General features: G+C 46.2%; 7 protein-coding genes and 2 pseudogenes across 25 annotated transcripts; 3 read left to right on the top strand and 6 right to left on the bottom strand.

Annotated features, from left to right (window-relative positions):
- Positions 1-2,294: 2,294 nt before the first annotated feature.
- Positions 2,295-19,555, bottom strand: PPP5C (protein phosphatase 5 catalytic subunit). Its single transcript, XM_056538613.1, has 13 exons — positions 19,346-19,555; positions 17,912-18,153; positions 16,652-16,799; positions 13,564-13,685; positions 11,868-11,933; positions 11,702-11,800; positions 11,480-11,585; positions 9,503-9,645; positions 9,313-9,400; positions 9,058-9,098; positions 8,517-8,695; positions 6,355-6,436; positions 2,295-2,714 (listed from the first exon to the last, which is right to left on the bottom strand). The coding sequence occupies exons 1-13, from the start codon at positions 19,518-19,520 to the stop codon at positions 2,652-2,654; spliced, it is 1,554 nt and encodes a 517-aa protein (XP_056394588.1). The 5' UTR covers positions 19,521-19,555; the 3' UTR covers positions 2,295-2,651.
- Positions 19,556-32,569: 13,014 nt separating this feature from the next.
- MEIOSIN (meiosis initiator) lies at positions 32,570-68,297 on the bottom strand. 2 transcript variants are annotated; one of them, XM_056540644.1, is made up of 12 exons: positions 68,119-68,297; positions 66,168-66,237; positions 62,901-62,994; positions 60,765-60,860; positions 60,516-60,570; positions 60,350-60,441; positions 58,946-59,029; positions 58,786-58,835; positions 36,142-36,345; positions 35,562-35,716; positions 35,399-35,488; positions 32,570-33,560 (listed from the first exon to the last, which is right to left on the bottom strand). In XM_056540644.1, exons 1-12 carry the CDS (start codon positions 68,280-68,282, stop codon positions 33,356-33,358), a joined length of 1,359 nt encoding a protein of 452 aa, XP_056396619.1. In that variant the 5' UTR covers positions 68,283-68,297; the 3' UTR covers positions 32,570-33,355. The 2 variants fall into 2 exon arrangements, with proteins under 2 accessions (XP_056396619.1, XP_056396618.1); XM_056540643.1 differs by having other exon boundaries at positions 66,168-66,243; positions 68,119-68,295.
- On the top strand, positions 68,275-84,807 carry LOC130291652 (adenosine receptor A1-like). Of its 3 annotated transcripts, none has more exons than XM_056540653.1 (3): positions 68,338-68,362; positions 81,031-81,142; positions 83,238-84,807. In XM_056540653.1, the coding sequence occupies exons 2-3, from the start codon at positions 81,122-81,124 to the stop codon at positions 84,333-84,335; spliced, it is 1,119 nt and encodes a 372-aa protein (XP_056396628.1). In that variant the 5' UTR covers positions 68,338-68,362; positions 81,031-81,121; the 3' UTR covers positions 84,336-84,807. The 3 variants fall into 3 exon arrangements, with proteins under 3 accessions (XP_056396626.1, XP_056396628.1, XP_056396627.1); XM_056540652.1 differs by lacking the exon at positions 68,338-68,362 and adding an exon at positions 79,297-80,341; XM_056540651.1 differs by lacking the exon at positions 81,031-81,142 and having other exon boundaries at positions 68,275-68,362.
- Positions 84,808-92,415: 7,608 nt separating this feature from the next.
- SNRPD2 (small nuclear ribonucleoprotein D2 polypeptide) lies at positions 92,416-99,873 on the bottom strand. The gene is made up of 3 exons (XM_056540674.1): positions 99,736-99,873; positions 93,956-94,135; positions 92,416-92,747 (listed from the first exon to the last, which is right to left on the bottom strand). Coding segments are annotated over exons 1-3 (357 nt in total). The 5' UTR covers positions 99,738-99,873; the 3' UTR covers positions 92,416-92,572.
- Positions 97,738-97,850, bottom strand: LOC130292186 (U6 spliceosomal RNA; annotated as a pseudogene).
- Positions 97,826-97,938, top strand: LOC130292187 (U6 spliceosomal RNA; annotated as a pseudogene).
- LOC130291653 (peptidoglycan-recognition protein SC2-like) lies at positions 99,782-143,344 on the top strand. 7 transcript variants are annotated; one of them, XM_056540661.1, is made up of 7 exons: positions 99,857-99,918; positions 110,279-110,527; positions 127,796-127,938; positions 135,237-135,297; positions 141,563-141,764; positions 141,874-141,992; positions 143,058-143,342. In XM_056540661.1, the coding sequence occupies exons 4-7, from the start codon at positions 135,249-135,251 to the stop codon at positions 143,234-143,236; spliced, it is 549 nt and encodes a 182-aa protein (XP_056396636.1). In that variant the 5' UTR covers positions 99,857-99,918; positions 110,279-110,527; positions 127,796-127,938; positions 135,237-135,248; the 3' UTR covers positions 143,237-143,342. The 7 variants fall into 7 exon arrangements, with proteins under 7 accessions (XP_056396631.1, XP_056396636.1, XP_056396630.1 ...); XM_056540656.1 differs by lacking the exons at positions 99,857-99,918; positions 127,796-127,938 and adding an exon at positions 99,782-99,856; XM_056540655.1 differs by lacking the exon at positions 127,796-127,938.
- On the bottom strand, positions 111,739-117,992 carry LOC130291654 (peptidoglycan-recognition protein SC2-like). Its single transcript, XM_056540662.1, has 5 exons — positions 117,543-117,992; positions 115,413-115,471; positions 112,881-113,082; positions 112,689-112,807; positions 111,739-112,532 (listed from the first exon to the last, which is right to left on the bottom strand). Exons 2-5 carry the CDS (start codon positions 115,456-115,458, stop codon positions 112,354-112,356), a joined length of 546 nt encoding a protein of 181 aa, XP_056396637.1. The 5' UTR covers positions 115,459-115,471; positions 117,543-117,992; the 3' UTR covers positions 111,739-112,353.
- LOC130291655 (peptidoglycan-recognition protein SC2-like) lies at positions 120,163-135,127 on the bottom strand. Of its 10 annotated transcripts, none has more exons than XM_056540672.1 (5): positions 126,519-126,542; positions 125,714-125,772; positions 122,600-122,801; positions 122,407-122,525; positions 120,163-120,782 (listed from the first exon to the last, which is right to left on the bottom strand). In XM_056540672.1, the coding sequence occupies exons 2-5, from the start codon at positions 125,757-125,759 to the stop codon at positions 120,604-120,606; spliced, it is 546 nt and encodes a 181-aa protein (XP_056396647.1). In that variant the 5' UTR covers positions 125,760-125,772; positions 126,519-126,542; the 3' UTR covers positions 120,163-120,603. The 10 variants fall into 10 exon arrangements, with proteins under 10 accessions (XP_056396647.1, XP_056396648.1, XP_056396644.1 ...); XM_056540673.1 differs by lacking the exon at positions 126,519-126,542 and adding an exon at positions 126,296-126,319; XM_056540669.1 differs by lacking the exon at positions 126,519-126,542 and adding an exon at positions 126,251-126,274.
- Positions 143,345-144,179: the final 835 nt, after the last annotated feature.

The raw sequence follows: 144,179 nt of genomic DNA, 5'->3' as shown, positions 1-144,179 counted from the left end.
ACCTCAGTATTCTGATTTAATTGCTGCGCTGGCACTTGAGGGGAAAAAAGTTTGTGTGCATTACGGTTTGGAAACTCGGGCTCAAAAAGGTTCGCCATCACTGTCCTAGGCCATGTTTCTCCACAGAGATCTGGATCTATCTGACCAGGCCATGTTTCTCTATAGAGATCTGGATCCATCTGACCAGGACATGTTTCTCTATAGAGATCTGGATCCATCTGACCAGGACATGTTTCTCTATAGAGATCTGGATCCATCTCACCAGGACATGTTTCTCTATAGAGATCTGGATCCATCTGATCAGGCCATGTTTCTCTATAGAGATCTGGATTCATCTGATCAGGCCACGTTTCTCTATAGAGATCTGGATCCATCTGATCAGGCCATGTTTCTCTATAGAGATCTGGATCCATCTGACCAGTCCATGTTTCTCTATAGAGATCTGGATCCATCTGACCAGGCCATGTTTCTCTATAGAGATCTGGATCCATCTGACCAGGACATGTTTCTCTATAGAGATCTGGATCCATCTGACCAGGTCATGTATCTCTATAGAGATCTATATCCATCTGACCAGGACATGTTTCTCTATAGAGATCTGGATCCATCTGACCAGGCCATGTTTCTCTACAGAGATTTATATCCATCTGACCAGGACATGTTTCTCTATAGAGATCTGGATCCATCTGACCAGGACATGTTTCTCTACAGAAATCTGGATCCATCTGACCAGGACATGTTTCTCTATAGAGATCTGGATCCATCTGATCAGGCCATGTTTCTCTATAGAGATCTATATCCATCTGACCAGGACATGTTTCTCTATAGAGATCTGGATCCATCTGATCAGGCCATGTTTCTCTATAGAGATCTGGATCCATCTGATCAGGCCATGTTTCTCTATAGAGATCTATATCCATCTGACCAGGTCATGTTTCTCTATAGAGATCTATATCCATCTGATCAGGACATGTTTCTCTATAGAGATCTGGATCCATCTGATCAGGCCATGTTTCTCTATAGAGATCTGGATCCATCTGACCAGGCCATGTTTCTCTGTAGAGATCTGGATCCATCTGACCAGGCCATGTTTCTCTATAGAGATCTGGATCCATCTGATCAGGCCATGTTTCTCTATAGAGATCTGGATCCATTTGACCAGGCCATGTTTCTCTATAGAGATCTGGATCCATCTGACCAGGACATGTTTCTCTATAGAGATCTGGATCCATCTGACCAGGCCATGTTTCTCTATAGAGATCTGGATCCATCTGACCAGGCCATGTTTCTCTATAGAGATCTGGATCCATCTGACCAGGCCATGTTTCTCTATAGAGATCTGGATCCATCTGACCAGGCCATGTTTCTCTATAGAGATCTGGATCCATCTGACCAGGACATGTTTCTCCACAGAGATCTGGATCCATCTGACCAGGCCATGTTTCTCTATAGAGATCTGGATCCATCTGACCAGGACATGTTTCTCTATAGAGATCTGGATCCATCTGACCAGGCCATGTTTCTCTATAGAGATCTGGATCAATCTGACCAGGCCATGTTTCTCTATAGAGATCTGGATCCATCTGATCAGGACATGTTTCTCTATAGAGATCTGGATCCATCTGACCAGGACATGTTTCTCTATAGAGATCTGGATCCATCTGATCAGGACATGTTTCTCTATAGAGATCTGGATCAATCTGACCAGGCCATGTTTCTCTATAGAGATCTGGATCCATCTGATCAGGACATGTTTCTCTATAGAGATCTGGATCCATCTGACCAGGACATGTTTCTCCACTGACCTGATGACCTGGCCTTGTTCCAAGTCGCTTAGATCACTGGATTTTCCTATCTAATATGGATTTACCATGATATTGGTCCACAGAAAACTGATCACTGAGTAAGGCCAGGTTCACACTTAGGAAGCTCTGGACGCTGCTAGGACCACACATTGTTATTCCCATAGATGTCTGTGGAGGGTATTCTGCCGGAACAAGTTGATTCTTTTGGCGGCAGAATTGATCATGTTCTGTAATGTGCACTGGGCAGCACAATTCCATTACCAGCAATTGGATTCTGCTGCACTGGAATTCTATGGTGTGAACCCGACCTTATGCTGCACTCCTGGGTAACCGGTCTTATCTGTGCCAATATTAATTAATTACTACTGATCATAATAAGTGGGAGGAGCCACGTGTGGGCAGACTGTTTAGCTCCTTTGTTTTTATGTAAATTACCCCCACGTTGATGAGCATCACATGATCTGATCTGTATACGGACACAAGGTCGGCTGTGGTGTAATCAGAACCTTTATTAGAAGCAAAGTAATTACAGACAGCGCAGGGGGCGGGGCATGGAGGAGACACAGGATATGCAGGAGGGGAGGGGCAGCAGGATTATTGTGCGTTTTGTAGCTTACACGGCCCCCCCACACACGCACACACAGTCACACATCGCACACAGACAACACGCGCCCCACTCTCCCCCCCACCGCTCGTCTTCTCTTATACAGTAATAAAAATATTCCTCTTGTTTCTTTATTGCCCCCCTCAGGCTCCGGAAGGAACTGGGGCAAATACTGGGAGAGCCCCTATGACTCTCCGCCTGGGGGGCAGCTGCTCAGATACACGGACTCAGCGGGGTCCTCCTCACATCATTCCCAGCTGGAGCAGCGAGTTGGCGTACATCATGGGCTTTACATTGGGGTGCGGCTGTGGAGAGAGGCGCGGGGTACAGTTACTGGATGTATGAATGGGGGGGCTTAGGCCCTGTTCACACCTCACAGCTGATTATTACTGGGTATAATGCAGCCCGAGCGCAAGTGTGAACAGCTCCTAATACAGATCAAATAATGATCATTACAAAAGGCAAATGTACAGACTATGGCATATACCGAGGGAAGCAAGACACTACTGTATATACCGAGGAGAACAAGACACTACTGTATATACCGAGGGGAGCAAGACACTACTGTATATACCGAGGGGAGCAAGACACTACTGTATATACCGAGGGGAGCAAGACACTACAGTATATACCGAGGGGAGCAAGACACTACTGTATATACCGAGGGGAGCAAGACACTACTGTATATACCGAGGGGAGCAAGACACTACTGTATATACCGAGGGGAGCAAGACACTACTGTATATACCGAGGGGAGCAAGACACTACTGTATATACCGAGGGGAGCAAGACACTACTGTATATACCGAGGGGAGCAAGACACTACTGTATATACCGAGGGGAGCAAGACACTACTGTATATACCGAGGAGAACAAGACACTACTGTATATACCAAGAACAAGACACTACTGTATATACCAAGAACAAGACACTACTGTATATACCGAGGGGAGCAAGACACTACTGTATATACCGAGGGGAGCAAGACACTACTGTATATACCGAGGGGAGCAAGACACTACTGTATATACCGAGGGGAGCAAGACACTACTGTATATACCGAGGGGAGCAAGACACTACTGTATATACCGAGGAGAACAAGACACTACTGTATATACCGAGGAGAACAAGACACTACTGTATATACCGAGGAGAACAAGACACTACTGTATATACCGAGGGGAACAAGACACTACTGTATATACCGAGGGGAGCAAGACACTACTGTATATACCGAGGGGAGCAAGACACTACTGTATATACCGAGGGGAGCAAGACACTACTGTATATACCGAGGGGAGCAAGACACTACTGCATATACCGAGGGGAGCAAGACACTACTGTATATACCGAGGGGAGCAAGACACTACTGTATATACCGAGGAGAACAAGACACTACTGTATATACCCAGGAGAACAAGACTACTGTATATACCGAGGAGAACAAGACACTACTGTATATACCGAGGGGAGCAAGACACTACTGTATATACCGAGGGGAGCAAGACACTACTGTATATACCGAGGGGAGCAAGACACTACTGCATATACCGAGGGGAGCAAGACACTACTGTATACACCGAGGGGAACAAGACACTACTGTATACACCGAGGGGAACGAGACACTACTGTATATACCGAGGAGAACAAGACACTACTGTATATACCGAGGAGAACAAGACACTACTGCATATACCGAGGAGAACAAGACACTACTGTATATACCGAGGGGAGCAAGACACTACTGTATATACCGAGGGGAGCAAGACACTACTGTATATACCGAGGGGAACAAGACACTACTGTATATACCGAGGGGAACAAGACACTACTGTGTATACCGGGGAGAACAAGACACTACTGTATATACCGAGGAGAACAAGACACTACTGTATATACCGAGGAGAACAAGACACTACTGTATATACCGAGGAGAACAAGACACTACTGTATATACCGAGGGGAACAAGACACTATTGTATATACCGAGGGGAACAAGACACTACTGTATATACCGAGGGGAGCAAGACACTACTGTATATACCGAGGGGAGCAAGACACTACTGTATATACCGAGGAGAACAAGACACTACTGTATATACCGAGGAGAACAAGACACTACTGTATATACCGAGGAGAACAAGACACTACTGTATATACCGAGGGGAGCAAGACACTACTGTATATACCGAGGGGAGCAAGACACTACTGTATATACCGAGGGGAGCAAGACACTACAGTATATACCGAGGGGAGCAAGACACTACTGTATATACCGAGGAGAACAAGACACTACTGTATATACCGAGGGGAACAAGACACTACTGTATACACCGAGGGGAACAAGACACTACTGTATATACCGAGGAGAACAAGACACTACTGTATATACCGAGGAGAACAAGACACTACTGTATATACCGAGGGGAACAAAACACTACTGTATATACCGAGGGGAGCAAGACACTACTGTATATACCGAGGAGAACAAGACACTACTGTATATACCGAGGAGAACAAGACACTACTGTATATACCGAGGAGAACAAGACACTACTGTATATACCGAGGAGAACAAAACACTACTGTATATACCGAGGAGAACAAGACACTACTGTATATACCGAGGGGAACAAGACACTACTGTATATACCGAGGAGAACAAGACACTACTGTATATACCGAGGGGAGCAAGACACTACTGTATATACCGAGGGGAGCAAGACACTACTGTATATACCGAGGGGAGCAAGACACTACTGTATATACCGAGGGGAGCAAGACACTACTGTATATACCGAGGAGAACAAGACACTACTGTATATACCGAGGGGAACAAGACACTACTGTATATACCGAGGGGAACAAGACACTACAGTATATACCGAGGGGAACAAGACACTACAGTATATACCGAGGGGAGCAAGACACTACTGTATATACCGAGGGGAGCAAGACACTACTGTATATACCGAGGGGAGCAAGACACTACTGTATATACCGAGGAGACCAAGACACTACTGTATATACCGAGGGGAACAAGACACTACTGTATATACCGAGGAGAACAAGACACTACAGTATATACCGAGGGGAACAAGACACTACTGTATATACCGAGGGGAACAAGACACTACTGTATATACCGAGGGGAACAAGACACTACTGTATATACCGAGGAGAACAAGACACTACTGTATATACCGAGGAGAACAAGACACTACTGTATATACCGAGGAGAACAAGACACTACTGTATATACCGAGGGGAACAAGACACTACTGTATATACCGAGGGGAACAAGACACTACTGTATATACCGAGGGGAACAAGACACTACTGTATATACCGAGGGGAACAAGACACTACTGTATATACCGAGGGGAGCAAGACACTACTGTATATACCGAGGAGAACAAGACACTACTGTATATACCGAGGAGAACAAGACACTACTGTATATACCGAGGAGAACAAGACACTACTGTATATACCGAGGAGAACAAGACACTACTGTATATACCGAGGGGAACAAGACACTACTGTATATACCGAGGGGAGCAAGACACTACTGTATATACCGAGGAGAACAAGACACTACTGTATATACCGAGGGGAACAAGACACTACTGTATATACCGAGGGGAACAAGACACTACTGTATATACCGAGGAGAACAAGACACTACTGTATATACCGAGGGGAACAAGACACTACTGTATATACCGAGGGGAGCAAGACACTACTGTATATACCGAGGGGAACAAGACACTACTGTATATACCGAGGAGAACAAGACACTACTGTATATACCGAGGGGAGCAAGACACTACTGTATATACCGAGGGGAACAAGACACTACTGTATATACCGAGGAGAACAAGACACTACTGTATATACCGAGGGGAACAAGACACTACTGTATATACTATTGATGCACTTACCACAGCATCAAACTGGTGGAACTTGGGCTTTAAATCTTTGCCGTTCAGATGTATGTACGCTCCTTTATTACCCATCTGGTCACTGTGGGGAGAAAAAAAAGTGTCAGAAATTAACCACTTAAGGACATTCGATCAGTGCGCCAATTCTGCAGGAAGCCATGGCAGCCTGAAGCAATGGAGCGCCGATAACACTGATCAATGCTGAACAATGGCACGGCACTGTTCAGTACATACAATCTAAAGATTCCAAGTAAGTCTCCTATGGGAAGTAAAACAAGCGTGCAAAATGTAAACATAAATGTTAATAAATGGGAATTAACCCCTTCCCAAATAAAAGTTTAATTCACCCCCTTTTCCCCTTTTAATAATTCCTGCGTCTTTAAGGGGTTAAAGGGGCACTCTGCTGACAACATCTTATCCAAAGAATAGGGGATATGATGTTAGATCGCGGGGGTCCCGCTGCTGGGGACTTCTGCGATCTCCGCTGTGGCACTTCTGTCATTCGGTGCATGGAGCCAACTCCGCTCCGTGCCCGATTAATGCCGATGCCGGCTGCCACGCCCCCCTCCATTCACATCTATGGGAGGAGGCGTGACGGGTATGTACTTGCATGAATGGAGGGGGCGTTGCATGACATCACGAACGCGTAAGCTGCAAGCGTCTGTGTTCCGGACGTCCGGAGATAAGGGGTCCCCAGCGGCGGGACTCCCGCAATGTAACCTCTTATCCCCTATCCTTTGGATAGGGGATAAGATGTTTTCAGTGCAGTACCCCTTTAACCCCTTAACGACGCAGGACATAAATGTACGTCCTGGTGAGGCGGTACTTAACGCACCAGGACGTACATTTACGTCCTATGCATAACCGCGAGCATCGGAGCAATGCCCGCGTCATGCACGGCAGGTCCCGGCTGTTGATCGCAGCCAGGGACCCTCCCGTAATGGTGCGGATGTCCACCATTAACCCATCAGATGCCGTGATCAATGCTGATCACGGCATCTGCAGCATTGCGGTACTTTGAATGGATGATCGGATCGCCCGCAGCGCTGCCGCGGCAATCCGATCATCCAGCACGGCAGACAGAGGTCCCCTCACCTGCCTCCGCTGCCTTCCACGGGTCTTCTGCTCTGGTCTGCGATCGAGCAGAAGATGACCGATAACACTGATCAGTGCTATGCCCTATACATAGCACTGACCAGTATTAGCAATCGAATGATTGCTATAGTCGCCAATGGGGACTATTTAAGTGTAAAAGTAAAAAATGAACAGTAAGAAAAATTTTAAAACCCCCCTCCCCCAATAAAAACGTAAATTGTCCCATTTCCCCTATATCACCACCAAAAAGTGTAAAAAAAAAAAAGTTATATACATATTTGGTATCGCCACGTGCGTAAATATCTGAACTATTAAAATAAAATGTTAATGATACCGTACGGTGAACGGCGTGAACGTAATAAAAAAAAAAGTCAAAAATAGCTGCTTTTTTATAACATTTTATTCTCCCAAAAAAAATTTTATAAAAAAAGTATAAAAAGTTTTATAAAAGCAAATATGGTATTAATAAAAAGTACAGATCACGGCGCAAAAAAATGAGCCCTCACACCGCCACTTATACGGAAAACTGAAAAGTTATAGGTCTTCAAAATAGGGGGATTTTAAACGTACTAATTTGGTGAAACAGTTTGAGATTTTTTTTTAAGCGCAACAGTAATAGAAAAGTGTATAATCATGGGTATCATTTTAATCGTATTGACCCAAAGAATAAAGAACACACGTCATTTTTACCGTAAATTGTACGGCGTGAAAACGAAACCTTCAAAATTTCCCCACACAAATAGTATTTTTTTGGTTGTGCCGTACATATTATGGTAAAGTGAGTGATGTCATTACAAAGGACAACTGCTCGCGCAAAAAACGAAAACGTAAAAATAAAATTGTCCGAGTCCTTAAATACATAAAGGGGGAGATTTATCAAAACCTGTGTAGAGGAAGAGCGGTGCAGTTGCCCACGGCAACCAATCAGATCGCTTCTTTCATTTTTTACAGGTCTCTTCAAAAATGAAAGCAGCGATCTGATTGGTTCTTATGGGCAACTGCACCTCTCTTCCTCTACACAGGTTTTGATAAATCTCCCCCAAAGGAGACGACCGCTGTATAATTACCAGTAGTTTGGAGCGGAGAACACGGTCACGCAGAGGCCATTGTGGGTCACTTCATAGCCTTCGGCCTTCACCTCGTGACTGCGGATAATGTAATCGAGACTGTTCTCCTCCAAGAACTTGCGGGTGACATCTGGGCCGAACTGACAGCTCACACCCCGTTTACTGGGGGATCGCCCATCCTGTGGGCAGAGAAGGGGGGAGGCCGGGTGGTATAGTGAGAAGTAGAGATGAGCGAACTTACAGTAAATTCGATTCGTCACGAACTTCTCGGCTCGGCAGTTGATGGCTTTTCCTGCGTAAATTAGTTCAGCTTTAAGGTGCTCCGGTGGGCTGGAAAAGGTGGATACAGTCCTAGGAAAGAGTCTCCTAGGACTTTATCCACCTTTTCCAGCCCACCGAAGCACCGGAAAGCTGAACTAATTTACGCAGGATAAGTCATCAACTGCCGAGCCGAGAAGTTCGTGACGAATCGAATTTACTCTAGTGAGAAGGATAGGGAAAGATGGGGCATGGTGCAGAGCAACGTCAGGGATTACCATACCTGTGGCTGAGGATCGGACCACAGAAGGTCGCACATTGGTCCTGAAGAAGAAACAAAAAGAATCACAATCTAGAACAGTATTTCCGAACCAGGGTGCCGCCAGCTGCTGCAAAACTACAACTCCCAGCATGCCCGGACAGCCGTTGGCTGTCCGGGCATGCTGGGAGTTGTAGTTTTGTAACAGCTGGAGGCACACTGGTTGGCAAACACTGGCCTAGACCTCTGGCAGAGATCATGTGACTTTAAAGAACCCACCTGAGTCAGGCGGCTGCCGGTTCCGTTCGATATTCCGAATCTGATCCAAGGTGACGCCGTCCTCCGAGAAGAGTCCCCCGTGCATGATCTGAGGAGAGGGGGGGGGGGGGGGGGCATATGGGTTGAGTTTCACGTAAACCAGGGGCCTGTAGGGTATAAGACATCGGCAGCGGAAATATAAGGGTCTCACCAGGACGCGCTGATTGATGCACATTGACAGCGGCAGCCACTGGAAAACCTCGCTGAACAGCTGGAACATCTGGTTCGAGTATTTGGCCTTCACCTCTCCCTCAAAGCCATACATTTGGTTCATTGTGTCAGTCTCATGGTTTCCTGTTAAAAGGAAAGTGACACCCCATTACAGAAAAGTATTCAACCCCCCCAACAGATGTCTCCAGTTCATATATGCACTCACTATTCTGCTGGTGAGGTCACTGTGTACATACATTACATTACTTATCCTGTACTGATCCTGAGTTATATCCTGTATTATACTCCAGAGCTGTACTCACTATTCTGCTGGTGGGGTCACTGTGTACATACATTACATTACTTATCCTGTACTGATCCTGAGTTATATCCTGTATTATACCCCAGAGCTGTACTCACTATTCTGCTGGTGAGGTCACTGTGTACATATATTACATTACTTATCCTGTTCTGATCCTGAGTTATATCCTGTATTATACTCCAGAGCTGTACTCACTATTCTGCTGGTGGGGTCACTGTGTACATACATTACATTACTTATCTTGTACTGATCCTGAGTTATATCCTGTATTATACTCCAGAGCTGTACTCACTATTCTGCTGGTGAGGTCACTGTGTACATACATTACATTACTTATCCTGTACTGATCCTGAGTTATATCCTGTATTATACTCCAGAGCTGTACTCACTATTCTGCTGGTGAGGTCACTGTGTACATACATTACATTACTTATCCTGTACTGATCCTGACTTATATCCTGTATTATACTCCAGAGCTGTACTCACTATTCTGCTGGTGAGGTCACTGTGTACATACATTACATTACTTATCCTGGACTGATCCTGAGTTATATCCTGTATTATACTCCAGAGCTGTACTCACTATTCTGCTGGTGAGGTCACTGTGTACATACATTACATTACTTATCCTGTACTGATCCTGAGTTATATCCTGTATTATACTCCAGAGCTGCACTCACTATTCTGCTGGTGAGGTCACTGTGTACATACATTACATTACTTATCCTGTACTGATCCTGAGTTATATCCTGTATTATACTCCAGAGCTGTACTCACTATTCTGCTGGTGGGGTCACTGTGTACATACATTACATTACTTATCTTGTACTGATCCTGAGTTATATCCTGTATTATACTCCAGAGCTGTACTCACTATTCTGCTGGTGAGGTCACTGTGTACATACATTACATTACTTATCCTGTACTGATCCTGACTTATATCCTGTATTATACTCCAGAGCTGTACTCACTATTCTGCTGGTGAGGTCACTGTGTACATACATTACATTACTTATCCTGGACTGATCCTGAGTTATATCCTGTATTATACTCCAGAGCTGTACTCACTATTCTGCTGGTGAGGTCACTGTGTACATACATTACATTACTTATCCTGTACTGATCCTGAGTTATATCCTGTATTATACTCCAGAGCTGTACTCGCTATTCTGCTGGTGAGGTCACTGTGTACATACATTACTTATCCTGTACTGATCCTGAGTTATATCCTGTATTATACTCCAGAGCTGTACTCACTATTCTGCTGGTGGGGTCACTGTGTACATACATTACATTACTTATCCTGTACTGATCCTGAGATATATCCTGTATTATACTCCAGAGCTGCACTCACTATTCTGCTGGTGAGGTCACTGTGTACATACATTACATTACTTATCCTGTACTGATCCTGAGTTATATCCTGTATTATACTCCAGAGCTGGACTCACTATTCTGCTGGTGAGGTCACTGTGTACATACATTACATTACTTATCCTGTACTGATCCTGAGTTATATCCTGTATTATACCCCAGGGCTGTACTCACTATTCTGCTGGTGAGGTCACTGTGTACATACATTACATTACTTATCCTGTACTGATCCTGAGTTATATCCTGTATTATACCCCAGGGCTGTACTCACTGAGTACCTACCGCGCAGCAGATGGAAATGTGCAGGATATAGCAGTTTGAAGCCGCAGAGCGTCACTATCACCTCCACTGAGAATGATCCGCGGTCCACAAAGTCGCCATTAAATATCTGTAGACAGGGCTCAGGCACAAACACACAGAATATGGTATCTATACTGGGAGAGGGGTGCAGAGTATTCTGGGGGCCCCATACTTGCTCTGAGGGGTCACTCAGGTAAAGGATACATATGGGTTGCTCTCGGAGGGGAGGCCATTGAGATGGAAAATGTTCATGAGGTCGTAGAATTGTCCGTGAGTGTCACCGCAGACCGTCACCTGCTGAGACTGTCAAGAAAAGAGAGCGTCAGTGAGGTAAAGATTAGCGGCACCACCACCTGCAGAGGACACTCACCTTCTCTAGAGAGATCTCCACCAGACTGGGCAGCTGCGACAGAATCTCCTTCACCTGCACAAGTATCTGGACACAAAGAGAAACCAGAGATCACATGATCAGGGTGATCAGCGGCCAACACTACAAAAGAGCAGGGTGATCAGCGGCCAACACTACAAAAGAGCAGGGTGATCAGTGGCCAACACTACAAGGGATCAGCAGCCAAAACTAAAAGGGAACAGGGAGATCAGCGCCCAACACTAAAAGGAAGCAGGGAGATCAGCAGCCAACACTACAAGGGAGTAGGGAGATCAGCAGCCAACACTACAAGAGAGCAGGGAGATCAGCAGCCAACACTACAGGGGATCAGCAGCCAACACTACAGGGGATCAGCAGCCAACACTACAGGGGAGCAGGGAGATCAGCAGCCAACACTACAGGGGAGCAGCAGCCAACACTACAGGGGATCAGCAGCCAACACTACAGGGGATCAGCAGCCAACACTACAGGGGATCAGCAGCCAACACTACAGGGGATCAGCAGCCAACACTACAGGGGATCAGCAGCCAACACTACAGGGGATCAGCAGCCAACACTACAAGAGAGCAGGGAGATCAGCAGCCAACACTACAGGGGATCAGCAGCCAACATTACAGGGGAGCAGGGAGATCAGCAGCAAACACTACAGGGGAGCAGAGAGATCAGCGGCCATCACTTCAAGAGAGCAGGGAGATCAGCGGCCATCACTACAGGGGAGCAGGGAGATCAGCGGCCATCACTAAAGGGGAACAGGGAGATCAGCGGCCAACACTACAGGGGAACAGGGAGATCAGCGGTCATCACTACAGGGGAGCAGGGAGATCAGCGGCCATCACTTCAAGAGAGCAGGGAGATCAGCGGCCATCACTACAGGGGAGCAGGGAGATCAGTGGCCATCACTACAGGGGAGCAGGGAGATCAGCGGCCAACACTACAGGGGAACAGGGAGATCAGCGGTCAACACTACAGGGGAACAGGGAGATCAGCGCCCAACACTAAAAGGGAACGGAGATCAGCGGCCATCACTACAAGATAGCAGGGAGATCAGCGGTCATCACTACAGGGGAGCAGGGAGATCAGCGGTCATCACTACAGGGGAGCAGGGAGATCAGCGGCCATCACTACAGGGGAGCAGGGAGATCAGCGGTCATCACTACAGGGGAGCAGGGAGATCAGCAGTCATCACTACAGGGGAGCAGGGAGATCAGCGGCCATCACTACAGGGGAGCAGGGAGATCAGCGGTCATCACTACAGGGGAGCAGGGAGATCAGCGGTCATCACTACAGGGGAGCAGGGAGATCAGCGGCCATCACTACAGGAGAGCAGGGGGATCAGCCGCCATCACTACAGGGGAGCAGGGAGATCAGTGGTCATCACTACAGGAGAGCAGGGAGATCAGCGGCCATCACTACAGGAGAGCAGGGAGATCAGCGGTCATCACTACAGGAGAGCAGGGAGATCAGCGGTCATCACTACAGGGGAGCAGGGAGATCAGCGGCCATCACTACAGGGGAGCAGGGAGATCAGCGGCCATCACTACAGGGGAACAGGGAGATCAGCGGTCATCACTACAGGGGAGCAGGGAGATCAGTGGCCATCACTACAGGAGAGCAGGGAGATCAGCGGCCATCACTACAGGGGAGCAGGGAGATCAGCGGCCGTCATGGAGGACATTACCTGGTAGACACATTTTCTATGAAGCTTCTTCTGGTCTTTATAAAATGTCATTAATTCCACCATAAAGTCCACAGTGACCTTTCCGTTCTGTAACTGGGGCCCCGTGTACTCGTCCTCGATGGCTGGAGGGAGAAAGCACAGAGTGAGGGGCAGTGTGGGGGGCACGTACCCACTGCTCCATGTACAGCCATGGCCATAAATGTCACCCCTGAAATATTTCTAGAAGATGAAGTATTCCTCACAGGAAAGGATTGCAGTAACACAGGTTTTGCTATACACATGTTTATTCCCTTTGTGTATTATATATATAGATCTCCTCTCCTCTGTATGTATATATATATATATATATATATATATATATATATATATATATATTGCAGTAACACATGTTTTGCTATACACAGGTTTATTCCCTTTGTGTTTATTGGAACTAAACCAAAAAAGGGAGGAAAAAAGCAAATTGGACATAATGTCACCAAACTCCAAAAATGGGCTGGACAAAATTATTGGCCCCTTTCAAAATTGTGGATTAATAAGATTGTTTCAAGCATGTGATGTCCCTTTGTACTCACCTGGGGCAAGTAACAGGTGGGGGCAATATAAAAATCACACCTGAAAGCAGATAAAAAGGAGAGAAGTTCACTTAGTCTTTGCATTGTGTGTCTGTGTGTGCCACACTAAACATGGACGACAGAAAGAGGAGAAGAGAACAGTCTGAGGACTTGAGAACCAAAATTGTGGAAAAATATCAACAATCTCAAGGTTACAAGTCCATCTCCAGAGATCTAGATTTGCCTTTGTCCACAGTGCGCGACATTATCAAGAAGTTTACAACCCATGGCCCTGTAGATAATCTCCCTGGGTGTGGACGGAAGAGAAAAAATGATGAAAGGTGTCAACGCAGGATAGTCCGGATGGTGGATAAGCAGCCCCAAACAAGTTCCAAAGATATTCAAGCCGTCCTGCAGGCTCAGGGAGCATCAGTGTCAGCGTGAACTATCCGGCGACATTTAAATGAAATGAAACGCTATGGAGGAGACCCAGGAGGACCCCACTATGGAGGAGATCCAGGAGGACCCCACTATGGAGGAGATCCAGGAGGACCCCACTATGGAGGAGACCCAGGAGGACCCCACTATGGAGGAGAACCAGGAGGACCCCACTATGGAGGAGACCCAGGAGGACCCCACTATGGAGGAGACCCAGGAGGACCCCACTATGGAGGAGACCCAGGAGGACCCCACTATGGAGGAGACCCAGGAGGACCCCACTATGGAGGAGACCTAGGAGGACCCCACTATGGAGGAGACCCAGGAGGACCCCACTATGGAGGAGACCCAGGAGGACCCCACTATGGAGGAGACCCAGGAGGACCCCACTATGGAGGAGACCCAGGAGGACCCCACTATGGAGGATACCCAGGAGGACCCCACTATGGAGGAGACCCAGGAGGACCCCACTATGGAGGAGACCCAGGAGGACCCCACTATGGAGGAGACCCAGGAGGACCCCACTATGGAGGAGACCCAGGAGGACCCCACTATGGAGGAGACCCAGGAGGACCCCACTATGGAGGAGACCCAGGAGGACCCCACTATGGAGGAGACCCAGGAGGACCCCACTATGGAGGAGACCCAGGAGGACCCCACTATGGAGGAGACCCAGGAGGACCCCACTATGGAGGAGACCCAGGAGGACCCCACTATGGAGGAGACCCAGGAGGACCCCACTATGGAGGAGACCCAGGAGGACCCCACTATGGAGGAGACCCAGGAGGACCCCACTATGGAGGAGACCCAGGAGGACCCCACTATGGAGGAGACCCAGGAGGACCCCACTATGGAGGAGACCCAGGAGGACCCCACTATGGAGGAGACCCAGGAGGACCCCACTATGGAGGAGACCCAGGAGGACCCCACTATGGAGGAGACCCAGGAGGACCCCACTATGGAGGAGACCCAGGAGGACCCCACTATGGAGGAGACCTAGGAACTTGAGTAACCAAAATCCTCAAGGTGTAAGAAGCTTATTGATGGTTATAGGAAGACACTGATTTCAGTTATTTTTTCCATAGGGCGTGCAACCAAATATTAAGTTAAGGGGCCAATAATTTTGTCCAGACCATTTTTGGAGTTTGGTGACATTATGTCCAATTTGCTTTTTTTCCTCCCTTTTTTTGGTTTAGTTCCAATACACACAAAGGGAATAAACATGTGTATAGCAAAACCTGTGTTACTGCAATCCTTTTCTGTGAGAAATACTTCATTTTCTAGAAACATTTCAGGGGGGACAACATGTACCCACTGCTCCATGTATAGAGAACAGCCTCTGCTATGTGTGTATGTACTTACTACTCCACTTGCGGAGAGCAGCCCCTGCAGCTCTCACTGTCCCGCCCCCTGCAGCTCTCACTGTCCCGCCCCCTGCAGCTCTCACTGTCCCGCCCCCTGCAGCTCTCACTGTCCCGCCCCCTGCAGCTCTCACTGTCCCGCCCCCTGCAGCTCTCACTGTCCCGCCCCTGCAGCTCTCACTGTCCCGCCCCCTGCAGCTCTCACTGTCCCGCCCCCTGCAGCTCTCACTGTCCCGCCCCCTGCAGCTCTCACTGTCCCGCCCCCAGCAGCTCTCACTGGCCCGCCCCCAGCAGCTCTCACTGGCCCGCCCCCTGCAGCTCTCACTGGCCCGCCCCCTGCAGCTCTCACTGGCCCGCCCCCTGCAGCTCTCACTGGCCCGCCCCCTGCAGCTCTCACTGGCCCGCCCCCTGCAGCTCTCACTGGCCCGCCCCCTGCAGCTCTCACTGGCCCGCCCCCTGCAGCTCTCACTGGCCCGCCCCCTGCAGCTCTCACTGGCCCGCCCCCTGCAGCTCTCACTGGCCCGCCCCCTGCAGCTCTCACTGGCCCGCCCCTGCAGCTCTCACTGGCCCGCCCCTGCAGCTCTCACTGTCCCGCCCCTGCAGCTCTCACTGGCCCGCCCCTGCAGCTCTCACTGTCCCGCCCCTGCAGCTCTCACTGGCCCACCCCTGCAGCTCTCACTGTCCCGCCCCTGCAGCACTCATTGCCCTGCCCCCTCACTGTCTCCACATATCACTCACTCATTCCCTCTATGTCCAGAGAATCGACCACCGAGCGGTTGTGTTGGTCGGAGGCGATCGCTCGCTCAAACGCTTTCTGTCGCACCATCTTACTGCACTCCTGGAACTTCATCTGAGCGTCCTTATCATGAGGCCGGACCTTCACCACCTGTGGGCGAGAAGAGAGACGGGTGAGACCAAGGACAGGGGTGGACGAGAGACAGGAAGTGTCTCAGGAAGGGGTGACAAGAGACAGGGAGGGAGGGACAACAGGCAGGGGGTGGGGTCTGGAGGAGACAACAGGCAGGGGGTGGGGTCTGGAGGAGACAACAGGCAGGGGGTGGGGTCTGGAGGAGACAACAGGCAGGGGGTGGGGTCTGGAGGAGACAACAGGCAGGGGGTGGGGTCTGGAGGAGACAACAGGCAGGGGGTGGGGTCTGGAGGAGACAACAGGCAGGGGTGGGGTCTGGAGGAGACAACAGGCAGGGGGTGGGGTCTGAAGGAGACAAAAGGCAGGGGGAGAGGTTTGGGAGACAACAAGAAGGAGGAGGGGTCTGGAGGAGACAAAAGATGGGAGGGGTCTGGGGCAGACAACAGGTGGGAGGGGTCTGGGGCAGACAACAGGCAAAAGGAGACAACAGTCAAGGGGAGGGGTCTGAAGGAGACAACAGTCAAGGGGAGGGGTCTGAAGGAGACAACAGTCAAGGGGAGGGGTCTGAAGGAGACAACAGTCAAGGGGAGGGGTCTGAAGGAGACAACAGGTGGGAGGGGTCTGGGGGAAGACAACAGGTGGGAGGGGTCTGGGGGCAGACAACCGGTGGGAGGGGTCTGGGGGCAGACAACAGGCGGGAGGGGTCTGAAGGAGACAACAGGCAAGGGGAGGGGTCTGAAGGAGACAACAGGCAAGGGGAGGGGTCTGAAGGAGACAACAGGCAAGGGGAGGGGTCTGAAGGAGACAACAGGCAAGGGGAGGGGTCTGAAGGAGACAACAGGCAAGGGGAGGGGTCTGAAGGAGACAACAGGCAAGGGGAGGGGTCTGAAGGAGACAACAGGCAAGGGGAGGGGTCTGAAGGAGACAACAGGCAAGGGGAGGGGTCTGAAGGAGACAACAGGCAAGGGGAGGGGTCTGAAGGAGACAACAGGCAAGGGGAGGGGTCTGAAGGAGACAACAGGCAAGGGGAGGGGTCTGAAGGAGACAACAGGCAAGGGGAGGGGTCTGAAGGAGACAACAGGCAAGGGGAGGGGTCTGAAGGAGACAACAGGCAAGGGGAGGGGTCTGACCGTCTCGTAGTCTTTCAGTGCTGCCTTCAGCTTCCCGAGTGCCATGTTGCTGGCCGCCCGCCTGTAGTAGCCTTTTATGTATTTGGCATCGAGCTGGATGGCGCGGGAGGCGTCGGCCAGGGCATAACCGTAACACTCGGTACGGAGATACGCCAGGCTGCGGTTTCCATAGTAAATTGCATTGTTTGGGCTGAGGGCGATGGCCTGGGTGTAATACTGTACGGCCCGGTCATAGTCCTTCACTGTAGGGAAACAGAGGACAGCCAATCAGTGATGAGCTCCGCCCACATACTAAACCTACTCACAGGGAGCTGGGACTTGTAGTACACTGGATATAAGGTGACAGGAGATGCTGGGACTTGTAGTACACTGGATATAAGGTGACAGGAGATGCTGGGACTTGTAGTACACTGGATATAAGGTGACAGGAGATGCTGGGACTTGTAGTACACTGGATATAAGGTGACAGGAGATGCTGGGACTTGTAGTACACTGGATATAAGGTGACAGGAGATGCTGGGACTTGTAGTACACTGGATATAAGGTGACAGGAGATCCTGGGACTTGTAGTACACTGGATATAAGGTGACAGGAGATCCTGGGACTTGTAGTACACTGGATATAAGGTGACAGGAGATGCTGGGACTTGTAGTACACTGGATATAAGGTGACAGGAGATGCTGGGACTTGTAGTACACTGGATATAAGGTGACAGGAGATGCTGGGACTTGTAGTACACTGGATATAAGGTGACAGGAGATCCTGGGACTTGTAGTACACTGGATATAAGGTGACAGGAGATCCTGGGACTTGTAGTACACTGGATATAAGGTGGCAGGAGATGCTGGGACTTGTAGTACACTGGATATAAGGTGACGGGAGATGCTGGGACTTGTAGTACACTGGATATATGGTGACAGAGGTTCTGGGACTTGTAGTACACTGGATATACGGTGACAGGAGATGCTGGGACTTGTAGTACACAGGATATAAGGTGACAGGAGATGCTGGGACTTGTAGTACACTGGATATAAGGTGACAGGAGATGCTGGGACTTGTAGTACAATGGATATAAGGTGACAGGAGATGTTGGGACTTGTAGTACAATGGATATAAGGTGACAGGAGATGCTGGGACTTGTAGTACACTGGATATAAGGTGACAGGAGATGCTGGGACTTGTAGTACACTGGATATAAGGTGACAGGAGATGCTGGGACTTGTAGTACACTGGATATAAGGTGACAGGAGATGCTGGGACTTGTAGTACACTGGATATAAGGTGACAGGAGATGCTGGGACTTGTAGTACCCTAGATGTATGGTGACAGGTTCTGGGACTTGCAGTACACCGTATATAAGATGTCCTCGGTAACTATACAGATTTGGCCTCGCTGGACCCCACATGAGGAGCCCGGGCTCTGTGACGTCATTACCCCGGAAGTACTCGTTCGCCTGCTCCTTCAGCTCCTCCGCCGTCATCTCCCCGCCGCCGCCGTCCTCTCCTCCTCCGGTCTCCGCCGCCCGCTCTCCCTCAGCCATCTTCCCGCTGCCGGTCACCGACAATGCGTCACCAAGAGAGCGACACAGTGCGACATCCGGCGACCACATTGGGAATGGCAGCCGAAAGCGGAACACGTGACTGTAGCGCCATCTTGTGGTTGTCCGGCAGCCATGCTACGAGTGGCGAGTTAGACAAGGGGTCGCCATGTTGTGGATGGCTGCAGAGCTGTTCATCAGTGTCGACTCTCTATAATAACCTCAGTATACAACTCGTATAATAATTCCAGTATAGAGTCGGTATAATTATATTAATCTAATCATACAACCCTAAAATAATCCTATCATATAATCTTTATCATAACCTCATCACTATACATTATTTATAATCATCCCATTATATAATACATGATATGATCTCATCATATACTCCTATGAAGTCTAATTGTTTATAGAGTCTGGTGTATGGAGTCCAGTTGTTGTAGAGTCTGGTGTATGGAGTCCAGCTGTTGTAGAGTCTGGTGTATGGAGTCCAGCTGTTGTAGAGTCTGGTGTATGGAGTCCAGCTGTTGTAGAGTCTGGTGTATGGAGTCCAGCTGTTGTGGTCTGGTGTATGGAGTCCAACTGTAGTACAGTCTGGTGTATGGAGTCCAGCTGTTGTTGTCTGGTGTATGGAGTCCAGCTGTTGTAGAGTCTGGTGTACGGAGTCCGGCTATTGTAGTCTGGTGTATGGAGTTCAGCTGTTGTGGTCTGGTGTAGGAGGTCCAGCTTTTGTAGAGTCTGGTGTATGGAGCCCAGCTGTTGTAGAGTCTGGTGTATGGAGTCCAGTTGTTGTAGAGTCTGGTGTATGGAGTCCAGCTGTTGTAGAGTCTGGTGTATGGAGTCCAGCTGTTGTAGAGTCTGGTGTATGGAGTCCAGCTGTTGTGGTCTAGTGTATGGAGTCCAGCTGTTATAGAGTCTGATGTATGGAGTTCAGCTGTTGTAGTCTGGTGTATGGAGTCCAGCTGTTGTAGAGTCTGGTGTATGTAGTCCAGCTGTTGTAGAATCTGGTGTATGGAGTCCAGCTGTTGTAGAGTCTGGTGTATGGAGTCCATCTGTTGTAGAGTCTGGTGTACGGAGTCCAGCTGTTGTAGAGTCTGATGTATGTAGTCCAGCTTTTGCAGAGTCTAGTGTATGGAGTCCAGCTGTTGTAGAGTCTGGTGTATGGAGTCCAGCTATTGTAGTCTGGTGTATGGAGTCCAGCTGTTGTAGTCTCGTGTATGTAGTCCAGCTGTAGTAGAGTCTGGTGTATGGAGTCCAGCTGTTGTAGTCTGGTGTAGGAGGTCCAGCTGTTGTACAGTCTGGTGTATGGAGTCCAGCTGTAGTGGAGTCTGGTGTATGGAGTCCAGCTGTAGTAGAGTCTGGTGTATGGAATCCATCTGTTGTAGAGTCTGGTGTATGAAGTCCAGCTGTTGTAGAGTCTGTTGTAGGGAGTCCAGCTGTTGTAGTCTGGTGTATGGAGCCCAGCTGTTGTAGTCTGGTGTATGGACTTTAACTGTTGTAGAGTCTGGTGTAGGGAGTCCAGCTGTTGTGGTCTGGTGTATGGAGTTCAGCTGTTGTGGTCTGGTGTATGGAGTCCAGCTGCTGTGGTCTGGTGTATGGAGTCCAGCTGTTGTAGAGTCTGGTGTACAGAGTCCAGCTGTTGTAGTCTGGTGTATGGAGTCCAGCTGTTGTAGAGTCTGGTGTATGGAGTCCAGCTGTTGTACAGTCTGGTGTATGGAGTCCAGCTGTAGTAGAGTCTGGTGTATGGAGTCCAGCTGTTGTGGTCTGGTGTAGGGAGTCTAGCTGTTGTAGAGTCTGGTGTATGGAGTCCAGCTGTAGTAGATTCTGGTGTATGGAGTCCAGCTGTAGTAGAGTCTGGTGTATGGAGTCCAGCTGTAGTAGAGTCTGGTGTATGGAGTCCAGCTGTAGTAGAGTCTGGTGTATGGAGTCCAGCTGTTGTAGAGTCTGGTGTATGGAGTCCAGCTGTTGTAGAGTCTGGTGTATGGAGTCCAGCTGTTGTAGAGTCTGGCGTATGGAGTCCAGCTTTTGTAGAGTCTGGCGTATGGAGTCCAGCTGTAGTACAGTCTGGTGTATGGAGTCAAGCTGTTGTAGAGTCTGGTGTATGGAGTTGAAGAGTCTGGTTTAAGGAGTCCAGCTGTAGTAGAGTCTGGTGTAGGGAGTCCAGCTGTTGTAGTCTGATGTAGAGAGTCCAGATATTTTAGTCTAGTGTGGGGAGTCCAGCTGCTGTAGAGTCTGGTGTAGGGAGTCCAGCTGTAGTAGAGTCTGGTTTATGAAGTGAAGCTGATGTGGTCTTGTGTAGGGAGTCCAGCTGTTGTAGAGTCTGGTGTATGGAGTCCAGCTGTTGTAGAGTCTGGTGTATGGAGTCCAGCTGTTGTAGAGTCTGGTGTATGGAGTCTAGCTGTGGTAGAGTCTGGTGTATGGAGTCCAGCTGTAGTAGAGTCTGGTGTATGGAGTCCAGCTGTAGTACAGTCTGGTGTATGGAGTCCAGCTGTAGTACAGTCTGGTGTATGGAGTCCAGCTGTTGTACAGTCTGGTGTAGGGGGTCCAGCTGTAGTAGAGTCTGGTGTATGGAGTCCAGCTGTAGTACAGTCTGGTGTATGGAGTCCAGCTGTTGTAGAGTCTGGTGTATGGAGTGGTTGTAGATTCTGGTGTATGGAGCTGTTGTAGACTCTGGTGTATGGAGTCCAGCTGTTGTAGAGTCTGGTGTAGGGGGTCCAGCTGTAGTAGAGTCTGGTGTATGGAGTCCAGCTTTTGTAGTCTGGTGTACGGAGTCCAGCTGTTGTAGAGTCTGGTGTATGGAGTTCAGCTGTTGTAGAGTCTAGTGTAGGGAGTCCAGCTGTTGTAGAGTCTGATGTATGGAGTCCATCTGTTGTAGAGTCTGGTGTACGGAGTCCAGCTGTTGTAGAGTCGTGTATGGATTTCAGCTGTTGTGGTCTGTTGTAGGGAGTTCAGCTGATGTAGAGTCTGGTGTATGGAGTCCAGCTGTTGTTGTCTGGTGTATGGAGTCCAGCTGTTGTAGAGTCTGGTGTACGGAGTCCGGCTATTGTAGTCTGGTGTATGGAGTTCAGCTGTTGTGGTCTGGTGTAGGAGGTCCAGCTTTTGTAGAGTCTGGTGTATGGAGCCCAGCTGTTGAGAGTCTGGTGTATGGAGTCCAGTTGTTGTAGAGTCTGGTGTATGGAGTCCAGCTGTTGTAGAGTCTGGTGTATGGAGTCCAGCTGTTGTAGAGTCTGGTGTATGGAGTCCAGCTGTTGTGGTCTAGTGTATGGAGTCCAGCTGTTATAGAGTCTGGTGTATGGAGTCCAGCTGTTGTAGTCTGGTGTATGGAGTCCAGCTGTTGTAGAGTCTGGTGTATGTAGTCCAGCTGTTGTAGAATCTGGTGTATGGAGTCCAGCTGTTGTAGAGTCTGGTGTATGGAGTCCAGCTGTTGTAGTCTGGTGTAGGAGGTCCAGCTGTTGTAGAGTCTGGTGTATGGAGTCCAGCTGTAGTAGAGTCTGATGTATGTAGTCCAGCTTTTGCAGAGTCTGGTGTATGGAGTCCAGCTGTTGTAGAGTCTGTGTCACGATGCCGGCTGGCAGGTAGTGGATCCTCTGTGCCAGAGAGGGATTGGCGTGGACCGTGCTAGTGGATCGGTTCTAAGTCACTACTGGTTTTCACCAGAGCCCGCCGCAAAGCGGGATGGTCTTGCTGCGGCGGTAGTGACCAGGTCGTATCCACTAGCAACGGCTCACCTCTCTGGCTGCTGAAGATAGGCGCGGTACAAGGGAGTAGACAGAAGCAAGGTCGGACGTAGCAGAAGGTCGGGGCAGGCAGCAAGGATCGTAGTCAGGGGCAACGGCAGGAGGTCTGGAACACAGGCTAGGAACACACAAGGAACGCTTTCACTGGCACAATGGCAACAAGATCCGGCAGGGAAGTGCAGGGGAAGTGAGGTGATATAGGGAAGTGCACAGGTGAAGACACTAATTGGAATCACTGCGCCAATCAGCGGCGCAGTGGCCCTTTAAATCGCAAAGACCCGGCGCGCGCGCGCCCTAGGGAGCGGGGGCCGCGCGCGCCGGGACAGGACCGAGGGAGAGCGAGTCAGGTACGGGAGCCGGGGTGCGCATCGCGAGCGGGCGCTACCCGCATCGCGAATCGCATCCCGGCTGGAAGCAGAATCGCAGCGCCCCGGGTCAGTGGATCTGACCGGAGCGCTGCAGCGGAGAGAGTGTAGCGAGCGCTCCGGGGAGGAGCGGGGACCCGGAGCGCTCGGCGTAACAGTACCCCCCCCCCCTTGGGTCTCCCCCTCTTCTTAGGGCCTGAGAACCTGAGGAGCAGACTTTTATCTAGGATGTTGTCCTCAGGTTCCCAGGATCTCTCTTCAGGACCACAACCCTCCCAGTCCACTAAAAAAAAAGTTTTCCCTCTGACCTTTTTAGAGGCTAAGATCTCTTTGACAGAGAAGATGTCCGAGGAGCCGGAAACAGGAGTGGGAGGAACAGATTTGGGAGAAAAACGGTTGAGGATGAGTGGTTTAAGAAGAGAGACGTGAAAGGCATTAGGGATACGAAGAGAAGGAGGAAGAAGAAGTTTGTAAGAGACAGGATTAATTTGATGCAAAATTTTGAAAGGACCAAGATAGCGTGGTCCCAACTTGTAGCTAGGGACACGGAAGCGGACATATTTAGCGGAGAGCCATACCTTGTCTCCAGGGGAAAAAACGGGAGGAGCTCTTCTTTTCATATCCGCAAACTTCTTCATGCGTGATGAAGCCTGTAAGAGAGAATTTTGGGTCTCTCTCCATATAATGGAAAGGTCACGAGAAATTTCATCCACAGCGGGCAGACCAGAGGGCAAGGGGGTAGGGAGGGGGGGAAGAGGGTGACGGCCGTACACCACGAAAAATGGGGATTTGGAGGAAGATTCAGAGACTCTGAAGTTATACGAGAATTCGGCCCATGGAAGGAGATCTGCCCAGTCATCCTGGCGGGAGGAAACAAAATGTCGCAAATAATCACCCAAGACTTGGTTAATTCTTTCTACTTGTCCATTGGACTGGGGATGATATGCAGAAGAAAAATTTAATTTAATCTTGAGTTGTTTACAGAGAGCCCTCCAGAATTTAGACACGAATTGGACGCCTCTATCCGAGACGATCTGCGTAGGCAACCCGTGAAGACGAAAAATGTGTACAAAAAATTGTTTAGCCAACTGAGGCGCAGAAGGAAGACCAGGAAGAGGGATGAAATGTGCCATTTTGGAGAATCGATCAACGACCACCCAAATAACAGTGTTGCCACGGGAAGGGGGTAAATCAGTAATAAAATCCATACCAATCAGAGACCAAGGCTGTTCGGGGACAGGCAGGGGATGAAGAAAACCAGCGGGCTTCTGGCGAGGAGTCTTATCCCGGGCACAGATAGTGCAGGCTCGCACAAAGTCCACAACATCCGTCTCCAGAGTCGGCCACCAATAGAAGCGGGAGATGAGTTGCACAGATTTCTTGATGCCCACATGACCAGCGAGATGGGAGGAGTGACCCCATTTGAGGATTCCGAGGCGTTGGCGTGGAGAAACAAAGGTCTTTCCTGGAGGAGTTTGCCTGATGGAGGCTGGAGAAGTGGAGATCAGGCAGTCAGGTGGAATGATGTGTTGCGGAGAGAGTTCAACTTCTGAGGCATCCGAGGAACGAGAGAGAGCATCGGCCCTAATGTTCTTATCGGCAGGACGAAAGTGAATCTCAAAATTAAATCGGGCAAAGAACAGAGACCACCTGGCCTGGCGAGGATTCAGCCGTTGGGCAGACTGGAGATAGGAGAGGTTCTTGTGGTCGGTGTAAATAATAACTGGAAATCTTGATCCCTCCAGCAGATGCCTCCATTCCTCAAGTGCTAATTTAATGGCTAGAAGCTCTCGATCCCCGATGGAGTAGTTCCTCTCCGCCGGAGAGAAGGTCCTAGAAAAAAAACCACAAGTGACAGCATGCCCGGAAGAATTTTTTTGTAAAAGAACAGCTCCAGCTCCCACTGAGGAGGCATCAACCTCCAATAGGAAGGGTTTGGAAGGGTCAGGTCTGGAGAGCACGGGAGCCGAAGAAAAGGCAGACTTGAGTCGTTTAAAGGCGTCTTCCGCTTGAGGAGGCCAAGACTTGGGATCGGCATTTTTTTTGGTTAAAGCCACGATAGGAGCCACAACGGTAGAAAAATGTGGAATAAATTGCCTGTAATAATTGGCGAACCCCAAAAAGCGTTGGATAGCACGGAGTCCGGAGGGGCGTGGCCAATCTAAGACGGCAGAGAGTTTGTCTGGATCCATTTGCAGTCCCTGGCCAGAGACCAAATATCCTAGAAAAGGAAGAGATTGGCATTCAAACAGACATTTCTCAATTTTGGCATAGAGTTGATTGTCACGAAGTCTCTGAAGAACCATACGGACATGCTGGCGGTGTTCTTCTAGATTGGCAGAAAAAATTAGGATATCGTCCAGATATACAACAACACAGGAGTATAACAGATCACGAAAAATTTCATTAACAAAGTCTTGGAAGACAGCAGGGGCGTTGCACAGGCCAAAGGGCATGACCAGATACTCAAAGTGTCCATCTCTGGTGTTAAACGCCGTTTTCCACTCATCCCCCTCTCTGATGCGGATGAGGTTATAGGCGCCTCTTAAGTCCAATTTAGTAAAGATGTGGGCACCTTGGAGGCGATCAAAGAGTTCAGAGATGAGGGGTAGGGGGTAGCGGTTCTTAACCGTGATTTTATTAAGACCGCGGTAGTCAATGCAAGGACGTAGGGAGCCATCTTTTTTGGACACAAAGAAAAATCCGGCTCCGGCAGGAGAGGAGGATTTACGGATAAAGCCCTTTTTTAAATTTTCCTGGACATACTCAGACATGGCAAGAGTCTCTGGGGCAGAGAGAGGATAAATTCTGCCCCGGGGTGGAGTAGTGCCCGGGAGGAGGTCGATAGGGCAATCATAAGGCCTGTGAGGAGGTAGAGTCTCAGCTTGTTTTTTACAGAAAACATCCGCGAAGTCCATATAGGCCTTAGGGAGACCGGTTACTGAGGGAACCACAGAGTCACGGCAAGGGTTACTGGGAACCGGTCTTAGACAGTCCTTGGAACAAGAGGGCCCCCAACTCTTGATCTCCCCAGTGGACCAATCCAGGGTTGGGGAATGACGTTGAAGCCAGGGAAGTCCAAGGAGAATTTCCGAGGTGCAATTGGGGAGGACCAAAAGTTCAATCCTCTCGTGATGAGATCCGATGCTCATTAGAAGGGGCTCCGTGCGGAAGCGTATGGTACAGTCCAATCTTTCATTGTTTACACAATTGATGTAAAGGGGTCTGGCGAGACTGGTCACAGGGATGTTGAACCTGTTGACGAGAGAGGCCAAAATAAAATTTCCTGCAGATCCAGAGTCCAAGAAGGCCACAGTAGAGAAGGAGAAGGCAGAGGCAGACATCCGCACCGGCACAGTAAGACGTGGAGAAGCAGAGTAGACATCAAGGACTGTCTCACCTTTGTGCGGAGTCAGCGGACGTCTTTCCAGGCGGGGAGGACGGATAGGACAATCCCTCAGGAAGTGTTCGGTACTAGCACAGTACAGGCAGAGGTTCTCCATGCGGCGTCGTGTCCTCTCTTGAGGTGTCAGGCGAGACCGGTCGACCTGCATAGCCTCCACGGCGGGAGGCACAGGAACAGATTGCAGGGGACCAGAGGAGAGAGGAGCCGAGGAGAAGAAACGCCTCGTGCGAACAGAGTCCATATCTTGGCGGAGCTCCTGACGCCTTTCGGAAAAACGCATGTCAATGCGAGTGGCTAGGTGAATAAGTTCATGTAGATTAGCAGGAATTTCTCGTGCGGCCAGAACATCTTTAATGTTGCTGGATAGGCCTTTTTTAAAGGTCGCGCAGAGGGCCTCATTATTCCAGGATAATTCTGAAGCAAGAGTACGGAATTGTACGGCATACTCGCCAACGGAAGAATTACCCTGGACCAGGTTCAACAGGGCAGTCTCAGCAGAAGAGGCTCGGGCAGGTTCCTCAAAGACACTTCGGATTTCCGAGAAGAAGGAGTGTACAGAGGCAGTGACGGGGTCATTGCGGTCCCAGAGCGGTGTGGCCCATGACAGGGCTTTTCCGGACAGAAGGCTGACTACGAAAGCCACCTTAGACCTTTCAGTGGGAAACAGGTCCGACATCATCTCCAGATGCAGGGAACATTGGGAAAGAAAGCCACGGCAAAACTTAGAGTCCCCATCAAATTTATCCGGCAAGGATAGGCGTAGCCCAGGAGCGGCCACTCGCTGCGGAGGAGGTGCAGGAGCTGGCGGAGGAGATGACTGCTGAAGCTGTGGTAGTAACTGTTGTAGCATAACGGTCAGTTGAGACAGCTGTTGGCCTTGTTGCGCTATCTGTTGTGACTGCTGGGCGACCACCGTGGTGAGGTCAGCGACAACTGGCAGAGGAACTTCAGCGGGATCCATGGCCGGATCTACTGTCACGATGCCGGCTGGCAGGTAGTGGATCCTCTGTGCCAGAGAGGGATTGGCGTGGACCGTGCTAGTGGATCGGTTCTAAGTCACTACTGGTTTTCACCAGAGCCCGCCGCAAAGCGGGATGGTCTTGCTGCGGCGGTAGTGACCAGGTCGTATCCACTAGCAACGGCTCACCTCTCTGGCTGCTGAAGATAGGCGCGGTACAAGGGAGTAGACAGAAGCAAGGTCGGACGTAGCAGAAGGTCGGGGCAGGCAGCAAGGATCGTAGTCAGGGGCAACGGCAGGAGGTCTGGAACACAGGCTAGGAACACACAAGGAACGCTTTCACTGGCACAATGGCAACAAGATCCGGCAGGGAAGTGCAGGGGAAGTGAGGTGATATAGGGAAGTGCACAGGTGAAGACACTAATTGGAATCACTGCGCCAATCAGCGGCGCAGTGGCCCTTTAAATCGCAAAGACCCGGCGCGCGCGCGCCCTAGGGAGCGGGGCCGCGCGCGCCGGGACAGGACCGAGGGAGAGCGAGTCAGGTACGGGAGCCGGGGTGCGCATCGCGAGCGGGCGCTACCCGCATCGCGAATCGCATCCCGGCTGGAAGCAGAATCGCAGCGCCCCGGGTCAGTGGATCTGACCGGAGCGCTGCAGCGGAGAGAGTGTAGCGAGCGCTCCGGGGAGGAGCGGGGACCCGGAGCGCTCGGCGTAACAGTCTGGTGTATGGAGTCCAGCTGTTGTAGTCTGGTGTAGGGAGTCCAGCTGTTGTAGTCTCGTGTATGTAGTCCAGCTGTAGTAGAGTCTGGTGTATGGAGTCCAGCTGTTGTAGTCTGGTGTAGGAGGTCCAGCTGTTGTACAGTCTGGTGTATGGAGTCCAGCTGTAGTGGAGTCTGGTGTATGGAGTCCAGCTGTAGTAGAGTCTGGTGTATGGAATCCATCTGTTGTAGAGTCTGGTGTATGAAGTCCAGCTGTTGTAGAGTCTGTTGTAGGGAGTCCAGCTGTTGTAGTCTGGTGTATGGAGCCCAGCTGTTGTAGTCTGGTGTATGGACTTTAACTGTTGTAGAGTCTGGTGTAGGGAGTCCAGCTGTTGTGGTCTGGTGTATGGAGTTCAGCTGTTGTGGTCTGGTGTATGGAGTCCAGCTGCTGTGGTCTGGTGTATGGAGTCCAGCTGTTGTAGAGTCTGGTGTACAGAGTCCAGCTGTTGTAGTCTGGTGTAGGGAGTCTAGCTGTTGTACAGTCTGGTGTATGGAGTCCAGCTGTAGTAGAGTCTGGTGTATGGAGTCCAGCTGTTGTGGTCTGGTGTAGGGAGTCTAGCTGTTGTAGAGTCTGGTGTATGGAGTCCAGCTGTTGTAGAGTCTGGTGTATGGAGTCCAGCTGTAGTAGATTCTGGTGTATGGAGTCCAGCTGTAGTAGAGTCTGGTGTATGGAGTCCAGCTGTAGTAGAGTCTGGTGTATGGAGTCCAGCTGTAGTAGAGTCTGGTGTATGGAGTCCAGCTGTTGTAGAGTCTGGTGTATGGAGTCCATCGGTAGTAGAGTCTGGTGTATGGAGTCCAGCTGTTGTAGAGTCTGGCGTATGGAGTCCAGCTTTTGTAGAGTCTGGCGTATGGAGTCCAGCTGTAGTACAGTCTGGTGTATGGAGTCAAGCTGTTGTAGAGTCTGGTGTATGGAGTCAAGCTGTTGAAGAGTCTGGTTTAAGGAGTCCAGCTGTTGCAGAGTCTGGTGTAGGGGGTCCAGCTGTTGTAGAGTCTGGTATTGGGAGTCCAGCTGTAGTAGAGTCTGGTGTAGGGAGTCCAGCTGTTGTGGTCTGGTGTAGGGATTCCAGCTGTTGTAGTCTGATGTAGGGAGTCCAGATATTTTAGTCTAGTGTGGGGAGTCCAGCTGCTGTAGAGTCTGGTTTATGAAGTGAAGCTGATGTGGTCTTGTGTAGGGAGTCCAGCTGTTGTAGAGTCTGGTGTATGGAGTCCAGCTGTTGTAGAGTCTGGTGTATGGAGTCCAGCTGTTGTAGAGTCTGGTGTATGGAGTCTAGCTGTTGTAGTCTGGTGTAGGAGGTCCAGCTGTTGTACAGTCTGGTGTATGGAGTCCAGCTGTAGTGGAGTCTGGTGTATGGAGTCCAGCTGTAGTAGAGTCTGGTGTATGGAATCCATCTGTTGTAGAGTCTGGTGTATGAAGTCCAGCTGTTGTAGAGTCTGTTGTAGGGAGTCCAGCTGTTGTAGTCTGGTGTATGGAGCCCAGCTGTTGTAGTCTGGTGTATGGACTTTAACTGTTGTAGAGTCTGGTGTAGGGAGTCCAGCTGTTGTGGTCTGGTGTATGGAGTTCAGCTGTTGTGGTCTGGTGTATGGAGTCCAGCTGCTGTGGTCTGGTGTATGGAGTCCAGCTGTTGTAGAGTCTGGTGTACAGAGTCCAGCTGTTGTAGTCTGGTGTAGGGAGTCTAGCTGTTGTACAGTCTGGTGTATGGAGTCCAGCTGTAGTAGAGTCTGGTGTATGGAGTCCAGCTGTTGTGGTCTGGTGTAGGGAGTCTAGCTGTTGTAGAGTCTGGTGTATGGAGTCCAGCTGTTGTAGAGTCTGGTGTATGGAGTCCAGCTGTAGTAGATTCTGGTGTATGGAGTCCAGCTGTAGTAGAGTCTGGTGTATGGAGTCCAGCTGTAGTAGAGTCTGGTGTATGGAGTCCAGCTGTAGTAGAGTCTGGTGTATGGAGTCCAGCTGTTGTAGAGTCTGGTGTATGGAGTCCAGCTGTTGTAGAGTCTGGTGTATGGAGACCAGCTGTTGTAGAGTCTGGCGTATGGAGTCCAGCTTTTGTAGAGTCTGGCGTATGGAGTCCAGCTGTAGTACAGTCTGGTGTATGGAGTCAAGCTGTTGTAGAGTCTGGTGTATGGAGTCAAGCTGTTGAAGAGTCTGGTTTAAGGAGTCCAGCTGTTGCAGAGTCTGGTGTAGGGGGTCCAGCTGTTGTAGAGTCTGGTATTGGGAGTCCAGCTGTAGTAGAGTCTGGTGTAGGGAGTCCAGCTGTTGTGGTCTGGTGTAGGGAGTCCAGCTGTTGTAGTCTGATGTAGGGAGTCCAGATATTTTAGTCTAGTGTGGGGAGTCCAGCTGCTGTAGAGTCTGGTTTATGAAGTGAAGCTGATGTGGTCTTGTGTAGGGAGTCCAGCTGTTGTAGAGTCTGGTGTATGGAGTCCAGCTGTTGTAGAGTCTGGTGTATGGAGTCTAGCTGTGGTAGAGTCTGGTGTATGGAGTCCAGCTGTAGTAGAGTCTGGTGTATGGAGTCCAGCTGTAGTACAGTCTGGTGTATGGAGTCCAGCTGTAGTACAGTCTGGTGTATGGAGTCCAGCTGTTGTAGAGTCTGGTGTAGGGGGTCCAGCTGTAGTAGAGTCTGGTGTATGGAGTCCAGCTGTAGTACAGTCTGGTGTATGGAGTCCAGCTGTTGTAGAGTCTGGTGTATGGAGTGGTTGTAGATTCTGGTGTATGGAGCTGTTGTAGACTCTGGTGTATGGAGTCCAGCTGTTGTAGAGTCTGGTGTAGGGGGTCCAGCTGTAGTAGAGTCTGGTGTATGGAGTCCAGCTTTTGTAGTCTGGTGTACGGAGTCCAGCTGTTGTAGAGTCTGGTGTATGGAGTTCAGCTGTTGTAGAGTCTAGTGTAGGGAGTCCAGCTGTTGTAGAGTCTGATGTATGGAGTCCATCTGTTGTAGAGTCTGGTGTACGGAGTCCAGCTGTTGTAGAGTCGTGTATGGATTTCAGCTGTTGTGGTCTGTTGTAGGGAGTTCAGCTGTTGTAGAGTCTGGTGTATGGAGTCCAGCTGTTGTAGAGTCTGGTGTATGGAGTCCAGTTGTTGTAGAGTCTGGTGTATGGAGTCCAGCTGTTGTAGTCTGGTGTATGGAGTCCAGCTGTTGTAGAGTCTGGTGTATGGAGTCCAGCTGTTGTAGAGTCTGGTGTATGGAGTCCAGCTGTTGTACAGTCTAGTGTATGGAGTCCAGCTGTTGTAGAGTCTGGTGTACAGAGTCTAGCTGTTGTAGAGTCTGGTGTATGGAGTCCAGCTGTTGTAGAGCCTGGTGTATTGAGTCCAGCTTTTGTAGAGTCTGGTGTATGGAGTCCAGCTGTTGTAGAGTCTGGTGTATGGAGTCCAGCTGTTGTACAGTCTGGTGTATGGAGTCCAGCTGTTGTAGAGCCTGGTGTATTGAGTCCAGCTGTTGTAGAGTCTGGTGTATGGAGTCCAGCTGTTGTAGAGTCTGGCGTCGGGGGTCCACCTAAGAAGCCTTATTCCTCAGATGGAGCAGATAGGTGGCAACAGGCACCATCTCCCATCACTGACCTCCTGAGATGTCTCTATCTGGGGGTCCACAACATGATTTAATTTATTTTGGTGCCAACCGTCCATGACATTTGCCCTGAGTTCACAATGACCGCCCAGGGTCTGTGCTGACCATCCATTATGTATTCTGACTGTCCATAATGTCTGCTGGCATCTTCCTCCCGACTGATCACATACTGTATTCTCTCAAAACTCCTAACATGTCCTGTCAGCCATCACAAAAAAGGACACACCAAGCTTATTCTTACAGAGCCAACCTGAGCGTTAAATAGGCAAAATGGAGGCCATCTCCCGTGGTGCCACCGCCTGGCAGTTATGGTGAATACTTGTATAATAATGTACTACCAATACAAAGAGGTGAACACAACTTTATTTCAAAACAAAACATCAACCACTAATATGGGGTATTTTGGTCATCTACTGATAATAGTGGGGTATTTTGGTCATCTACTGGTAATCGTGGGGTACTTTGGTCATCTACTGGTAATAGTGGGGTATTTTGGTCATCTACTGATAATAGTGGGGTATTTTGGTCATCTACTGATAATAGTGGGGTATTTTGGTCATCTACTAATAGTGGGGTATTTTGGTCATCTACTGGTAATAGTGGAGTACTTTGGTCATCTACTGGTAATAGTGGTGTACGTTGGTCATCTACTGGTAATAGTGGGGTACTTTGGTCATCTACTGGTAATAGGGGGGTACTTTGGTCATCTACTGGTAATAGTGGGGTTCTTTTGTCATCTACTGATAATAGTGGGGTTCTTTGGTCATCTACTGGTAATAGTGGGGTTCTTTTGTCATCTACTGATAATAGTGGGGTACTCTGGTCATCTACTGGTAATAGTGGGGCACTTTGGTCATCTACTAGTAATAGTGGGGTACTTTGGTCATCTTCTGGTAATAGTGGGTTACTTTGGTCATCTACTGGTAATAGAGGGGTACTCTGCTCATCTACTGGTAATAGTGGGGCACTTTGGTCATCTTCTGGTAATAGTGGGTTATTTTGGTCATATACAGGTAATAGTGGGGTACTTTGGTCATCTACTGGTAATAGTAGGGTACGTTGGTCATGTACAGGTAATAGTGGGGTACTTCGGTCATCTACAGGTAATAGTGGGGTACTTTAGTCATCTACTGGTAATAGTGGGGTACAGCAGTCCAGGGATGGTGATACTGGGGGCCCAGGTTAGGATCCACGTATTCCTGCAATTGAGCAGCTTTTTCTTCCAGCAGCACGGACACAGGTTTGGGTGGAGAGACGCTCTCGTGTGGAAGCTTCGATTGGCTGCTCCTTACCATACGATCATGTAGCAGACTGAACTGTAGAGCCCTTACACTGGAAGAGAAAGAGATGGAAGGGTTAATAAGGAGGAGGGGCCAGGAATAATGAGGGGCAAGGATTATAGGGGTATTCTGAGTAAAACATAGCATACTCACTATCTGGGTCTCCTGCAGCTCGAAGTCATCTGGTCCCACCACTTGTCACAATGCCTCCTATTTTTGAGGTGGATTTGACCTGGGGCACCACTGTGACTGGCTAAGTGGGCCGTCACTGCCGAAACAAGTCCATCTCAGAATCAGAAAGTAGTGATGAGCGGCGGACCTGATGATGTCTTTGCGAGAGCTTCAGGGACCCAGGTAAGTGGTTATGTCTATTTTTCATAGTGGCCCAAGCAACATAATTATAATGATTAATTGATAGGGCATGAGGAGGAGGGGCCAGGAATAATGAGGCATCACAAAGAGGAGGGGCCATGCTTAATGAGGGGTGGCCATAATCAATAAGGAGGGGCCATGAATGAGGCAAAAGGGGACATAATTAGAGACATCAGGAGGAGGGGCCAGTATTAATGAGGAGGAGGGGCCAGGATTAATGAGACATGATGAGGAGGGGCCAGGATTAATGAGGAGGACGGGCCAGGATTAATGAGGCATGAGGAGTGGTCAGTATTCATGAGAAGGAAGGGGACCAGAAATAATGAGGAGGAGGGGCCAGTATTAATGAGGTGGAGGGGCCAGAAATAATGAGGCGGAGGGGCCAGTATTAAAGGGGTAGTCCAGTGGTGAAAAATGTATCCCCTATCCTAAGGATCTCTCTGTACGGGGCCCCGACTCTCCGCCGAGATAGCGGGTGTCGACCCCCGCACGAGGCGGCGGCCGAAACGCCCCCTCAATACATCTCAATGGCAGAGCCGGAGATTGCCGAAGGCAGCGCTTCGGCTCTGCCATAGAGTTGTATGGAGGGGGCGTGTCGGCCGCCGCTTCGTGCGGAGGTCGACAAGCCCCCTTCCCGCGGGCTGTCGGGGCTCCGTACAGGAGACAGGGGATAAGTTGTAAACCACTGAGTCACCACTGGACTACTCCTTTAATGAGGCATGAGTGGTCAGTATTAATGAGGAGCCAATATTAATGAGGAGGGGCCAGACATAATGAGGAGGAGGGGCCAGTATTAATGAGGTGGAGGGGCCAGGAATAATGAGGCGGAAGGGCCAGTATTGAGGCATGAGTGGTCAGTATTAATGAGGAGCCAATATTAATGAGGAGGAGGGGCCAGACATAATGAGGAGGAGGGGCCAGTATTAATGAGGTGGAGGAGCCAGGAATAATGAGGTGGAGGGGCCAATATTAATGAGGAGGGACCAGAAATAATGAGGAGGAGGGGCCAGTATTAATGAGGCATGAGTGGTCAGTATTAATGAGGAGCCAATATTAATGAGGAGGGGGCCAGACATAATGAGGAGGAGGGGCCAGTAATAATCAGGTGGAGGGCCAGTATTAATGAGGAGGAGGGGCCAGTATTAATGAGGAGGAGGGGCCAGTATTAATGAGGAGGAGGGGGGTTAATATTAATGAGGCATGAGTGGTCAATATTAATGAGGAGGAGGGGCCTGAAATAATGAGATGGGGCCAGTATTAATGAGGTGGAGGGCCAGTATTAATTAGGAGGAGGGGCCAGTATTAATGAGGCATGAGTGGTCAATATTAATGAGGAGGGGGCCAGGATTATTAATGCCTTAGGCTGTCCGGGCATGCTGGGAGTTGTAGTTTGGCAACAGCTGGACGCCCCCTGGTTGGGAAACACAGCCTTATGAAGAGGGGCTATAAATAATGAGGCATTTTGGAGGATGACCCAGTTTAGTGAGCCCACTATATCTTACAGCCATGGCGTCTCACCAGTATGGGCGTCTCTCCCGTGCTGACATCAGTTTCCACAGCTCTGCCAGATCCTTAGTCGCAGTTGTTGATGCTTTGCCTGGGTGTGCACTAGAAAGACAAGTGCATCAGACTCCCCGGTCCCTCTCCAGAACCCCCGCCCGCCCTCAGTCCTCTCAGGTACCTCAGGTATGGACGCCTGTTTAACCTGCAGAACATGATGAATCCATTAACACATTTTTTTCTGAGCTGCTGGAGTCGGGAGGAGCAGTGCGGTCTCTGTTTCAGCTTCTTCTCACCAGGGCTCACGTTATCCTCCCTCGATGTGGTGGAGTGTGCCTATAAGACAACAGATACTAACATCAAGGATACTAGTTATGTTAAAGGGGTAGTCCAGTGCTGAAAAACGTATCCCCTATCCTATCCCGCGATCTCCTATACGGGGCCCCGGCTTGCTGGCCTGATAGCGGGTGTCGACCACCGCACAAAGCAGCTGCCGACACGCTCCCTCAATACATCGCAATGGCAGAGCCGGAGATTGCCGAAGGCAGAGCACTGGCTCTGCCATAGAGTTGCATTGAGGGGGCATGTCAGCCGCCGCTTCATGCAGGCTGCCAGGGCCCTGTACAGGAGATCGCGGGGGGGCCCCAGCGGTCGGACCCCCCGCGATCTGAAACTTATCCCCTATCCTTAGGATAGAGTATAGGTTTTTCAGCACTGGACTACTCCTTTAATGGAGTGTACTCTCCCTCTGCATCCTTTACCTGCACCCTCTTGGCTTTGCCTTTTGCACCATTCACTTGAAGGCACCTCCTAAATCCGGATCCTTCGGCGTCCTCTCCTGGCGGCTGGTGGTTCAGGTCCCAGCAGTTAGCCAACGCTTCTATTTCCTGTGTTGGCTGCGGGTGCCGCACGTAGCTCTTCTCAGCACAAGATGAGTAGTTGCGACCCAGGGAGATGTCTGAATCCTAACAACACAACCAGGAAAGAAGCAACAGCTATAGCGAGGGGGGTGGGTCAATGGGGTTCTGGATAATACAGTTCTAGGTTAAGTTCTGGGGGAAGGGGCTTAGGAATACTATTCAGTGATGGGTCATGTGGTACGGCTTCTGCATAATACTGCTCCGGGTCTGGTCACGTGGTTGGGGTTCTGAGTAAAACTGCACCGAGTTGGGTCACATGGTTAATGTTCTGGATAATACTGTTTAAAGTTGAATCACAGGGTTGGGGTTCTGGATAATATGGCTCTGGGTATGGGTCATATGGTTAACCCCTAAAGGACCAGGGGTTTTTCCGTTTTTGCATTTTCATTTTTTCCTCCTAACCTTTAAAAAATCATAACTCTTTCAATTTTGCACCTAAAAATCCATATGATGGCTTATTTTTTGCGCCACCAATTCTACTTTGTAATGATGTCAGTCATTTTACCCAAAAATCTACGGTGAAACGGAAAAAAAATCATTGTGAGACAAAATTGAAAACAAAATACGCCATTTTGTAACTTTTGGGGGCTTCCGTTTCTACGCAGTACATTTTTCGGTAAAAATGACACCTTATCTTTATTCTGTAGGTCCATACGGTTACAATGATCTCCCACTTATATAGGTTTGATTTTGTCATAGATCTGAAAAAAATCATAACTACATGCAGGAACATTTATACTTTTAAAATTCTCATCTTCTGACCCCTATAACTTTTTTTTGTTTACAGCGTATGGGGCGTTATGAGGGTTCATTTTTTGCGCCGTGATCTGAAGTTTTTAGCGGTACCATTTTTGTATTGATCGGACTTGTTGATCACTTTTTATTCATTTTTTTCATGATATATAAAGTGACCAAAAATGCACTATTTTTGGACTTTGGAATTTTTTTGCGCGTACGCCATTGACTGTGCGGTTTAATTAACGATATATTTTTATAATTCGGACATTTCCGCACACGGCGATACCATATATGTTTATTTTTATTTCAATGGGAAAAGGGGGGTGATTCAAACTTTTATTAGGGAAGGGTTAAATTATCTTTATTCACTTTTTTTTTGCAATGTTTTAGCTCCCATAGGGACCTATAACACTGCACACACTGATCATTGTTATCCCATAGGGACCTATAACACTGCACACACTGATCATTGTTATCCCATAGGGACCTATAACACTGCACACACTGATCATTGTTATCCCATAGGGACCTATAACACTGCACACACTGATCTTTTACATTGATCACTGGTTTCTCATATGATTCTGCCGCTTGACTGCTCATGCTTGGATCTCAGGCACTGAGCAGTCATTCGGCGATCGGACACCAGGAGGCAAGGTAGGAGACCCTCCTCATGTCCCAGAGCTGTTCGGCATGCCGCAATTTTGCCGCGGACATCCCGAACAGCCCCCTGAGCTAACTGGCAGTGATTTACTTTCACTTTAGACGCAGCGTTCAACTTTGAACACCGCATCTAAAGGGTTAATAGCGCTCAGCACCGCGATCATTGCCGCGCGCTATTAGCCACCGGTACGTCCTTGGTCCTTAACCCCTTAAGGACGCAGGACGTAAATGTACGTCCTGGTGAGGTGGTACTTAACGCACCAGGACGTACATTTACGTCCTAAGCATAACCGCGGGCATCGGAGCGATGCCCGTGTCATGCGCGGCTGATCCCGGCTGCTAATCGCAGCCAGGGACCCGCCGGCAATGGCCGACGCCCGCGATCTCGCGGGCGTCTGCCATTAACCCCTCAGGTGCCGGGATCAATACAGATCCCGGCATCTGCGGGAGTTCGCGATTAAAATGAACGATCGGATCGCCCGCAGCGCTGCTGCGGGGATCCGATCATTCATAACACCGCACGGAGGTCCCCTCTCCTTCCTCCGTGCGGCTCCCGGCGTCTCCTGCTCTGGTCTGTGATCGAGCAGACCAGAGCAGGAGATGACCGATAATACTGATCTGTTCTATGTCCTATACATAGAACAGATCAGTATTAGCAATCATGGTATTGCTATGAATAGTCCCCTATGGGGACTATTCAAGTGTAAAAAAAAAAGTAAAAAAATGTAAAAGTAAAAGTAAAAAAAAAGTGAAAAATCCCCTCCCCCAATAAAAAAGTAAAACGTCCGTTTTTTCCTATTTTACCCCCAAAAAGCGTAAAAAACATTTTTTATAGACATATTTGGTATCGCCGCGTGCGTAAATGTCCAAACTATTAAAATAAAATGTTAATGATCCCGTACGGTGAACGGCGTGAACGAAAAAAATTTTAAAAAGTCCAAAATTCCTACTTTTTTAATACATTTTATTAAAAAAAAAATTATAAAAAATGTATTAAAAGTTTTTTATATACAAATGTGGTATCAAAAAAAAGTACAGATCATGGCGCATAAAATGAGCCCCCATACTGCCGCTTATACTGAAAAATAAAAAAGTTATAGGTCATCAAAATAAAGGGATTATAAACGTACTAATTTGGTTAAAAAGTTTGTGATTTTTTTTAAGCGCAACAATAATATAAAAGTATATAATAATGGGTATCATTTTAATCGTATTGACCCTCAGAATAAAGAACACATGTCATTTTTACCAGAAATTGTACGGCGTGAAAACAAACCTTCCAAAATTAGCAAAATTGCGTTTTTCGTTTTAATTTCCCCACAAAAATAGTGTTTTTTGATTGCGCCATACATTTTATGATATAATGAGTTATGTCATTACAAAGGACAACTGGTCACGCAAAAAACAAGCCCTCATACTAGTCTGTGGATGAAAATATAAAAGAGTTATGATTTTTAGAAGGCGAGGAGGAAAAAATGAAAACGTAAAAATTAAATTGTCTGAGTCCTTAAGGCCAAAATGGGCTGAGTCCTTAAGGGGTTAAGAGGTTAAAGGGGTATTGCAGGAAAAAAACTTATTTTTATACATCAACTAGCTCCTGAAAGTTAAACAGATTTGTAAATTACTTCTATTAAAAAATCTTAATCCCTCCAGTACTTATGAGCTGCTGAAGTTGAGTTGTTCTTTTCTGTCTAAGTGCTCTTTGATGACACCTTTCTCAGGAACTGTCCAGGGTAGAAGCAAATCCCCATAGCAAACCGCTTCTACTCTGTACAGTTCCCGAGACAAGCAGAGATGTCAGCAGGGAGCACTGTTGTTGGACAGAGAAGAAAAACTCAACTTCTGCAGCTGATAATTTATTGGAAGGATTAAGATTTTTTAATAGAAGTAATTTACAAATCTGTTTAACTTTCTGGAGCCATTTGTTCTGGGTCAGGTCACAGGGTTGGGGTTCTGGACAATAGTGCTCCAGGTCAAATCACAGAGTTGGGTTTCTGGATAATACTGTTCTTGGTTTAGTAATGGGGGAAGATTCTAGAGAATATTTTCTGGGTGGTATCAAAGGATGGGGATTTGGGGGACAACTGATCAGGATCAGGGCATCAAGGGAAGAGTGAACTTCTGAGTAATATTGTTCTCATCAGGTCACGAGCTGAGGTTTATGGGTAATACTGTTCTGGTTGGGTCATGGGCTGTAGGTTCTGGATTCACATAAAATATTTTTAAACAGTATTTTTTGTCAAAATCAGGAGTGGAACAGATATAAAGAAAATCTATAATGGAGAGATGTGCAGCTTTATCTGTGTTTTGGCTTAAAGGGGTACTCCACTGCCCCAGCGTTTGGAACATTTTGTTCCGAAAGCTGGGTGCGGTGGTCATGACGTCACGGGCATACCCCTCATGATGTCATAACATGCCCCCTCAATGCAAGTCTATGGGAGGAGGCGCGCCCCCTCCCATAGACTTTCATTGAGGGAGCATGGCGTGACGTGATGTCACGACCCACGAAGCTCATACCCAGCGTTCGGAACAAAATGTTCAGAACGCTGGGGGAGGGGAGTACCCCTTTAAATGGAAAAACTAAGTGTGAAAAACTATGTCAGCCCTATGACTCAACAGCCCGCAGAACCAGGTATAGGAGCAATAAGTAAAAATACAAGCTGAACTAGAGAATTACAATCCTAACCCGAAGCTACAACTCTAACCCAGAGCTACAACTCTAACCCGGAGCTACATCTCTAACCCAGAGCTACAACTCTAACCCAGAGCTACAACTCTAACCCGGAGCTACAACTCTAACCCGGAGCTACATCTCTAACCCGGAGCTACAACTCTAACCCGGAGCTACAACTCTAACCCGGAGCTACAACTCTAACCCGGAGCTACAACTCTAACACGGAGCTACAACTCTAAACCGGACCTACAACTCTAACCCGGAGCTACAACTCTAACCCGGAGCTACAACTCTAACCCGGAGCTAAAACTCTAACCCGGAGCTACAACTCTAACCCTGAGCTACAACTCTAACCCAGAGCTACAACTCTAACCCTGAGCTACAACTCTAACCCTGAGCTACAACTCTAACCCGGAGCTACAACTCTAACCCGGAGCTACAACTCTAACCCGGAGCTACAACTCTAACCCGGAGCTACAACTCTAACCCGGAGCTAAAACTCTAACCCGGAGCTACAACTCTAACACGGAGCTACAACTCTAACACGGAGCTACAACTCTAACCCAGAGCTACAACTCTAAACCAGAGCTAAAACTCTAACCCGGAGCTACAACTCTAACCCAGAGCTACAACTCTAACCCGGAGCTACAACTCTAACACGGAGCTACAACTCTAACACGGAGCTACAACTCTAACCCAGAGCTACAACTCTAAACCAGAGCTAAAACTCTAACCCGGAGCTACAACTCTAACCCGGAGCTACAACTCTAACACGGAGCTACAACTCTAACCCAGACCTACAACTCTAACCCGGCGCTACAACTCTAACCCAGAGCTACAACTCTAACCCAGAGCTACAACTCTAAACCAGACCTACAACTCTAACCCAGAGCTAAAACTCTAACCCGGAGCTACAACTCTAACCCAGAGCTACAACTCTAACCCAGAGCTAAAACTCTAACACGGAGCTACAACTCTAACCCAGAGCTACAACTCTAAACCAGAGCTAAAACTCTAACCCGGAGCTACAACTCTAACCCGGAGCTACAACTCTAACACGGAGCTACAACTCTAACCCGGAGCTACAACTCTAAACCAGACCTACAACTCTAACCCAGAGCTAAAACTCTAACCCGGAGCTACAACTCTAACCCGGAGCTACAACTCTAACCCGGAGCTACAACTCTAACCCGGAGCTACAACTCTAACCCGGAGCAACAACTCTAACCCGGAGCTACAACTCTAACCCAGAGCTACAACTCTAACCCTGAGCTACAACTCTAACCCAGAGCTAAAACTCTAACCCAGAGTTACAACTCTAACCCGGAGCTAAAACTCTAACCCAGAGCTAAAACTCTAACCTGGAGCTACAACTCTAACCCGGAGCTACAACTCTAACCCGGAGCTACAACTCTAACCCGGAGTTACAACTCTAAACCAGACCTAAAACTCTAACCCGGAGCTACAACTCTAACCCAGAGCTAAAACTCTAACCCGGAGCTACACCTCTAACCCGGAGCTACAACTCTAACCCGGAGCTACAACTCTAACCCAGACCTACAACTCTAACCCAGAGCTACAACTCTAACCCAGAGCTACATCTCTAACCCGGAGCTACAACTCTAACCCGGAGCTACAACTCTAACCCGGAGCTACAACTGTAACCCGGAGCTACAACTCTAACCCAGAGCTACAACTCTAACCCAGAGCTACAACTCTAACCCGGAGCTACAACTCTAACCCGGAGCTACAACTCTAACCCGGAGCTACAACTCTAACCCAGAACTACAACTCTAAACCAGACCTACAACTCTAACCCAGAGCTAAAACTCTAACCCGGAGCTACAACTCTAACCCGGAGCTACAACTCTAACCCGGAGCTACAACTCTAACCCAGAGCTAAAACTCTAACCCGGAGCTACAACTCTAACCCGGAGCTACAACTCTAACCCAGAGCTACAACTCTAAACCAGACCTACAACTCTAACCCAGAGCTAAAACTCTAACCCGGAGCAACAACTCTAACCCGGAGCTACAACTCTAACCCAGAGCTAAAACTCTAACCCGGAGCTACAACTCTAACCCGGAGCTACAACTCTAACCCGGAGCTACAACTCTAACCCAGACCTACAACTCTAACCCGGCGCTACAACTCTAACCCAGAGCTACAACTCTAATCCGGAGCTACAACTCTAACCCAGACCTACAACTCTAACCCGGCGCTACAACTCTAACCCGGAGTTACAACTCTAACCCGGAGTTACAACTCTAACCCGGAGCTACAACTCTAACCCGGCGCTACAACTCTAACCGAGCTACAACTCTAACCCGGAGCTACAACTCTAACCCGGAGCTACAACTCTAACCCGGAGCTACAACTCTAACCCGGAGCTACAACTCTAACCCGGAGCTACAACTCTAACCCGGAGCTACAACTCTAACCCAGAGCTAAAACTCTAACCCGGAGCTACAACTCTAACCCGGAGCTACAACTCTAACCCGGAGCTAAAACTCTAACCCGGAGCTAAAACTCTAACCCGGAGCTGCAACTCTAACCCGGAGCTACAACTCTAACCCGGAGCTACAACTCTAACCCGGAGCTACAACTCTAACCCGGAGCTACAACTCTAACCCGGAGCTACAACTCTAAACCAGACCTACAACTCTAACCCAGAGCTAAAACTCTAACCCGGAGCTACAACTCTAACCCGGAGCTACAACTCTAACCCGGAGCTACAACTCTAACCCGGAGCTACAACTCTAAGCCGGAGCTACAACTCTAACCCAGACCTACAACTCTAACCCGGAGCTACAACTCTAACCCGGAGTTACAACTCTAACCCAGAGCTAAAACTCTAACCCGGAGCTACACCTCTAACCCGGAGCTCCAACTCTAACCCGGAGCTCCAACTCTAACCCAGACCTACAACTCTAACCCAGAGCTACAACTCTAACCCAGAGCTACATCTCTAACCCGGAGCTACAACTCTAACCCGGAGCTACAACTCTAACCCGGAGCTAAAACTCTAACCCAGAGCTAAAACTCTAACCCGGAGCTACAACTCTAACCCGGAGCTACAACTCTAACCCGGAGCTACAACTCTAACCCGGAGCTACAACTCTAACCCGGAGCTACAACTCTAACCCGGAGCTACAACTCTAACCCAGAGCTAAAACTCTAACCCGGAGCTACAACTCTAACCCGGAGCTACAACTCTAACCCAGAGCTAAAACTCTAACCCGGAGCTGCAACTCTAACCCGGAGCTACAACTCTAACCCAGAGCTACAACTCTAACCCGGAGCTACAACTCTAACCCGGAGCTACAACTCTAACCCGGAGCTACAACTCTAAACCAGACCTACAACTCTAACCCAGAGCTAAAACTCTAACCCGGAGCTACAACTCTAACCCGGAGCTACAACTCTAACCCGGAGCTACAACTCTAACCCGGAGCTACAACTCTAAGCCGGAGCTACAACTCTAACCCAGACCTACAACTCTAACCCGGAGCTACAACTCTAACCCGGAGTTACAACTCTAACCCGGAGCTACAACTCTAACCCGGAGCTACAACTCTAACCCGGCGCTACAACTCTAACCGAGCTACAACTCTAACCCGGAGCTACAACTGTAACCCGGAGCTACAACTGTAACCCAGAGCTACAACTCTAACCCAGAGCTACAACTCTAACCCGGAGCTACAACTCTAACCCGGAGCTACAACTCTAACCCAGAGCTACAACTCTAAACCAGACCTACAACTCTAACCCAGAGCTAAAACTCTAACCCGGAGCTACAACTCTAACCCAGAGCTACAACTCTAACCCAGAGCTACAACTCTAACCCGGAGCTACAACTCTAACCCAGAGCTAAAACTCTAACCCGGAGCTACAACTCTAACCCGGAGCTACAACTCTAACCCGGAGCTACAACTCTAACCCGGAGCTACAACTCTAACCCGGAGCTACAACTCTAACCCGGAGCTACAACTCTAACCCGGAGCTACAACTCTAACCCGGAGCTAAAACTCTAACCCGGAGCTACAACTCTAACCCGGAGCTACAACTCTAACCCAGAGCTAAAACTCTAACCCGGAGCTGCAACTCTAACCCGGAGCTACAACTCTAACCCAGAGCTAAAACTCTAACCCGGAGCTACAACTCTAACCCGGAGCTACAACTCTAACCCGGAGCTACAACTCTAACACGGAGCTACAACTCTAACCCGGAGCTACAACTCTAACCCGGAGCTACAACTCTAACCCGGAGCTACAACTCTAACCCAGACCTACAACTCTAACCCGGCGCTACAACTCTAACCAGGAGCTACAACTCTAACCCGGAGCTACAACTCTAACCCGGCGCTACAACTCTAACCCGGAGCTACAACTCTAACCCGGAGCTACAACTCTAACCCAGAGCTACAACTCTAACCCGGAGCTACAACTCTAACCCGGAGCTACAACTCTAATCCAGAGCTACAACTCTAACCCGGAGCTACAACTCTAATCCAGAGCTACAACTCTAACCCGGAGCTACAACTCTAACCCAGAGCTACAACTCTAACCCGGAGCTACAACGCTAATCCAGAGCTACAACTCTAACCCGGAGCTACAACTCTAACCCAGAGCTACAACTCTAACCCGGAGCTACAACTCTAATCCAGAGCTACAACTCTAACCCGGAGCTACAACTCTAACCCGGAGCTACAACTCTAACCCGGAGCTACAACTCTAACCCGGAGTTACAACTCTAAACCAGACCTAAAACTCTAACCCGGAGCTACAACTCTAACCCAGAGCTAAAACTCTAACCCGGAGCTACACCTCTAACCCGGAGCTACAACTCTAACCCGGAGCTACAACTCTAACCCAGACCTACAACTCTAACCCAGAGCTACAACTCTAACCCAGAGCTACATCTCTAACCCGGAGCTACAACTCTAACCCGGAGCTACAACTCTAACCCGGAGCTACAACTGTAACCCGGAGCTACAACTCTAACCCAGAGCTACAACTCTAACCCAGAGCTACAACTCTAACCCGGAGCTACAACTCTAACCCGGAGCTACAACTCTAACCCGGAGTTACAACTCTAACCCAGAGCTACAACTCTAAACCAGACCTACAACTCTAACCCAGAGCTAAAACTCTAACCCGGAGCTACAACTCTAACCCGGAGCTACAACTCTAACCCGGAGCTACAACTCTAACCCGGAGCTACAACTCTAACCCAGAGCTAAAACTCTAACCCGGAGCTACAACTCTAACCCGGAGCTACAACTCTAACCCGGAGCTACAACTCTAACATGGAGCTACAACTCTAACCCAGAGCTAAAACTCTAACCCGGAGCTACAACTCTAACCCGGAGCTACAACTCTAACCCAGAGCTAAAACTCTAACCCGGAGCTACAACTCTAACCCGGAGCTACAACTCTAACCCGGAGCTACAACTCTAACACGGAGCTAAAACTCTAACCCGGAGCTACAACTCTAACACGGAGCTACAACTCTAAACCGGACCTACAACTCTAACCCGGAGCTACAACTCTAACCCGGAGCTACAACTCTAACCCGGAGCTAAAACTCTAACCCGGAGCTACAACTCTAACCCTGAGCTACAACTCTAACCCAGAGCTACAACTCTAACCCTGAGCTACAACTCTAACCCTGAGCTACAACTCTAACCCGGAGCTACAACTCTAACCCGGAGCTACAACTCTAACCCGGAGCTACAACTCTAACCCGGAGCTACAACTCTAACCCGGAGCTAAAACTCTAACCCGGAGCTACAACTCTAACACGGAGCTACAACTCTAACACGGAGCTACAACTCTAACCCAGAGCTACAACTCTAAACCAGAGCTAAAACTCTAACCCGGAGCTACAACTCTAACCCAGAGCTACAACTCTAACCCGGAGCTACAACTCTAACACGGAGCTACAACTCTAACACGGAGCTACAACTCTAACCCAGAGCTACAACTCTAAACCAGAGCTAAAACTCTAACCCGGAGCTACAACTCTAACCCGGAGCTACAACTCTAACACGGAGCTACAACTCTAACCCAGACCTACAACTCTAACCCGGCGCTACAACTCTAACCCAGAGCTACAACTCTAACCCAGAGCTACAACTCTAAACCAGACCTACAACTCTAACCCAGAGCTAAAACTCTAACCCGGAGCTACAACTCTAACCCAGAGCTACAACTCTAACCCAGAGCTAAAACTCTAACACGGAGCTACAACTCTAACCCAGAGCTACAACTCTAAACCAGAGCTAAAACTCTAACCCGGAGCTACAACTCTAACCCGGAGCTACAACTCTAACACGGAGCTACAACTCTAACCCGGAGCTACAACTCTAAACCAGACCTACAACTCTAACCCAGAGCTAAAACTCTAACCCGGAGCTACAACTCTAACCCGGAGCTACAACTCTAACCCGGAGCTACAACTCTAACCCGGAGCAACAACTCTAACCCGGAGCTACAACTCTAACCCAGAGCTACAACTCTAACCCTGAGCTACAACTCTAACCCAGAGCTAAAACTCTAACCCAGAGTTACAACTCTAACCCGGAGCTAAAACTCTAACCCAGAGCTAAAACTCTAACCTGGAGCTACAACTCTAACCCGGAGCTACAACTCTAACCCGGAGCTACAACTCTAACCCGGAGTTACAACTCTAAACCAGACCTAAAACTCTAACCCGGAGCTACAACTCTAACCCAGAGCTAAAACTCTAACCCGGAGCTACACCTCTAACCCGGAGCTACAACTCTAACCCGGAGCTACAACTCTAACCCAGACCTACAACTCTAACCCAGAGCTACAACTCTAACCCAGAGCTACATCTCTAACCCGGAGCTACAACTCTAACCCGGAGCTACAACTCTAACCCGGAGCTACAACTGTAACCCGGAGCTACAACTCTAACCCAGAGCTACAACTCTAACCCAGAGCTACAACTCTAACCCGGAGCTACAACTCTAACCCGGAGCTACAACTCTAACCCGGAGCTACAACTCTAACCCAGAACTACAACTCTAAACCAGACCTACAACTCTAACCCAGAGCTAAAACTCTAACCCGGAGCTACAACTCTAACCCGGAGCTACAACTCTAACCCGGAGCTACAACTCTAACCCAGAGCTAAAACTCTAACCCGGAGCTACAACTCTAACCCGGAGCTACAACTCTAACCCAGAGCTACAACTCTAAACCAGACCTACAACTCTAACCCAGAGCTAAAACTCTAACCCGGAGCAACAACTCTAACCCGGAGCTACAACTCTAACCCAGAGCTAAAACTCTAACCCGGAGCTACAACTCTAACCCGGAGCTACAACTCTAACCCGGAGCTACAACTCTAACCCAGACCTACAACTCTAACCCGGCGCTACAACTCTAACCCAGAGCTACAACTCTAATCCGGAGCTACAACTCTAACCCAGACCTACAACTCTAACCCGGCGCTACAACTCTAACCCGGAGTTACAACTCTAACCCGGAGTTACAACTCTAACCCGGAGCTACAACTCTAACCCGGCGCTACAACTCTAACCGAGCTACAACTCTAACCCGGAGCTACAACTCTAACCCGGAGCTACAACTCTAACCCGGAGCTACAACTCTAACCCGGAGCTACAACTCTAACCCGGAGCTACAACTCTAACCCGGAGCTACAACTCTAACCCAGAGCTAAAACTCTAACCCGGAGCTACAACTCTAACCCGGAGCTACAACTCTAACCCGGAGCTAAAACTCTAACCCGGAGCTAAAACTCTAACCCGGAGCTGCAACTCTAACCCGGAGCTACAACTCTAACCCGGAGCTACAACTCTAACCCGGAGCTACAACTCTAACCCGGAGCTACAACTCTAACCCGGAGCTACAACTCTAAACCAGACCTACAACTCTAACCCAGAGCTAAAACTCTAACCCGGAGCTACAACTCTAACCCGGAGCTACAACTCTAACCCGGAGCTACAACTCTAACCCGGAGCTACAACTCTAAGCCGGAGCTACAACTCTAACCCAGACCTACAACTCTAACCCGGAGCTACAACTCTAACCCGGAGTTACAACTCTAACCCAGAGCTAAAACTCTAACCCGGAGCTACACCTCTAACCCGGAGCTCCAACTCTAACCCGGAGCTCCAACTCTAACCCAGACCTACAACTCTAACCCAGAGCTACAACTCTAACCCAGAGCTACATCTCTAACCCGGAGCTACAACTCTAACCCGGAGCTACAACTCTAACCCGGAGCTAAAACTCTAACCCAGAGCTAAAACTCTAACCCGGAGCTACAACTCTAACCCGGAGCTACAACTCTAACCCGGAGCTACAACTCTAACCCGGAGCTACAACTCTAACCCGGAGCTACAACTCTAACCCGGAGCTACAACTCTAACCCAGAGCTAAAACTCTAACCCGGAGCTACAACTCTAACCCGGAGCTACAACTCTAACCCAGAGCTAAAACTCTAACCCGGAGCTGCAACTCTAACCCGGAGCTACAACTCTAACCCAGAGCTACAACTCTAACCCGGAGCTACAACTCTAACCCGGAGCTACAACTCTAACCCGGAGCTACAACTCTAAACCAGACCTACAACTCTAACCCAGAGCTAAAACTCTAACCCGGAGCTACAACTCTAACCCGGAGCTACAACTCTAACCCGGAGCTACAACTCTAACCCGGAGCTACAACTCTAAGCCGGAGCTACAACTCTAACCCAGACCTACAACTCTAACCCGGAGCTACAACTCTAACCCGGAGTTACAACTCTAACCCGGAGCTACAACTCTAACCCGGAGCTACAACTCTAACCCGGCGCTACAACTCTAACCGAGCTACAACTCTAACCCGGAGCTACAACTGTAACCCGGAGCTACAACTGTAACCCAGAGCTACAACTCTAACCCAGAGCTACAACTCTAACCCGGAGCTACAACTCTAACCCGGAGCTACAACTCTAACCCAGAGCTACAACTCTAAACCAGACCTACAACTCTAACCCAGAGCTAAAACTCTAACCCGGAGCTACAACTCTAACCCAGAGCTACAACTCTAACCCAGAGCTACAACTCTAACCCGGAGCTACAACTCTAACCCAGAGCTAAAACTCTAACCCGGAGCTACAACTCTAACCCGGAGCTACAACTCTAACCCGGAGCTACAACTCTAACCCGGAGCTACAACTCTAACCCGGAGCTACAACTCTAACCCGGAGCTACAACTCTAACCCGGAGCTAAAACTCTAACCCGGAGCTACAACTCTAACCCGGAGCTACAACTCTAACCCAGAGCTAAAACTCTAACCCGGAGCTGCAACTCTAACCCGGAGCTACAACTCTAACCCAGAGCTAAAACTCTAACCCGGAGCTACAACTCTAACCCGGAGCTACAACTCTAACCCGGAGCTACAACTCTAACACGGAGCTACAACTCTAACCCGGAGCTACAACTCTAACCCGGAGCTACAACTCTAACCCGGAGCTACAACTCTAACCCAGACCTACAACTCTAACCCGGCGCTACAACTCTAACCAGGAGCTACAACTCTAACCCGGAGCTACAACTCTAACCCGGCGCTACAACTCTAACCCGGAGCTACAACTCTAACCCGGAGCTACAACTCTAACCCAGAGCTACAACTCTAACCCGGAGCTACAACTCTAACCCGGAGCTACAACTCTAATCCAGAGCTACAACTCTAACCCGGAGCTACAACTCTAATCCAGAGCTACAACTCTAACCCGGAGCTACAACTCTAACCCAGAGCTACAACTCTAACCCGGAGCTACAACGCTAATCCAGAGCTACAACTCTAACCCGGAGCTACAACTCTAACCCAGAGCTACAACTCTAACCCGGAGCTACAACTCTAATCCAGAGCTACAACTCTAACCCGGAGCTACAACTCTAACCCGGAGCTACAACTCTAACCCGGAGCTACAACTCTAACCCGGAGTTACAACTCTAAACCAGACCTAAAACTCTAACCCGGAGCTACAACTCTAACCCAGAGCTAAAACTCTAACCCGGAGCTACACCTCTAACCCGGAGCTACAACTCTAACCCGGAGCTACAACTCTAACCCAGACCTACAACTCTAACCCAGAGCTACAACTCTAACCCAGAGCTACATCTCTAACCCGGAGCTACAACTCTAACCCGGAGCTACAACTCTAACCCGGAGCTACAACTGTAACCCGGAGCTACAACTCTAACCCAGAGCTACAAGTCTAACCCAGAGCTACAACTCTAACCCGGAGCTACAACTCTAACCCGGAGCTACAACTCTAACCCGGAGTTACAACTCTAACCCAGAGCTACAACTCTAAACCAGACCTACAACTCTAACCCAGAGCTAAAACTCTAACCCGGAGCTACAACTCTAACCCGGAGCTACAACTCTAACCCGGAGCTACAACTCTAACCCGGAGCTACAACTCTAACCCAGAGCTAAAACTCTAACCCGGAGCTACAACTCTAACCCGGAGCTACAACTCTAACCCGGAGCTACAACTCTAACATGGAGCTACAACTCTAACCCAGAGCTAAAACTCTAACCCGGAGCTACAACTCTAACCCGGAGCTACAACTCTAACCCAGAGCTAAAACTCTAACCCGGAGCTACAACTCTAACCCGGAGCTACAACTCTAACCCGGAGCTACAACTCTAACACGGAGCTACAACTCTAACCCAGAGCTACAACTCTAAACCAGACCTACAACTCTAACCCAGAGCTAAAACTCTAACCCGGAGCTACAACTCTAACCCGGAGCTACAACTCTAACCCGGAGCTACAACTCTAACCCAGAGCTACAACTCTAACCCGGAGCTACAACTCTAACCCGGAGCTACAACTCTAACCCAGACCTACAACTCTAACCCGGCGCTACAACTCTAACCCAGAGCTACAACTCTAATCCGGAGCTACAACTCTAACCCAGACCTACAACTCTAACCCGGCGCTACAACTCTAACCCGGAGTTACAACTCTAACCCGGAGTTACAACTCTAACCCGGAGCTACAACTCTAACCCGGAGCTACAACTCTAACCCGGCGCTACAACTCTAACCGAGCTACAACTCTAACCCGGAGCTACAAATGTAACGCGGAGCTACAACTCTAACCCAGAGCTACAACTCTAACCCGGAGCTACAACTCTAACCCGGAGCTACAACTCTAACCCGGAGCTACAACTCTAACCCAGAGCTACAACTCTAAACCAGACCTACAACTCTAACCCAGAGCTAAAACTCTAACCCGGAGCTACAACTCTAACCCAGAGCTACAACTCTAACCCAGAGCTACAACTCTAACCCGGAGCTACAACTCTAACCCAGAGCTAAAACTCTAACCCGGAGCTACAACTCTAACCCGGAGCTACAACTCTAACCCGGAGCTACAACTCTAACCCGGAGCTACAACTCTAACCCAGAGCTAAAACTCTAACCCGGAGCTACAACTCTAACCCGGAGCTACAACTCTAACCCGGAGCTAAAACTCTAACCCGGAGCTACAACTCTAACCCGGAGCTACAACTCTAACCCGGAGCTACAACTCTAACACGGAGCTACAACTCTAACCCGGAGCTACAACTCTAAACCAGACCTACAACTCTAACCCAGAGCTAAAACTCTAACCCGGAGCTACAACTCTAACCCGGAGCTACAACTCTAACCCGGAGCTACAACTCTAACCCGGAGCTACAACTCTAACCCAGAGCTACAACTCTAACCCGGAGCTACAACTCTAACCCGGAGCTACAACTCTAACCCAGACCTACAACTCTAACCCGGCGCTACAACTCTAACCCAGAGCTACAACTCTAATCCGGAGCTACAACTCTAACCCAGACCTACAACTCTAACCCGGCGCTACAACTCTAACCCGGAGTTACAACTCTAACCCGGAGCTACAACTCTAACCCGGAGCTACAACTCTAACCCGGCGCTACAACTCTAACCGAGCTACAACTCTAACCCGGAGCTACAACTGTAACGCGGAGCTACAACTTTAACCCAGAGCTACAACTCTAACCCAGAGCTACAACTCTAACCCGGAGCTACAACTCTAACCCGGAGCTACAACTCTTACCCAGAGCTACAACTCTAAACCAGACCTACAACTCTAACCCAGAGCTAAAACTCTAACCCGGAGCTACAACTCTAACCCAGAGCTACAACTGTAACCCAGAGCTACAACTCTAACCCGGAGCTACAACTCTAACCCAGAGCTAAAACTCTAACCCGGAGCTACAACTCTAACCCGGAGCTACAACTCTAACCCGGAGCTACAACTCTAACCCGGAGCTACAACTCTAACCCGGAGCTACAACTCTAACCCGGAGTTACAACTCTAACCCGGAGCTACAACTCTAACCCGGAGCTACAACTCTAACCCGGCGCTACAACTCTAACCGAGCTACAACTCTAACCCGGAGCTACAACTGTAACGCGGAGCTACAACTCTAACCCAGAGCTACAACTCTAACCCAGAGCTACAACTCTAACCCGGAGCTACAACTCTAACCCGGAGCTACAACTCTAACCCAGAGCTACAACTCTAAACCAGACCTACAACTCTAACCCAGAGCTAAAACTCTAACCCGGAGCTACAACTCTAACCCAGAGCTACAACTCTAACCCAGAGCTACAACTCTAACCCGGAGCTACAACTCTAACCCAGAGCTAAAACTCTAACCCGGAGCTACAACTCTAACCCGGAGCTACAACTCTAACCCGGAGCTACAACTCTAACCCGGAGCTACAACTCTAACCCAGAGCTAAAACTCTAACCCGGAGCTACAACTCTAACCCGGAGCTACAACTCTAACCCAGAGCTAAAACTCTAACCTGGAGCTACAACTCTAACCCGGAGCTACAACTCTAACCCGGAGCTACAACTCTAACACGGAGCTACAACTCTAACCCGGAGCTACAACTCTAAACCAGACCTACAACTCTAACCCAGAGCTAAAACTCTAACCCGGAGCTACAACTCTAACCCGGAGCTACAACTCTAACCCGGAGCTACAACTCTAACCCGGAGCTACAACTCTAACCCGGAGCTACAACTCTAACCCGGAGCTACAACTCTAACCCGGAGCTAAAACTCTAACCCGGAGCTACAACTCTAACCCAGACCTACAACTCTAACCCGGCGCTACAACTCTAACCCAGAGCTACAACTCTAATCCGGAGCTACAACTCTAACCCAGACCTACAACTCTAACCCGGCGCTACAACTCTAACCCGGAGTTACAACTCTAACCCGGAGCTACAACTCTAACCCGGAGCTACAACTCTAAACCAGACCTACAACTCTAACCCAGAGCTAAAACTCTAACCCGGAGCTACAACTCTAACCCGGAGCTACAACTCTAACCCGGAGCTACAACTCTAACCCGGAGCTACAACTCTAACCCAGACCTACAACTCTAACCCGGCGCTACAACTCTAACCCAGAGCTACAACTCTAATCCGGAGCTACAACTCTAACCCAGACCTACAACTCTAACCCGGCGCTACAACTCTAACCCGGAGTTACAACTCTAACCCGGAGCTACAACTCTAACCCGGAGCTACAACTCTAACCCGGCGCTACAACTCTAACCGAGCTACAACTCTAACCCGGAGCTACAACTGTAACGCGGAGCTACAACTTTAACCCAGAGCTACAACTCTAACCCAGAGCTACAACTCTAACCCGGAGCTACAACTCTAACCCGGAGCTACAACTCTTACCCAGAGCTACAACTCTAAACCAGACCTACAACTCTAACCCAGAGCTAAAACTCTAACCCGGAGCTACAACTCTAACCCAGAGCTACAACTGTAACCCAGAGCTACAACTCTAACCCGGAGCTACAACTCTAACCCAGAGCTAAAACTCTAACCCGGAGCTACAACTCTAACCCGGAGCTACAACTCTAACCCGGAGCTACAACTCTAACCCGGAGCTACAACTCTAACCCGGAGCTACAACTCTAACCCAGAGCTAAAACTCTAACCCGGAGCTACAACTCTAACCCGGAGCTACAACTCTAACCCAGAGCTAAAACTCTAACCCGGAGCTGCAACTCTAACCCGGCGCTACAACTCTAACCCAGAGCTACAACTCTAACCCGGAGCTACAACTCTAACCCGGAGCTACAACTCTAACCCGGAGCTACAACTCTAAACCAGACCTACAACTCTAACCCAGAGCTAAAACTCTAACCCGGAGCTACAACTCTAACCCGGAGCTACAACTCTAACCCGGAGCTACAACTCTAACCCGGAGCTACAACTCTAAGCCGGAGCTACAACTCTAACCCAGACCTACAACTCTAACCCGGAGCTACAACTCTAACCCGGAGTTACAACTCTAACCCGGAGCTACAACTCTAACCCGGAGCTACAACTCTAACCCGGCGCTACAACTCTAACCGAGCTACAACTCTAACCCGGAGCTACAACTGTAACCCGGAGCTACAACTGTAACCCAGAGCTACAACTCTAACCCGGAGCTACAACTCTAACCCGGAGCTACAACTCTAACCCGGAGCTACAACTCTAACCCAGAGCTACAACTCTAAACCAGACCTACAACTCTAACCCGGAGCTAAAACTCTAACCCGGAGCTACAACTCTAACCCAGAGCTACAACTCTAACCCGGAGCTACAACTCTAACCCGGAGCTACAACTCTAACCCGGAGCTAAAACTCTAACCCGGAGCTACAACTCTAACCCGGAGCTACAACTCTAACCCGGAGCTACAACTCTAACCCGGAGCTACAACTCTTACCCGGAGCTACAACTCTAACCCGGAGCTAAAACTCTAACCCGGAGCTACAACTCTAACCCGGAGCTACAACTCTAACCCAGAGCTAAAACTCTAACCCGGAGCTGCAACTCTAACCCGGAGCTACAACTCTAACCCAGAGCTAAAACTCTAACCCGGAGCTACAACTCTAACCCGGAGCTACAACTCTAACCCGGAGCTACAACTCTAACACGGAGCTACAACTCTAACCCGGAGCTACAACTCTAACCCGGAGCTACAACTCTAACCCAGACCTACAACTCTAACCCGGCGCTACAACTCTAACCAGGAGCTACAACTCTAACCCGGAGCTACAACTCTAACCCGGCGCTACAACTCTAACCGAGCTACAACTCTAACCCAGAGCTACAACTCTAACCCGGAGCTACAACTCTAATCCAGAGCTACAACTCTAACCCGGAGCTACAACTCTAACCCGGAGCTACAACCCTGATTTAGAACTTTTATCTGTAAAGATACCACCCTAGAGTCAATGTGATATATTTCCCCAGGAAATTATACAGAAACTACAACTTTAAAGCGGTACTCCACTGGAAAACATTTTTTTTTTAAATCAACTGGTGGAAAGTTAAACAGATTTGTAAATTAATTCTATTAACATTTTTTTAATCCTTCCAGTACTTATCAGCTTCTGTATACTACAGAGGAAGTTTATTTTTGAATTTCCTTTCTGTCTGACCACAGTGCTCTCTGCTAACACCTCTGTCCATGTCAGGAACTGTCCAGAGCAGGAGAGGTTTGCTATGGGGATTTGCTCCTACTCTGGACAGTTCCTGACATGGACAGATGTGTCAGCAGAGATCACTGTGGTCAGACAGAAAAGAAATTCAAAAAGAAAAGAACTTCCTGTGGAGAATACAGCAGCTGTTAAGTACTGGAAGGATTAAGATTTTTTAATAAAAAAAAAATTTTTAAGCAGAGTACTCCTTTAACTCCTTAAGGACCCGGGGTTTTTCCGTTTTGGAATTTTCGTTTTTTCCTCCTTACCTTTAAAAAATAATGACTCTTTAAATTTTTCACCTAAAAATCCATATGATGGCTTATTTTTTGCGCCACCAATTCTACTTTGTAATGACATCAGTCATTTTACCCAAAAATCTACGGCGAAACGGAAAAAAAAGCAATGTGAGACAAAATTGAAAAAAAAACGCCATTTTGTAACTTTTGGGGGCTTCCGCTTCTACGTAGTACATTTTTTGGTAAAAATGACACCTTCTCTTTATTCTGTAGGTCCATACGGTTAAAATGATACCCTACTTATATAGGTTTGATTTTGTCGGACTTCTGGAAAAAATCAAAACTACATGCAGGAAAATGTATACGTTTAAAATTGTCATCTGCACACACTGATCTTTCACATTGATCACTGGTTTCTCATAAGAAACCAGTGATTGATGATTCTGCCGCTTGACTGCTCATGCTTGGATCTCAGGCACTGAGCAGTCATTCGGCGATCGGACAGCGAGGAGGCAGGTAGGGACCCTCCAGCTGTCTTGTAAGCTGTTCGGGATGCCGCGTCTAAAATGAAAGTGAAAGCATGCCAGTTAGCTCAGGGAGCTGTTCGGGATCGCCGCGGCTAAAGGGTTAATAGCGCGTGGCACCGCGATCACTGCCGCTTGCTATTAGCCACGGGTCCTGGCCGTTGTTAGAGGCTGTGGCCCCGCGTTATAGATCGGGAGCGGACTCAGGGCGTACAGGTACGCCCTGGGTCCTTAACAGGTTAAGGACACAGGGCGTACCAGTATGTCCTGCGCCCGCTTCCTTTTTTCTAACACGGGGTCACGCCGTCATAGCAGGTCGGGCCTGGCTAATAGAAGCGTCACTGATCTGGGTGGCGCGCGCTATTAACCCTTTAGATGCGTCGATCAAACCGCGGTGTCCCGATCAGCTTGGACACACGAGGAGGGTCCCTTACCTGCCTCCTCAGCGTCCGATCGCCAAATGACTGCTCCGTGCAGGAGCAGTCAAGCGGCGATAACACTGATCAATGCAATGCTATGACATAGAATTGATCAGTGTGAGAGGTCAGTGCAATGCATGTTATAGTCCCCTATTGCAAAAAAAGTGGAAAAAAAAAGTTAATAAAAATGTGGTCGCTGCAAATACAGTGAAGGAGTTTAAACATGCATGAGATAGGTATAAGGCTATCCTCCATATAAGATAGGCCCAGGGACTATTCATAGTATTCAGATTATTGGGCAGACTAGAGGGGCCAAATGGTTCTCATCTGCCGACACATTCTATGTTTCTATGATTTAACCCCTCCCCTAATAAAAGTTTGAATCATCACTTTCACATTCACATTAAATAAAAAACTGTGTAAAATAAATAAATAAATAAACAAACATATGTGGTATCGCCCCGTGCGTAAAAGTCCGAACTATAAAAATATATAGTTAATTAAACCGCACGGTCAATGGCGTACACGCAAAAAACTTACAAAGTCCAAAATAGCGTATTTTTGGTCACTTTTTATACCATAACATTTTTTATAAAAAGATATCAAAAAGTCCAATCAAAACAAAAATGGTACCAATAAAAACTTCAGATCACAGCGCAAAGAATGAGCCCCATATATAAAAAAAAAAAAAGGGATGCAGTAGGGATGGGAAAAAATTTATTTAACAAAATGTTTATTTTTTATAATGTCATTTTTATAAATTTTTAATAAAGTGTGTGCGTTTCACTTTTTTCTCTCTATTTTTTAGGTAGTAATACTACTCCCAGCACTGAACACACTGTCTGTTCCATGATGAGAGTAGTAGTACCTGTACTAATAAACATATCGCCCCATATTACTCCTGACACCCAATGCGATCGTCCATAATATAGCAGAGAAGCGGAGCGGTTCTATACAGCGCTCACATCTCTGCACTATACTCCGGCTAGTGATGTGACTAGAGATAAACATAGCTCATTCATATTTTCCGCCCAGAGTGGTGATTGGCCTGATGGTTGCAGCCAATCTCCGCTCTCAGAGGGAAATATGAATGAGTGATGTTCTATTCATATCAGTGGCCGGCCCAGAGTATAGTGCAGAGATGTGAGTGCAGGAGAAAGCCGCTTCATCTCTGCAATAGATAGGACGATCATAGCCCCTCCCATAGACTTGCCTTGAGGGGGCGGGGCTATGACGTCACAAGCTCCCGTCACCGGCTCCAGCCTTCAGAACAGTTTATTCCAAACGCTGAGCAGCGGAGAACCCCTTTAAGGGGTTAAGAATGTCTCTTGTTGGCACTATAACCAAGTAAACTCTTGAAAAAGCTGTGAAGACATCTCCAGACGTCATATAACTCTTCCTCTACTATTATGGTTCACCCTGTAAGGCCCGTCCCAAAGTCAACAACAGTATTGTAGATCCAAGATCCCATAATTACAGATTCAAGTCTTTTTTCGGTAGCTTCCTCAGGAATGGACCTTGATTTTTATTGGCAGCAGATTTGGCCATCCGCAGGATCCGGCACACCAGATGTGGTGAAACAATAAGGGCCGATTAGAAGACACCCCAGAGGACATCAGAGGATGAAGAGTTCACTTGTATAGAATCAGAACTTTACCTGAACACCGTCAGAAGAGCTGGAGTCAATCTGAACCTCCTCGAATAACCCTGGAAAAGGTCCGAACATGAACATTCATCATCCCTGACACCTCAGAACGACTCCCTGAACCCTCATAGTCATTTTATGACTACACTGCACCCCCTATACTGGTACCCACCATGATGGAGATCATCAGCGGGAGGGGACAGCAGCAATGGGCTCAGCTCTAGGGGTGCCACTGAGGATTGTGGGGTGCAGGGACCTACAAAATAAGACAAAAGGGGCCGCAGGTCAGGACAGTCATATCACTGTGTCCCCTCAGGACCATTCCAGGGACCGTTTCGAAACTAATCAGAGAGATCTCATTATTAGCTGATAATGGCCTTAAAGGGACACACCTATTCAATATGATTGGTTTATTCATATAAAACTATGTGATTGGCTTTTTCATGTAGAATAGTGGGAGTGGCTTATCCATGTAGAATGGTGGGAGTGGCTTATGCATGTAGAATGGTGGGAGTGGCTTATCCATGTAGAATGGTGGGAGTGGCTTATGCATGTAGAATGGTGGGAGTGGCTTATACATGTAGAATAGTGGGAGTGGCTTATACATGTAGAATGGTGGGAGTGGCTTATACATGTAGAATAGTGGGAGTGGCTTATACATGTAAAATGGCGGGAGTGACTTATACATGTAGAATAGTGGGAGTGGCTTATACATGTAGAATAGTGGGAGTGGTTTATACACGAAGAATAGTGGAAGTGGCTTATACATGTAGAATAGTGGGAGTGGTTTATACATGTATAATAGTGGTAGTGACTTATGCATGTAGAATGGTGGGAGTGGCTTATACATGTAGAATAGTGGGAGTGGCTTATACATGTAGAATAGTGGGAGTGGTTTATACACGTATAATAGTGGGAGTGGCTTATGCATGTAGAATGGTGGGAGTGGCTTATACATGTAGAATAGTGGGAGTGGCTTATACATGTAGAATAGTGGGAGTGGCTTATACATGTAGAATAGTGGAAGTGGCTTATACATGTATAATGGTGGAAGTGGCTTATACATATATAATAGTGGGAGTGGCTTATACATATATAATAGTGGGAGTGGCTTATACATGTAGAATAGTGGGAGTGGTATATACACGTAGAATGGTGGGAGTGGCTTATACATGTAGAATAGTGGGAGTGGCTTATGCATGTAGAATAGTGGGAGTGGTTTATACACGTAGAATAGTGGGAGTGGCTTATGCATGTATAATAGTGGGAGTGGCTTATACATGTAGAATAGTTGGAGTGACTTATACATGTAGATTGGTGGGAGTGGTTTATACACGTAGAATAGTGGGAGTGGCTTATGCATGTAGAATAGTGGGAGTGGCTTATACATGTAGAATAGTGGGAGTGGCTTATACATTGTAGAATGGTGGGAGTGATTTATACACGTAGAGTAGTGGGAGTAGCTTATACATGTAGAATAGTGGGAGTGGTTTATACACGTAGAATGGTGGGAGTGGCTTATGCATGTAGAATGGTGGGAGTGGCTTATTCATCCAATGTAAGTAAAATCACTCACTAATAGGAGAGTCAGGGAATATGGAGACGAGCCATGGACTGCCATCACCATTACTGGAGGATGAGGAGGAGATGTACGGGACCAGTCTCTGCCTGTAATGAGACACATCGTGTGAATTGTTTTTGTGCCAATATTTACTGCACACAAGGTGATATATGACACTTACTGCAAGGTCCGCTTGGACTTTGGCTTGAACTTTTGTTTTGGTTTCACGTCAGAGCCTAAAAGAAAAGAAGCCGTGCTATTACCTCTGTATAAAGCCCCATCCTCCCAGTCATCACCGTCTATCATCAGAGGAATGCCGGGAATGCCTGACGGGAGCGGTAGGGGACCGGGTGATCAGAATGGCGCTGTCTTTCTGGTGTAGTAATTGAGAAGATGGATATATAGACAATAGTGCAGCTTAATATCTCACCCCTGGGCCGCTGTCGTCTTCTGATCTCCGGGCCGCCATTGCTTCGCTTGCAGGTGATGTCAGCCGAATGTCTGGGAGTCCAGAGAGGGAGGAAACCTGCACAAAAGACACAGATGAGTCCGGCCACCTCAATACATTATCCCATCTCTAAATCTCCCTTTATACACTTACCCCATCTCCTAATACTCCTCCCCCTCATACACTTACCCCATCTCCTAATACTCCTCCCCCTCATACACTTACCCCATCTCCTAATACTCCTCCCCCTCACACACTTACCCATCTCCTAATACTCCTCCCCTTCATACACTTACCCCATCTCCTAATACTCCACCCCCTCATACACTTACCCCATCTCCTAATACTCCTCCCCCTCATACACTTACCCCATCTCCTAATACTCCTCCTCCTTATACACTTACCCCATCTCCTAATACTCCTCCCCCTCATACTCTTACCCCATCTGCTAATACTCCTCCCCCTCATACACTTACCCCATCTCCTAATACTCCTCCCCCTCATACACTTACCCCATCTCCTAATACTCCTCCCCCTCATACACTTACCCCATCTCCTAATACTCCTCCCCCTCATACACTTACCCCATCTCCTAATACTCCACCCCCTCATACACTTACCCCATCTCCTAATACTCCTCCCCCTCATACACTTACCCATCTCCTAATACTCCTCCCCCTCATACACTTACCCCATCTCCTAATACTCCACCCCCTCATACACTTAACCATCTCCTAATACTCCTCCCCCTCATACACTTACCCATCTCCTAATACTCCTCCCCCTCATACACTTACCCCATCTCCTAATACTCCTCCCCCTCATACACCTACCCCATATCCTAATACTCCTCCCCCTCATACACCTACCCCATCTCCTAATACTCCTCCCCCTCATACACCTACCCCATCTCCTAATACTCCTCCCCCTCATACACTTACCCCATCTCCTAATACTCCTCCCCCTCATACACCTACCCCATCTCCTAATACTCCTCCCCCTCATACACCTACCCCATCTCCTAATACTCCTCCCCCTCATAAACTTACCCCATCTCCTAATACTCCTCCCCCTCATACACTTACCCCATCTCCTAATACTCCTCCCCCTCATACACTTACCCATCTCCTAATACTCCTCCCCCTCATACACTTACCCCATCTCCTAATACTCCTCCCCCTCATACACTTAACCATCTCCTAATACTCCTCCCCCTCATACACTTACCCATCTCCTAATACTCCTCCCCCTCATACACTTACCCCATCTCCTAATACTCCTCCCCCTCATACACCTACCCCATCTCCTAATACTCCTCCCCCTCATACACCTACCCCATCTCCTAATACTCCTCCCCCTCATACACCTACCCCATCTCCTAATACTCCTCCCCCTCATACACTTACCCCATCTCCTAATACTCCTCCCCCTCATACACCTACCCCATCTCCTAATACTCCTCCCCCTCATACACCTACCCCATCTCCTAATACTCCTCCCCCTCATACACTTACCCCATCTCCTAATACTCCTCCCCCTCATACACTTACCCCATCTCCTAATACTCCTCCCCCTCATACACTTAACCATCTCCTAATACTCCTCCCCCTCATACACTTACCCCATCTCCTAATACTCCTCCCCCTTATACACTTACCCCATCTCCTAATACTCCTCCCCCTCATACACTTACCCATCTCCTAATACTCCTCTCCCTGATACACTTACCCATCTCCTAATAATCCTCCCCCTCATACACTTACCCCGTCTCCTAATACTCCTCCCCCTCATACACTTACCCCATCTCCTAATACTCCTCCCCCTCATACTCTTACCCCATCTCCTAATACTCCTCCCCCTCATACACTTACCCCATCTCCTAATACTCCTCCCCTCATACACTTACCCCATCTCCTAATACTCCTCCTCCTTATACACTTACCCCATCTCCTAATACTCCTCCCCCTCATACTCTTACCCCATCTCCTAATACTCCTCCCCTCATACACTTACCCCATCTCCTAATACTCCTCCTCCTTATACACTTACCCCATCTCCTAATACTCCTCCCCCTCATACTCTTACCCCATCTCCTAATACTCCCACCCCTGCAATTACCCTGGCGGCTGCTATGCGGGATGAGTCTGCTCTGAGTCTCTTGAATACGGCGTTGCAGGAACTGGATGTAGGAGATGACGCTGACAAGCAAGTTCTGGGATTTACAATATATATATATATATATATATAGAGAGAGAGAGAGAGTAAATATGTATTTTATGTATACACACAGTACAGATCCTGTATACTACACATTGATATCACAAAGAAGCAGACATTATACACACTACTCAAAAAAATAAAGTGAACACTTACACAACACAATGTAACTCCAAGTCACTGACACTTGTGTGAGTTCCCACTGTCCACTCAGGAAGAGCACTGATTGACAATCAATTTCACATGGAACAGACAACAGGTGGAAATTATAGGCAATTAGCAAGACACCCCCAATAAGGGAGTGGTTCTGCAGGTGGTGACCACAGACCACTTCTCAGTTCCTATGCTTCCTGGCTGATGTTTTGGTCACTTTTGAATGCTGGCAGTGCTTTCACTCTAGTGGTAGCATGAGACGGAGTCTACAACCCACACAAGTGGCTCAGGTAGTGCAGCTCATCCAGGATGGCACATCAATGCGAGCTGTGGCAAGAAGGTTTGCTGTGTCTGTCAGCGTAGTGTCCAGAGCATGGAGGCGCTACCAGTAGACAGGCCAGTACATCAGGAGACGTGGAGGAGGCCGTAGGAGGGCAACAACCCAGCAGCAGGACCGCTACCTACGCCATTGTGCAAGGAGGAGCAGGAGGAGCACTGCCAGAGCCCTGCAAAATGGCCTCCAGCAGATCACAAATGTGCATGTGTCCACTCAAACGGTCAGAAACAGACTCCAAGAGGGGGGTATGAGGGCCCGATGTCCACAGGTGGGGGTTGTGCTTACAGCCCAACACTGTGCAGGACGTTTGGCAAATTTGCCACTGGTGCCCTGTGCTCTTCATAGATAAAAGCAGGTTCACACTGAGCACATGTGACAGACGTGACAGAGTCTGGAGACGCCATGGACAACGTTCTGCTGCCTGCAACATCCTCCAGCATGACCGGTTTGGCGGTGGGTCAGTAATGGTGTGGGGTGGCATTTCTTTGGGGCTGCACAGCCCTCCATGTGCTTGCCAGAGGTAGCCTGACTTCCATTAGGTACAGAGATGAGATCCTCAGACCCCTTGTGAGACCATATGCTGGTACGGTTGGCCCTGGGTTCCTCCTAATACAAGACAATGCTAGACCTCATGTGGCTGGAGTGTGTCAGCAGTTCCTACAAGAGGAAGGCATTGATGCTATGGACTGGGCGCCCGTTCCCCCTGAATCCGATTGAGCACATCTGGGACGTCTCGCTCCATCCACCACAGACTGTCCAGGAGTTGGCGGATGCTTTAGTCCAGGTCTGGGAGGACATCCCTCAGGAGACCATCCTCCACCTCATCAGGAGCATGCCCAGGCATTGTAGGGAGGTCATACGGGCACGTGGAGGCCACACACACTACTGAGCCTCATTGGGACTTGTATTAAGGACATTACATAAAGTTGGATCAGCCTGTAGTGGGGTTTTCCACTGTGATTTTGAGTGTGACTCCATATCCAGACCTCCAGGGGTTGATACATTTGATTTCCATTGATAATTTTTGTGTGATTTTGTTGTCAGCGAATTCAACTATGTAAAGACGAAAGTATTTCATACGATTAGTTCATTCAGATCTAGGATGTGTTATCTATCTTAGTGTTCACTTTAGTTTTTGAGCAGTGTACATAAGTTCTACATTACAAAACATATATACCAATTAGGGCTGCACAATATATCGCAAAAGCAATCGAATCGCGATTTTTGCGATATAGCGATATGGCCCCCCGGGAAAACTTGCGATTATCTGCTCTGGCTGGCTCCCGTTCGCTGCTGCAGGCGGGGGTGGGGGCGGCTAGAGCAGGTAAAAACGAATTTAAATACTAAAAGTCAGTGTTTCCCAATCAGTGATGGGAGAAGATGTGACCATGAGGGGAGAATGTGACGGGGGGAGATAGAAATTAAATGGGGAGATGTGAAATGGGCAGTGGGCAGAAAATGGGTGGATAGTTATAAAATGGAGGATATTGGACATGAAATGGCGGGTTTTCACCATTTATTTATTATATCGCATATCGCAATCGCAATATTTAGGCCCGTAATCGCAATCGCAAATTTTCCCCATATCGTGCAGCCCTAATACCAATGTACATATGTATACACCAACACATCACACAATGTTATATCCATTTGTGAATCCTTCTCCAGGACATATAATGTAACTACCGTGTTTCTCCGAAAATAAGACCGGGTCTTATATAAATTTTAGTCACAAAAAACACACTAGGGCTTATTTTCAGGGTAGGGCTTATTTATTTACGGTATGGGGGGCTGCAGCAGTGTGGAGGATGGGGGGCTGTAGGAGTGTGGAGGATGGGGGGGCTGCAGGAGTGTGAAGGATGGGGGGCTGCAGGAGTGTGGCTGCAGCCCCCCATACTCCTTCAGCCCCCCATCCTCCCCTTCCCCTGTCGTCCTCCACCCTCCTACCATACCCTACAGCAGTGTTTCCCAACCAATGTCCTCCAGCTGTTGCAAAACTACAACTCCCAGCATGCCCGGACAGCCTTTGGCTGTCCGGGCATGCTGGGAGTTGTAGTTTTGCAACAGCTGGAGGCACACTGGTTGGGAGACACTGTCCTACAGTGCCCCCCACCCCTCTGCCATAATAAACTTGGGTAGCGGTACTCATTTCACTTTCTTACCGTACCCTGCGGCGAGATCTTCTCCTGTAGCTTACCGTAGCAGCCGGGGGCAGGGACATGTCCGTGACGTCGGCCGTGCATACGCGCCGACGTTTTAGAACGTCAGCGTCCCTGCCCCGGCTGAATTACGGTAAGCCGCGGGACCAGCCAAAGGAGGCGGGGGGGTGGCCGAGGGGGGCTGTGGGGTCTGCGGGCATTACGCGGGTGGTCGGGGGGGATGTGGAATTTGCGGGCATTACCGCACTGTGGTGGCCGGGCGCGGTGTCGGGCCTGCGGGCATTACTGTGGCGGCCGGGGGGGGGGGGAAGCTATGGAGTCTGCGGGCATTACTGGCGGCGGTGGTCTGGATCTGGACCGCGGTCCGCCAGCAGATTACCCCTGGACTAGGTCTTATTTTCGGGGTAGGGCTTATATTGCAGCCCTACCCCATAATCCTGCTAGGGCTTACTTTCGGGGTAGGGTTTATTTTCGGGGAAACACGGCACTATGGTGCAAACAGCAGTCACATGAACTGACCTGGGCCCCCCGCACCTTCCGCTGACTGCCAGGAAGGATCATTGCCAGCTCCACCATGTCCACCGAATGTCTGTTTCTTAAAGGGGAACACACGTTATTTCTGTGCTCTGGGAGGAAACCAGTTGTTCTTTGTACTGACACCTTTTTATATTATCATACAATTCTGCTGCTGATATTATTCCGCGCAAACAAAGAACATGTTCATCGGTGACGGTACAGTGCCGCACGGTCCTACCGCGGCAGCCGCCAGAATGGAATCTCCGCTCCCAGAATTCTGCAAGCGGAGATTTCGTTCAAACTCCATAGTGTGAACATACCCTTAAAAGTAGTAAAATAAAACCTTATATATTGGGTATCATTGTAATCGTATGGACCTATAGAATTAAGATAAAATTTCATTTTTACCAAAAAGTGCACTGAGTAGAAATGGAAGCCCCCAACATTGCAGTCTTTTTTTTTTTTTTTCAATTTTTTTTCAATGTAAAAAATTTTTTGGGCCTCACTGTAAATTTTGAGGCAAAATGAGTAATGTTATTACAAAGTACAATGATAGCCGGGACCCTGGGCTAATAGCGTGCGGCACAGATCGTTGTGTCACGCGCTATTAACTCGCCGGTCAAAGTTGATCACCGCATCCAAAACGAAAGTTAAAGCTTCCTGGCAGCTGATCGGGACTATCGCGATAAAATTGCAATGTCCCGATCAGCTAGGACACGAGCGGAGGTCCCCTCACCCGCCACAGTCGCGGCCGATAGGTGTTTGATTGCTCCAAGCCTGAGCTACAGACATGAGCCCCTATCTCACTGATCCGTGCAAATCTATGGCTTTGAAGGGATCAGGGTAAAAGATCAGTGTGTGCAGTGTTATAGGTCCCTATGGGGGCTATAACACTGCAAAAAAAGTGAAAAAAAAACTGTTAATAAAGGTCATTTAACCCCTTCCCTAATAAAAGTTTGAATCACCCCCCTTTTCCCATAAAAAAAAAAAAAAAACTGTGTAAATAAAAATATGTGGTATCGTCACGTGTGTAAATGTCCGAACAATAAAAATATATTGTTAATTAAACCGCAGGGTCAATGGCGTACGCGCAAAAAAATTCCAAAGTCCAAAATAGCGTATTTTTGGTCACTTTTTATATCATAAAAAAATTTATAAAAAGCGATCAAAAAGTCCGATCACTGCAAAAATGGTACCGATAAAAACTTCAGAACACGGCGCAAAAAATGTGTCCTCATACCGGCCCGTACGCGGCAAAAGTAAAAAGTTATAGGGGTCAGAAGATGAGAATTTTAAACATATACATTTTCCTGCATGTAGTTATGATTTTTTCCAGAAGTGCGACAAAATCCAACCTATATAAGTAGGGGATCGTTTTAACCGTATGGACCTACAGAATAAATATCAGGTGTCATTTTTACCAAAATATGCACTGCGTAGAAACGGAAGCCCCCAAAAGTTACAAAATGACATTTTTTCTTCATTTGTTTTTCCATTTCGCCGTTGATTTTTGGGTGAAATGACTAATGTCACTGCAATGTAGAATTGGTGGCGTAAAAAATAAGCCATCATATTTTATGTGCAAAATTGAAAGCGTTATGATTTTTAGAAGGTGATGAAGAAAAAATGAAAATGCAAAAACAGAAAAACGCCGAGTCCTTAAGGGGTTAAAAGGTGAGGAGGAAAAAGAAACAAAAAAATGAAAAATTGCTGTGTCATTATGGGGTTAAATTAGAAAAAAAATATTTGTATGGTGCTAAAATGGTAAGAACTGAAAGCTGTTGCTATGGGCAACGATGTGAGTTACTCTTTTTTACAGTTTTTGGTGATCCGTCTCCCGGTCGTCATGGTTACAGCGGGGTACACACTGATGACACATGGCGCACGTACTAAAGAGGCTCCAAGATGGCGCCAAACCGTGAAGCATCATGGGAGGCAGAAGCAGGCGACTCACCTCCCACGCGGAGCTCCGGTGCTCTGAGCCCGAGGCCGGGAGCCGGAGGAGGCCGCAGATACCGGACAGCCCCGGCACTTCGCCATATTACTGGAGGACTGAATGAGAGAGAGAAAGAAAGAGCGGCGCGGAGGAGGCGACCAGGAGAAGGAGGGGCTAATCATTGACACGCCCACACCGCGACATGCCACGCCCACCTTACTAGGCGGGAACAGGGGAGATGACTGCAGCCTCAGGGGTTCTGGTGAGGCCCTGTAGTGTCTGCTGGGAGTTGTAGTGCTACTTAGTATGAAGGACTGGAATTATGTATACAAGAGGCAGTATATATAGAGAGTACAGCACTGCAGCTATCCATACAATCGGGGGTACACATCATGTGACTGCAGTATTATAATAGTCACATCACATGACTGAGGATATATCATACATTGTGTAATAATCACATGACTGAGAATATATAATACATCTGTAATAATCACATGACTGAGGATATATAATACATCAGTGTAATAATCACATGACTGAGGATATATCATACATCAGTGTAATAATCACATGACTGAGGATATATCATACATCTGTGTAATAATCACATGACTGAGGATATATCATACATCTGTGTAATAATCACATGACTGAGGATATATTATACATCTGTGTAATAATCACATGACTGAGGATATATTATACATCTGTGTAATAATCACATGACTGAGGATATATCATACATCTGTGTAATAATCACATGACTGAGGATATATTATACATCTGTGTAATAATCACATGACTGAGGATATATTATACATCTGTGTAATAATCACATGACTGAGGATATATCATACATCTGTGTAATAATCACATGACTGAGGATACATCAGTGTAATAATCACATGACTGAGGATATATAATACATCTGTGTAATAATCACATGACTGAGGATATATCATACATCTGTGTAATAATCACATGACTGAGGATATATAATACATCTGTGTAATAATCACATGACTGAGGATATATAATACATCTGTGTAATAATCACATAACTGAGGATATATTATACATCTGTAATAATCACATGACTGAGGATATACCATACATCAGTGTAATAATCACATGACTGAGGATATATCATACATCAGTGTAATAATCACATGACTGAGGATATATCATACATCTGTAATAATCACATGACTGAGGATTAATACATCTGTGTAATAATCACATGACTGCAGATATAACATACATCAGTGTAATAATCACATGACTGAGGATATATCATACATCAGTGTAATAATCACATGACTGAGGATATATCATACATCTGTAATAATCACATGACTGAGGACATATAATACATCAGTGTAATAATCACATGACTGAGGATATATCATACATCAGTGTAATAATCACATGACTGAAGATATATTATACATCAGTGTAATAATCACATGACTGAGGATATATAATACATCTGTGTAATAATCACATGACTGCAGATATATCATACATCAGTGTAATAATCACATGACTGAGGATATATCATACATCTGTAATAATCACATGACTGAGGATATATCATACATCAGTGTAATAATCACATGACTGAGGATATATCATACATCAGTGTAATAATCACATGACTGAAGATATATTATACATCAGTGTAATAATCACATGACTGAGGATATATAATACATCAGTGTAATAATCACATGACTGAGGATATATAATACATCTGTGTGATAATCACATGACTGAGGATATATAATACATCTGTGTGATAATCACATGACTGAGGATATATAATACATCTGTGTGATAATCACATGACTGAGGATATATCATACATCAGTGTAATAATCACATGACTGAGGATATATAATACATCTGTGTGATAATCACATGACTGCAGATATATTATACATCAGTGTAATAATCACATGACTGCAGATATATTATACATCGGTGTAATAATAATCACATGACTGCAGATATATTATACATCAGTGTAATAATAATCACATGACTGCAGATACATTATACATCAATGTAATAATAATCACATGACTGAAGATATATACATCAATGTAATAATAATCACATGACTGGGGATATATAATACATCAGTGTAATAATAATCACATGACTGCAGATACATTATACATCATTGTAATAATCACATGACTGCAGATACATTATACATCAGTGTAATAATAATCAAATGACTGAGGATATATCATACATCAGTGTAATAATCACATGACTGAGGATATATCATACATCATTGTAATAATCACATGACTGCAGATATATTATACATCAATGTAATAATAATCACATGACTGCAGATATATTATACATCAATGTAATAATCACATGACTGCAGATATATTATACATCAATGTAATAATCACATGACTGCAGATATACATCAATGTAATAATAATCACATGACTGCAGATATATTATACATCAATGTAATAAAAATCACATGACTGCAGATATATTATACATCAATGTAATAATCACATGACTGCAGATATATTATACATCAATGTAATAATCACATGACTGCAGATATATTATGCATCAATGTAATAATAATCACATGACTGCAGATATATTATACATCAATGTAATAATCACATGACTGCAGATATATTATACATCAATGTAATAATCACATGACTGCAGATATATTATACATCAATGTAATAATCACATGACTGCAGATATATTATGCATCAATGTAATAATAATCACATGACTGCAGATATATTATACATCAATTTAATAATCACATGACTGCAGATATACATCAATGTAATAATAATCACATAACTGGATATATACATCAATGTAATAAAAATCACATGACTGCAGATACATTATACATCAGTGTAATAATCACATGACTGAGGATATATCATACATCAGTGTAATAATCACATGACTGCAGATACATTATACATCAATGTAATAATCACATGACTGCAGATACATTATACATCAGTGTAATAATAATCACATGACTGCAGATATATTATACATCAGTGTAATAATAATCACATGACTGCAGATACATTATACATCAGTGTAATAATAATCACATGACTGCAGATACATTATACATCAGTGTAATAATCACATGACTGCAGATACATTATACATCAATGTAATAATCACATGACTGCAGATATATAATACATCAGTGTAATAATCACATGACTGCAGATATATTATACATCAGTGTAATAATCACATACATCAGTATAATTATAATCACTACAGACATTCGGCTGTCCGGGCATGCTAGGAATTGTAGCTTTGCAGCAGCTGGAGGCACCCTGCTTACAACCATCACACTTGTCTGTCACTGAGAGGGACTGAAGCCACTAGGCCTGTTGTGTCTCTATATATAGACCTGCAGAGTGTATTATTTCCTCCGCTTACACAATACCCCATTCACTTGTGTGGAAACGTATTAGGTCAGTATAAACATGGAGACTATCTGTAGCGCTCGCTGATCGATCAATAATAGTGTACCGGCCACCAGATTGCAGACAAGTCAATGTAATCTTTGGACCGCAGCTGTCGCGCCATTGCTAAAAATCAATCAATAGAGCTACGAAGAGTCTCCCGGATCCCGGGCCTCAGGCGTAGAATCCTGCAACGTGCGAACACGGCCTAACATGGTTACGGAGGTGAGGGGCATGCTGGGAAAAGACTATGGGGGCAGATTTATCAAAAACTGTCCAGAGTCCACTGAGTTGCCCATAGCAACCAATCGGATCACTTCTTTCATTTTTGAAAAGGCCTCTGGAAAATGAAAGAAGCGATCCGATTGGTTGCTATGGGCAACTCAGCAACTTTTCCTCTGCACAGGTTTTGATGAATCTGCTGTGTGCGGATTGTGCTGCTTCTTTACCACACGTGGGAGAGCTGCCAGCTGCTTTGGCGCGGTCACGCCGTTCAATTTTTTTCAGGGTGACATGGAGACCGCTGCAGCTGATCACCCCGGCTGACAATGTGCAGTGACGACAATGGCGGCCGCACAAATATTTATCTGAACGAGGGACGAGGGCGCCGCTGTATTTACCCAGCAGCGCCTGCTGGTAGCACACAAAGCGCTCACTGTTTACCCCACACAGCAGCCCCATGTAACATCCAGTCCACACAAATGATCAATTATTCCTGTGTAAACTCCAGTCCCGGAGCCCTCGTCATCGTCTTGTTCTGTTGCGCCATTCTGGACTCTAAGAAAGTTGGGTGGAAAGAAGATTTCTGGGCAATCCTGCTCATTGTTGACCAGATCAGCATCCTTGATACAGGACATTTAGGGCCCCGTGCACACTACAGAAATTTCCGGCAGATTCAAGGTTATTTTTGCGCATAATTTGATGCAGAAATTAACCCCCGCAGTTCAAAGTCTCTTGACTAATGGACTTTTCCAGGTGGAACTCCGAATTCCACCATCTGGATCTGTGCCGGAAGTTAGTGTGCGCGGTGCAGCAGAATCCCATTGAGATCACTGAGCGGGAAATCCGTAGTGTGCATGGGCCCTTAGGCCGCATTTACGTGATGATTTTTGCATCCGTTAAACGCACGGCCTAAAATGACATGCAAATAAATCGCATGCGTCTAAAAAATCGTATATGACAGACATTTTTTATCGCTTTTTGTATCTGTTTTTATGTTTTTTCAGTCTTTTTAGAACAATGTTTTCCAGCCAGTACACCTCCAGCTGTTGCAAAACTACAACTCCCAGCATGCCCGGACAGCCGTTGGCTGTCCGGGCATGCTGGGAGTTGTAGTTTTGCAACAGCTAGAGGCACCCTGGTTGGGAAACAATGTGACTATTGCTCAGCTACTGGGCTTGTGTAAAAAAAAAAAAAAATATGAAAAATTTAGTGATACGATTCAATACATTTTACGAATATGTACGACAAAGTGGGACAAAAAATCGGGCACTGTCTATCTCTAATATAGATAATAAAAAAAAAAAAGTATTAAAATTGTGTATTTTATATTTGAAAACCGGCCACTAGGGGTCTCCCTCCTAGTGGCCGGCTGCAGCCTGGCGTTATATCACGACTGAATTAGGACCAATGCCGGCCAGGCAATCGATCCTATTTCAGTCAGTATGCGCTCCCTGCCTGTCAATCAGACAGGCGGGAGTGAGCACTGTGAATGCCGGGGCTGCACTCATTGGCTGCCTAGCCTTGCAGCTGCCTCATTGGCTGCCTGCCCCCGGCATGTACAGTCTGGAGTCCCGGGTCTCGGCGGTGAGCACGGCAGGTGGGCGATGCTCTTATACTCCTCCTCCCTGGATAACACTACAATGCTAAACAGGGAGGAGGAGACCCCGGAGCAGCCTACCGTGCTATTTGCCGCTCATCTATGCGCGCTCCCTACAGGAGTGCAGCATAGATGAGGTGAGGGTGGAAGTCAGCACCCAGCAGGCATCAGTGACGTCATACCTGCTGGGGAAGCAGGCTTCCGCCAGAGCTAGACAGACGAGCAGAAGATGAGACATTTATACAGTGGGGATCAAAATTTGGGCACCCCAGGTAAAAATGTGTATTAATGTGCATAAAGAAGCCAAGGAAACATGGAAAAATCTCCAAAAGGCATCAAATTACAGATTAGACATTCTTATAATATGTCAACAAAAGTTAGATTTTATTTCCATCATTTACACTTCCAAAATAACAGAAAACAAAAAAATGGCGTCTACAAAAGTTTGGACACCCTGCTGAATTTATAGCATGCACTGCCCCCTTTGCAAAGCTGAGACCTGCCAGTGTCATGGATTGTTCTCAATCATCCTCTGGGAAGACCACGTGATGTCAATCTCAAAGGTTTTAAATGCCCAGACTCATCTGACCTTGCCCCAACAATCAGCACCATGGGTTCTTCTAAGCAGTTGTCTAGAAATCGGAAACTGAAAATAGTTGACGCTCACAAAGCTGGAGAAGGCTATAAGAAGATAGCAAAACATTTTCAGATGTCAATATCCTCTGTTCAGAATGTAATTAAGAAATGGCATCATCAGGAAGGTGGAAGTTAAAGCAAGATCTGGAAGACCAAGAAAAATATCAGACAGAACAGCTCGCAGGATTGGGAGAAAAACAATTCAAAACCCATGTTTGCCTGCACAATCCCCCCAGAAAGATCTGGCAGACACTGGAGTTGTGGTACACTATTCCACTATAAATAGATACGTGTACAAATATGGTCTTCATGAAGAGTCATCAGAAGAAAACCTCTTCTACGTCCTCACCACAAAAATCAGCGTTTGAACTTTGAAAATGAACATATAGACAAACCTGATGCATTTTGGAAACAAGTTCTGTGGACCGATGAGGTTAAAATTGAACTTTTTGGCCGGAATGAGCAAAGGTATGTTTGGAGAAGAAGGGGAACAGAATTTAATGAAAAGAACCTCTGTCCAACTGTTAAGCATGGGGGTGGATCAATCATGCTTTGGGGTTGTATTGCAGTCAGTGGCACAGGGAGCATCTCATGAGTAGAAGGAAAAATGGATTCAATAAAATTTCAGCAAATTTTGGATGCTAACGTGATGCCATCTGTGAAAAAGCTGAAGTTTAAGAGCGGATGGCTTCTACAAATGGATAATGATCCTAAACACACCTCGAAATTCATGGGGGATTACATCAAGAGGCGTAAACTGAAGGTTTTGCCATGGCCTTCACAATCTCCTGACCTCAACATAATTGAAAATCTATGGATAGACCTTAAAAGAGCAGTGCGTGACAGACCCAGAAATCTCAAAGAACTGGAAGACTTTTGTAAGGAAGAATGGGCAAAGATACTGTTACGCCTAGCGCTCCGGGTCCCCGCTCCTCCCCGGAGCGCTCACGGCGCCCTTCTTCCTGCAGCTCCCCGGTCAGCGCTGACCGGGAGCGCTGCTCTGCCATGGCCGTTGGGGATGCGATTCGCACAGCGGGACGCGCCCGCTTGCGAGTCGCATCCCAGGTCACTTACCCGTTCCCGTCTCCTGCGGTCATGTGCTGGCGCGCGCGGCTCCGCTCTCTAGGGCGCGCGCGCGCCAGCTCCCTGAGACTTAAAGGGCCAGTGCACCAATGATTGGTGCCTGGCCCAATTAGCTTAATTGGTTCCCACCTGTTCCCTGCTTATATCTAGTCTCCTCCCATGCACTCCCTTGCCGGATCTTGTTGCCTTAGTGCCAGTGAAAGCGTTCTTTGTGTGTTTATACCCTGTGTACCAGAACTATTGCTATCTCCCCTGACTACGAACCTTGCCGCCTGCCCCCGACCTTCTGCTACGTCCGACTTTGCTTCTGCCTACTCCCTTGTACCTCGCCTATCTTCAGCAGCCAGAGAGGTGCCGTTGCTAGTGGATACGACCTGGTCACTACCGCCGCAGCAAGACCATCCCGCTTTGCGGCGGGCTCTGGTGAAAACCAGTAGTGTCTTAGAACCGGTCCACTAGCACGGTCCTCGCCATCCCTCTCTGGCACAGAGGATCCACCTCCTGCCAGCCGGCATCGTGACAGTAGATCCGGCCATGGATCCCGCTGAAGTTCCTCTGCCTGTTGTCGCCGACCTCCCCACACTGGTCGCCCAGCAAGCCCGACAGATTGCCCAACAAGATCACCAGCTGTCGTACTTGACCACCATGACTCAGCAACTCCAGTCGCAGCTACAGCAGATTCAGTCTCAGCTACAGCAGCAGCAACCATCTCCTCCGCCAGCTCCTGCACCTCTTCCGCAGCGAGTGGCCACTCCTAGCCTCCGCCTGTCTTTGCCGGACAAATTTAATGGGGACTCTAAGTTTTGCCGTGGCTTCCTTTCCCAATGTTCCCTGCATCTGGAGATGATGTCGGATCAGTTTCCTACTGAAAGGTCTAAGGTGGCTTTCGTAGTCAGCCTTCTGTCTGGAAAAGCCCTGTCATGGGCCACACCGCTCTGGGACCGCGATGACCCTGTCACTGCCTCTGTACACTCCTTCTTCTCGGAAATTCGAAGTGTCTTTGAGGAACCTGCCCGAGCCTCTTCTGCTGAGACTGCCCTGCTGAACCTGGTCCAGGGTAATTCCTCCGTTGGCGAGTACGCCATACAATTCCGTACTCTTGCTTCTGAACTATCCTGGAATAATGAGGCTCTCTGCGCGACCTTTAAAAAAGGCCTATCCAGCAACATTAAGGATGTTCTGGCCGCACGAGAGACTCCTGCTAACCTGCATGAACTCATTCATCTAGCCACTCGCATTGACATGCGTTTCTCTGAGAGGCATCAAGAGCTCCGCCAGGAAAAGGACTTAGATCTCTGGACACCTCTCCCACAGTCTCCACTGCAATCTGCGCCTAGGCCTCCCGCCGAGGAGGCCATGCAAGTGGATCGGTCTCGCCTGACCCTGGAAGAGAGGAATCGCCGTAAGGAAGAGAATCTTTGTTTGTACTGTGCCAGTACTGAACATTTTCTGGTGGATTGCCCAATCCGTCCTCCACGTCTGGGAAACGCACGCTCGCACTCAGCTCTCGTGGGTGTGGCGTCTCTTGATGCCAAGTCGGCTTCTCCACGTCTCACGGTACCTGTTCGGATTTCCACTTCAGCCAGCTCTCCCCTCTCAGCCGTGGCCTGCCTGGACTCTGGAGCTTCTGGGAACTTTATTCGGGACTCCTTTGTGAATAAATTCCGGATTCCGGTGACCCGTCTTGTCAAGCCACTCCACATTTCCGCGGTCAACGGAGCCAGGGTGGACTGTACCATACGTTTCCGCACGGAGCCCCTTCTTATGAGCATCGGATCTCACCACGAGAGGATTGAACTTTTGGTCCTCCCCAATTGCACCTCGGAAATTCTCCTTGGACTTCCCTGGCTTCAACTTCATTCCCCAACCCTGGATTGGTCCACTGGGGAGATCAAGAGTTGGGGGTCCTCTTGTTCCAAGAACTGTCTAAAACCGGTTCCCAGTAACCCTTGCCGTAACTCTGTGGTTCCTCCTGTATCTGGTCCCCCTAAGGTCATTAAGGACTCTGCCTGCCACAGGAAATGCCCCTCCCCCCCTCCCAGTTCCATCAGGCAAGCTTCTGTGTCCCCTCATGGCCCTCGTCCTGGTGTCACACTGCCCCGTGCCAGGTCCCGCCCTCTGCCCTCTCTCCCCATTCCTACTCCTGCGGTTCTGCCTGCCGTTGAGGAATCCCCCCATCCTTTCCCGGTGTCCTCATCCCAGGGGAGGCAGTTTCCCGATAAAGAGAAGGGGAGACCTAAGGGGGGGGGTACTGTTACGCCTAGCGCTCCGGGTCCCCGCTCCTCCCCGGAGCGCTCACGGCGCCCTTCTTCCTGCAGCTCCCCGGTCAGCGCTGACCGGGAGCGCTGCTCTGCCATGGCCGTTGGGGATGCGATTCGCACAGCGGGACGCGCCCGCTTGCGAGTCGCATCCCAGGTCACTTACCCGTTCCCGTCTCCTGCGGTCATGTGCTGGCGCGCGCGGCTCCGCTCTCTAGGGCGCGCGCGCGCCAGCTCCCTGAGACTTAAAGGGCCAGTGCACCAATGATTGGTGCCTGGCCCAATTAGCTTAATTGGTTCCCACCTGTTCCCTGCTTATATCTAGTCTCCTCCCATGCACTCCCTTGCCGGATCTTGTTGCCTTAGTGCCAGTGAAAGCGTTCTTTGTGTGTTTATACCCTGTGTACCAGAACTATTGCTATCTCCCCTGACTACGAACCTTGCCGCCTGCCCCCGACCTTCTGCTACGTCCGACTTTGCTTCTGCCTACTCCCTTGTACCTCGCCTATCTTCAGCAGCCAGAGAGGTGCCGTTGCTAGTGGATACGACCTGGTCACTACCGCCGCAGCAAGACCATCCCGCTTTGCGGCGGGCTCTGGTGAAAACCAGTAGTGTCTTAGAACCGGTCCACTAGCACGGTCCTCGCCATCCCTCTCTGGCACAGAGGATCCACCTCCTGCCAGCCGGCATCGTGACAGATACCTCAAACAAGAATTGAAAGACTCTTGGCTGGCTAGAGAAAGCGTTTACAAGCTGTGATACTTGCCAAAGGGGGCAGTACAAGATATTAACTCTGCAGGGTGCCCAAACTTTTGCAGACGGCATTTTTTAGTTTTCTGTTATTTTGAAAGTGTAAATAAAATCTAACTTTTGTTGACATATTATAAGAATGTCTAATCTGTAATTTGATGCCTTTGGGAGATTTTTCCATCTTTCCTTGGCTTCTTTATGCACATTAATAAAAATTTTAGCTGGGGTGCCCAAACTTTTTTTTTTATAGGCAGGGAGGGGGTTAGGGATAGATTAGCAATAGGTAGGGACAGAAAAAAAAAACAGATGGTGGGAGCTACTCTTTAAGCATATGATTTCAGGCCATCCGTTTCAGCAATACATTTGACGGATGCAAAATTTGTTATGTGAATCCGGCCCTAACTCTGCACGCAGACTAAGCACCATTGTGTAGAGACGGCCTTGATTCCATTCTTTGTCCTGTTGTGTTGCTGCTTCTGGATCATGCCACCTTTCATCTGCTTCTTGTTTGTTTTCCTCAGCTCACGCTTGGCTGCATTAGAACATTGCGGACGACGGCAATGGCGATAAGAGACGGCGGGCATTTGTGGCATGGACACCTTGAGCTTACCATGCGACACGTCAGACAACGCAGCTCATATTTTTTTACTTTTGTATTCATAACAATAGGGGTGAGGTTCAATCAATCTTTCCCAACTCTCTCAGCTTTTGCAAAACTACAACTCCCAGCGTGCTGGGAGTTGTAGTTTTGCAACAGCAGGGGTCACACTGGATGAGAAACACAGGGCTAGATAGTTACAATAGTACAATGTAAAAATTACACTGCAAATGTGAACGCTCCTCCCTGTACCAGGTCACCCCCTAATGTATGGAGCCTTCACTTGCATCGGCGCCAGAGATGTGGCCCTCTGCACTGCCAGAAATTTGCAGCACGTGTTTCTATTAAAGATTCCGCTCTGTTCACCTGACGTCCTTCAATGGACACTCTCAGTATCAAAAAATGTTTCTATGTTGTACATCTTGGCAAAACATTAACCTAATATACTTCATTAAAAAATGTTATTTACTTTTTTATAGAAATCATGGCTTTAAAAAAAAGACCACTAGGGGTCCCCATACCATCCAGAACATAATCCTGTCTGGCTGCAACATCATCTTTGTCCCAGCTGAAGCACAGGCTGGGACAAAGTCCAGGAAGTGAGTGTGGGACTAGCACTCCTCTGTGCTCACTCCTGTCCTATCAGACTGCAGCATGAAAACAGAGAGGAGGAGGTTACAGAGCAGCCTGCAGTGATTGGATGAAGAGACACAGCACAGCAGATTCAGGGAGGAAATTAATGCATAATAAGTGAGGGCGGGCTCAGTGCTTGCCTTGGACATGCCCCTTCCTGAGCAGTGGATGTCGAATGAGTGAGCAGCAGAACAGAGGGATTTGGGAGCCAAATACAGAAGCTAGACACATAAAAATAGACATGTAAAGGATCTACATGGCCCAGTGAGTAACATATAGAAGCATTATGTTTTTCTGTGATATGGAAGGTGAACCAAAATCAAAGCCAAATTTCTGTGACCAAATGATACCCGACAGGACATGGCCTGGTTATAAATCGCCGCTGTCTGCCATGAATGCATTATCAGGGAGGACGTGGGCGTGTAAACTTTTTTTATCAGCTCACAGGTGCTGCAGCCTCTCCCTGATTCTGGAAGCAGAGACATCAGGACAGGAAAGTGACAGCAAATCCCTGCAGCCTCTCCATCTTATCTACCCAATCTCCACGATAGACCTGGATCTGCAGACAGAGATCCTCATCTGACAATCTCCTAGACCAGTCTACAGAGGGTACTGATCATTTATTCCCTTAATTTCAAAAACAGACCCGGATATGAAGTTGGAGGGTTCTGATTACAATCTCATCTCCAAAGTCTCCGAAATAGACCTGGATCTGCAGATTGAGGGTCCTGACACAAAATCTTATTTCTCCAATCTTTAGAGTGGACCCGGATCTGATTAGGGAGGGTTCAGATTCACAATCTCATCTCTGAATATGTAGAATAGACTTGGAACTGCAAACAGAAGATCCTGACACAATCGCATATACCCAGTCTCTGAAATAGACCTGGATCTGCAGACAGAGTATCCTGATTTACAGTCTCTTCTCATTGTCTCTGGAATAGACCTGGACCTGCAGGAAGAGGTTCTTGACTTACAGTCTTCTTTCCAAGTCTACAGGATAGACCTTAGTCTAAGGACATCTAATTTAAAATCTCATCTCCCAATCTGTATAATAGACTTAGGGCTCCTAACTCACAGTCTCTTCTCGGAATCTTTGGAATAGACCAGGATCGGCAGACAGAGGTTCCTAACTCACAGCCTCTTCTCGTAATCTCTGGAATAGACCTGGACCTGCAGACAGAGGCTCCTAAATCACAGCCTCTTCTCGTAATCTCTGGAATAGACCTGGACCTGCAGGCAGAGGTTCCTGACTTACAGTCTCCATTCCCAGTCTAGAGGATAGACCTGGGTCTACCGACATCTAACTCCCAATCTCATCTCCCTATCTGTATAAATTGCTGACGCACAATCCCATCTCTGCAGTCAATAGACCAGGATCTGCATAGAGAGTATCCTAATTGACAGGCTCTTCTGAATAGACCTGGATCTGCGAAAGGAAGATCCTGACCCTGACACACAATCTCATCTTTCCAATCTCTGGAATAGACCTAGATCTGCAGACAGAGTATCCCAAAGCACAGTCTCTTCTCATAATCTCTGGAATTGACCTGGACATGTCTCAAAATCTCCTCTCCATGTCTAGAGAATAGACCTAGATCTACAGACTGAGGGTCCTGACTCAAAATCTCATCTCCCTTATCTTCAAAACAGACTTGATGCTCTGCTCAGTATTCCATGACGCAGATGGTCCACCCAATCTCTGTGCTCTGAGGAATATTCCAGTTGACCAGAACCTACAATCATGGTGGGATTCTTGATCCAGGTAAGATTTGTAGTGTTATTATGGATGGTGCATGTATTAAGTTGTCTATAGATATAAAGATGTGTCCATGATCCAGTAAACATTCCAGACATTTATCGGGAAGAAGCCACAAATGAACAGATTATGTATGGTGGGAAATATCTGCATCCTTTAATGATTTTTGGGGTGTTTTCTTGAGTGAACCACAGACTACGACTGTATCATTCATCAGTACTGAGAGACATGGGAGTGGTCCGTGTAAACACTGATGCTTCTGTCACAATCTAAAATGTCTCTATTAGATGCAGCAATGATCCTTCAAGGGGTACTCCAGTGGAAAACAATTATTATTATTTTTTTAAATCAACCACTGCCAGAAAGTTAAACAGATTTGTAAATTACTTCTATTTAAAAATCATAATCCTTCCAGTACTTATGAGCTGCTCTATACTACAGAGGAAGTTCTTTTCTTTTTGAATTTCCTTTCTGTCTGACCACCATGATCTCTGCTGACACTTCTGTCCATGTCAGGAACTGTCCAGAGCAGGATAAGTTTGCTATAAGGATTTGCTCCTGCTCTGAACAGTTCCTGACATGGACAGAGATCACTGTGGTCAGACTGGAAACAACTACACAACTTCCTGAGGAGCATACAGCAGCTGATAATAGAAGGATTACGTTTTTTTTAATAGAAGTCATTTACAAATCTGTTTAACTTTCTGTCACCAGTTGATTTAAAAAAAATTGTTTACCACCGGAGTACCCCTTTAAAGTGTACCTGACATTTAGAAAAACATATGACTCATCACCATCAAACGTTTTGATAAGTTGGGGTCTCAGTGCTACGAATCCCCACTGATAAGGAGAAAGAGCAGGGAGAAGAGCGCTTCACTCCCTTTCTGGCAGCCATCTCTATCCAGCTTCTCTGCAAAAACACCCTAGACTTATAATGTGGCTGCAGGAAGAAGTCTGTCCCCTGATTGTTCTCTTAATCAGTAGGGTGTCTAAGCACTGAGACCTCGACTGATCAAACATTTTGATATTTTAATTTTCTTTAAATTACATTTTAAATATTTACATTTTAAATGGGTCCTGACTTTTTTTTTTTTAGTAAACTGTCCATAAATGAATAGTACAAGAGAAATTTGGTAATATATCTAAGAAAGTACAGTGAAAGCTCTTTTAGACAACCACCAAATTTGCACAAAAAAGTTGTCAAAGAATGCATATTAAACTTTATCTCTATAGCAAAGCCTTAGGGTCTATTCATAATTCCACCACAAATTAAAGCCCATGGATTCTATGGGATTCCGCACTCCCATTCACACTTCAGAAATTCCGCTTGTGAATGGGAGTGCGGAATCCCATAGAAGTCTATGGGCTTTAATTTGAGGTAGAAATTCCGCCGTCTGGCTAAGGTCTGCTGCAAAGGGTCTATTCACACGGCGGAATTTCTGCCTCAAATTAAAGCCCATAGACTTCTATGGTATTCTGCACTCCCATTCACACTTACAAAATTCTGCAAGCGGAATTTCAGAAGTGTGAATGGGAGTGCAGAATCCCATAGAATCTATGGGCTTTAATTAGTGGTGGAATTCCGCTGTGTGAATAAACCCTAAGGCTTTGTTATAGAGATAAAGTAGAGCAGGATCCCCTCTTCTGTATGTGCTGTGTATGGAGACATCATAGCAGCCAGTCTATACCCACTAACTCAGAGAAAGTTAAAAGAGATGGAGGAGAAAACGAGGGAAAAATACCTTATACTAGTTATATAATGGTCAGAAATAGCGCCATCTCTCATCTATAAACACATGATAGTTTACCCTGAAAAGTTGTGAGATCATAGGGAATTATTGTTACTTCTACTGCCAGATTTAATGAGAATACTTTTGCCCATTGACCACAAGAATTAGGGAGCACTGGCGTTTAATCAACAGTCTGTCTTACCGCCATTCATTGTACTTTCCTATACTTGTGCTTTGAGGACTTGGGTTTTGTAGATGAGGAAGCAGAGCTACATAGTTGGGATTTTTTTTCCTTTATCCATGTTGTTAGTTGCCAGATGGACTTTTTTTGGGCTTTCTATGTGGTATTGACTCTGTAATTTATCTTGCAGCTGATCCTAAATCCTCCGACTCCTCAAGATGACTCTCCATTTTCCATCTTGTCTACCATGAACTTCTCGCCAGCTGTTTCAGGGAGCGCTTCCTCTGCCCCCTTGGTCACCAAGACTAACATTCCATACTTGTTGACAGAAGTGCTGACGGCAGTCATCTCAGTGGTGGGAAACACTCTAATCTGCCTGGCAATTATAAATGACCGCAGGCTTCGCACCGTCACTAACAACTTCCTGTTGTCTCTGGCTACTGCGGACATACTAGTGGGAGCTGTGGCCATCCCCTGTGCCATCATGCTGGACCTGGGCGTTTCAAATTGCAGTCTATATTCCTGTTTACTCATGCTCTGTAACCTCATGACATTTTCTTTGGCATCCATTTTTGGACTCCTCGCGGTAGCAGTAGAGCGCTACATCTCCATTTTGCGTCCCTTCCACTACCGGGCTCTGGTCACGCCGCGGTCTTCGGTAATAGTGATAATCTGCACCTGGATGTTGGCAGCACTCGCTGGCTTGATGCCACTTATGGGTTGGCGTCAACCATTCCCTCCTGAACGGGAGTGCCTCTTCAGTAGCCTCATCTCAGAATCTTACATGGTCTACCTTATATTTTTTGGCTGCGTGGTTTCACCACTGATCACCATGCTTGTGCTCTACGCTCGTATCTTCCTGGAGATTCGGAGGCAGATCCGACAGATTGCAGAATGGGCGGTGGACATGAGCCGAAGGAGGAGGAGGCGACGTGTTCTGGTCAGGGAGTTCCGAATGGCCACGTCGCTGTTCCTCGTCGTCTTCTGCTTCGTTGTTTGCTGGTTCCCTATTCATATCCTTAATGTTATACGACTCTTCTGCCCTCAGTGTGTGGTACCCACAGACCTTGTGCTCTCCGCTGTCATTCTCTCTCATGCCAATTCTGCTATTAATCCCATTATTTATGTTTTTCGGATGAGGACATTCCGACGGGCGATAGAAGCCACCTTGTCCTGCTCGTGTGGCTTCGGTGCTGTGGGAAGTGTCACTGCTTCCAGCATGGGAAAGGCTGCCCATGAACAGAGAGGTGAAGGCAACTTAAGGGATATTCCTCTGCCTGGAACCTAAATGTGAAAAGGGGAAGAAGAACAAAAATAACACCCTGAAAGGCTTGGTGTGTGGACACCCAATTTCCAACACATCCAGAAAACCAAATAAGTCGTACTGATATATAGAAATACATTTATTTGGTACTGCTCTACGTAAGTGTCAGCTTTCACTGTATTACTGTCATTCTATTCCTGAAATAGGAAGCCCTGGATGAACAGATGTATAGTGGTTACCAGATTTAGAAATGCTATAGCAGAAAACGGTGCCAAATGTGCATCCATGGCTGTGGTGAGTTCTGGAGAGGGTTAGGTGTTTGACATAGACAATTATGTAATAACGTGGAATAAACATCATGCAAATGTTTATTAAAAAAAAAAAACTTGATACTGGTGATCCAGACTTGGAACAGAAGCGACATAACTAGTGCGGTCACATAGGGGGCACTGCTGGGACATAAGGGTATGCTCACACAATGAGGAGATGCAATAGGCCAGTGGTCTCCAAACTGTGGATCTTTAGATATTGCAAAAAAAAAAAACTTCCAGCATGCTTTGCAACAGCTGGAGGTCCTCAGTTTGGAGGCCACTGTACAAGGCAAATCAATTAAAATCTGCCTAGATTATATATATATATATATATATATATATATATATATATATATATATATAAATAATCTAAGCTAAAAGTAAAGGACATAATATAAGGGCAGACTAGATGAACCAGGTGGTCTCAGTGTCTAATCAGACCTCACCTCTAATGCCTGAGACATCACTGCCTGCAATTTGACATTTCTGTCTCGATTCATTATATTATAGTGTATATTACATTATTCTTTATTATGCTGCAGACTTGTACTCACTATTCTGCTGGTGAGATCACTGTGTACATACATTACATTACTTATCCTGTACTGATCCTGAGTTATATCCTGTATTATACCCCAGAGCTGTACTCACTATTCTGCTGGGGAGGTCACTGTTGCATACATTACATTACTTATCCTGTACTGATCCTGAGTTATATCCTGTATTATACCCCAGAGCTGTACTCACTATTCTGCTGGTGAGGTCACTGTGTACATACATTACATTACTTATCCTGTACTGATCCTGAGTTATATCCTGTATTATACTCCAGAGCTGTACTCACTATTCTGCTGGTGAGGTCACTGTGTACATACATTACATTACTTATCCTGTACTGATCCTGAGTTATATCCTGTATTATACCCCAGAGCTGCACTCACTATTCTGCTGGTGAGGTCACTGTGTACATACATTACATTACTTATCCTGTACTGATCCTGAGTTATATCCTGTATTATACTCCAGAGCTGTACTCACTATTCTGCTGGTGAGGTCACTGTGTACATACATTACATTACTTATCCTGTACTGATCCTGAGTTATATCCTGTATTATACCCCAGAGCTGTACTCACTATTCTGCTGGTGAGATCACTGTGTACATACATTACATTACTTATCCTGTACTGATCCTGAGTTATATCCTGTATTATATACTCCAGAGCTGTACTCACTATTCTGCTGGTGAGGTCACTGTGTACATACATTACATTACTTATCCTGTACTGATCCTGAGTTATATCCTGTATTATACTCCAGAGCTGTACTCACTATTCTGCTGGTTGGGTCACTGTGTACATACATTACATTACTTACCCTGTACTGATCCTGAGTTATATCCTGTATTATACTGCAGGGCTGTACTGACTATTCTGCTGGTGAGGTCACTGTGTACATACATTACATTACTTATCCTGTACTGATCCTGAGTTATATCCTGTATTATACTCCAGAGCTGTACTCACTATTCTGCTGGTGAGGTCACTGTGTACATACATTACATTACTTATCCTGTACTGATCCTGAGTTATATCCTGTATTATACCCCAGAGCTGTACTCACTATTCTGCTGGTGAGATCACTGTGTACATACATTACATTACTTATCCTGTACTGATCCTGAGTTATATCCTGTATTATATACTCCAGAGCTGTACTCACTATTCTGCTGGTGAGGTCACTGTGTACATACATTACATTACTTATCCTGTACTGATCCTGAGTTATATCCTGTATTATACTCCAGAGCTGTACTCACTATTCTGCTGGTTGGGTCACTGTGTACATACATTACATTACTTACCCTGTACTGATCCTGAGTTATATCCTGTATTATACTGCAGGGCTGTACTGACTATTCTGCTGGTGAGGTCACTGTGTACATACATTACATTACTTATCTTGTACTGATCCTGAGTTATATCCTGTATTATACCCCAGAGCTGTACTCACTATTCTGCTGGTGAGATCACTGTGTACATACATTACATTACTTATCTTGTACTGATCCTGAGTTATATCCTGTATTATACTCCAGAGCTGTACTCACTATTCTGCTGGTGAGGTCACTGTGTACATTGAGAGATAGTGACAAATAGTGGCCGGGGATCGCTATATTTCCCCAAGCTACCAGTCGTACATGGATGCTAGGTTTCAGGAAGCACATTTATCATCCAAGAAAAGCTGGGTGAGATCTAGGAAATCGAGTAACAATTAGGGCACATTCACACGGCAGAATGAACTGAAAAAAGAGAGATCTGTATAGTTAGCACTGGACAAGCAGGGTTTATATGAGTTTTAAGTTTGTTTAGTTTTGCTACTAAAAAATAAAGACGAAAGCCCTGTTTACACGTTACTTCTGTGTCCCTGTCTCTGACTGCTATTTTGTCACTATTGGACTCGTTTTACGAAGCCAATCTTCTACATATGTGGTTGGGGATTTATCAAAACCTGTTCTGAGATTGCGTGTTGATTTTTTTTTTAAAGGCCTGTTTAAAGAGAAACTGACACCCTGTTCACCCGCACTAAACCGAATATACTTGGTTATAGTGCGGGTGAACAGCTTTACAAAGTGGGCCACTTACTTAAAGGGGTATTCCAGGAAAAAACTTTTTTTCTATATCAACTGGCTCCAGAAAGTTAAACAGATTTGTAAATTAATTCTATTAAAAAAAAATCTTAATCCTTCCAATAATTATCAGCTGCTGAAGTTGAGTTGCTCTTTTCTGTCTGGCAACAGTGCTCTCTGCTGACATCTCTGCTTGTCTCAGGAACTGCACAGAGTAGAAGAGGTTTGCTATGGGGATTTGCTTCTACTCTGGACAGTTCCCGAGACACGTGTCATCAGAGAGCACTTAGACAGAAAAGAACAACTCAACTTCAGCAGCTCATAAGTACTGAAAGGATAAAGATGTTTAATAGAAGTAATTTACAAATCTGTTCAACTTTCTGGAGCCAGTTGATATATATATATATAAAAAAAAGTTTTTTCCTGGATAACCCCTTTAAGGTTGTTGAGTATTTCCTGCTGCATTGTGCAGCTCTGCAGTGGAGGCAGGGAGCTATCTTACCCAGCTCCCCTGCCTCCTCCATATTCTCCGTCTGTCCCGCTTTATTAATATGCTAATGAATGTTGTGGGTTAGCGCCCAGCCGCAGCATTTATTAGCATATTAATGAAGGGGGCAGGCAGGACAGAGAGTATGGAGGAGGCAGAGGAGATGGGTGAGTTGGCTTCTTGCCTCCATTGCACAGAGCTGCGCAATGCAGCAGGAAGATTACAGTGCAATAATTCACTAAATGTCCCTATATATATATGCCAAGCAGATGGTTTCAGGAGAGAGGGCAGAGCCAGGAACACGGAGACAAAACCACATTAACCCCTACATTAACCCCATACAATAACAAAGCAATACCACAGACAAGCAACACAGAATAACGACAGAGAAGAACAGGAGAGGGAAGAGGGCAAAGGGGGGGGGAGGGTAAAGTAGAGGTACCAGTGTCAGGGGCAAGGGGAGGAAGAAGGAGAGGGAGAGAAAAAAAAGATCAGGAAGAAAAGGGGAAAGACAGGAAGACCACGTGCGGCCAGCCCCAGAGGTTCAAGATACTGAGAAATATGCATCCGTGGAACAGCAGCTAGACTAGGGCAGCCAGGTGGAGGTGTAGCGTGTTAGGTCAGACAGGGGCAACAACCATGAGCTCTTCCATATGTTGGGTTGAGGCCAGTTCAGCAACACACTCTCCTACAGTGGGAGCATCTGGGGAGCGCCAGTGCCGGGAGATACAGTCTTCGCTGCTGGAATAAGATGCCACAACAGGGAACGTTTATATTTAGAGACGGACATGGGGAGTATAAACAGCCGCACAGTGCCAGGGTCACGAGGGATAGACACTCCCGTCACAGTCTGAACAATCGTAAGGACTTAATTCCAGAAAGGGGACAGGGCCTGACAACTCCCCCATATATGTGTCGTCATGCCCTCGGCAGCTCCACACCTCCAACAAGAATCCGGGACAGATGGGTACCAGCGGTGAAGTACCGACGGCACACGGTACCAGCAGGAGAGAATTTTTAAGCTAGTCTACTGGGCTTTAGTAGCCATGACCGCTTTAAGAGTCAGGGAGAAGCAGCGGGACCACCAAGCTTCCCTGAGGACATCTAGGAGAGTCTCCGTGGACTCTGCCCATCCTTTCCAGCCCACCGGAGCACCTGAAAGCTGAACTAATTGATGCCGGCTAAAGTCAGCAAACGCCGAGCCGAGAAGTTTATGATGAATCAAATTACTTTTAAGTTCGCTCATCTCTAGAGACCACGTCCAGGGGAGCGTAGAGAGGGAGCGAGGGCACATAGCTTGGGCCAGCCGTACCCAGAGTTTACGGTCAGGGTTGTGGAACCAGTCCAGAGCCCTCGCGTGAGCCCAAGCGAGGTAGTAGAGCCTGCCGTCAGGAAGCCCAACCCCGTCGGAAAGTTTATTCCGGGTTAAGAGGAGCCTGTTAATCCTGGACGGGAGGACGACCACACAAAAGAGTCGAAACATCTCTGGAGTTGTACCCAAAACCGGGTGGATATATGCATTGCAAGTATAGCAACAGTGGCTTGATAGTTATCTTTAGTATGGCAATCCGGCTGAACCAGGAGAATTCTCCATTATTCCAAGAGGCTAGGTCAGAGCGGATGTGAGGCAGCAAAGGCGAGAAAGTTGAGAGAGAACAAGGTAGACAGATCAGCTGGGATGACAGTCCCCAGATAGGAGATACCCCAGGAAGGCCAGGTGAAAGGAAATGAGGAGTGAAGGGCCAACTGCTCATGGTCTGGCAATGAAACACCCAGCACCTCAGATTTGGAATAATTGATTTTGAAGTTAGACCAGCAGCCAAACTCAGAGTCTGGCCATCAGGGTTGGGAGAGAAGCCAACAGATTAGTGAGGTAAACTAGGAGATCATCTGCGAAGGCCGAACATTTGTATTCGTGATCGCCAATGGCAAGGCCACGAATATCAGGATCAGCACAGATGGAGGAGAGCAGATGTTCCATCACCAGGACATACAGCAGGGGAGAAAGGGGGCATCCCTGTCTAGTGCCATTGTGAATGCTGAAGAGGGTACACAGGGAGCCGTTGATCTTCAGACGGGCAGATAGGAAGTTATAGAGCGCCAGGACTTTGGCTATAAAGACAGGGCCTAGACCAATACGTTGGAGGGTCTGTACCAGGGAGGGCCAAGACACGCGATCAAAGGCCTTTTCGGCATCTAGAGAAAGGACCATCATGGGAATCCATTGTAAATGGGCAAGGGGGAGAAGATCTAAAAGTTTTCAGCACCTGGCGATGCCACATGTTTATTTTTGTTTACATATAAAGTCATGGCCTGAGTCAGCAATGGGGTCCTCCTGGGTCTCCTCCATAGTGGGGTCCTCCTGGGTCTCCTCCATAGTGGGGTCCTCCTGGGTCTCCTCCATAGTGGGGTCCTCCTGGGTCTCCTCCATAGTATTTCATTTAAATGTCGCCGGATAGTTCGCGCTGACACTGATGCTCCCTGAGCCTGCAGAACAGCTTGAATATCTTTGGAACGTGTTTGGGGCTGCTTATCCATCATCCAGACTATCCTGCATTGACACCTTTCATCAATTTTTCTCTTCCGTCCACGCCCAGGGAGATTATCTACAGTACCATGGGTTGTAAACTTCTTGATAATGTTGCGCACTGTGGACAGAGGCAAATCTAGATCTCTGGAGATGGACTTGTAACCTTGAGATTGTTGATATTTTTCCACAGTTTTTGTTCTCAAGTCCTCAGACAGTTCTCTTCTCTTTCTGTTGTCCAAGCTTAGTGTGGCACACAATGCAAAGGCTAAGTGAACTTCTCTCCTTTTTATCTGCTTTCAGGTGTGATTTTTATATTGCCCACACCTGTTACTTAATCTAGGTGAATTTAAAGGAGCATCACATGCTTGAAAAAAATCTTATTTTTCCACAATTTTGAAAGGGTGCCAATAATTTTGTCCAGCCTATTTTTGGAGTTTGGTGACATTTAGAGATGAGCGAACTTACAGTAAATTCGATTCGTCACAAACTTCTCGGCTCGGCAGTTGATGACTTATCCTGCATAAATTAGTTCAGCTTTCAGGTGCTCCCGTGGGCTGGAAAAGGTGGATACAGTCCTAGGAAAGAGTCTCCTAGGACTGTATCCACCTTTTCCAGCCCAGGGGAGCACCTGAAAGCTGAACTAATTTATGCAGGATAAGTCATCAACTGCCGAGCCGAGAAGTTCGTGATGAATCGAATTTACTGTTAGTTCGCTCATCTCTAGTGACATTATGTCCAATTTGCTTTTTTTCCTCCTTTTTTGGTTTAGTTCCAATACAAACAAAGGGAATAAACATGTGTATAGCAAAACGTGTGTTACTGCAATCCTTTCCTGTAAGAAATACTTCATTTTCTAGAAACATTTCAGGGGTGCCAACATTTATGGCCATAGCATTGATCAGTGTAATCTGTGCTCGATTGCTCCAGCATGGATCTCAGGCTTGGAGCAATCAAACGCCGAGTGGACAGCGAGGAGCAAAGTAAGGCGCCTCCCGCAGTCCTCTTAGGTGTTTGGGACGCCGCGATTTCATCACGACTGTCCCGAACAGCTCTGCTGAGCTAACCGGCAGTATTTTCTCCCGTTTTAGACGCCACAATCAACTTTGATTACGGCGTCTAAAGGGTTAATACCAGACATCAGCCTGATCTGCAATGTCCGTTATTAACCGGGACCCAGCAGGTACGAAGCGCGGTTCACATAACTGGAGCCGTCCATAAATATACATCTGTGGTCGTTAGGGGGTTAAAAGTGAGAGGACTACACAACTTCAGGTGCATTTTAAATGGGTAATCCGATTGAAAACAAATAATGCCAGAAAGTTAAAACACATTTGTAAATTACTTCTATATAAAAAAATCTTAATCCTTCCAGTACTTCCAGCTGCTGTATACTGCAGAGGAAGTTGTGTAGTTCTTTTCTGTCTGACCAAGGTGCTACTCAGGAACTGTCCAGAGTAAAGCAAATCCCCATAGCAAACCTATCCTGCTCTGCACAGTTCCTGACACGAACAGAGGTGTCAGCGGAGAGCACGGTTGTCAGACAGAAAAGAACTACACAACTTTCTCTGGAGCATACAGCAGCTGATAAGTACTGGAAGGATTAAGATTTTTACACAGAAGTCATTTACAAATGTGTTTAACTTTCTGGCATCAGTTGATTTAAAAACCATTTGTTTTCCCCCGGAGTACCCCTTTAAGCATAAACATGCTGACTAGAGATGAACGAACTTACAGTAAGTTCGATTCGTCACGAACTTCTCGGCTCGGCAGTTGATGACTTTTCCTGCGTAAATTAGTTCAGCTTTCAGGTGCTCCGGTGGGCTGGAAAAGGTGGATACAGTCCTAGGAAAGAGTCTCCTAGGACTTTATCCATCTTTTCCAGCCCACCGGAAAGCTGAACTAATTTATGCAGGAAAAGTCATCAACTGCCGAGCCGAGAAGTTTGTGACGAATCAAATTTACTGTAAGTTCGCTCATCTCTAATGCTGACGTACAATTTGTGAACACTATATTAGTAAGTCAGTTATAGGTCTTGGGGTATCACAATATAATAATACCACGTGTGCGCCAACACCAACTTGGCGCTTCCCCCTTCCAGACCCAGTCTTTCTTCCCCCTCCACACAGTAAACTGGTCACCATATATCTGCAGATCCTGTTTATTACAAAAACAAAATGAAAATCATGAGCTCCCAAAAATGTGGAAAAAATAAAAATACAAAACATAACGTAAAAGCCCCACTATATGCACAAGTCATATCCGAACACGGTGAGAGGGGACGGGGCCGACGCAGTCGATTAGGTCATCACTTCCCAGCCAGCAGAGGGTTCCTTAGCACCACTATGACGCTGTCACCTCGTAGAAACATTTTGGAGATGTATCTGTCTTTGTTGACTGGTTTGGATTTCTTCTTTCCTTTGCCACTTTTCGGGACCTCGGTCCACATCTCCTTGACATTCTCCAAGACCATGTTACAGTGTCTGTGTGGGGAGGAGGGAGATATAGGTAAGATGGAGACAATACAAGGGGAGGTCATCCTACTCCAGTGTTTCCCAACCAGGGTGCCTTTATCTGTTGTAAAACTACAACTCCCAGCATGCCCGGACAGCCGACGGCTGTCCGGGCATGCTGGGAATTGTAGTTTTACAACAGCTGGAGGCACCCTGGTTGGGAAGCACTGTCCTACTCTAAGAGCCAATAAAATTGCAAATTCCAGCATGTCCGGAGCATGCTGGGAGTTGTAGCTTTGTTAGCTCTTAGAATAGACAGTGGTTCCCAACCAGTGTGCCTCCAGCTGTTGCAAAAGTACAATGTCTGGGCATGCTGGGAGTTGTAGCTTTGTAAGCTCTTAGAATAGGACAGTGTTTCCAAACCAGTGTGCCTCCAGCTGTTGCAAAAGTACAACGTCTGGGCATGCTGGGAGTTGTAGCTTTGTTAGCTCTTAGAATAGGACAGTGTTTCCCAACCAGGGGGCCTCCAGCTCTTGCAATACTACAACTCCCAGTATGCCCGGACAGCCAAAGGCTGTCCAGGCATGCTGGGTGTTGTAGATTTCCAACAGCTGGAGGCACACTGGTTTGGAAACACTGTCTTACTCTAAGAGGTAATAAAACTCCCAGAATGTTCCCACAACCGAAGGCTGTAGTTTAGCAGTTGTTATAGATTTGCAACAGCTGGAGGCACCCTGGTTGTCCCAGCTGTGCGGGCATGCTGGGAGTCTTAGTTTTGTTAGCTCTTAGAGTAGGACTGTGTTTCCCAACCAGCGTGCCTCCAGCTGTTGCAAAACTACAACTCCCAGCATGCCTGGACAGCCTTTGGCTGTCCGGGCATGCTGGGAGTTGTAGTTTTGCAACAGCTGGAGGCACACTGGTTGGGAAACACTGTCCTATTCTAAGAGCTAACAAAGCTACAACTCCCAGCATGCCCAGACGTTGTAGTTTTGCAACAGCAGGAGGCACACTGGTTGGGTAACACTGTCCTATTCTAAGAGCTACCAAAGCTACAACTCCCAGCATGCCCAGACGTTGTAGTTTTGCAACAGCTGGAGGCAAACTGGTTGCGAAACACTGTTCTATTCTAAGAGCTAATAAAGCTACAACTCCCAGCATGCCCAGATGATGTAGTTTTGCAACAGCTGGAGGCACACTGGTTGGGAAACACTGACCTACTCTAAGGGCCACACACTTACCTGTCAAAGGCCTTCACCCTCCCCAGTAGCTTCTTGTTGTTCCTGCAGTTGATGAGAACCTGGGTGTTATTCTTCACGGACTGTGTCAGCACCGACAGGGGCCCCGTGTTGAACTCCTCCTCCTCCCGTTTCTGCAGCTCGTCCGGGGTCATCTCACTCTTCGGCTTGTTTAGGAGACTCCTGGAGGTACACAAAAACATAAAAGGAAGATAAGATACACGTACAGTATACAGAGCACCATCATAAATTATACAGGGGTCTTATACATTACACTTAAAGAGTACCTGTCATGAACTTGTTAAATGTTATAATCCTCCCAGGTCACTGCCCCCATCATGATAAACCACCCCCGGCCTTTATTTTTATTATTTTTTAGTTTTCTACCTTGATATTGCTCTGTATTCTCTGCTCAATCTCAGTCACATTCACAGACTGGGAAGGGGCGTTCCCCAGCAGGCGTGACATCATCTGAAGCCATACAGGGGAGAACTTCCTCCCTCACTCTGCTACACACAGCCCAGAGCAGTTCAGTGTGAGATGAGCTATGATTGGCTAAGGCTGCACACCCCCTCAGCACTCCAGACTGCATTTCCTGATTATAGACTTCTGTCAGACCAGCAGGAGTCCAAAGTATGTGCAAGAGATGGGGGAAATGTGCTCTGGCCAAGTAGGGAGACACCTAGTGGCAGCTTTTTTTTTTTTAACCCCTTAAGGACACAGGGTTTTTCCACTTTTGTTTTTTCCTCATCACCTTCTAAAAATCATAACGCTTTAAATTTGCACATACAGACCCATGAGAGGGCTTTTTTTTGCGCCACCAATTGTACTTTATAATGACATCAATCAGTTCACCACAAAATTCACGGCGAAACCAGAAGAAAAATATTTGTGGGGCAGAATTGGAAAAATGCCATTTTGTAACTTTTGGGGGCTTCCGATTCTATGCAGTGCACTTTTCGGTAAAAATGACAACATATCTTTACTTTGTAGGTCCATACGGTCACAATGATACCTAATTTATGTAGGTTTTATTTTATTTTACTACTTTAAAAAAAAAAAACACACCAAAATGAGTGTGTGTAAAATGGTCATCTTCTGACCCCTATAACTTGACCGTGCGGTTTAATTAACATTATATTGTTATAGTTTGGACATTTACGCATGTGGCGATACCACATATGTTTATTTTTATTATGTTTACATATTTTTTTTATATGGAATTTGGGAAAAGGGGGGTGATTCACACTTTTAATATGGAAGAGGTTAATGTGTGTGTTTTTTAAACTCTTTATTCAACTTTTGTTTTACTCTTTATTAGTCCCTTAGGGGACTTTTAGGAGGAATCATTTGATTCCTCATACAGATCAATGTGGTTCCATAGAACCACATTGATCTGTCTGTCTGGTCCTGCCAGGCTTTATCTTTGCCAGAGCTGCAGCCAGCACAGGACATGAGGTAAGCCCTCCGGCTACCTCCACAGTGGATTGCAGCGAACGCCCACCGCCCACCCCGGTCGCGCTGCAGGGGGCCGATCCACCCCACTGGACCACCAGGGATGGTTTAAATGTCCCCTTAGATGCCAATGTCAACTTTGACAGCAGCGATCTAAAGGGTTAATAGCTGGACGCGGCATTCGCCGCATGTCGGCTATTAACAGCGGCCCCCGGCTACAGGAATCAGCTGGGGGCCGGTATGACGCAGGCTCAAGTCGGGGGCCCATGCCATACACCGCTTGCCGTCTCTGGACGAACTGGCTCATCCTTAGACGGCAACAGGTTAAAACACAAATAAAACATAGAAAACTTCATTATTTTTTACAAAGTGCATTAAAAAGATTTTTTTTTATTTACCATAAGGAGTGCAAAATCAAAAATTAGTTTTAAATGAGAGTGGCCATTTAAAGGGGTAGTCCGGCGAAAAACAACTCCCATTCATTTCCATGGGAGCTCCAAAGAGACCCAGGTGCTGTACTAAGGCATCTGCAGTGCTCCCATAGAGATTAATGTCTAGCATTAATGTCGTGCACCGTCTGTAGCATACGCTCCTTTCAGAGAGCCGGAGTGCCGGGTAAGAGATCGCGGGGGTCCCAGCAATCAAACCCCCCACGATCAGACACGTATTCCCTATCCTGTGGATAGAGAATAAGTTGTTTTTTGTTGGACTACCCCTTTTATTTAAAGGAGTACTCAGCCCCTAGACATCTGATCATGGGGGGTCCCGCTGCTGGGAAGTACGCTCCGTGCAGGAAGACTAGCAATGCGGCGCCGGAGGCTCGTGAAGTCACAGCCACACCCCCGTTTGTGAAGTCACACCCTCTCTCTCAATGCAAGTCTATGGAAGCGAGCGAGGACGTGACGTCACGAGCCTCCGGCGCAACAGCCGGTGTTCTAAACGAACGCTGGGTGCTGAAGACATCTTATCCCCTATCCTTTGGACAGGGCATAAGATGTCTAGTGGCGGAGCACCCCTTTAAAAGCTTTGCTCAAATGCAGGATGACTGATATCACGCATCCCTCTTACTAAGTATTAAAGGGGTTATCCAGGGGAAAAAAAAATAATAATTCCATATCAACTGGCTCCAGAAAGTTTAACAGATTTGTAAATTACTTCTATTAAAAAAAAATATTAATCCTTCCAGTACTTAGCTGAAGGTGAGTTGTTCTTTCCTGTCTGACCACAGTGCTCTCTGATGACACCTCTGTCTGCCTCAGACACTGTTCAGAGCAGGAGAGGTTTGCTATGGGGATTTGCTCCTAATCTGGACAGATCCTGAGATAGACAGCGGTGTCAGCAGAGAGCACTGTGGTCAGACCGGAAAGAACAACTCAACTTCAGCAGATGATAAGTACTGGAAGGATTAAGGTGTTTTAATATAAGTAATTTACAAATCTATTTAACTTTCCGGAGCCAGTTGATATGAAGAAAAAAAAAAAAAAGGTTTCACTGGATACCCCTTTAACATTTGCGCCATTCCATTAGGACTGTCTCCATCTGTACCCTTGACTCTCAATTTACCAAGTCATATGGATCTTGTGCTGGGATCAGGGAGCCATTAAGGGGGTTATTTCGACCATTTATGGGGATATGTCGACTATTTATCCTAGACTGTATCTTTACTTTATTAACAGGTGTTATCTGGGGATAGAGAAAGAACTAATGTCTTCCAAAAAACAGTGCCATGCCTGTCGTCAGTTTGTGTGGGGTATTACAACTTGACTATTTACTTCAATGGAACTGAGCTGCAATATCACACACAACCTGTGGACGGGGGTGGCGCTCAATTGGCTGTTTTTCTAATCCTGGATAACCCAGTGGTATTCCAGTACTTAAAGGAGTACTCCGGTGGAAAACATTTTTTTTTTTTTTTTTTTTTTTTTTTATCAACTGATGCCAGAAAGTTAAACAGATTTGTGAATTACTTCTATTAAAAAATCTTTATCCTTCCAGTCCTTATTAGCTACTGTATACTACTTCTTGGATTTCTGTTTTTTTTTGTTGTCCACAGTGCTCTCTGCTGACACCTCTGTCCGTATCAGGAACTGCCCAGGACAGGAGCAAATCCCCATAGCAAACCTATGCTGCTCTGGACAGTTCCTGATGTGTCAGCAGAGAGCACTGTGGACAGAAAAAAAAAAAAAAAAAAAAGAAATCCAAAAACAAAAGAACTTTCTCTGTAATATACAGCCGCTAATAAGTACTGGAAGGATAAAGATTTTTTTAATAGAAGTAATTTACAAATCTGTTTAACTTTCTGGCACCAGTTGATTAAAAAACAAAAAATTATATATATGGAACGCTTCACGAATTTGCGTGTCATCCTTGCGCAGGGGCCATGCTAATCTTCTCTGTAGCGTTCCAATTTTAGTATATGTGCTGCCGATAGCTTCGGCAGCACATATACTGAAATTGGAATGATACAGAGAAGATTAGCATGGCCCCTGCGCAAGGATGACATGCAAATCCGTGAAGCGTTCCATATAAAAAATAAAAGTTTTCCACCGGAGTACCCCTTTAACTTATCCACAGGATACTACAGTGTTTCCCAACCAGGATGTCTCCAGCTGTTGCATAACTACAACTCCCAGCATGCCCGGACAACCGGGAGTTGCAGTTTTGCAACAGCTTGAGGGTCCCTGGATGGGAAACTTGACACAGACCTGATGTTGCTTAGACGAGAGGGAAGCCATGATTTACCTTTAATTATCACCCATGTATAATACATTACATATGATATTATTATATGATAATGTGTATTTTATATCTTGTGTAACATATAATAGCCCCATAATGTGGAATGTATTATGTGAATATATATATATATATATATATATATATATATATATATATATATATATTTTATTAAAGGAGATATCCAGTGGTGAACAACTTATCCCCTTATAGGGGATAAGTTGCAGATGCGGGGGGTCCGACCGCTGGGGCCTGACAGCCCGCGGGAAGTGGGCGTGTCGACCACCGCACGAAGCAGCGGCCGACACGCCACCTCAATACAACTCTTTGGCAGAGCTGGAGCGCTGCGTTCGGCAATCTCCGGCCCTGCCATAGCGCTGTATTGAGGGGGCGTGTTGGACGCCGCTTAGTGTGGTGGTCGACACCTGCTATCTGGCCGGAGAGCCTGGCCCCCGTACAGAGAGATCGCGGGGGACCCCAGCGGTCAGACCTCCCGTGATCTCAAACTTACCCCTATCCTTAGGATAGGGGATACGTTTTTCACCACTGGACTACCCCTTTAAGCATGCTGGGAGTTGTAGTTTTGCAAATGCTGTTGGGACCCTGGTTGGTAAACACAATGTTTAATAAAAAAAAAAAAAAAAAATTTGAATACATATATCACATATTACATTCCACATTATATGGGGCTATTATGTGTTACATCAGGGGTCAAGTCCTAGGAAAAAAAGTGTGGGAACTCTCCCAAGATTTCCATTTTAAAGGCATAGACATCTGCCACTGGGGACCCCCGCATTCTCCCTGCTGCCCCCGGCGTTCGTTTAGAGCGTTGGGTGCAGCACCAGAGGCTTGCGACGTCACGCTCACGGCGCTTCAATGCAAGTCTATGGGATGAGGTGTAATGGCCACCACGCACCCTCCCATAGACTTGCATTGAGGGGCATTACTGTGATATCACGAGCCTCTGCCCCGCATCACCAGTGATCCGGCACGGAGCGATGTTCACTCTGTGCACCGCATGTCTGGGGTGCCGCAGACGAGATCGCGGGGGTCCCCAGCAGCAGGACCCCCATGATCTGACTTCTTATCCGCTATCCTTTGGATAGGAGATAAGATGTCTAGGGGCAGAGTACCCCTTTAAGGGCTGGTCCTGCAGGACTCCTGCTTATGGGAACTGCGTTCCTGCTGTGGAAAAAGTGCAGGAACTCCGTTCCCATGAGTTCCTGCAGGACTTGAGACCTGTGTTACATGTTATATCAGGGGCTATTATGTGTTACATGTTATATCAGGGGCTATTATGTGTTACATGTTATTTCAGGGTATTAAAGGTAATGATCTATTACATCATCCAGGGGTATTATATAATACACAAGACACATTACACATTATAATGGGTATTTTATACGTTACATGGGTATTATATATATATATATATATATATATATTAGACAAAGGAAACTTTTATACATGTACATTAATCGCTATAGATTCTAAGTGATAATACACCTAGTATTCCTTACACACCACATGACATACTATAAATAATAAGAGATATTACAGATATTTCTAGGCCATATACCCGGCTCACTTACATCTTTCCCTCTTCACGTTGTTCCAGCGATTCTAACTCTGCAGTCGCTCAGCTTCCGCTTCCGGGCCGTGCAGGGGTCAGAGGAGGGACTTCCGCTCTTGGTTACTATGGTGATGATCGGTGTAAGTTTATTAGTAAGGAAGTGGTGGCGAGTCCCGCCATTTGGTGGCTGGGAATCTATGCTGTGGGTACTGCTATATACTAGACATCTTCTCTTCAGTATATACAGCTATATACCAGACATCTTCTCTTCAGTATATACAGCTATATACCAGACATCTTCTCTTCAGTGTATACAGCTATATACCAGACATCTTCTCTTCAGTATATACAGCTATATACCAGACATCTTCTCTTCAGTGTATACAGCTATATACCAGACATCTTCTCTTCAGTGTATACAGCTATATACCAGACATCTCTTCAGTGTATACAGCTATATACTAGACCGCTTCTCTTCAGCATATACAGCTATATACCAGACATCTTCTCTTCAGTGTATACAGCTATATACCAGACATCTTCTCTTCAGAGTATACAGCTATATACCAGACATCTTCTCTTCAGTGTATACAGCTATATACTAGACCGCTTCTCTTCAGCGTATACAGCTATATACCAGACATCTCTTCAGTGTATACAGCTATATACTAGACCGCTTCTCTTCAGCATATACAGCTATATACCAGACATCTTCTCTTCAGTGTATACAGCTATATACCAGACATCTCTTCAGTGTATACAGCTATATACTAGACCGCTTCTCTTCAGCGTATACAGCTATATACCAGACATCTTCTCTTCAGTGTATACAGCTATATACCAGACATCTTCTCTTCAGCGTATACAGCTATATACCAGACATCCTCTTTTCAGCATATACAGCTATATACCAGACCGCTTCTCTTCAGTGTATACAGCTATATACCAGACATATTCTCTTCAGTGTATACAGCTATATACCAGACCTCTTCTCTTCAGTGTGTACAGCTATATACCAGACCTTTTCTCTTCAGTGTATACAGCTATATACCAGACATATTCTCTTCAGTGTATACAGCTATATACCAGACCTCTTCTCTTCAGTGTGTACAGCTATATACCAGACATATTCTCTTCAGTGTATACACCTATATACCAGACATCTTCTCTTCAGTGTATACAGCTATATACCAGACATCCTCTCTTCAGCGTATACAGCTATATACCAGACATCCTCTCTTCAGCGTATACAGCTATATACCAGACATCCTCTCTTCAGCGTATACAGCTATATACCAGACATCCTCTCTTCAGTGTATACAGCTATATACCAGACATCCTCTCTTCAGGGTATACAGCTATATACCAGACATCCTCTCTTCAGGGTATACAGCTATATACCAGACAGCTTCTCTTCAGTGTATATAGCTATATACAAGACATCCTCTCCAGTGTATACATCTATATACCAGACATCCTCTCTTCAGCGTATACAGCTATATACCAGACATCCTCTCTTCAGCGTATACAGCTATATACCAGACATCCTTCTCTTCAGTGTATACAGCTACATACCAGTCATCTTCTCTTAAGTGTATAAGGCTATATACTGGATGTCTTCTCTTTAGTGTATACAGCTATATACTGGTAGTCTTCTTTTTACTGTATATCAGGTGTCCACCGCTTCATATACCAGTGTTGTGCTCCAGTGTACAGCTAAATGCCAGGTGTCCACTGCTCAGTGTATACAGCTATATACAAGTGGTCCACTCCTGCATAGGCATCAATATACCATGGGGGTGCTCCAGTGTACAACTATATCCCAGTTGTCTATTGCAAGGGATACAGCTTTATCCGTGGTGCCCATTGCATGGTACAGTCATGGCCATAAATGTTGGCACCCCTGAAATTTTTCAAGAAAATGTAAGTATTTCTCACAGGAAAGGATTGCAGTAACACATGTTTTGCTATACACATGTTTATTCCCTTTGTGTGTATTGGAACTAAACCAAAGAAGGCAGGAAAAAAGCAAATTGGACATAATGTCACCAAACTCCAAAAATGGTCTGGACTAAATTATTGGCACCCTTAACTTAATATTTGGTTTCACACCCTTTGGAAAAAATAACTGAAATAATTTGGTTCCTATAACCATCAATAAGCTTCTTACACCTCTCAGCCGGGATGTTGGACCACTCTTCCTTTGCAAACTGCTCCATGTCTCTCTTATTGGAAGGCGCCTTTTCCCAACAGCAATTTTAAAGGGGTACTCCGGCGCTTAGACATCTTATGCCCTATCCAAAGGATAGGGGATAAGATGCCTGATCGCTGGGGACCCCTGTGATCTTGCACGCCGCACCCCGTTTAAAATCAGTCCCTGGAGCGTGTTCGATCTGGGTCTGATTACTGTCAATCACTGCGCCGGAGCGTTGTGATGTCAAGGCTCCGCCTTGTGTGACGTCACGCTCCGCCCCCCTCAATGCAAGCCTATGGGAGGGGGTGTGACAGCTTTCCATTGGTAATCCTCAGATTTCATGATGTCTTGTACACATTCAAGGCCCCCAATGCCAGAGGCAGCAAAACAACCCCAAAACATCATTGACCTCCACCATATTTCACTGTAGGTAGTGTTCTTTTCTTTGTAGGCCTCATTCCGTTTTCGGTAAACAATAGAATGATTTGCTTTACCAAAAAGCTCTATCTTGGTCTCATCTGTCCACAAGACATTTTCCCAGAAGTTCATTTTGGCAAAATGTAGTATTGCTTTTTTCGGTCTCTGTGTCAGCAGTGGGGTCCTCCTGGGTCTCCTCCATAGTGGGGTCCTCCTGGGTCTCCTCCATAGTGGGGTCCTCCTGGGTCTCCTCCATAGTGGGGTCCTCCTGGGTCTCCTCCATAGTGGGGTCCTCCTGGGTCTCCTCCATAGTGGGGTCCGCCTGGGTCTCCTCCATAGTGGGGTCCGCCTGGGTCTCCTCCATAGTGGGGTCCGCCTGGGTCTCCTCCATAGTGGGGTCCTCCTGGGTCTCCTCCATAGTGGGGTCCTCCTGGGTCTCCTCCATAGCGTTTCATTTTATTTAAATGTGGACGGATAGTTCGCGCTGACACTGATGCTCCCTGAGCCTGCAGGACGGCTTGAATATCTTTGGAACTTGTTTGGGGCTGCTTATCCACCATCCGGACTATCCTGCGTTGACACCTTTCATCAATTCTTCTCTTCCGTCCTCACCCAGGGAGATTACCTACAGTGCCATGGGTTGTAAACTTCTTGATAATGTTGCGCACTGTGGACAAAGGCAAATCTAGATCTCTGGAGATTGTTGATATTTTTTACAATTTTTGGTTCTCATGTCCTCAGACAGTTCTCTTCTCCTCTTACTGTTGTCCATGTTTAGTGTGGCACACACAGACACAATGCAAAGACTAAGTGAACTTCTCTCCTTTTTATCTGCTTTCAGATGTGATTTTTATATTGCCCACACCTGTTACTTGCCCCAGGTGAGTATAAAGGAGCATCACATGCTTGAAACAATCTTATTTTTCCACAATCTTGACAGGGTGGCAATAATTTTGTCCAGCCCATTTTTCGAGTTCGGTGATAGAGATGAGCGAATTTACAGTAAATTCGATTCGTCACAAACTTCTCGGCTCGGCAGTTGATGCCTTATCCTGCATAAATTAGTTCAGCTTTCAGGTGCTCCGGTGGGCTGGAAAAGGTGGATACAGTCCTAGGAAAGAGTCTCCTAGGACTGTATCCACCTTTTCCAGCCCACCGGAGCACCTGAAAGCTGAACTCATTTATGCAGGATAAGCCATCAACTGCCGAGCCGAGAAGTTTGTGACGAATCGAATTTACTGTAAATTTGCTCATCTCTATTTGGTGACATTATGTCCAATTTGCTTTTTTCCTCCCTTTTTTGGTTTAGTTCCAATACACACAAAGGGAATAAACATGTGTATAGCAAAACATGTGTTACTGCATCTAGGATGTATCGGGAAATATAGCACAAAGTACAGATACAGACGTGGACAAATATGTTGTACCTTCTGTTAAAGACAGGAAACCCCACAATAGTCCCTGAAATAACTTTAAAGTGACAGAAGCAATAATGACTAAAATGTGCTAAAAATTATCTTTTGAAAATCAGACATTCCTTCTGAATTGTGATTCACCAGAATCATTTTGAACTTGGCCTGGATAAAAGAAATGATGGTATCCCTAGAAAACATAGGAAATAATTTGACAATAGGGACTTGTTACACTAAGGTGTGTCCTGGATTGTGTCACCGGTGTTTCTAAATGTATAATCCTTTAGTCTTCTTATTTAAAGGGTGAAAAGTAGTCACTGTGTTGTTTGGTATCTTGGTGTGAACCACATTGAACATGGACCACAGAATGCCAAGGAGAGAGTTGCCGCAGGAAATGATAGCCAAGCATGTTATAGGTGAAGTCTAGAAGACCTCTCCAAGCAGTTGATGTTCTTGTGGCTACAGTGTCACATACTATTCAGAAGTTTAAGGTCCATGGGGCTGTAGCCAACCGTCCATGGTCATAAGAGGAAAATTGATGACAAATTGAAGAGACTAATAATAGAGCTGGGCGGTATACCGGTTCATACCGAATACCGAAATTTTTGTGCTGCACGATATGAATTTTAACCCATACCGCAATACCGGTTTGGCCCCTCCCCCTCGGGAATGAATTAGCCCAGCGCTGTGCTGTCCCCATTGGGGAACTACTCACATGTCACCCGCGAGTGCTGTTCTGCCTCCCCCCAATTAATTATCAGCCTAGCGCTGTCCCCATCCTCCTGTTTGTTGCGGCCGCCGGTGATGACACTCTATACCAGTGGTCTTCAACCTGCGGACCTCCAGATGTTGCAAAAACTACAACTCTCAGCATGCATGCTGGGAGTTGTAGTTTTGCAATATCTGGAGGTCGGCAGGTTGAAGACCACTGCTCTATACTGTGCGGTATCCCTATGCCCGGGCTGCAAAAAATAAACAAAATAAACTTTATCTCGCCTCCTGTTGGTCAGGTACCGGCCTCATCTGCTTCCTAGGGAATGGAACGTTGGACAGCCGTCAGCCTATCACCGGCCGCAGCGATGTTCCGCCTTGGCCGCTGATAGGCTGAGCCCATTGTCATGTAAGAAGCCGTCCAGAGCTCCTTACATGACAGTGGGCTCAGCCTATCAGCGGCCGAGGCGGAACATCGTTGATAGTCCTGACGGCTGTCCGACGTTCCCGTCCCCCAGTGTAAGACTGACGTAGGAACGTGCGTTAGTTTATTTTGTCAGCGCCGGCGGCCGCAATAAACAGCATGAGGAGGGCAGCGCTAGTGGGTGACGTGAGTATTTACCCCGATGGGGGCAGCGCTGGGCTGATGATTAATTTTGGGGGGGGGGGGGGGGAGGAGGAGGAGGCGGAAATACCGTTATATACTGTGGAACCGCCGAAAGTTACAAAAATACCGTGATACACACATTTGGTCATACCGCCCAGCCCTAACTTATAATAAGAATGGTAACCAAAGAGTCCAGAACAACATCTACTGAAAAGAGATTAGAAGTGAACTCTGCGGTCAAGTTCCAGCAGTGTCAGATCCCACAGTCCATCACTGTTTAAAGGGGAACTCCGCTGGAAACAAGTGGAAAACAAATGTTGTCAAATGAACTGGTGCCAGAAAGTTAAGCAGATTTGTAAAATATTTCAAAATATGATCCCTTCCAGTACTTATCAGCTGCTTTACACTACAGAGAAAATTATGCAGTTCTTTCCAGTCTGACCACAGTGCTCTCTGCTGACACCTCTGTCCGTGTAAGGAACTGTCCAAATTAGAATCAAATCCCCATAGAAAACCTCTTCTACTCTGGACAGTTCCTGACATGGACAGAGGTGTCAGCAGAGAGCACTGTGTTGAGGCTGGAAAGAACTTCACACATTTCTCTGTAGTATACAGCAGCTGATAAGGGAAGGGTTAAGATTTTTAGAAAGAAGTCTCTTACAAATCTGTTTAACTTTCTGACACCAGTTGTTTTGAAAAAAAAATTTCCACTGAAGTTCCCCTTTAAGCCAAAGTGGACTAAATTGAAAATGACTCCTTAAAGGGGTACTCCAGTGCAAAGCATTTTTTTTTTAAATCAACTGTTGCCAGAAAGTTAAACATATTTGTAATTTTTTTTCAATTTAAAAATCTTAATCCTTCCTGTACTTATCAGCTGCCGTATACTACAGAGGAAATTCTTTTCTTTTTGAATTTCCTTTGTCTGACCACAGTGTTCTCTACTGACACCTTTGTACATGTCAGGAACTGTCCAGAGCAGGATAGGTTTTCTATGTGGATTTGCTCCTACTCTGGACAGTTCCTAAAATGGACAGAGGGGTCAGCAGAGAGCACTGTGGTCAGACGGAGAGGAAATTCAAAGAAAAGGACTTCCTGTGGAGCATACAGAAGCTGATAAGTACCGGAAGGATTAAAATGTTTAAATAAAGATTTGTATAACTTTCTGGAGCCAGTTGATTTAAAAAAAAAAAAAAAAATTGTTTTTCCAGTGGAGTACCCCTTTAATTGAGAAGGACACCATTGCTGAAAGCAAATAACAAGAAAGCAAGACTGGAACTTGCCAAAATGCATGTTGACAACCACAAAGCTTCTGGGAGAATGTTCCTTGGAAAATAAGACCATACCTACTGTGAAGCATGGAGGAGGCTCAGTTATGTTTTGGGGCAGTGCTGCACCTTAGCACATGGTGTCTTGAATCTTTGCATGGTACGATGGTTCTGGAGCGAAATGTGCAGCCTAGTGTCAGGAAGCTTTGTCTTGTCACATCATGGGTCCTCCAACAGGATTATGAACCAAAACACACAGCTAAAACACCTGAGAATGGCTAAGAGCAAAACATAGAACTATTGTGAAGTGGTTTCTATGAGCCCTGATCTGAATCTTATCCTTTTTAAAAATGTTACATTTTTGGGAAAACAAGCATTTTAGGTAAAAAAATAATTTTTTTTTTACATATTCAAAAGTCGTGAAACACCTGTGGGGTATAAAGGTTCACTTAACCCCTTGTTACGTTCTCCGAGGGGTATAGTTTCCAAAATGGTATGCCATGTGTTTTTTTTTTTTTTTTGCTGTCCTGGCACCATAGGGGCTTCCTAAATGCGGCATGCCCCCAGAGCAAAATTTGCTTCCAAAAAGCCAAATGTGACTCCTTCTCTTCTGAGACCTGTAGTGCGCCAGCAGAGCACTTTTCACCCCCATATGGGGTGTTTTCTAAATCGGGACAAATTGGGCTTCAAATTTTGAGGGGTATTTTCTGCTATTGCCCTTTTTAAAAATGTAAAATTTTTGGGAAAACAAGCATTTTAGGTAAAAATTTATTTTTATTTTTTTACATTTGCAAAAGTCGTGAAACACCTGTGGGGTATTAAGGCTCACTTTATCCCATGTTACATTCCCCGAGGGGTCTAGTTTCCAAAATAGTATGCCATGTGTTTTTTTTTTTTTTTTTTTTTTGCTGTTCTGGCACCATAAGGGCTTCCTAAAGGCGACATGCCCCCCAAAAACCATTTCAGAAAAACGTACTCTCCAAAATCCCCTTGTCACTCCTTCCCTTCTGAGCCCTCTACTGCGCCCGCCAAACAATTTACATAGACATATGAGGTATGTGCTTACTCGAGAGAAATTGGGCTACAAATACAAGTAAAAATTTTCTCCTTTTACCCCTTGCAAAAATTCAAAAATTGGGTCTACAAGAACATGCGAGTGTAAAAAAATGAAGATTTTGAATTTTCTCCTTCACTTTGCTGCTATTCCTGTGAAACACCTAAAGGGTTAAAACACTTACTGAATGTCATTATGAATACTTTGGGGGGTGCAGTTTTTATAATGGGGTCATTTATGGGGTATTTCTAATATGAAGACCCTTCAAATCCACCTCAAACCTGAACTGGTACCTGAAAAACATCGAGTTTGAAAATTTTGTGAAAAATTGGAAAATTGCTGCTGACCGTTGAAGCCCTCTGGTGTCTTCCAAAAGTAAAAACTCATAAATTTTATGATGCAAACATAAAGTAGACATATTGTATATGTGAACCAAAAAAAAATGTATTCGTAATATCCATTTTCCTTACAAGCAGAGAGCTTCAAAGTTTGAAAAATGCTAAATTTTCAAATTTTTCATCAAATTTACGGATTTTTCACCAAGAAAGGATGCAAGTTACCACAAAAATTTACCACTATGTTAAAGTAGAATATGTCACGAAAAAACAATCTCTGAATCAGAATGATAACTAAAAGCATTCCAGAGTTATTAATGTTTAAAGTGACAGTGGTCAGATGTGCAAAAAACGCTCCGGTCCTTAAGGCCAAAATGGGCTTGGTCCTGAAGGGGTTAACTGCCTCAAAATGTTGTGCAACAAAATATTAAGTTCAGAATCTCATCATTTTTGTTTACATTTTCATCAGTTATGTTTGAGTAATTTTTTTTTATTAATTATTTTGTCAGTGACTAGTAATTTCAGGGAACATTATGGGGTTTTCTATCTTTAATGGAAGGGTACCAACAATTGTGTCAATGGGGGAGATTTATCAAAGGATTTAGACTAATTTTTCCCATCTAAATTTGTCGCACAGAAAGTCGCAGTCTGTGTGACTTTTTTGCTACTTTTGCTTTAGAGGATTTTTAGAACATGATGCATTCTAGTCTATTTTAGACGGAAAAATGCATTGGTGCTGAATTTATCAAAAGCGACTTTTCAGCGACAAGTAGCATCGGCTGAAAGTACGCCGAAATGTCAGACCATGTTGGAGCAGGTTTAAATACAGTCTAAAGCATAGATCCCGAAGTCGCTGCGCAGAATTTATCAAAAGCGACTTTTCAGCGACAAGTAGCATCGGCTGAAAGTACGCTGAAATGTCAGACCATGTTGGAGCAGGTTTAAATACAGTCTAAAGCATAGATCCCGAAGTCGCTGTGCAGAATTTATCAAGAGCCGTGCGACTTTTGATAAATTAGCCTAACGCTCTGTAGTTTCGTCTATATTGATGCGGGACATAGACAGCTTTGATAAATCTCCCCCAATGTCTTTAACCCCTTAACGACCGCGAATGCACGGATGTCCGCCATTAACCCCTCCGATGCCGTGATCAATACAGATCACGGCATCTGTGGCATTGTGGCACTTTGATTGGATGATCGGATCGCCCGCAGCGCTGCTGCGGGGATCCGATCATCCAGCATGACAGCCGGAGGTCCCCTTACCTAGCTCCGGCCGTCTCCGGGGTCTTCTGCTCTGGTCTGCATTCGAGCAGACCAGAGCAGAAGATCACCGATAATACTGAGCAGTGCTGTGTCCTATACATAGCACTGAACAGTATTAGCAATCAAACAATTGCTATAGATAGTCCCCCTATTGGGACATAAAAAGTGTAAGAAAAATAAATTAAAAAAAGTTGAAAAATTTAAAAATAAAAAGTAAAAAAAAAAAGAAAAATCCCCTCCCCCAATAAAAATGAAAATTGTCCGTTTTTGCCATTTTACCCCCAAAAAGCGTAAACATTTTTTTAAAATAAACATATTTAGTATCGCCGCGTGTGTGAATGTCCGAACTATCAAAATATAATGTTAATGATCCCGTACGGTGAATGGCGTAAACATAAAAAATTTGGTCCAAAAATGCTGCTTTTTTGTCACATTTTATAAAAGAAAATAATAAAAAATGATCTAAAAGTTTTATATATGCAAATGTGGTATCTAAAAAAAAGTACAGATGACGGCGCAAAAAATGAGCCCTCATACCGCCCTATATACAGAAAAATGAAAAAGTTATAGGTGGTCAAAATAGGGCGATTTTTGATTACTGATTTTGTACAAAAAGTTTTAAAAAATATAAAAGTATCTAGCCATGGGTATCATTTTAATTGTATTGACCCACAGAATAAAGAACACATGTCATTTTTACCGTAAAGTGTGAAAACAAAACCCTCCAAAATGTGCAAAATTTAGGTTTTCATAAAAATTTCCTCCCTAAAAATTTTTTATTTTGGGTTCGCCGTACATTTTATGGTAAAATGAGAGGTTTCATTACAAAGTAAAATTGGTCACACAAAAAACAAGCCCTTATATGGGTCTTTAGATGGAAATATAAAAGAGTTATGGATTTTAGAAGGCGAGGAGGAAAAAACGAAAGCGCAAAAATAAAATTGGCCTGGTCCTTAAGGTGAAAATAGGCTTGGTCATTAAGGGGTTAAAGGGGTATTCCGCTGCTCAGTGTTTGGAACAAACTGTTCCGAATGCTGAAGCCGGGAGCTCATGACCACATAGCTCTGCCCCCTCATGACGTCACGCCCCCTCCCATAGACTTGCATTGAGGGGGTGGGGCTATGACATCACAAGCTCCCGACGCCAGCTCCAGCGTTGGGAACAGTTTGTTTCAAACGCTGAGCAGCGGAGTACCTCTTTAATGGGGGGACTGGTTGTAATGTGTGAGGGTTATTAAGTCTGGGGGAACACTAGGGTTATAGTATGGAGAATATCTGATTATTATAGTTCTCTAATCTACAGATCATATCCGGACACTTGGTGACCATGGCTGACCTCTGCCCTTGTATGTCACCTTTTTTTTTTAACCCTTGCTCGACAAGCAGGGGCAACACCAGCCGTGAAAAGGTGAACACTCAAGATCAATGACTGGACCCAGTGCTGAAGAATAAAGCAGGTGACATCCACCTTCGTCTTCCATGTTCATCCAGTACTTCCCGGATTGTGTGACACAACCCAGAGATCCCCACGTACACACCTGAACCCTCACAGGTAAAATTAAAATTGCAATGCTGCCTAGGAGTGGAGGTTCATACAGTGTCAGTGGCAGTGGTTTATCCCCCTTCAGAGTAACCTGTTTTGGATGCTGGTCATACATATATCTGGGAAGAGGGGCAAAAAATCTGAGCTTTAAAACATTGACCTACAGTTAAAATCATAAGAGGTCATACACTTACAGAAGCAATCCGGGGTTTTTTATTTTTTTTGCCCATATCATGCACACTCCCCATCACAGGAAGTTCTTTTCTTTTTGAATTTCCTTTCTGACTGACCACAGTGCTCTCTGCTGACACCTCTGTCCATTTTAGGAACTGTCCAGAGCAGGAGCAAATCCCCATAGCAAACCTCTCCTGCTCTGGACAGTTCCTAAAATGGACAGAGGTGTCTGCAGAGACAATAGAGAACAGGTGCAATGTTCCGACCGCAATGGTTTTTGTCAAAGACCCATTGCAGTCAAAACGTTGCACATGCTCTGTATTAGGATGCCAGTATAGATGGGAACTCTTCTCTGTTTGGATTTTGTTGGGATTTCTATCTGGTAATTCTGTTATGCTGATTTGCTTCCTAATACCTCTGTAAGGATATGTTCAGACGAGTGGATCCACAGCGTATTTTACGCTGCAGATCCGCCGCTTAAAAGGGTTATCCAGGAAAAACTTTTTTATATATATGAACTGGCTCCAGAAAGTTAAACAGATTTGTAAATTAATTCTATTAAAAAAAATCTTAGTCCTTTCAGTACTTATAAGCTGCTGAAGTTGAGTTGTTCTTTTCTGTCTAAGTGCTCTCTGATGACACCTGTCTTGGGAACTGTCCAGAGTAGAAGTAAAACCCCATAGCAAACCTCTCCTACTCTGTGCAGTTCCCGAGACAAGCAGAGATGTCAGCAGAGAGCACTGTTGCCAGACAGAAAAGAACAACTCAACTTCAACAGCTGGTAATTATTGGAAGGATTAAGATTTTTTAATAGAAGTAATCCACAAATCTGTTTAACTTTCTGGAGCCAGTTGATATATAAAAAAAAAAGTTTTTTCCTGGAATACCCCTTTAAGGACCCCTACAGGGTGCCTTTAGATGTGCCTGCTCAGAGTGGCAATACGCAGCTACGAGCAGACACACTGCTGCGATGTGCGAGTTTCTGCGCATGCGCGGTGTACTCGCACCCATCGCAGGTGCTCCCCCTGCTCCCTGAGCTAGGCCGAGAGCAGCCGCGATGTGCGAGTATTCTGCGCATGTGCGTGGCGACTCGCACATCGTAGTGTGTCTGCTCGTAGCAGCAGATTGCTGCTCCGAGCAGGCACCTGTAAAGGCTGCATACAGCAGACCTTCAGCGGCAGATCCGCAACGTAATACGGGCTGAGGATCTGCTCGTGTGAACGTACCCTAAAAGTGATGTTTAGCTGACTTAGGTGCTGCTGAATTACTTTTCTTCTGTACATTTTAACTAGTAGGTGCTAGCAGTATTTTTTTATATCGGTAGCACAATACTACAAGCTGCTAGTTAGTGATGGACCCTGTCGACCGGTCATACACTCAGTCTGGACAACGCTTTATTTCACAGGATCTTTTATTGGTTTCTTGCTATGTATGTACAGTGCAGCAATGCTGAATCATTCCAGAAGAAATGTCTGTTATTCTCTTCATGTCCAAGGAGGGGATGTGACAATAGTTGGACTTGTGCTGCACTCACTGATCAGTAAGGATCTTCTGTGGGATGTTACTGGGGGACCTTTCCATTTTTAACAGATCTCCAGCTTCCTCCATGTAAACCAACAAAAGCTGTACAGCCTTTCACCTGTATTCAGGACCACAAGGCCTTAAGCCTGGAAGCGGGGCCAGGTCTTCAGAGTGTTGTAGAAGGTGTTTCCTGGGCACTCAGTTGCGGTGACGTTACGATGCCCCTTCAGGATATAGGCAGACTTGATGTATCCTCTGGAGACTCCACAACTGATGAGATTCTTGGCAGCATTCTGGGCTGCGGTTGTGGGGTTACTGCCTGGAATAACACAGCAGAGGTTATTATGTTATCAGTAGTTCTCCCTTTATACCTGGATTATGTCTGAAATGCCGGCAGACGGGAACCCAATATCTATACACTAATTGTGACCTGAGCGGTTCTCTGCGAAGCCCCCAGACATCCCCCCCAACTCACTTGTGAAGGTTCCGATTAAGTTGATACCGATGGAATTAGAGTTGTAGTTTGGAGCATGAGCACCAACAGATGTCCAGCCACGGCCTTCAAATATGGAGCCATCTCCTCCAACCAGGAAGCTGCAAAACACAAAGGCCTGGTTACCTACATGATCCAGCTGAGCTCTGGGATCATGTACCTGCAGCCACTTACCTGTATCCTATGTCACACCAACCATTGGAGGTCATGTGGTAGTTCTGGACATTCTTGGTCTGAGTGATGCAGGTGGACTGGGATGAACAGGAGGCACCAGCAGTGTGGTGGACAATCACATAGGTGACTGGAGTGGCCATGGCCGTCCTGCAAGTTGCAGCCTTTCCCCCCCACTGGGATTTAGTGAGGATGGTGGGGCAGCCTGTGGGGGGAAGAGAGAAGCATTACTATTCATTATTAGAGGGAATGTGCCACCTTTTGCTTTTTATTAGTAGTTGTAACCAGAATTGCAGTGATGAGACTCCACCCTCTCTTTCCAAAGCCAGAGGATTGATGGGAAATGTAAACGACATAAGAAATTAATTTCACTTAGAAACAATCAAACTGGGGGGGGGCTTCTTAAACTATTAAAATAACATGTTATCTATGACCCAAGTGAACGTAGTCAGAAATAAAATACTCCATGCTAGAATTGCTGCTTTTTTGGTGACTTCACCTCCAAAAAAAAACAAGGTTTAAAAAAAATCAAATCTATATGTATCACAAGATAGTAGTGGTAAAGACTACAGATCTCCCCGCAAAAAAATGAGTCTTTGCACAGCTCCATAGACAGAAAACATCAAAATTGGGTGATGCAAAGCAATTTTTTTTTTTTTTTTTTTTATACTAAAACATTGCCAAAATAATGTTAGTGGTATAGCTGTGATCAAACCAAACTGCAGAACATAAGCTGAGATTACGTGAGGGGCAATATCGGGAGATCTACGGAGGGGACAGGTGGTATATGGCCTTGTATGTCATGGTTAACCCTTTGATTCTGGGTAATGGGTCGCAGATCATGCCAGGAAATGTCAGAGGGGAGAGGCAGAGGAGAAGTGGATTAGTCAGGCTACAGAGTTAAGGATGGATGGATTGGAGGGGAGCAAGAGTGTTTGATAGAAGGCCACAGACGAGGATGTTGCAGTAGTAGTAGATGATGACGTGGACATGTCACAGTAGTTTGGGTGAGAAAGGAATGGATTCAAGAAATGTTTCTGAAGTGGAGGCAACAGGAGGTGGTGAGGGCCTGGATGTGTAGTTTCGTAGGCAAAGGAGAATTATTGGAAACACCAAGACACTTGTGGTACTGAGCAGAGAGTGAAGCCATTGACTATCTGCAGTTGATAGATTGGATTGGGGGGGGGGGGGAGGGTGCAACGAGATTGATAATAAATTGTTTTATCCATGTAGAGTTTTAGAAAGTGGTAGGAGGAGAAGGTAGATATAGCCAACAGACACTGGGATCCTAGTCAGCAGAGAGGTGACATCTGGATCAAAGAGGTGACATCTGGATCTGTCATCAGCATAAAGGTGATATCTAAAGCCATGGAACTCCATGATCTGTCCCAGGCCAAAAGTATATATGGATTAGAGTAGGGGGCCCAGGACAGAGCCTTGTGGGACACCAACTACAGTGAGAGGGTATGGTTTGTGAGTACAAATTTGTGATTCTGAGGGATGAGAGACATTGTAGTAGGAGAAAGTAGTCAACTTTTTTTTATTTTTTTTATATGAAAATAACTTTATTTGCAATCAGTTGTCAAGTGGTCGACTGTCAAAAGGTCAAGGAGAAGGAGCACAGAGTATTGGTGTGAGGCTATGGTGGTCAACAGATCATTGGCCACCTCGGTTAGGGTAATTGCAATAGACTGGTGAGGATGGAGTTGGAGGAGAGGTGGGAGGACATATCAGGGTAGACATGTTAAAGACGTTTTGAGGCAAAGGGGAAAAATGAGATGGGGTGGTAGCTTGACAAAAAGGATGGGTGGAGAAATGGCTCTGAGGATGGGTGTAATGGTTACATGTTTAAATGATAAAGGAAAAATGCCAGTGTTTAGTGATAGGTTGAAGAGATGGGTTAGGACTGAGATGAACACTGTATTACATTTGGGGATACGGTGGGATAGGATTGGGTCAAGTGTATAGGTGGTGAGATGCAATGTGTTGAGTAGTTTTAAGAGCTTCTCTTTGGTAAGGGTGGAAACGTTATGGGGGAAGAGCACTAGGTGGGTGCGCAGATGTTTTGTGGGGACTGCAAGTTAAAGCTTTCTCTGATGATGTCAGCTGAGATGAGAGATGTGGGGGTGATGGTGGGGAGACAGAGAAGGGAGTAAGGCTGGGTTCACACCACGTTTTGTTAATACTGGGATCGTTTGAATGAGCCGACCAGAGTCAGACAGTGACTCCGGTCGGCTCATTTTTGCCCTGTATCTGCTTTTGTGACCGGACCTAAAACCATGGTATACCCCGGTTGGCTCATTCAAATTAATGAGATGTGGGCCGGGTCCGCCTGGGGTACGGGATCTGGTCCCCGTATTAACAAATCGTGGTGTGAACCCAGCCTTTAAAGAGTTGCTTGGGGTTGTGTAAGAGCGATATGACAGAAGTAAAGTCTAGCAGAAGGGTGTACAGTTGAGTTAATACAGACTTATTATGCCTTGAAGTCAGTTTAATCTACTGGACAACCAGTTGTTATAAGATTTTTGTACTTACATTGTGCAAGGGTGCACAGGGCGAGGAGGGCGAAGAGTCGCAGCATGACTGATAGGATCCTGGGTGGAAAAGAGAAAACAGAATGAATGACTAAAAGAAATCGACATGGCGCCTTATCATGCAGATGTCCCTGATCAACTGGTTGGTGCAAATAAAGATTTCCTAATTTCATCAACTTTCATGGATTTCAGCAGCGCTGATGAGCATTTTTCCTGGTTATTGGACACTGATTGAGAGGAGACTGCAGAACAGGGAGGCATGAACAGTAGAGCCATGTAAAGCCAGTAGTGCCATGCCTCCATAGGTCAGCAATATTGTGGGGTATAGGAAGACTGTGTCTATAGGTCAGGAATAGTGTGGGGTATAGGAAGACTGTGTCTATAGGTCAGGAATAGTGTGGGGTATAGGAAGACTGTGTCTATAGGTCAGGAATAGTGTGGGGTATAGGAAGACTGTGTCTATAGGTCAGGAATAGTGTGGGGTATAGGAAGACTGTGTCTATAAGTCAGGAATAGTGTGGGGTATAGGAAGACTGTGTCTATAGGTCAGGAATAGTGTGGGGTATAGGAAGACTGTGTCTATAGGTCAGGAATAGTGTGGGGTATAGGAAGACTGTGTCTATAGGTCAGGAATAGTGTGGGGTATAGGAAGACTGTGTCTATAGGTCAGGAATAGTGTGGGGTATAGGAAGACTGTGTCTATAGGTAAGGAATAGTGTGGGGTATAGGAAGACTGTGTCTATAAGTCAGGAATAGTGTGGGGTATAGGAAGACTGTGTCTATAGGTCAGGAATAGTGTGGGGTATAGGAAGACTGTGTCTATAGGTCAGGAATAGTGTGGGGTATAGGAAGACTGTGTCTATAGGTCAGGAATAGTGTGGGGTATAGGAAGACTGTGTCTATAGGTAAGGAATAGTGTGGGGTATAGGAAGACTGTGTCTATAGGTCAGGAATAGTGTGGGGTATAGGAAGACTGTGTCTATAGGTCAGGAATAGTGTGGGGTATAGTAAGACTGTGTCTATAGGTAAGGAATAGTGTGGGGTATAGGAAGACTGTGTCTATAGGTCAGGAATAGTGTGGGGTATAGGAAGACTGTGTCTATAGGTAAGGAATAGTGTGGGGTATAGGAAGACTGTGTCTATAGGTAAGGAATAGTGTGGGGTATAGGAAGACTGTGTCTATAGGTCAGGAATAGTGTGGGGTATAGGAAGACTGTGTCTATAGGTCAGGAATAGTGTGGGGTATAGGAAGACTGTGTCTATAAGTCAGGAATAGTGTGGGGTATAGGAAGACTGTGTCTATAGGTAAGGAATAGTGTGGGGTATAGGAAGACTGTGTCTATAGGTCAGGAATAGTGTGGGGTATAGGAAGACTGTGTCTATAAGTCAGGAATATTGTGGGGTATAGGAAGACTGTGTCTATAGGTCTGGAATAGTGTGGGGTATAGGAAGACTGTGTCTATAGGTAAGGAATAGTGTGGGGTATAGGAAGACTGTGTCTATAGGTCAGGAATAGTGTGGGGTATAGGAAGACTGTGTCTATAGGTAAGGAATAGTGTGGGGTATAGGAAGACTGTGTCTATAGGTAAGGAATAGTGTGGGGTATAGGAAGACTGTGTCTATAGGTCAGGAATAGTGTGGGGTATAGGAAGACTGTGTCTATAGGTAAGGAATAGTGTGGGGTATAGGAAGACTGTGTCTATAGGTCAGGAATAGTGTGGGGTATAGGAAGACTGTGTCTATAGGTAAGGAATAGTGTGGGGTATAGGAAGACTGTGTCTATAGGTCAGGAATAGTGTGGGGTATAGGAAGACTGTGTCTATAGGTCAGGAATAGTGTGGGGTATAGGAAGACTGTGTCTATAGGTCAGGAATAGTGTGGGGTATAGGAAGACTGTGTCTATAGGTCAGGAATAGTGTGGGGTATAGGAAGACTGTGTCTATAGGTCAGGAATAGTGTTGGAGATAGTGTGTCTGTGTCTGTAGATCAAAAATAGTGATATTATATTGCAGACTATAGTGCGGTTATGTCTGTAGATCTCGAATAGTGACAAATAATGCAGGGTATAGTGCGGCTGTGTGTATTTCAGTGTTGTTGTGTTCCCCGTGTAGGTATGATGTGCAGCACTCACCTGCTTGTGGCGTACCTGGCATCTCCTTCCTCGCTGCTCTCACATTTTATCCCCTCACCGGTGTTTATCAGTGACCTTGAGCGATGATTGACGGGGGAGGACACATGATTGGAGTTTCGGTGTTACGATGGGGGGTGGATATTTTGCACTCGCATCATCTGGCCTGTAATCATGGAGCTCACACCGTCAGGTGCGCTGCATCTACTTTTAGATTTGACCAATCATAACACATGTGAATACTACACATACAGCTGTGATGTGTGCAATACTGCCACCCAACGTCCCCCCCGACACAGTCCAAATATGTGTTCCCCCTAGATGATGTCTTGTACTGTGTTTATGTAAGTGGAGGGTATGTTTGCTGGAGCCTGGCTGCAGACCTCAGACCCTTTCAGACAATTTCAGATACTTTGCTATGACACTTGGAATTTTGACATTTCTCTTGATCATCTTTAAGACTTTCTTTCTACATCTTGACTTTAGTCACCTGTGGGGGGAACTTATCAAGAAATTTAAAGCTTTTTTTGCTCTACAATACTAGTACAAATTTTGTCGCATGTTGTACCCTTTTTTTTTTTTTTTTTAAAGGGGTACTCCACTGCTCAGCGTTTGGAACAAACTGTTCCGAGTGCTGGACCCAAGCCGGGAGCTTGTGACGTCAAAGCCCAGCCCCCTCATGGCATCATGCCCCGCCCCCTCAATGCAAGTCTATGGGAGGGGGCGTGACGGCTGTCACGCCCCCTCCCATAGACTTGCATTGAGGGGGGCGTGATGTCATGAGGGGGGGTGGGGCTATGACGTCACGAGCTCCCGGCCCGGCTCCAGCATTCGGAACAGTTTGTTCCAAATGCTAAGCAGCGGAGTACCCCTTTAAACTTTGCAGTGGTTAATTACTCATAACATGTGACAGATTTATATTTGTCTTATAAAATGTTGCATATGCCTTATAAAAAAATTTTTTATGGGTTTTATTTTACTGCTGTTAAAAATTTTTTTACTTTTTCTACAAAAATTTGTATGCTTAAAGTTAAAATTGTCCTGTTGTGACCCCTATAACGTTTATTTTTCCATATACGGATCTTCTTTTGCGCCATGATCTGCAAATTTCATCAGTACCATTTTGGATTTGATGGGACTTTTTTTTTTAATCACTTTTTATATTTTCTTTTTGTAATAGATGAAGTGATAAAAAATCAGCAATTCTGGCATTTGGTATTTGTTTACCTTTACGCCCTTCACCGTGCGGGTTTATTAACATTATATTTTAATAGTTCAGACATTTCCGCACACGGCTATACCAAATATGTTTAGTTTTTTGTTTACAATATTTCCTTTTGAAAATAGGAAAAGGGGTGTTATATATAATTTTATTAGGGGAGGGGCTTATTCACACTTATTAACACTTCTTTATTTTATTCACTATTTTTCAATCTCTATAGGAGATTATTAAAAACAATCTAAATACTGAGCATTACTATGCCAAACCATAGTGTGGTGAGGGGTGTGATGAAAGGCAGATTTTGTTACCCTTGGGGCAGATGTTATTAAGCCTTAGTATTTGTGATGCCAGGGCAAGGTTATCCTCTAACCCATGGCCGCTGGTTCCTGGGCCAGGCGCAGGGCAAATAATCACTCCGATGCAAGGTAACGGAGCAACGGCAGCTTTACTGAGGCATTCAGATGGAATAGTCTTTACAGCTCAGTTTAGGCCCAAGGAGATGACCAGTGGACTTTAGGAGAATTGTAGGCTCGCTGGGACTTGTGGTGGACTTGGACTTAGTTATGCAGTCCCACGCTGACTTTAGACTTGACAGACTTGACTTCTCCCCCGTATTTAGGCTTACCAGGCTTTGACATTCACGTGTAGGGGCTTCCATGAATAGTTGTTGCGTGGTTAGGCCTTGGTCTCCCTCAGGAACACCAGACACTCTCAGGACTTCACTTGACTGTAGCTCAGCAACAACTCAACTGAACTAAGCTGGCTCCTCCCTGCTATATAAGTCCCATAGGTCACCAACAAGTCACCTGGTCACTGGCACCTTCCTTGGTTACACAGGCTTCGCAACAATACTTAAAGGCACATTAACATGAATATAATACATTAACTCTTTACATGACAGAGTCCTGAGGAGTGTGGAGGCCAGGGGACTGGGACTGAGTCCACCTGATAGGACCACTAGTGTACAAAATGGCCACTTCTGTACTGGGCCACCACAATAGCATCGATCAGTGTATTCGGTGATCTGCTTATAAAGACTGCCTAAGACAGACTGTATAAGCAGACTGAAGAAACCCTCCGGATGCAATTTAATCCTATCTCTAACACCCCAGACTGCAACCAGGGTGTATATGTAAGCCTGCATTGTTAAAGGGGTACTCCACCCCTAGACATCTTATTACCTATCCAAAGGATAGGGGATAAGATGTCTGATCGCAGGTGTCCCCAGCTGCACCCGGCGTTCGTTTAGAGCGTTGGGTGCAGCGAAGGAGGCTCATGACGTCACAGTCACGCCCCCTCAATGCAAGTCTATCGGAGGGGGCGTGACGGTTGTCATGCCCCCTCCCATAGACTTGCATTGAGGGGGCGTGGCCGTGACATAACGAGCGAGGAGTGACTGTGATGTCACGAGCCTCCGCCCCGCATCACCAGTCGAAGTTAGCTCCATGCACCGGATGTCTGGGGTGCCGCAGCCGAGATCGGGGGGATAAGATGTCTAGGGGCAGGGTACCCATTTAAGGTGTTTATGAATGTAGATGAGGTGTATGGAGATGTACTTTACCTGTACATGTGTGTGACTGGGTGCAGCATCTTTCTGTGGTATTATAAGCTGTTTTTTAGTAATGCACCCTGTAGACTGATCATACATCACTCTGAGTCTGCACAGTTCTCTCACAGGTTCTTTATTGGTTTCTTGCTATATGCGTATAATGTGGCAATGCTGAATCATTCCAAACACAAGAGATGTCTCTTCCTGATCAAGGGGATGTCACAATGGTTGGACTTGATGCTGAACTCAAGGATCGGTAAGGATCTTCTGTGGGTCCACAATTTAGCAAGGTCCTAAGCCTGAAAGCGGGGCCAGGTCTTCACAGTGTTGTAAAAGGTGTTTCCAGGGCAGTCAGTTGCGGTGACGTTACGATGTCCCTTCAGGATGTAGGTAGACTTGATATATCCTTTGGAGACTCCACAACTGATGAGACTTTTGGCAGCGTTCTGGGCTGCGGTTGTGGGGTTACTCTCTGGAATAACACAACAGACGTTATAAAGTTGAAAGTGATTTTCCCTCATGCCCAGCCCATATGTGGGATCGCTGGCTGATGGGAACCCCAATATTTATGGACTATTTGTGACATGAGCTTTTAAGCTTTGATTAGTTTATGGAAAAATCTAGAGTATAACGTCCTAATCCATTTTTGCGGCTACATTTCAGAAATGGAATTTAAAGTGCATATATTTTATTATTACACCAATGTTGTTATTTGAGTATTGTAAAGATAGAGAGGATCTTTGGCGGGACAAAACTACGAATCTAAGGTACGTTAGTGACCCCTCAATGGACTCCTTCACCCACACTAAAACCCAGTGCAGTTTTCCTTTAAGCATGCATGGCATTAGTATTCAGAATATTGGGCAGACCGAATGGTTCTTTTTTGCCGACACATTCTGTGTATTTTATGTAATATTCCCTCCCCCCCTTTAGTGTGCAGGCTTGTCAATTATCATTATCAGCTGCAGCAGTTAAGTGCTTAGTGTAACCTCTTCTTAGAATATCATAAAGAAAAATAAAGGGTGTTGTTAAAATATATAATTTTATGTTATATTTTAACGACACCCCTTATTTTTCTTTATGATATTCTAAGTAGTCTGTGGGGTTTATATCAGGCATATGTGTAGCCTTTACTATTCACACAACTGACATAGTGTAACCTCTTCCTTGCGGTTTCTTTTCTTTTTGCTCACTCACGATGGACCTTGCAAACCCAGTAAATCAGTAACCGCCTTTTCCCTCCATCACATACAGTGGGGAAAAAAAGTATTTAGTCAGCCCCCAATTGTGGAAGTTCTCCCACTTATAAAGATGAGAGGCTGTAATTGTCATCATAGGATATAACCTCAACTATGAGAGACGGAATGAGAAAAAAAAATCCATAAAATCACATTGTCTGGTTTTTAAAGAAATTATTTGCAAATTATGGTGGAAAATATTTATTTGGCCAATAACAAAAGTTCATCTCAATACTTTGTTATATCCCCTTTGTTGGCAATGACAGAGGTCACATGTTTTCTGTCTTCACAAGGGTCTCACACACTGTTGCTGGTATTTTGCACAATTGGTGGCTGACTAAATACTTTTTTCCCCACTGTACCATCTATACCCCTGTACTACCATCTATACCCCTGTACTACCATCTATACCCCTGTACTACCATCTATACCCCTGTACTACCATCTATACCCCTGTACTACCATCTATACCCCTGTACTGTAAATTGTTCCCCAGCCTGTTAAGTCGAGTGCACTTTCACCAGCACTGTGTCATGGCATAGTAAGTACAAGGTGCTGACCAGACAAGTGAGATAAAGGAAGTCCACTTGTGAGTACTACTGGTGAACAGTCCATTTTTGGCGTCGACCCCTGAAATTGAGAGAATGAGAAGTAGCAGTGCACCATGGGCTCTCAGGTGCTCAAGAAGACCAGTGAGAACCCAAAAATCACCTAGTCACTACTCAAGGATTATGTAAACAAAACCAGTCAGGTTTTTTTTTTATATTTTGAAATGACAGTACACTGTACTAAGGGACTTGACTTCTGCTACACATTGGACAGTTTCCCATGAAGCCCCCAGACATCCCCCCGACTCACTTGTGAAGCTGCCGATTAAGCTGATACCGATGGATTTAGAGTTGTAGTTTGGAGCATGAGCACCAACAGATGTCCAGCCACGGCCTTCAAATATCGAGCCATCTCCTCCTATCAGAAAGCTGCAAAACACAAAGGCCTGGTTACCTACATGATTCAGCTGAGCTCATAGGATGATGTACCTGCAGCCACTTACCTGTAACCTACGTCACACCAACCATTGGAGTTCATGTGGTAGCTCTGGACGTTCTTGGCTTGAGTGGTGCAGGTGGACTTGGACGAGCAGGCGGTTCCTTCAGTGTGGTGGATAATCACATAGGGGACTGGAACGCTCATGGCTGTCCTGCAAGTTGGACTACGTCCCCCCCACTGGGATTTAGTGAGGATGGTGGGGCAGCCTGTGGGGTGAAGAGAGAAGCAATGTTAGCACTAAATTCCCAAAACTATTGTCACCTGGAGAGTATTAAAGAGGTACTCCGCTGCTCAGCGTTTGGAACAAACTGTTCCGAACGCTGGAGCCGGCTCCGGGAGCTCATGATGTAATAGCCCTGCCCCCTCATGACGTCACACCCTGCCCCCTCAATGCAAGTCTATGGGAGGGGGCGTGACAGCCGTCATGAGGGGGCGGGGCTATGAAGTCACGAGCTCCCGGCTCCAGCTTTTGGAACAGTTTGTTCCAAATGCTGAGCAGCGGAGTACCCCTTTAAATTGGTTGTATCACTTTTACTCTTTCATTTATTAAGTATAACCAGATATTGATGCATATTATTTTCTTATGTTTTTTTCTTCTTGTTTTAGAGTTTTCTTATAATTCTATCTTCTGGTGGTTGAGGGCCATGTTGTCTAAGCTGCTTTAAACAGCAGTTAGAGATCTGCAGCAGCCAGATGGACCATCGAAACCTGTTGACTGGAGATGTTCATTGACTTTCCAAAAACGAGTAAAATGTCATCAGAAATTCTTACCCTAAATTTTTAAAACAGTTTAGTTTTTTTTTTTTTTATAATAAACCATCACAGAAGCTTTCAAAAATTGGTATATTTGTAAGCAGCCAATGCATAGAATAAAGTTAAAGGGGTATTCCACTTCCTACTAATATATTATCACGAATTGTACTGGCTTCAGCATGTTCACCCCAGACAGGAAGTTGTGTAGTCCTCTCATTGTCTGTGTTGTTTCATCTCAGCAGCTCCCTGGCTCCTCCTACTCTACTAAGACAATGCATCATCCTCTGCTGTCTCAGGAGATGTGGCTGGATCTTGTCTCTAAGCTCTAGCCCTGCCCCCTAAATGGTATCATCACCTCTGACCAGCCCCTCCAGTCTCATTCACCATATCCCGGCCATATATATATATATAATATCTTGGACATTTAGGGAGAATGGGAGGTGTGGTTATAGTATGATGCCCTGTTCTGAAGAGGAGCAGACAGGAAATGAAAGCATCAGGTGCTGCAACCTAAATGATTGTGTGATAGTCTGCTGTGAAATGAGTTTTGCAACAGCTCTGGGTGGAGAACTGGCATGAGTGCTGTGGTAGAGGAGTAGGCAGGGCAGGAGAACTGTGATGCAGACATAAGGGAAAGCAATGCATTCTGGGAATTGAACTGAGCAACCGATCAATCAGAAACAACAGTGATTATCGGACGTAGGAAGAGAAACTGCTGTTACAAAAAAATAAGTTTTTTGATAGTTTCAGAACTGGGGCAGACAGCTAAGAGATGCTTTATGCTTTTGCAGCATTTTTATTTATTTTTACCTAAAGTTGGAGTACACCCCCTGTCATTTAAACACTGTGACAATGAAACCATCCCAAAATTGCTAAATCATCTCGTGCACAACAATAATTGTGCCAATATTCATTCAGAAAACATAAGCCCCTAGATGCTGCTGTGCTGCCCCACACTATAACACACAGGTGCCCCACACTATAACACACAGGTGCCCCACACCATATCACACAGGTGCCCTACACTATAATAAACAGGTGCCCTACACTATAACACACAGGTGCCCCACACTATAACACACAGGTGCCCTACACTATAACACACAGGTGCCCTACACTATATAACACACAGGTGCCCCACACTATAACACACAGGTGCCCCACACTATAACACACAGGTGCCCTACACTATAACACACAGGTGCCCTACACTATATAACACACAGGTGCCCCACACTATAACACACAGGTGCCCCACACTATAACACACAGGTGCCCCACACTATAACAAACAGGTGCCCCACACTATAACACACAGGTGCCCCACACTATAACACACAGGTGCCCCACACTATAACACACAGGTGCCCCACACTATAACACACAGGTGCCCCACACTATAACACACAGGTGCCCCACACTATAACACACAGGTGCCCCACACTATAACACACAGGTGCCCCACACTATAACGCACAGGTGCCCCACACTATAACGCACAGGTGCCCCACACTATAACGCACAGGTGCCCCACACTATAACGCACAGGTGCCCCACACTATAACGCACAGGTGCCCCACACTATAACGCACAGGTGCCCCACACTATAACGCACAGGTGCCCCACACTATAACGCACAGGTGCCCCACACTATAACGCACAGGTGCCCCACACTATAACGCACAGGTGCCCCACACTATAACGCACAGGTGCCCCACACTATAACGCACAGGTGCCCCACACTATAACGCACAGGTGCCCCACACTATAACGCACAGGTGCCCCACACTATAACGCACAGGTGCCCCACACTATAGCGCACAGGTGCCCCACACTATAGCGCACAGGTGCCCCACACTATAACGCACAAGTGCCCCACACTATAGCGCACAGGTGCCCCACACCATAACGCACAGGTGCCCCACACTATATAGCACACAGGTGCCCCACACTATATAGCACACAGGTGCCCCACACTATATAGCACACAGGTGCCCCACACTATATAGCACACAGGTGCCCCACACTATATAACACCCAGGTGCCCCACACTATATAACACCCAGGTGCCCCACACTATATAACACCCAGGTGCCCCACACTATATAACACCCAGGTGCCCCACACTATATAACACCCAGGTGCCCCACACTATATAACACCCAGGTGCCCCACACTATATAACACCCAGGTGCCCCACACTATATAACACACAGGTGCCCCACGCTATAACACACAGGTGCCCCACACTATATAACACACAGGTGCCCCACACTATATAACACACAGGTGCCCCACACTATAACACACATCGCCCTCAGTTCCATCTGCCAGACAACCAGTTTTTATGAGATTTTGTACTTACATTGTGCAATGCTGCACAGAGCGAGGAGGGTGAAGAATCGCAGCATGACTGACAGGATCCTGGGTGAAAAAGAGAAAAAGACATGAAAAACATTGAATAACAGAAGAATATGACTAAAAGAACAAGCAATTGAACAGGTATACCTAATAAATCTCACTTGTCAGGCCACTATATTAGGTACATCTGTTCAATTGCTTTGTTAACACAGAGCCAATCAGCCAATCACATTGCAGCAACTCAATGCATTAGGCATGTAGACTTGGTCAAGACAACTTTCTGAAGTTCACACCAAGCATCTGAATGGGAAAGAAAGGGGATATTAGTGACATGATTGTTGGTGCCGGTCTGAGGATTTCACAAACTGTTTATTTACTGAGATCTTCATACACAACCATCTCTAGGGTTTAATGAGAATGGTCCGAAAAAGAGAAAATATCAAGTGAGCGGCATATGTGCGGAGGAGATTGTCTTGTTGATGTCAGAGAAGAATGGGCAGACTGGTTTGAGATGACAGAAAGGAACAGTAACTCAAATAACCATTGGTTACAACCAAGATCTGCAGAATATGACCTCTGAACACACAACAGGTCCAACCCTAAAACAGATGGGCTACAGCAGCAGAAGAACACATCGGAGGCCACTCCTGTCAGCTAAGAACAGGAAACTAAAGCTTCAATTTACACAGATCATGAAAACTAGATGATGGAAGATGGAAGAACGTTGTCTGAGGAGTCTCCCTCCAGCTGTGACCTCAGATGACAGGGTCAGAATGTGGTGTAAACAACATAAAGCACATCCATCCTACCTTGGATCAGGTTCAGGCTGGTGGGGGTGTAATGGGGGGGGGGGGGGCTTAGTACCAATTGATCCTGTATAAACCCCACAGCTACCTGAGTATTGTTATTGACCATCATGTCCAATCCTTTATTACCACAGTGGACCCATCTTCTGATGATACTTCCAGCAGGATAATGCCCCATGTCACATGACATCATCTCATACAGGACAATGAGGTCACATGACTCCAATGGCCTCCACAATCACCAGATCTCATCACTGCTGGGATGTGGTGGCACGATAAATTCTCATCATGGATGTGCGGGCGACAAATCTGCAGCATGATGTCATCATGTCCATATGGAGGAACTGTGTGATGTCATCATGTCCATGTGGAGGAACTGTGTGATGTCATCATGTCCATGTGGAGGAACTGTGTGATGTCATCATGTCCATGTGGAGGAACTGTGTGATGTCATCATGTCCATATGGAGGAACTGTGTGATGTCATCATGTCCATATGGAGGAACTGTGTGATGTCATCATGTCCATATGGAGGAGCTGTGTGATGTCATCATGTCCATATGGAGGGACTATGTGATGTCATCATGTCCATATGGAGGAACTGTGTGATGTCATCATGTCCATATGGAGGGACTGTGTGATGTCATCATGTCCATATGGAGGGACTGTGTGATGTCATCATGTCCATATGGAGGAACTGTGTGATGTCATCATGTCCATATGGAGGAACTGTGTGATGTCATCATGTCTATATGGAGGAACTGTGTGATGTCATCATGTCCATTTGGAGGAAATGTGATGTCATCATGTCCATATGGAGGAACTGTGTGATGTCATCATGTCCTTATGGAGTGAAATTTCTGAGGAATGTGTCCAGCACCTTGTAGAAAGTATAAAGAAGGTCCGACCGGGGACTAGGAAGGTGTACCTAATAAAGTGGCCAGTGAGTGTAGTTTAGTGTGCGTCAGTAATTGTAATGTTCTTGGTGTCAGTAGGATGCACTCACCTGCTCGTGGCGTACCTGGCATCTTCTTCACCCCCGGCTCTCACTTTTTATTTCCTCTCCGGTGTTTTATCAGTGACCTTGTGCGGTTATTAAGAGGGGAGGGGACATGATTGGAGTTTCGGTGTTACGATGGGGGTGGATATTCAGCCAGTGATCATGACATTACTAGATGCTGCATTTACTTGTAGATTTGACTCACTATAACCCATTTGTAAAATACGTCAGTGAAATGTGCCATGCTGCTGCCCCCCCTTTTATGTCTCCCAATCTCCCAGGTCCTGTCGGAGCTTGAAGTGACCAATATACTGTGGCCAGGCTCCAGAAGGCCTCACCATCTCTACATATGCCCAACTATAAACTAGGCGGCCGAAAGGAATAAACCCTGGCAGATCACCCTGATTCCAAGAGACTGTGGGGGGTATTTATCAATTTTGCCTGTTGACCGTTTCTTTTCTTTTTACCCTTTTTTATTTTTATTTTCGTGGACATGCGCCAAATTTATCATTTGGTGCAAGTTGTTAGTAATTTTGGCTCAAATGTTGAAATCAGCCGTTCGCAGCGCCTTTTACACAGAACTTACCGCCACAGAGGACGCGTATTTTACCCCTGTAGAGCAGCCATTTCGGAGTCCCTCCTGCAGTATATCAGCAAGTGACGTGAGTTATTTTCTTTTATGGGGTTTATAGTCACCATGTGAAATGGATTTTATTTTCAACTTTGGTATTTTTTTTTTTTTTTGTTACTTTAGTGCAGTGGTCTCCAACCTGCGGACCTCCAGATGTTGCAAAACTACAATTCCCAGCATGCCCGGACAGCCGTTGGCTGTCCGGGCATGCTGGGAGTTGTAGTTTTGCAACATCTGGAGGTCCGCAGGTTGGAGACCACTGCTTTAGTGCTTACCTTTCCTGAACCTGTGTGGCTATGTCCAATACTGGCTCAACGGAGGGTGAAGGTTCCTGGAGGCGTCGCTGCTTTCACCCTAAAATTTTTTACATTTTCTGACACTGCTAAGTGTGTTTTCCATGTGCAAAATTTCTTGGCGAGGATTTGCGCCCAAAAAAAAACGGGATTTTGCGCCAAAATTGCGCCAAAGATCGATTGGCGCAAATTACTGACTAAAGTTAAAGTCACACACAGGACCGTGTGATTTTGAGAAAGTTGTAAAAATGACAGTGGAGAAGATGCGCCAAACTTTGGCGCAAAAAGACACTGCGCCAAAGTTACGTGAAAAAAAACAAAACACATAAATCCTTTGATAAATACCCCCCCCCCCCCCCCCCTGTGTCTTTAACTAGTGGCAGCATAAGAATATGTGGGTGATAATGGAGGACAATAACCCCCCGACTCAGGGTGCATTGAACATTGTCCGGGGAAAGTAGAAAACAAATGTTTTCAAATCAACTGGTGCCTGAAAGTTAAACAGATTTGTAAATTACTTCTATTAAAAAAAAAAAATAATCTTAACCCTTCCAGTACTTATTAGCTGCTGTATAAAACAGAAATGTTTGAATTTTTTCCACTCTGACCACAGTGCTCTCTGCTGACACATCTGTCCATGTCAGGAACTGTCCAAATAAGAATCATATCCCCATAGAAAACCTCTCCTGCTCTGGACAGTTCCTGACACAGACAGAGGTGTCAGCAGATAGCACTGTGGTCAGACTGGAAAGAACTTCACAAATGCCTCTGTAGTATATCTGTAGTATACAGCAGGTGATAAGTACTGGAAGGGTTAAGATTTTTAAATAGAAGTGATTTATAAATCTGTTTAACTTTCTTGCACCAGTTGATTTGAAAACATTATTTTTCCACCGGAGTTCCCCTTTAAAAAAAACATTCTAAACACACTCTTGTCACTGCGATCATATAGGCTGAACTTTTTTTTTCTAATTAACTGGTGCAAGAAAGTTAAACAGATTTGTAAATCACTTCTATTTAAAAATCTTAATCCTTCCAGTACTTATCAGCTGCTGTATACTACAGAGTAATTTGTGAAATTCTTTTCTGTCGGACCACAGTGCTCTCTGCTGACACCTCTGTCCGTGTCAGGAACTGTCCAGAGCAGGAGAGGTTTTCTATGGGGATATGATTCTAATCTGGACAATTCCTGACACGGACAGAAGAGTCAGCAGAGAGCACTGTTGTCAGACAGAAAAAAAAATCCACAAATTTCTGTTTCATACAGCAGCTAATAAGTACTGGTAGGGTTAAGATTTTTTAATAGACGTAATTTACAAATCTGTTTACCTTTCAGACACCAGTTGAAAACATTTTTTTTTAATATTTGTTTAAATCGGATTTCCCCTTTAAGATTAATCGATGTGGCAGCCGCCACACCCCCTCCCATAGACTTGCATTGAGGGGGCGGGGCTATGACATCAAGAGCTCCCGGCGCCGGCTCCAGTGTTGGGAACAGTTTGTTCCAAACGCTGAGCAGTGGAATACCCCTTTAAATCCCCACAAGGTTGCATGGAGTCCCTGACCAAGGGAAATTGACAGCTGCTTGGCGATGGTCTTGTAGCCTATCCCAGCCTCGTGTAGGTCTACCATCTTGTCCTTGACATCCTTGGACAGCTCTTTGGTTTCGGCCATGGTAGAGAGTTTTGGAATCGGAACGATGGCTTCTGTGGACAGGTGTCTATTATACAGGTAACAAGATGAAATTAGGAGTGGTCCCTTTAAGAGAGTGCTCCTAATCTCAGCTCATTAACTATAAAAAGACACCTGGAAGCCAGAAATCTTACTGATTGATAGGGGGGGGTCAAATACTTATTTCACTGAGTAAAATTTCAATTAATTCTTACATTTTTCTGGATTTTTTTTTTTAATCCAACCATTAAAATGATAGTCTGATAATTTCCTTGTCAATGGCCAAACATACAGAATCCTCAGAGGATGAAATATTTCTTCACTGTATCCTGTCCTTGCAGAAGTGTCTGGCAGCTGCTCATTTCTTTTCATATTGACCTGTATTGGATGCTAATTATATATATGACGGGAGTCAGAGCTCTGAGACATTGACATACAGCTTCCATACATTCAGGTTGTCATCATTAAAGGGGTACTCCGCCCCTAGACATCTTATACCCGATCCAAAGGATAGGGGATAAGATGTCTGACCGTGGGGGTCCCGCCGCTGGGGACCCCCCGCAATCTTGCATTCTGCACCCACCTCTTTGAGCTGCACGCCGCGCTGCCAGCTCACAAACTGCCGGGTGCCGACCACGGGGCCGGAGTATCGTAACGTCACGACTCCGCCCCTGTGTGACGTCACCCCCCACCCCCACTATGCAAGTCTATGGGAGGGGGAGGCGTGACCCCCACGGTCAGACATCTTAGGGCCGGAGTACCCCTTTAAAACTCTTATGTCTCCCCTCGGCAGATTTAGCATCAACAAACTAGTTATAGCAAGTTGTTTCCGATATCTATTTTGTACATACAACACATTGGCCCTCATTTACTATTATCAACCCGACTTGTTTTCTCGGGTTTTCTGTTTCTGCGCCTGTCACAGACGCATTGCGACCGTGTGCGCCTGTCATTTCCGATCTACCCGAGTCGGCTTTTCAAAAACCCGAAAAAGGGGTGTTACCTGACAGAAACGCCTTTTTCCAAGGTATTTATGAAGAATCCTAACCCGATTTGTCAGGTATTGGGCTAGATACTTACCGACACCTCCGACACCTTTGTGTAGTATGGGATCTGAAGCTGCCTTACCCCCCCCCCCCCTTTTTTTTTTTCTTTTACTTCATACACTAGTTTGGCCTTAATTTTGATGTGTTCTGTTTCATTATGTTTTTGGTTTGTTTATGTAGTATTACTGTGTATGTATTGTTTAAATCAGTTTATTTTTTTTTATTATTTATATGTTATGTTTGACAACTTACTTTTTATTTTTTTTTACTTGATTAGCATCCTTTGATTCTTTGCACTTGTTTTTTTATATTTTTTATTTTACCTAAATAGTGGATATCTAAGCATGAACAATCTTTAATTAACCATTCTTACGAAACCTTGTTGAAGTCAATACATTTTAAAAGCAATAAGTCATCCAACATTATACAACCATTTATGAACACGCGGGAAGCCTCCGAAAGCTCCTCTTTGTTGCGAGCCTTCCGTGCAGCCTGACGACCACTCATTCTCCACTGCCGTCACTTCCCGCGCTTTAACAACGTAAAGGACATTGACGGAGTGAACTGACAAAACTTGTCGCAACACGAAACCAGCGTGCGACAAACAAAAAACCTGTGCGACACAAGTGTGCGCCACAATAGTAAATATGTTGGGGGGGGGGGAAACGACAGGAAAAACCACAAAACCAACAGGGAAATCATAGTAAATGAGGGCCATTGACTGCGCCTTTAAAAAGTTTGGAACTTTACAGAAGACTTTAAAAGCTTCTGATAGGCTGATTGATATCATGTGAGGTAATTGGCAGGGACTATTTTCCAGCCCTACTTGCTTCTTTTCTTGACATCATGGGAAAAAATTCAGCCAAAAACTACGGATCTCAAAAGTCTGGTGCATCCTTGGGAACAATTTCCAAACACCTGAAGGTCCCACGTTTATCTGTTTGCACAATGATTTAGGTAAACACCATTAGACCACAGAGACATCGTATCGCTCAGGAAGGAGGAGCGTTCTGTCCTAGTGATTGTAGGATGTTAGTGCAAAGAACAACAGCAAACAACCTTGGGAAGATACAGGAGGAGAAAATGGGTACAAAACTATGTCCTATAGCAGGGCCACCATCGGATTTCTGGGCCCCATACTGCTAAGGAGTCTGCGTCCCCTCCCAAATTCTGTTTACTGAGGGGGTGGCTGTTTGCAGGGCAATTTTGGTTAGATATAGGTTGGCTGGGATTCTGTGGGGGGAAAGTCTGATACAAGGTAGTATGGGCTTTATGGGAGAAGAGTTAAGGGAGTACAGAAGGAGAGCGGGACTCTCTATATGGAAGGGAGAACAGAAGTAGGTGGCACGGGCTCCAATGATGGTGAAGGTATCCCCTGAAAAAGGGGTACGGAGGCACGGAACGCAAATACATGGCAGGGGTTCTGTTGGAGAAAGTCAGTGTCAAACACTCTGTTAGGGTTGGGGGGCCGGAAACAGGTGCAGAGGGGTTGGGATTGGGAAAGCCAAAAGTGGCTAGGTGAGCTGTGAGGAAATGCGGGTACAGAAAATGGTACATGTGGGGTATGGGATACGGCAAGAGAAGGTGGCTGGCGTTCTGTATAAAGCAAAGGCTCAAAAGGTGCCAGGGAGTCTTGAGGGGGTCATAGGTAACATGGAAAGGAAAAAGGTGGCAGGGCTTCTATTAGGCTAGGGGAGAATAGAAGGTGAAAGGGGGTATGTTAGCAGCAGAGGACTGGGTGATAGAATGGGGTAAGTAGGAGGACATAAGGTGGCAGTGGGTCTGTTGGGGGACAAGGATACAGAGAGTGGCACAGATGGTGACAGGGTCTCTGTGAAAGGGCGAGTGGGCAGGCAAGTGACAGGCAAGTATCATCTTCCTACTGAGACTGCTGGCAGAATTTCTAAGCGGAATATTCAGCTCAAAAATTCCGCTGCTGTCCCAGTGATTGCTGCACTGTGCACATGGCTGAATTTCCGGTGCACGATTACAGTGTCCACAAAACCATTAAACAGTTAAATGTTTATGCAGATTCTGCTCAGAAATGTATTACCATCTCTAAAGACAGCATATTTCCAAAAGTCCATAGTACTACCCAATCAAGTAAATGTGCAGAATGTCTACCTGTAATTTTCGCACATTTTTGGCAGTGTGAACTTGGCCTTAGAGAGACACTGTACACACCCAAATCCAGTCCCAGACAATACCGGTCCATCACCAGGTACATTAGTGAATAGGAAGGAAAGGCTTCTAGGAAAATACCGGCTCACATGGCCCTGACTGACCAGGACGCGATAAGGAGGATACAAATGGACTTTAATGACCAAGATCCAACGTGTTTCTCTGCGCATGCGCAGCGAAGCGCGTTGCATCTTGGTAATTAAAGTCCATTTGTATCCTCCCTATCGTGTCTTGGTCGGTCAGCGCCGTGTTAGTTGGTAATTTTCCTAGAAGCCTTTCCTTCCTATTCACTTATCTTCACACACCAGAGAGAGGGCAGCAGGCGACCGGTTATTCATTGTGTCTTTATCATTGTTGTGTATGAATCTACAAAACCACCCAGGGTGAGCAGTCATTTATTCTAATTCTCACACTGGGTACTAACCCTATTGCGCGCTTGTCTTTCTACTTTTAGACCAGGTACATTAGACAGTGTCAGTAGTCACCGCTGTGGTTCATAGCTTGCTAGTATCCCCCCGAGGTATTCTTGTATGCTGATCCATTACTGTGTTACCTGACTTTGTCAACTTCCTTTACTCGGCTTTATACCCGAGTCTGACCCCACGTGTTCCTGATCACTGAACCCGCCCTGACCTATGACCCACTGCCTGTCCTCTGAACTCACCTTGTACCTACATTCTTCTCTTGCCTGGCCAATTGATCTTTTGCAGTAGTGTCTTTTAATCCACAATCGGTCTGGCTTCAAGGAGAACGCCGACTCCACGTGGCGCAGAATACAAAAGGAATGGAGATCAGATAAAATCGAGGTAATTTATTTCCCAAGATGCATCTTGGGAAATAAATAAAATAAATTACCTCGATTTGATCTGATCTCCATTGCTTTTGTATCCTGCGTCACGTGGAGCCGGCGTTCTCCTTGAAGCCTGACCGATTGAATATCTTGCCTAGCCGGAGGGCTGCCGATACACTACCTCTTGATGCGCTTACCATTGTTGTGTATGACGTTACACAACCACATCTGGTGAGCTGCTGTCTTATTTCACTTTTATACTGATTATCTCTCTTTTATCACACCAAGAAGCACTCTCCCTTTTCTCCCATTTTTAGTCCACAAGGCCAGAAGTCACCTACACCAGGACCACTCCGTGTTCCGAAGTGCCCCCTTTTTTTTCTCCAATAGTTGGGGCACACATGACCCAACTCTACAATTGCTAATAATATCCATCTCCTACTCTTTTTCCCTCCCTCATCCCTGTTGCCTACATTACCCTAGGAGCACAATTCTACACAACATATTGTAAATACTATAAGACCTTAAAATAGAAAATCAGCTCCAGTCCGTTCCCCTCATTATGGGGTTATCAGCTCAGTATTGATTGTGATGTCGAATGTTCCAATCTTGCTCCTCAGTCTGACACAAACAACTACGCCAAAAGTAAAGAGATGGCTATTTCTGATGCTGCTTATCGGAGATTCAGGGCCACGGAGCCGAGTGCAAAGTAAGGACTAGTGCGGAGTGCAAAAGAGCGGAGAAATGTTCTGCTGTGACCTTGGCAATATTCTGCATCTTTCTATTTATGTTATTTACTGTCCCTATTTGTCAGTAAACATGGGGCACACACATTGTGGGGTAGTTCTGTACTTGTGAGAATCCAATATTTCCTCCTTCAATCGCCCATATTAGATACATAATAATGTTATTGCCCCCATTACATAACAGCATCGCCCCATACACCAGGTGTTCCCATGGACCCTATGACCCTCCTCACAGGGAAATAAATAGAGGAGGGATGTAGATAGGCCCTCAGACACAACCAGTCAACGGTAAGTAACACAACCACGATCTCCAGTGCCAACAAGGCCTTGCACCCACTTCACTGATCCCTCCGCTTCTCTCCAGGTGTATCCAGCCATGCTGCGTCTCGTCGCACTCCTCGCTGCCCTCTGTGCAGTCACACAAGGTGAGTAAAGGATCTGCTGATGGGAAGAGATGCGAGTTATGTAGATTCTGCACCCCAATCATATACACAAATCCACTTGCTGGTTCACCGTAATGGTGTCTACGACGTGTTTGCATATTCTACGCTCTACAATACCGGTCATTTTTGTTTAACCACATATCTTTGAACTTCATGCTTTGCTGCCCTTTATCCTTTGGTTCACGGAATGTAGGATGGATTCTCCGTTAAAAAAAAAAAATGGGGGGCAAAGTCGTATATTCGTGAGAAGCAATGCAGAGAAACATAGATAATCATAAGTGGCAGTGAGACTCCTGTCATCCACAACTTTCCTGCACAGACTCACTTCAGCAGCTTATAAAAGCCTCCATGTTGCTTTATCATAGAAGGTTGAATGACAGCGCCCCCATTAGCTGCTTTGCATGTGTACATGAGGGGTAACATCATTTCTGGCCATTATATGACTTGTAGATCTGCAGGTTTCATGTTTAACATTCAGTTGTCTGAGTTAGTGGGTGAAGACTGTCTACTACGACGTCTCCCATACACGGCACAGACAGAAGAGAGGATCCTGCTTCTCTGTATCTATATAGTACACCCTCAGAAGAGAGGATCCTGCTCCTCTATATCTCTATAGTACAACCTCAGAAGAGAGGATCCTGCTTCTCTGTATCTCTATAGTACACCCTCAGAAGAGAGGATCCTGCTCCTCTATATCTCTATAGTACACCCTCAGAAGAGAGGATCCTGCTCCTCTATATCTCTATAGTACACCCTCAGAAGAGAGGATCCTGCTCCTCTATATCTCTATAGTACACCCTCAGAAGAGAGGATCCTGCTTCTCTGTATCTCTATAGTACACCCTCAGAAGAGAGGATCCTGCTCCTCTATATCTCTATAGTACATCCTCAGAAGAGAGGATCCTGCTCTTCTATATCTCTATAGTACACCCTCGGAAGAGAGGATCCTGCTCCTCTATATCTCTATAGTACACCCTCGGAAGAGAGGATCCTGCTCCTCTATATCTCTATAGTACACCCTCGGAAGAGAGGATCCTGCTCCTCTATATCTCTATAGTACACCTTCAGAAGAGAGGATCCTGCTCCCCTATATCTCTATAGTACACCCTCAGAAGAGAGGATCCTGCTCCTCTATATCTCTATAGTACACCTTCAGAAGAGAGGATCCTGCTCCCCTATATCTCTATAGTACACCCTCAGAAGAGAGGATCCTGCTCCTCTATATCTCTATAGTACACCCTCAGAAGAGAGGATCCTGCTCCTCTATATCTCTATTGTACACCCTCAGAAGAGTTGATCCTGCTCCTCTATATCTCTATAGTACACCCTCAGAAGAGAGGATCCTGCTCCTCTATATCTCTATAGTACACCCTCAGAAGAGAGGATCCTGCTCCTCTATATCTCTATAGTACACCCTCAGAAGAGAGGATCCTGCTTCTCTGTATCTCTATAGTACACCCTCAGAAGAGAGGATCCTGCTTCTCTATAGTACACCCTCAGAAGAGAGGATCCTGCTCCTCTATATCTCTATAGTACATCCTCAGAAGAGGATCCTGCTCCTCTATATCTCTATAGTACACCTTCAGAAGAGAGGATCCTGCTCCCCTATATCTATATAGTGCACCCTCAGAAGAGAGGATCCTGCTCCTCTATATCTCTATAGTACACCCTCAGAAGAGAGGATCCTGCTCCTCTATATCTCTATAGTACACCCTCAGAAGAGAGGACCCTGCTCCCCTATATCTCTATAGTACATTCTCAGAAGAGAGGATCCTGCTCCTCTATATCTTTATAGTACACCCTCAGAAGAGAGGATCCTGCTCCTCTATATCTCTATAGTACACCCTCAGAAGAGAGGATCCTGCTCCTCTATATCTCTATAGTACACCCTCAGAAGAGAGGATCCTGCTCCTCTATATCTCTATAGTACACCCTCAGAAGAGAGGATCCTGCTCCTCTCTATCTCTATAGTACACCCTCAGAAGAGAGGATCCTGCTCCTCTATATCTCTATAATACACCCTCAGAAGAGAGGATCCTGCTCCCCTATATCTCTATAGTACATTCTCAGAAGAGAGGATCCTGCTCCTCTATATCTCTATAGTACACCCTCAGAAGAGAGGATCCTGCTCCTCTATATCTCTATAATACACCCTCAGAAGAGAGGATCCTGCTCCTCTATAGTCAACCCTCAGAAGAGAGGATCCTGTCCCCCTATATCTCTATAGTACATCCTCAGAAGAGAGGATCATCCTCTATATCTCTATAGTACACCCTCAGAAGAGAGGATCCTGCTCCCCTATATCTCTATAGTACACCCTCAGAAGAGAGAATCCTGCTCCCCTACATCTCTATAGTACACCCTCAGAAGAGAGGATCCTGCTCCCCTATATCTCTATAGTACACCCTCAGAAGAGAGAATCCTGCTCCCCTACATCTCTATAGTACACCCTCAGAAGAGAGGATCCTGCTCCTCTATATCTCTATAGTACACCCTCAGAAGAGAGGATCCTGCTCCTCCATATCTCTATAGTACACCCTCAGAAGAGAGTATCCTGCTCCTCTATATCTCTATAGTACATCCTCAGAAGAGAGGATCCTGCTCCTCTATATCTCTATAGTACACCCTCAGAAGAGAGGATCCTGCTCCTCTATATCTCTATAGTACACACTCAGAAGAGAGGATCCTGCTCCTCTATATCTCTATAATACACCCTCAGAAGAGAGGATCCTGCTCCTCTATAGTCAACCCTCAGAAGAGAGGATCCTGTCCCCCTATATCTCTATAGTACATCCTCAGAAGAGAGGATCATCCTCTATATCTCTATAGTACACCCTCAGAAGAGAGGATCCTGCTCCCCTATATCTCTATAGTACACCCTCAGAAGAGAGGATCCTGCTCCTCTATATCTCTATAGTACACCCTCAGAAGAGAGAATCCTGCTCCCCTACATCTCTATAGTACACCCTCAGAAGAGAGGATCCTGCTCCTCCATATCTCTATAGTACACCCTCAGAAGAGAGTATCCTGCTCCTCTATATCTCTATAGTACATCCTCAGAAGAGAGGATCCTGCTCCTCTATATCTCTATAGTACACCCTCAGAAGAGAGGATCCTGCTCCTCTATATCTCTATAGTACACCCTCAGAAGAGAGGATCCCGCTCCTCTATATCTCTATAGTACACCCTCAGAAGAGAGGATCATGCTCCTCTATATCTCTATAGTACACCCTCAGAAGAGAGGATCCTGCTCCCCTACATCTCTATAGTACACCCTCAGAAGAGAGGATCCTGCTCCTCTATATCTTTATAGAACACCCTCAGAAGAGAGGATCCTGCTCCTCTATATCTCTATAGTACATCCTCAGAAGAGAGGATCCTGCTCCCCTATATCTCTATAGTACACCCTCAGAAGAGAGGATCCTGCTCCTCTATATCTCTATAGTACACCTTCAGAAGAGAGGATCCTGCTCCTCTATATCTCTATAGTACACCCTCAGAAGAGAGGATCCTGCTCCTCTATATCTCTATAGTACACCCTCAGAAGAGAGGATCCTGCCCCCCTATATCTCTGTAGTACACCCTCAGAAGAGAGGATCCTGCTCCTCTATATCTCTATAGTACACCCTCAGAAGAGAGGATTCTGCTCCTCTATATCTCAGTAGTACACCCTCAGAAGAGAGGATCCTGCTCCCCTATATCTCTATAGTACACCCTCAGAAGAGAGGATCCTGCTCCTCTATATCTCTATAGTACACCCTCAGAAGAGAGGATCCTGCTCCTCTATATCTCTATAGTACACCCTCAGAAGAGAGGATCCCGCTCCTCTATATCTCTATAGTACACCCTCAGAAGAGAGGATCATGCTCCTCTATATCTCTATAGTACACCCTCAGAAGAGAGGATCCTGCTCCCCTACATCTCTATAGTACACCCTCAGAAGAGAGGATCCTGCTCCTCTATATCTTTATAGAACACCCTCAGAAGAGAGGATCCTGCTCCTCTATATCTCTATAGTACATCCTCAGAAGAGAGGATCCTGCTCCCCTATATCTCTATAGTACACCCTCAGAAGAGAGGATCCTGCTCCTCTATATCTCTATAGTACACCTTCAGAAGAGAGGATCCTGCTCCTCTATATCTCTATAGTACACCCTCAGAAGAGAGGATCCTGCTCCTCTATATCTCTATAGTACACCCTCAGAAGAGAGGATCCTGCCCCCCTATATCTCTGTAGTACACCCTCAGAAGAGAGGATCCTGCTCCTCTATATCTCTATAGTACACCCTCAGAAGAGAGGATTCTGCTCCTCTATATCTCAGTAGTACACCCTCAGAAGAGAGGATCCTGCTCCCCTATATCTCTATAGTACACCCTCAGAAGAGAGGATCCTGCTCCTCTATATCTATAGTACACCCTCAGAAGAGAGGATCCTGCTCCTCTATATCTCTATAGTACACCCTCAGAAGAGAGGATCCTGCTCCTCTATATCTCTATAGTACACCCTCAGAAGAGAGGATCCTGCTCCTCTATATCTCTATAGTACACCCTCAGAAGAGAGGATCCTGCTCCTCTATATCTCTATAGTACACCCTCAGAAAAGAGGATCCTGCTCCTCTATATCTCTATAGTACACCCTCAGAAGAGAGGATCCTGCCCCCCTATATCTCTATAGTACACCCTCAGAAGAGAGGATACCACTCCTCTATATCTCTATAGTACACCCTCAGAAGAGAGGATCCTGCTCCCCTATATCTCTATAGTACACCCTCAGAAGAGAGGATGCCTCTCCTCTATATCTCTATAATACACCCTCAGAAGGGGGATTCCTCTCCTCTATCTCCCACCCTCAGAATAAGGGATCATTCACCTCAATATCTCTATAGCACACCTTGAGAAGCAGCAGCAGAATGGAGGACATTATAGAGCAGCACTGAGCAGTGTAAGCCATTACCTCTGATCTTGGGGAGATTTAACTTAAGATTTCAGTGGTTTCTCTGTGTCTCTCTGCATCTATTTCTCTCTCTGCAGCCCCCACCCCTTCATCGAATTTTAAGGGCAACTGTAACCTGATATGTAGAATATTTTGAACTGAATTACTGCTATATTACTTTACATGCTGGATTGAGGCCCATTGCGCCCATTTTGATAAAATTGTGTAATCAATCCACAAACAATCTCATATTGGATGAGAACCTGACTGATTCACCTCTCTTGGGCTTTATGTATTTAGGATCCAGCTATACTTTGATCTAATTAAACCACCCGGAGGTTGATGGGGAGTGTACGACTCCCAGCCCCCCCTCCCATACATACAAATCATTACACAGGAATCTTTGTAAAAGGAGTACCCTGGGATAGGGTTATTTAGCAGCATTCTCATTGTGCCTGTTATGAAGACAAAAAAATAAACATCTACTTACCTGCCGCCATTCCCCCTGTGCCTCCGTTGTCCCACAGTGCAACTCCTCTTCCAGGTTCCCTTGTGGTCAGTACGTCATACTGCAGTTTAGTGAAGCTCTGGCTCAGGAAATCGCTAGCTGCATCAATGTCCCGCAATTGGCTGTGTGGCAATGTCACGTATTGAGCTCTGGCACCAGGAAGAAGACCCCAACCAGTTCTGAGCCCTAGGCAGCCCCCCCTATAATCTCTAAAAGGCCCCCCATCTCCTTTTTGTTTTGATTTCTTTTTGGTGACCAGCCTTACCATTGGTGGGATAGAAGAAAAACACAACAGGGGTGAAGTGTGGAGATCATTATATGGGCTGAGGCATTAAAGGGGGTACTCCACTGGCCAGCGTTCGGAACTTAATGTTCCGAACGCTGTTTTCGTGCTGACGGGGTCAGATACGCCCCCTTGTGATGTCACAGCCACACCCCCTCAATGCAAGTCTATGGGAGGGGGCGTGACTTGCATTGAGGGGGTGTGGCCTTGTTGCCATGAGGTTAACTATTAACGTTTCCCCGTCCTGTGAGCTCGCAGGGTGGAGGAGTCCCCCATATTGTGCTGCTGACAGGTACATGAGGGAAAGTTTCTGATATTCACTATAAGGAAAGTTAGTTTAGTGTTCATAAGCACTGGGGTCCTTAGAATCTTTCCTTCCAGTGGATGTAGTGATCTCAGAAAGAGGAGGAAATCCCCCCCTGTAGTTTCCCTCACGTGTCGCACCCTCCTGCAGTATTTACACAAAACACCACATTTGATATTTAATGACGACAATGGTTAATGACGTTGATCTTCTCTGCCAGGCTGCCCCACCATCCTCACCAAGTCTCAATGGGGAGGCAGGGCCCCCACTTGCAGGACAGCCATGGCCACCCCGGTGACATACGTGGTCATTCACCACACCGAGGGCACCGCATGTTCCACCCAATCCGCCTGCATAACCCAAGCCAAGAACATCCAGAATTATCACATAAACAGCAACGGCTGGTGTGACATCGGCTACAAGTAAGACGGGGGCGCTGCGGGGTGTTGTACAGCAAATATAGAGCATTTCTTGAATCGATCTACTGCTCTCTTGTATCACCCTGCATTCTGACTCCGTCTTGCATTTCAGCTTCCTTGTAGGTGAAGACGGTAACGCCTATGAGGGCCGAGGATGGACATCAGTAGGTGCTCATGCCCCAAATTATAACTCCAACTCCATTGGCATCAGCGTCTTTGGATCCTTCATGAGTAAGTATGGAATGTAAAAGAGGTACTCCGGTGGAAAACATTTATTTTTTAGGTCTTTATAAGTCAACGGGTGCCAGAAAGTTAAACAGATTTGGAAATTACTTCTATTTAAAAAATCTTAATCCTTCCAGTATTTTTTAGCAGCTGTATGCTACAGAGGAAATTCTTTGCTTTTTGAATTTCTTTTTTGTCTTGTCCACAGTGCTCTCTGCTGACACCTCTGTCCGTGTCAGGAACTGTCCAGAGCAGCGTAGGTTTTCTATGGGGATTTTCTCCTGCTATGGACAGTTCCTGATATGGGCATCAGGTGTCAGCAGAGAGCACTGTGTACAAGACAAAAAAGAAATTCAAAAAGAACAGCATTTCCTGTGTAGCATACAGCTGCTAATAAGTACTGGAAGGGTAAAGATTTGGTTAATAGAAGTAATTTACAAATCTGTTTAACTTTCTGGCACCAGTTCATTAAAAAAAAAAAAAAGTTTGCCACTGGAGTACCGCTTTAAGACAACAACAGAATATCCCACCCTCCATAGTGATTGGCGACATTAAAGGGGTACTCCGGCCCTAAGACATCTTATCCCCTATTCTAAGGATAGGGGATAGGATGTATGATCTTGGGGGTCCCGCCGCAATCTAGCATGCAGCACCCACCTGTGAGCACTGCAGGAAGCGCTGGAGGCTCCAAGTCTTATGCCTCCCGACCACGGGGACGGAGTATTGTGACGTCACGACTCCGCCCCCGTGTGATGTCACACCCCGCCCCCTCAATGCAAGTCTATAGGAGGGGGCATGACAGCCATCACGCCCCCTCCCATAGACTTGCATTGAGGGGGCGGAGGGTGACATCACATGGGGGCAGAGTCTCCAGAGCCTTGGAGCCTCCAGTGCTCACAGGTGAGTACTGCATGCTAGATTGAGGGGATCCCCAGCGGCGGGACCCCCGCGATCACACATCTTATCCCCTATCCCTTGGATAGGGGATAAGATGTCTAGGGGCGGAGTACCCCTTTAAGCAGCACAGTTCGTTATCACCATTACATTATATCTAACACATCTTTTCCTCAGACTATAACCCCAACACTGCCGCCCAGAATGCTGTGAAGAATCTCATCAGTTGTGGAGTCTCCAGGGGATACATCAAATCTGCCTACATCCTGAAGGGGCATCGTAACGTCACCGCCACCGACTGCCCCGGAAACACCTTTTACAACACAGTCAGGACCTGGCCCCGCTTCCAGGCTTAATCCTGAAGGGTTAATGTACCGAGCTGTATACTGCAACTCAGCCCAATAAGGTCCACTTTTTATCCCTCACTACAATTTATTAAAACTTAACTTTTTTTTAACTTTGATCGTGAGTTATATCCTGTATTATACTCCAGAGCTGTACTCACTATTCTGCTGGTGAGGTCACTGTGTACATACATTACATTACTTATCCTGTACTGATCCTGAGTTATATCCTGTATTATACCCCAGAGCTGTACTCACTATTCTGCTGGTGAGGACACTGTGTACATACATTACATTACTTATCCTGAGATATATCCTGTAGATCTTTTATTAGAAAAATATAAATCATAACAAAAACACAAAACCAGCACAACTTGGCCATAACTGAAAACAGCAACATGAAATAACATAAACCAAAATTTTACATTTAAAATAAAAGAACATAAATCCTGCCTAACCGGCCAGCCCAGTTTTCCTAACAAAAAGAAACACACCTTACATAACCTAATATCTAACAACACACTCACATGCATACTCAACTTACATAACCAAAAAAGAAACATAAAAATAGCACTATTTAGCTGTAACTCAAAAACACCCAGACTTGGGAAAAACACAAACACACAGAAAACACAACAAGCACTCCCACTACACACCACACACCTTTTTTTTAATGTTTTTATTTTTTGTATTTTTTTTTTTTTTTTGGTAAACTATTATATATATATTTTTTTTTATAATAACACTAATAATAATAATAATAATAATAATACTATGCCACACACATGCATCACAGATCCATAACTTTACAAAGGCATAAAGATAAATTAATCTACAACTCAAAAAACACCCAAACTTGGGAAAAATCACATATTACAAACCGAAAACACTCCCACTGCACATCAAATGTTATATATATATATATATACACACACACACACACACTTTTTTTTTT

This window comes from Hyla sarda, chromosome 9, assembly GCF_029499605.1.
Source record: "Hyla sarda isolate aHylSar1 chromosome 9, aHylSar1.hap1, whole genome shotgun sequence".
Lineage (NCBI taxonomy): Eukaryota > Metazoa > Chordata > Amphibia > Anura > Hylidae > Hyla > Hyla sarda.
Note: the sequence above shows the minus strand (reverse complement) of the source record. Positions and strands in the feature narration are given on the sequence as shown.

Bases quoted from the DNA above. Each gene is read 5' to 3' on its own strand.
- MEIOSIN (XM_056540643.1), bottom strand. From the start codon at position 68,282: ATGATTAGCCCCTCCTTCTCCTGGTCGCCTCCTCCGCGCCGCTCTTTC. The intron at 60,861-62,900 runs GTAATTGCAGGG...TCTTTTGTGCAG, and splicing joins CCCGCATAGCAGCCGCCAGG to GTTTCCTCCCTCTCTGGACT. The intron at 35,717-36,141 runs GTAAAGGATGCA...GTTGTCTTATAG, and splicing joins GCAAAGCCAAGAGGGTGCAG to GCACACTCCACCACATCGAG.
- PPP5C (XM_056538613.1), bottom strand. From the start codon at position 19,520: ATGTGGTCGCCGGATGTCGCACTGTGTCGCTCTCTTGGTGACGCATTG. The intron at 8,696-9,057 runs GTATGGTAATCC...CTCTGCCCACAG, and splicing joins GGTCCGATCCTCAGCCACAG to GATGGGCGATCCCCCAGTAA. The intron at 2,715-6,354 runs GTAAGTGCATCA...CTCTCTCCACAG, and splicing joins TCCACCAGTTTGATGCTGTG to CCGCACCCCAATGTAAAGCC.
- LOC130291654 (XM_056540662.1), bottom strand. From the start codon at position 115,458: ATGCTGCGACTCTTCGCCCTCCTCGCCCTGTGCACCCTTGCACAAT. The intron at 113,083-115,412 runs GTAAGTACAAAA...TTCCCCCCACAG, and splicing joins CCTGTGCACCCTTGCACAAT to GCTGCCCCACCATCCTCACT. The intron at 112,533-112,688 runs GTGAGTTGGGGG...GTGTTATTCCAG, and splicing joins CTTAATCGGAACCTTCACAA to GCAGTAACCCCACAACCGCA.
- SNRPD2 (XM_056540674.1), bottom strand. The intron at 92,748-93,955 runs GTAAGTGTGTGG...CTCCCCACACAG, and splicing joins AGGGTGAAGGCCTTTGACAG to ACACTGTAACATGGTCTTGG.
- LOC130291653 (XM_056540654.1), top strand. From the start codon at position 128,057: ATGTTGAAATCAGCCGTTCGCAGCGCCTTTTACACAGAACTTACCGCC. The intron at 128,177-135,236 runs GTGAGTTATTTT...GCTTCTCTCCAG, and splicing joins GCAGTATATCAGCAAGTGAC to GTGTATCCAGCCATGCTGCG. The intron at 141,765-141,873 runs GTAAGACGGGGG...CTTGCATTTCAG, and splicing joins TGGTGTGACATCGGCTACAA to CTTCCTTGTAGGTGAAGACG.
- LOC130291655 (XM_056540666.1), bottom strand. From the start codon at position 125,759: ATGCTGCGATTCTTCACCCTCCTCGCTCTGTGCAGCATTGCACAAT. The intron at 122,802-125,713 runs GTAAGTACAAAA...TTCACCCCACAG, and splicing joins TCTGTGCAGCATTGCACAAT to GCTGCCCCACCATCCTCACT. The intron at 120,783-122,406 runs GTGAGTCGGGGG...GTGTTATTCCAG, and splicing joins CTTAATCGGCAGCTTCACAA to AGAGTAACCCCACAACCGCA.
- LOC130291652 (XM_056540651.1), top strand. From the start codon at position 68,339: ATGACTGCAGCCTCAGGGGTTCTG. The intron at 68,363-83,237 runs GTGAGGCCCTGT...TTTATCTTGCAG, and splicing joins CTGCAGCCTCAGGGGTTCTG to CTGATCCTAAATCCTCCGAC.